We start from the raw sequence: 144,179 nt of genomic DNA, 5'->3' as shown, positions 1-144,179 counted from the left end.
TTTTTGTAATACCATGTTGTAGACTGGCAAATAAACCACAGGATGCTGCCTTTTTTTTTTTTTTTTCCTATTTCAAAGTGACAAGATCATCAGAAACTCAGTAAAGAGACTTTGCAAGGGGGTTAAGAACATTTTTCAGACTGTTTCTTCAGGAAGATAAAAGTAACACCCATTTTTTTTCATTTGGCTGTGGGTGGCCAATTATGAAGACCTGTCTTTGGATGAAAGAAATAGGGAGCGTGAGGCACCTGCCTACTTGAATCCACTTCATACAGAAATATTTTGCGTTGTGTGGATCCTCAGCCAGCTAGCTGTTCGCTAGCTGTGCAAGTGTCCGAGTGTCCGCCAGTGAGCAGAGTGGGGTGCTGATGCTCCTGAGGCCAGGCATTTACCACCTGCCTAAATACCAATAAGATTCTCTAGCTTGAGTCCAAGACACAGGTTCAAACCTCAGAAGTGTTCTCAGACCTTACAGCAATTGGACACCATAGCAGAAAATAGCTGGAAAGAGACACTGGCTTGGCATGTGTCTCCATATACAGGGCAGGAGCTCCTGAAGATGCTGCAATTAGTGTAATTCGAAACAGGAATCTGAAGCCAAATCCCCCACATCTGATGTGGGAACGTCCTAATCACCACTGTTCTCGAAAAGGAGGTAGAGCTTCCTCAGTATTTCCCGTTAAGGCTATTAAATGCTGTATTAAATAACTAAATGTGAATTAGGAGAAAGGTTAAGGGGGGAGGAATCCCTGGGCACAGGGAACTTACATTCACATACCTGTTCCAAAGAATGCTTAATTATTTACATGAAATGCTGGTCACTTGGTAGAGAGAGTTTCACCTAATAACTGTCAGATAAACATACTGAAAGTAGGAAGACTGAGCAGGAGACAAATACATTACTGTTGTCCCTTCAGCCCCTGTGATATCGCATCTGCTTTTTCGGTAAGTAATTTCCTTTTGATAAAATAAATGGTGAAAAATAAGTCTTTTCATATTACCCATTTAAGCTGGAAATGATTTCTCCCCACCCCCTTTTTGAAACAAAGTAGAATGTCGTCCTGGTATTGCGTGGAGGGGCAGCAGGAGCTGTGATCTGGTAAACTAATTTCATTCCTGTAATTTAGATCTAGTTGCAACCCCTTATTGCGGAACCGGCACTCCCAGTGAGTAATCAGGGAAAGATGGTTTACCTTTGAGTTTATACCAGTACGGCTTAGGCTGAGTAAATGCTAGGTGTGCAGAGTATCATCTAATTGTCTAGTTTTCCCTACAGGGGTCTATCCCTGTTAGGCAAACGCTGTGCCAGCCCAGCAATGGCTTGAACCTAACCTGGGTAATAAGTGCACATGAAATTTAGTAGCTCAGCAGAACCCAAAGCTTTTGACAATCAAATGGTTAACCCTTTCACAGATCTGTTTCTTGGGAATTGAATAAATGAGGGTATTGTAATGTAAAGAACATTTGTTGGCTGAAGGCCACCATGAGGGAGATTAGTGGGGGGTATTAAAGATGAAATTATAAAGTCTCAGTGAAAGAGATTCAGTTGAATTCAATGATAAATGACAGTGAAAGGAAGAGAGGGATATTTCTGAGATGAGCTGTATTTCCCTAAAGAAAAATACTTGTGAGATCAGATTTTTAAAGAAGGAGTATTCTTTTTTTATTATTGAAAAGGTTAGATTATATCATTTTTGAGAGCTCTGTTCTACTGAATGTAATAAAAATTGACATGAAGTGTTTTAAGTTTGTTGATAATTCCATACTATTCTGACCCACTTTATCTGAATATCTTAAAATTCAATTTCACTTGTAGAAGGTATTCTCATATTATCCCGCTATATAGGCTACAAAAGGCTGGTAAATCCATAGATGTTCACGACCACTCATGCAGAAATGAAATATTTAACTACAAGGGTATCTTGTATTTCAGAAGTTATTTGCTGACACTTCATTCTCTGATCCTTGTAGTCCATACAAAATGATTTGCACATAGGAAATACAAGTAAATGCTTTACAAATTGACTTTTTGAATATTTTGTTACTACTGCTAATAGATTTTATTAAGTGCTTTCTGCTCAGAAATGTTTCAAATGTTGTGGTTTTTTATCATTTAAAAGCACATTGCATGTATTAATCCTCTTAAAGGATTCCTCGGTTTTCCTCAACAAAAACAATAAGAGGATAGGGGTGTACATTCTCATAACAAGACATATGAAAGCTGATGTGTATTAATTATGCTTATTAATTTAACTTTTGTTAAAAGAAAGATTAATTATAATGCTTTTATTATAGGAAAAAATCCTTACATGTTTTACCTAAGTCTAAACAGGTAGAAGTCACTGGGTTTTTTGCTTAGTTTGAGTGGTTATTAATATAGAAATCTAACTAATCTTCCTCCTTTAACATTTAGAACAAATTACAGTGCACATTTCATCGAGTAAAAATGCAGCCTCATGTCATTCTAAATCACATTAAGAATCAGTTGAAGTTGGGGAGGTGGATGTCGAACTGTCAGATTTTAGAAAGAGTGGAAAAACTTGAGATCAGATTTTCAGCCTACAAATTCAGATGGAAGAATTTAATCAGCCACTTTCCGTGTGCTTCACTGACTATCAGAAGTTCTGTCTGTCACATACAGATGTGGATGCGAATGTCTGATGTGTGTTTCCCAGCTCTACCTAATTGGATAACTACAGAACTGGTATTAGAATAGACAGTTAGTAGTCAGACTTGTAAACTGGACAACAGCCAAATTTGGAACAGGAAGCTATATATTTTCAGCGTACCTTCTCTGTCGATAAACAGGTAAAAAAATATTAGCACTGAATCAGCCTTTTCACGTTGGTTTTTGGGATACGGTTTCTATTATAGAGAATAGGTTTCTGTTGTTTGTTTGAAAGCATAACTCTTCAATTTCCATGTGTATTAAATAGCCCTTATTTTTAGCTCATGCACCCTGGAACAGAAGAATAGAACGACCCTTAGCAAATGCTAAGAAATGCCTATGAAACATCTCGCCCCAAAGATTTCCATTCTTAGTCACATGCCCTGGTAACCCAAAGGGAATCCCAAAGTGTTACTAGCCACTGTCATGGATGGAAATGAGAACATTACAAATTTTACCATTGTAAAACATGTTCTGAACCTGCTTCTTATGCTATGCAAAGGCTGTTACTCCATCCAACTCAGCAAACAGACTGTCCTTTATTATGTGTGCAATAGCATTAGCATCACAGACAGTGTTCATTTTCTTGCCGTTCCCCACTACAGGACATGTAGAAAAAAGATTCATGATCGGAGCAGACACTGTTCAGCGGGATTCGAGCATTGACAGAGCAGGTTGAATAGTAACATACATTTCAAACATTATATTGTAAAATTCCTGTAACACATCTGGTCAGTGCTGTTGCTAGAAGTCGTAGCCTGACTCCACTGGGCACACCGTTTTGCCTCAGTTCAGTTACTTGCATTTAAATACAGCCTAGGCAGAATGGAAAGGCAATGAGATTTTTGAATAATTTGCTGGAGGGCTTAAAATATCTTAGTAGAACAAGATGACTATCTTAAAAAAAAAAAAATTCTCCTGGGTGGCACATTCATGGCTTCATGACTAATTTGAGATGGCATAATTTTAGAGATACTAAGAAATCCTATGACGAGGACAGAGCTGCCACATCCTAAGATTTCAACCTACTGTCGTAATGTGAGGGTATAAGGACTCTAGAAGGGGCACAATACTTGTCAATTAAATTAAAAGTGCCAGGATGGTTGTCCATGTTGTTGAGTTTCTGAAAGGGCAACGTGTCTTGTTTTGTTTCAGATGTTACCAAAATCCATACTTTCATCAACTAAGCTATGGAGTGTTTCAAATTCTCCATGGGGAGATACACTCTAAATCAAATTGTTAAGTAAAGCAGGAGATTAATTGGTTTCTGGTTCCTATTTGGTTTTGGGTAGAATTCAAAGTTTTGGGTAGAATTTAAAGTTTTGGGTTATGTAACCTTAAACAGTTTGAAAACAAATTATTTGTGAGGATTTTATCTCTCTCGAGATGCAGTGCCAAAACTGCAATTGGAAGGATGTTTAAAGTAAAGCTTATTCATATGAGCAGGGGATCTGGTACTTGGTGTTCTCTGAAGTAGTTCTTCAAACTGGCTTGTTGCCTTCGTTTGAAATAGTCCAAACAGACCAGTTTACAGGAAACGGAGGAAGATCTTATTTAGGTTCCGAGGAAGGCAAATTGTAATGTGGAACAGCACTTTAAGGTATGATAGAAAACTGGTAGGATTTTTTTTGTTGTTTTATTTTATCTTTTTTTTTTTTTTTAAGTATAGTATCACTCGTTGACCTCCTTATACCTGTTTTGGAGGAAGTGCCTAAAGAATTTTTCTTTCAAGATCAAAAAAAAAAAAGATAAAGAGACGTCTAAGTTAGGTGAGGCCCTCAAGTTAATATATTTAAAGTGAATTTATTAAGGGTGGAGGGAGTAAGGGGGTTGTAGGCCCTCTCCCCACATTTAGTGCTCTTAGGTATGACGCGTACAGTGTGACGGCTGCTTTTCTGTGACGTCCCAGCACATTCCCTCCATCCACACACTCCTCCCTGTCAAGCACACTCTGCCTGCATCTTGAACATATTCACGCTTTACTAGTTATAAAACTAAATGAACAAAGAATGAGGCTTTTTAGGAATTTCCTGGAAATCCAAAGTGTTCTGGATTCTTAACTGTAATATCATTTGAGAGTAGGATGTGCCTTATTAAACTAATGATACTACAAAGCGTGTCTGAAATCTTGATATTGAGGCCTTCCAAGACGCAGCTATATTTATACTGCATAATAATAATGATTTAAAAAGAATATTCACCAGCATTGAAATGCTCCTTCTCTGGCAAACAAATCCCGGGTTTCTGATGGATTATTACTGCTGTTCTAGGGGCAAAACGGGTTGAATGTATTGAATGTATTCTTTTACTGTCTTACCAACCACCAGGACACAGCAATGCCAGATGGTTGGAGTTTATAGCCAGCACTTTATGTACATTAAAAAATATTTAATGACACTCTAATCAGGCTCAAGAGTAGCTTGGATTTAGAAATAATGTCTCAGCCACCAATCACCTGCAAACAATGAATAACCCCTGAGAGACTGCCAGAAAAAACAAGAGATTGTGTATACCTTCCTGGAATTATGAACAGATTTCTGACTTGATGGAAATTCAAGTAGTGTCGAAAGTTGTGGAGAGGAAAGGTGTAGAAGGGCCATATACATAATAACCCAGAAAGACAGCTATAATATTAGGACAAAAATGTTTAAGTTTAGCATGACAAGAAGTGTGAAGAAATCGAGTTGAAGTGTAGCTAGATATGCAGATAGTATCTCGTTGAAAATTTTCCCCTTGTGCCTGGAAAAGGTCTTTAAAAAGTTTAAATAACAAGAAAATGACACAAATATTACAGTACTTGAGTCACGCCAGACTTGAAGATGACATTTTCATGTCTTCTGAAACCGTTAGAGACTTTGAAATTATAAGTAAAGAGCTGAGTGCAGAAAAATAAAGACAGTAGACTAAGGATAAGTATGTGGGATGTAAAAAATTAGGCAAAGTCAATTATTTTTAAAAAGTTGTTCATGTAAAACCTGTTTACACTCTAATAGAGAGAGCTCATCAATCATTAAAACTGCTTCACACTTCCCAAAATAAGAGCCTATTTTCATTACTTGTAATTTTGCCAAGCCTGAAACATCTGTTCTAAAATTTCCCATACAGACTGAATTTTTGGAAAATTTCAATCCCGATAGATAAGTTTCTTCCAAGAACAAGATTAGACTGCAAAATGTGATGACTTATCCAGGGCCACAATGGAAAATTGAAAGAGATGAACTAACCCTGCACCTTAGAAATTGTAGCATAGTGTCTCAGTCACGAGGTAGCTCTTCTTTACAAATCAACATGATATGTAAGTTTCAAAATTCAATGTGATTTACTAAAAATCTGTGTCCCTAGAGAGAAGCACTTGGCAAGGTTATTTTTTTATATTAACCCCTCCACACTTTCAACACGATAGTCACATAAAATTGCAAGAGCATAACTAAGTCGTTCTGGTATCTCTTGGCTGCAATGTGTTGCTAGTTATCAGGATGTGATAATGTGGATGCTAGAAAGGAGATAAGTGATCTTGAAGATTTTTTTCTTCATGTGTATCTCATTATTATTAATTACCATAAATGATATAAATGCATTTTTAGTTGTACAGTGTTGGGAAAACAGAAACTGTGTCAGAACATGATAGAGCTGCAGAATTACTATCAGGGAAGGTTTTATTTTTTCTCAAAGAAAAGTTAGTTACACCAAGAGATTTCAGTTCGGTTGTCAAAAGAGCCATCTACAGTTCTTTGTTAATAGAATTGGAGAGGAGCCTTATGTAAAACCCAAATTTAGCCCTCTCTATTAGGAGGAAACCTGGATCATGAGCCCGGCTTCACACTTTGGGCCCATTTCCATAAAATTCAGAGGGGTTTAGTTCAACATGTACTGTTTAAGATGCATGTAATTCAAATAGCCTTCTGTAGAGAATCTTCAGTGCATTCATCCTTCCACAAAGAAGTTCTCCATAAAAGCCCTTTCTTTCAAGCCTGATAGCTCCTGCACATGAATAACTTTCACCATAGGAACTCACTGAGGCAGCAAACCCTGAACTTAGTGTCTTTTCAGAAATAACAGGCTCCTGGAACAATATTCGCTTAGCTCCCTTCAGAAGCAATTAACTGCTTCAAGTACACCTGGAGCTTATTAAGTCTGGGAGAGGCCTTAAAGCTACAGTTCACATTTCACTTCAGTCTGGTAAGAAATCAAATAAAAGGGTGATTTTAAGAAGCCGGGTAATGCTTATTCCATACTTCTGGAAAGCAAAATATTCTATAGAAGGTGCTTGCTTCCTTTGGCAAGCAAAAACCTATTTCCAGCCTAGGAAGCTTCATATCGTATGAATATTTCATTTCCTTTCACTTTAACTGGAGAAAATGTACAGTAGGACATTTTAAAGGCTTTTCTCAGTTTCCAGCTGTGTGATCTACACGGCCATATAAAGATCTATGGCATCTGCTAAGACTGCCTGCTTTCAGAAGTGACATAGGTGTAGCTATAGTCACCAGCTTGTCGGGACTCTGAGATGGTTGGTTACGGGACCACGGTATCAAGCCATTAAGTGATAATGGTACTTGATGACATACATTAATTGAAACCACCAAAGTAACGATGGCTGTGTTACTCTAAATATTCCCCTTTTGGCTTTGAGTCTATTCTCAGCACAAGGACGACTTGGAGAAAAATCAAATAAAATTATGTAGTAGCCTCTGTTTGGACAGTGCGTGTATACTCTCTGCTGTCCCTCAGCAATTTGTGTCCCTCAGACTATAACAGTTCACAAAGGGTGGTATTACCTGGATGTGAATTTCCTCTTCCCTTAGAAAGTGAATCAAACCAGAAAATTGGAGAAATGAAAAGCAATTAAAGAACATCTAGGGCTCTACCTTTCTTTTAAAACTAGGATACGTTTTTGGCATGGTCCAAAGTCCTGGTGGTCAAAGAGGACAAGAAACGGCAGGACTAAGTACATCTGAGTATCTGGCATTGAACAGAAAGATTTCATAGTCTGACCACATCATTGACATCCCTGTCACATTTGATCATGCTCTATGTAAAATGACAAAGATGTGGATGAGATAACCCTGAAATAAACTTTTTGCTCTCATAAAACTGCATGGATCTGAGACAGCCAGAGTCAATGTAATTGGGATCTAGCAGAAAGGGTAAAATACTGATTTCTAATATGAAAGAGCCAAGACTTAAACGTAAGCATAATGCATTTCAGAATGAATGTGCCAAATCAATGTGGTTGGATTTATTAGCTAATAGAAGCTGCAGACAGCAGATCAACCCCTTCCTGGAAGATGGATGAGAACTGACCTGCATTTCACTCGTTTCATGGCTTGCCTTGCTACTGGCAAGGAGAGTTTATACCTGTTTAAAGGCTAGTGATTTTTTTGTTGGTGGTCTAAAGGCTCCACATAAGGTCCAGATGATGTTCTGGGAAGTGGAAAATAATGCAGGATTGAGGAGCCAAGGACACACAGACAAATATGAAATTTGGGTAGATAGTCTTTCATCTGGCATTCCCTAATATGCGAATCCTATCTAAAACGCTGGCTATTCAACTTTAATGTTCTTCGAACATATTTTAAATAGGCACAGTATAAATGATATTCCCTTAAATTGGCACTTCTCCTGGGACTTGCATGCCTTAGAGCATTTTTAAGAACTTACAGACATTATATGAATGCAATGGAATACTGTCTATTGTTCTTCCTCTGGCCGAGGCGTGTTTACCTTAATAAGAGTACCAGGAAGTTTTGTGACTCTCTCTCCAAAAAGCAGCTCCATCAGGCTGAGAGCAGAAAGACAGACTAGGCTGACCATGGCCTTTAATCCTAGGTAATCCATCAGACTGGGCAAAGACATCACAATATACACATAAGTGTAGACTAAATGAAAATATCAACCTAACTCAAAGTGAGACATTCACCTGTGTTCCTATTATCAGTAACTCTTCCAAGGTTGGCGAGGGATTGTTCCGTATGATTTCAGCACACTCAGGAGGAAACACAGAGTCAGTTTGGGAACACTGATGAGAGTGAGGACATGGGTCTTGAAGAAACCAATGTTAAAGTTGGGAGGTTATTCTCAGAGCATGACTGGTAGCTTGAAGAGTAGCATCAGTCTTGTATTTAAATGTTTTCTGTTCTCATCTGTTTATCTGGTGTTTTGAGAAGTAGCTGAGCACTGTCATACTGAAAGTGTCCTGCAAGCAATGCTAAGATGACTCTTCAATTCACATCTTCTTATTACCTCAAAATGCCTATTGCATCCTGAATTTAGAAAGGATTTTTTTAGTTAACTTTCTTTAGGATTTAGTGGTGGTGGGTGTTGATTGCATTGATCCTTGTTACTATTTTTTCTTATTTCAGTTGAATCGGTTGTGGCATTATTGGTGGGCAACAGTCTGAGTGTTTTTTGTTTGGCTGTATAGCAGAGCACCAATTATAATTAGGTAAATTAAACCAAGTTAATAATAAAAAAAAATAAAAATGGATAAGATTTTCAAGGTTTGTTTTTTTGTTTCTGATTTATTGGGTAGGTAGTTTTTGAGACTTACTGTAGTCTTTTAAAACTTCATTGTTACAACATACCAGGAATACAGTACAATACTTAAAAGTAGGATTGGAAAAGAAAAGCTATAAAAGAAAAACAATGCTATGTGAATAGCACAAGGGAAATAAGAGAAACTAGAAGAAAAATGTTTGAGAGGCCTGCAAATTCATTTCACTACAGCTTTGGGAAAAGTGAGATTCATGGGATTGGGATTTCGTATTTTACAATTGAGACAGAAAGTGAGATCCTACGTATTTGACAGTTAACTTTATCAATTGTATTTATTTGCATTTATAACTTTGAATTGAACTTTTCCTTTTGGAAGTGTTCAACTACAGTAATTCCTAGAAAGAAGTTATGAAAGATCTTTATGTTCAGCTTTACCAATAAGTTTACATTTTCCACATAATATGTTTCTTTCTTTTTGTATTAGGTTTGCTGGAGTCCTTCTTCCCCACAGATTAGTTTATTTCTGTTTTTTAAAGAGACTTTAGCCGAAGAGAGGAAAGCAGTTTAGATCCAGTCTGTGCAAAAGCGGTTTCAGTAAGAAGCTATCTTCTTCTAGTTTGCATTTTTGTACTTATGCCAGAAGAAAAAGGATGTGGTGTTAGGCTTTGAAGATTATTACTTTCATTTTGTCTGCTTCGTGCCATGTTTTGTAGCTATCTTGAAAAATCATATACAAAATAAAATTGTTTTAGCACTTATTCTGGGTGTTGATTTTATATCTAAGAGTGTCTAGAAGACAGTCTTTCAGTACCAATGGATTTTTCACCAGTCTTAAGCTTTAATGCTTCCAGAAGATGCTCTCCAGATAAGTCTTCAGGCCCTCCTTCTGCAATTAAATCCACTTGGGCGAAATCATGCGAAGACACATTCACTTCAAATAACTTGCAGGTGACTAATGTTTTCAGGTCAAAATTTAGATCTTCAAAGCCGTTTCTCTACTGCTGTTTTATGGGTCCAAGATGCTGTCTTGCTATACTTGACATGTTTCTGGATATCACAATCACAGTCCTGGTGGTGCCAAACAGGCCAATGGTTAAATACCTGAAGATTTCACAAATCTTTTTGCCTTTTACATCTAATCATGTAGATATCTTTAAATCATACTTACTGTATAATTCCTTGCATGAAAGGGACCTACAAATTTGCTCCCCAGTTGCTCTAAGCACTGCACCACGGGGAATTTTCAACAACGACCTGAGAGACTGAGTCAGCCAGAGTTGGGACTTGAGCGTGGGTCTCCTGCAGTCCCAGTGAATGTTCCAGTTGGGTCTACTGGGTGTAATACCTACACTCTCTATGTTGTGTCGTGGTGAGTAACCTGTGTTAAGCTCCTGAAATCAGAAGAGAGTTCACATCTGAGAACCTCAGCAGGGGAAAGAGTCAATCAGTGCCCAGCCAGGAGACAAGTGACTGCCTGCCGGGGGGTGCTGATAGATATCCTTATTCGCATTTCCTACTTTGTGTCATTTCCCTGCCTTTGGTGGATGTTATTCTCCCAAGCCTATTTCTTCAGGAGCTTCAAGGCAGCGGAAGCCCATGTGCCTGTCGCAGGATTACAGATTCCACCAAGCGTCAGGGTAATTAGGTTCAACATTGCAACAATTTACTTTGAAGTCCATTACGTGGACGTAGGCTTGTTAGTTTATCTGTGAAGGCTGGAGAATGGAATACAGGGATAATTATCAAGAACGGTAAAAAAGACAGCCCCAACAAATAATGTCAGGAAAATTAGGAGGTCTCAAAATAAAAGAACTGACCTCGTAGTATATAAATAATGACAAACAGTGGGACAAAGGTTGCGCTTTTATTTTGAGAAATGAGACAAAGGACCTGACAATACCCACGGATAAATAGAAGCATAACATCTACAGCAACCCCAACTGTCAGAGGTCATTCTGGAGTCACATTTTACAAGTCACAGGCTTCAAGACTTCTTTGGTAATATTTCAGCAAATAAAACAAAACTGAACTTCCAAGATTTCTCACTAACCGTAGCAGCTATTCATCATTCTAAATCTCTACCGGCATTTTCAGAGCTTTTCTGTCACAGCCACTGGAGTGGCAGGAAATTCCTGTACGGAGCTTGTCTTTTCACCCAGCAGTTCCAATTACTTCGGTCCTTGACTGTCGCTTTGACAGCATCACTTCTGAGCCATCCAGCAGTGTGATAAAAATTAGGAAACAACAAAAACAATGCGTGGCTTTTGAATAGGCTATTTCCTAAAAAGTGTTTGAATACGTGTCAGTTAATTACCATGCTCCATGGTCATAAACCAGAGCGGATTTCACCATTTGTATTTCTTTCATCTGTAGTCAAGCATTTCTTCTCTGAGACCTGTCACAATAACTGATACAGTTTCCCCGTGTCTTCATTGTGAGGCAGAGTTGGGTTTTTTAACTATTATTGGAATTATCCTATACTTTATAACGAGTATAAGTGGATTTTTTAAAATAACCAAGTGTGGTCAGAAATTCCTTGAGGTTTTCATAGACAACACTTTTGCATTTTAAACATGAAAAACTTGAGGTACATGCACAGAACTATTTTAAATTTATTAAAAAATTGAAGTAGAAAATAGTATCATTTTAATCAGAAAATACTGTTGCTGTTTCAGCACACACTTGTCATTAATTAATAGTCAGTGCTTTGAGTATAGTCATAGCCTTGCTATTTGAAACAATTCCTTGGGAACAGGTTTTACAATAGTAAAATTTATTAACGTATTTGTGTCCACTGGGCTTGTAAAGACCAATTTCTGGGAGACTCTGAATAAAACCATGACAGTCCTGCTGAATTCTGTGAAGCCTTAAGACTGAGTTTCCCTTAGTTAAAAATCAAAATGTGTCAGAAATCTACTGACTCAGAATAAAATTGCAGGTTACATTTTCACCCTTGGGCTTAATCAAACATGTGGTGTAATATCAAATTTATTGTGTACTTTTGCTTTGAGCTTTGCTGACATTTCAATGCCATCAGCTGTAGAAATGTCGAAAAATGTGATTGTCTTTTTCTACATTTGGATATGGTGCCATAGTTCACCTGGGCTTTAACAAGTTTCAAGATATTGTCCATTTTTTAAGCTGATAGAAGCCATTTTAAAGATCATATTTGTGTATATAAAGAATCTCATATCGCTAAGGTTGTTATCATGAAAAACTACTGTACTACTTTTCACATGCTACTACATTATTGTTTTTAAAGGCCACAGTTATCGATTACCGTATTTGTGAATGCAAAGATTATGTGATGGAATATGATAAATATAAAAATATAAAATATTTTTTTGTGCTTTTTTCCCTTTCAGATATTCATAATTGTTATATTTTAGACACCAAAGCATATTTTTTACCTTAATAAAACAAATAAATAAACCTGCAAAAAATATATGCATTCAGTATCATATTGCAATTACACTTTGTTTTTCAAGCAAATAAAAAGCTGTCACGCAGCTAGGACACATGCATTATGCCCACACATGTGTATAATGTATATTTTTTTCCTGTATTAGTTATGTTGTGAAAAATACTGTTGATCTATATTTGGAATGAGTGTTGAGTTTTCTGCTATTCATTTCTTATTTTATTCAATTTTGCGAAAAAAATCTTGAGTGCTTAGAAAAATATCTCCTTTCTTGCATTTGATACAAAAATAAAAAAGTAATTATTACTCCACAACATCCTTTCTTCAAGTATCTCAAAGCAACTCATATACGCTAGAAATGAATGTTTGCACACCCTGGTGAAGTAGGTATTATTACCGTATTTTGAAAGCACGAAAGGTGGGACATGGGAGGACTATATGGTTAGACCCACAGATCTAGGTGTCTAACTGCACCTGTATGCTGAAAGCCCTCTCAGCATGCTTACGTATGGAGCTTGTGGCAATAGCAGCTCTCCTATGTATGGCAAACCCTGCTTGTCCCAGCTGCCACTGGAATAGGGGACATAGGGATGGCAACTGCCTACCTTGGTGGCGTCTCTGGAGACCATTTGTCATGAAACCATTCCCTCATCTGCCACCTAATCAGGATGGTGGTTACAGTCTTTTTACTAGAAGTTTCCACCAGCTGAGTTACCTAGGCACCTGTTTTCAAGTATGTCCAGACGTGCTTGCCTCAATACCACTGACCTAGTAGACACCCATGTGCTGCAATATCGCAACTGAAAAGATATGTTCAAGCACCACATTAATAAAGACCTGATGCCAAATTTGCTTAAGCTTGCACAGGATCTTATGCCGTAACTGAGAAAATGCAGCCCTACTGAAAGCTAGGGCTAAAACTTTAAAGCTGTGTTTTCTTCATGTTTTGTGGCTGATGCCCTTTAGGAAATCAAATTCTTTATTTCCTTTCCGTAACTATGAAGTCCATATGAATTGCTACTTATTCAGTGCCGTGTGAATATCAGTGATTACCTTTTAACATAAGTGCAGCTCAAAAGATTATTACACTCTGATTAGTGCTTGTTATTATTGTTTGTTTCTAGGCTCCTGTTTTTTCTGTAGACCCTCATCTGCTGCCTATGGAGAATGCTAGATAGCATATGAAACAGAAATGAGCTTTAAGTGACATTCACACCTCCTAATCTGAGCTATTTGCAATTATTTTATAATCTTACAAGAGAAACATTAACAGCTGATTGAGAGTACAAATGCTGCAGGTAACAGCCACAAGGATAAGTCATGGAGAGCCTACTGTTGCAGGTCTGGCTGGGATCCTACAAATTATAAGCCAAATGTTAAACATGCTCCATGACTGACTACGTTCTGAACTGCTCTTTGGCAATCCTAAATACAGAGTGACTTTGTAGCAGTGAGTATTGAAAGCTATCACATCACACAAACTTCTGTGTTTGTGCTGCTTTTGGCTGGGATAGTTTTCTTCATAGTGACTAGTATGGGGCTACGTTTTGGATTTGTGCTGAAAGCAGTGTTGATAATACAGGGCTTTAGTTACTACTGAGCAGGGCTCACACACAGTCAAGGCCTTTTCTGCTCCTCACACCACCCCACCAGCGAGTAGGCTGGGGGTGCACAAGAAGCTTGGAGGGCGTACTTCTGGGACAGCTGATCCCAACTGACCAAAGGGATATTCCATACCATGTGACAGCATCCTCAGCATATAAAGTTGGGGAAAGAAGAAGGAAGGGGGAGACGTTCGGAGTTACAGTGTTTGTCTCCCCAAGTAATTGTTACACATGATGGAGCCCTGCTTTCCTGGAGATGGCTGAACATCTGCCTGACGATGGAAGGCAGTGAATGAATTCCATGTTTTGCTTTGCTTGCACTTGTGGCTTTTGCTTTACCTATGAAACTGTCTTTATCTCAACCCACGGGTTTTCTCACTTTTACTTTTACTCTTCTGATTCTCTCCCCCATCCCACCGGCGGGCAGTGAGCGAGCATCCGAGTGGTGCTTAGTTGCCAGCTGGGGTTAAACTATGATAATGTTCAAATTTTGTCTTACCTATTAGGCGAATGAAATTTACCACTCTGTGAAGTAGTGACCATACTGAAACATCCCTTACTTTTCTGTGTAAAAATCAATTGCCATCTCTGTCACATTTAATGTCATTTTTGCCAGGATTATCCCAATTTTCTCTTGCTATTCAGTGTCGCCTGTCATATTTGATTTAATATTTTGGGCTTTTCCACATAGTCTAGTCTGTGGGAGTCAGTCCTAGTCCCATCTGTGGGGGTCAGAGGTCACTATACAGACTGTTCTAGGTTGGAGGATCATCTTGACATCTGGACTGCAGGTTGGCTGCCATCAGGTGCTCATGGAAGGCCCAATACAATAGTTGCCTCCCTAACATGCTGCCCTTTATTTCTTTTTAATAGCCATCTATTCTGCACCGTGGATGACCCATCACCTCAGCAGGCAGCTCTATGCAGGGGCCCTACCTGTCACTGCTCTTCACCACCACAATGACCTGACTGCCTGAGTATACTGTGGCAAGACAATGCAAATCAGAGAAAGGTGTCAAAAAGAAGTGAAGCTCTGTGAAAGAGAGGAATGTGTTGTCACGTGAGGCAACATCCCCATGCTTGCTGTGGGAGCAATCATCTGTTCTGCCTGGGACGGAGAACTGCACACTGGTGCTGACAATGGTCCTGAGCACAGCAACATGCATGGGACATTGTCCACCTGCCACTGGCTGGAGCTGATGTGAAGGTCAGTTGCACTGGGTCATGCTGGCTTTTGGCTATTGACATTCCCTATCTTTGGGTTGACCAAGACCAATGTTAAATTCCAGGATACTACCCTAATAGCCTTGTACTACAATCTACCACTATTTCTTTACTAGGAGCCTTTTCTAGATACATCAGGAGTTCATTTCATCTCCTCTTCAGTAAAATAAAAGATGTCAATGTAAATGTTATTACAAGCAGACCTATAGCAGTTTTCAGTTTTTTAATCTTGGTTTGCAATCAACACAGGAACCTTAGAATAACTGAGCGGCCATAATGTACTTAATTTCAAAATCATTGCCAGAAAAACACAGCCAAAAACCCCATTAATTTTAAAAAAAGGAACTACATCAGAATGAAGACACTTCTTAAAGAAGAAACTGAAAAGGACAGCCAAGAGGAGAAAATATGAATTAAAGAAAAACTTGCAAAATACATACAGAGAGATTTTTTTTTTTTCCAAACACATGAAGAACAAAACACTTACATGAAGGAAAAAAGAGTTTGTAGAGACATCAGATAACCCAGGTATGCAAAAAAGATTTAGGGAAGATAAAGCTGAAACTACAAGTATTTTTTCTGTATCTGTGCTAACTGTGAAGAAACTTGGGTCCCATATAAGAAGCCCTTGAAAAACAGGTTCTGACATCAAAGCATCTGTTTCAACAAAAGAATTCATGGAAAGAAGTTACAAAATTAAAAGATAAATTAGCGTGTATGAAATAAAAAACTTTAGAGTAATTTAAGGTAGGAGGATGTGAGATTACTTACTACAGCATATAACCTTTTGCTTTAAACTGCTTTGATACCTAAGGACTGGTATGTAATGCTGATTTAAAAAAAAGAATTCCAAGGAAGATCAAGGAAATTATTTGTTCCCACTTGAACTGGGAAAATACAAACAGAAGAGAAGAATAGAATTGGTAGACATGTGAATAAATATAAGATACTTCGTGAGGGGAAGCCCTGTGGCTTTTGTAAAGCAAAGACACATCTAAAAAAATTGAGTATTGCTCACTGGACGAGTCAGCAATCACATAGACAAGAGCAATCCAGCTGCCAAAGTCGTCATGCAATTCCAAAAGGCATTTTACAATGCTCCTTATGAGGGATTTGTAAAACGGACTACACTGCCATTAAGTGAGAGGGAATGTTTTTGAATGGATTAACAGCTGCTCAAAATGTAGAGAAAGAATAAGTTTATATAGCCAATTTTCTCAGTCAAGGGAGGCTACTAGAAGAGCCCAAAATTCTGTGCTAGACCTGTGCTCTTCAACATAGTTGAAAATGAGGTGGCAAGGTGGGTGAAAAGTGAGATGATAAAGTTTGCTGGTATTACAAAGTTATATAGGACAAGGATGAGGACCAACTGAGAAAAGCTGTAGAACATAATACTTGGTAATAAAAAAGCAAGTGAAATGAAATGTAAATAAATGTTAAGTGACGTCCATGGGGAAAAATAACCTCAGCTTTAATTATATATAAATCTATGTTAACATACACAACCTGTCACTCAGGAATGAGATCTTCAAGTTATAAATAGTGGATAACTGTAGAGAAACAGTTCTATGAAAATGTCAGCTCAAAACAGAAGATACCATTTCGCCTCTCTGTAACTCCACGGTGTGCCCTCATCTCAAACACTGCATGTACATCTGGTTCACTCCTAACCACTTCTTCCCCAAGTCAGAAAGATACAGAAAGGTAACAAGGATGATCAAAAGTATGAAACAGTTTCAACATGATTTTTTTGTTAAACATATTAAGCCTCTTCATGCTAGGAAAAAAGACAAGTGAAGAGGGATGTAACAGCAGTTTATAAAATCATCGAGGTTATAGAAGGGTTAAAAAGGGAATGATTGTGCACTGTCACTTCTAGAGAGAAAAGGTAGCTATCAGATGAATTTACAATGTGGCATGTTCAAAACAAATGAAAAAAGAAATAACTCTTCATGTAATTAAGTTGCTACAGGAAATTTGTGGTCTTAAAAGTTGATAGAGGCTTGAAAAAGAATTGGGAAAAAAAAGCCATGAACTCCTCAAAAAGGCTACTGAATAAGAAGAATTACCTAGTTTAGCTAGTTCTCAACTGCAAATATGTCCTGGAAAAGTAGACTCAGGAAATATAATTGTTCTTGCATAGGCATGTGCTGCTGGCTAGCAGTCAGAGACAAGATAATGAGCTACTTTGAACTTGGTCTTACCTAGTACAGAGATGAGTGGTATATTATGTTCTCTACTTTTTTAAATTTCATTGAACAAACATTCTTTTTCTTGTATATCCCTATGAATAGAATTAACAAGCGCTTCATTCTTCTTCATGTTGTATTTGGTACGGTTTTCTTTGTAGACAAGTTTATTTAAGTTATTGAGATATGCAAATATACCTCAATTTTCATTCTATGGATGGAGCACAGGACACTGCTGCTGTAGCCACAAAAAACAGTGACATTTTTGTTTTGAGGGATGCATTATAAAAATACTATATCGCTACTAATAATTACCTTTTGTTGTGCTAAGTTCTTGCTTAAGACTGCTCACATTTGAGGAAGCAGGGAATTCTAAGCCTTTCTGGGTTTTAAGGACTCCACTAGCCCCACAAACTGGAATTCAACAATCAAGTGGAACATGATATATAGGTTACACCTATGCAGCCAAGCTGATCATCCTTTGTTTTGCTTGAGTCAAGTTTGTCCGATTATCAGCTCTCCATATATGTTAATCTCCAACCTCAGCTACAAGCATTTTTTGGCAGAGAAGGCCAGGCGTCAACGAGAGAGAAGTTTATGCAAAGCTCAAGACCTGACCTGCCATAAGGACATGGAAGCAGCCTGCACCGGCTTGGGCTGAGGGCCACAGAACATTTTCCACTGTGGATTGAAAAGACGAGCCAGTCCCTGAGACCCCTTCCTTTCTGCCCTGGTGTGGTCTCTGAGGAGGGAGTGACAGAGCAAGGAGGTTAAAGTCAACAGAGCCAAGCGGGCGCTTTCTCCTGAGCAGCATGCTAATGGCGCCGTAACTGCCCTTTGCACTTGCACTGCTAAGATCTGTTTCCCAGCACATTTCCTATTTCACATGGCACGCAAATGAGTTAATCTTCACAGTGTTCCTATGCAGTAGGTAAATGTTGCCCTTAAATAAAAAAAACACCAACTTGTCAGGAGTGACAGGAAGGCTTCTGAAATTACCCTGCGGCTGGGCTCAGAACTCAGGAATTCTTTTCATTCCTGGTATTGCGTTGAGGTCATCTTGCTCTTTGATGTAGCCTAGAAATGAAATGAGCTATTAAATTCTGGATACACTTCCCCATTAAATTAGAAACATTTATAAGTCCAGCATTGCACATAAAACTTAGATAGCATTTCTCGTGATAAAAACATAACTAGATTTTGTTTCTCGTACATTCTGGATTGTGTGACCTGTGGTCTCTCGTTCTCTATTTGGCTTGTGGTTTGCTTCATTACGTAATTGTTAGATCTATTTAAAGGTCAGCCAAAGTAAAATTATATTTTGTTGGAGGTGAGATGTAAACAAGTGTTTCATCTTGCCCTGCCATTTTTCTTAGGCCTTCTGCAGAGCTGGGTTACAATCTGCCAGTATTCATAAAAGGAGACTATATTTTAGAATCTGTATTGTATTATTCATAAATATTTCAAGGTACCTGCAAACCTAGGTTAAGAGTTATCATGTCTCAGGAAGCTAAAAAGGGAGCTATTGTGCATTCATTGTATTCTCTACAACAAAACTCTGTTTGTGCTCAACTGGACACATATGAATATGTATTTACAAAGCTCACTTTCACCACTGCTTCTCCGTCTTAGCTTGAAAGTAACCAACTAAACTAAGAAAAGAAAGCAAGGAATGCTTGCAAACCAGGTTGCTCTATATCTAAAATCAAACCCCCAAATATAAATTATTGAATACTTTGTTTTAAGAACTTAAGCATTTGCTCACTGCATTTTTTACTTTAAACAGATGCTGTAGATACAGATGTAGTCTTTTTGCATTTACATAGGGCTGGTGTTATTAAGAATATCCACATGAGAAAAGGTTATAAAGATGATCCCTGTAAGAAGGTGAATCAGATAGCATATATTGTAATATAGAGTACCTTTCGCTGTAGCTGACTGACACGTTTAGAAAAGCTGATACTTTGATGAGAAGATCAACTGCACAATATTCTCCCAGCATCTTCTCCAGAGTCTCAATGCAAACTAACATGAGGATGCAACGTATGTGTCAAGAGAAATAAACACACATTAAACCAGACATTCATTTTCCTCCAACTAAGCTCTGAAAGCATATGCAACAAAATACTGAGTAAAGGTAGAAATGCCAACTTTACGGCAACAGTCACATTTCAGATAAAGAAACGCTTTTATATGAAGTTGTATCCACACTCCCTAGCATAAAATATTAATAGTTCCAGCTATACCACTTCATAACCGAGGAGGAAGTGTTCCTAGGAGAGAATAGCTTGATTTAAAAAAATCCTGCTGTTCAACAAGTATATAATGTTTGTAATTAAAAAGGTTTATCTGTTGGCTAATACATAAGAACATTGGTGATGTAAGTCTGATGATTTTATTCAGGTGTCGTGTGATCAGAGTTTAACATACAACCTCATATAAAATTGCGAAGGACTACTGTTGAGCTCATATACTGAGGCATTAAATGACCTTATTTTTAATAACTTGATTAACCTAAAATGATCTTCCTGTTTTTCGTGTGAGGAGAACTCTAGTTAAATGTTGTATTCATTTGTCCTCTTTTCTTAAAATAGCCTGGGAGGAACTGAACGGCATTGTACTTCCTCTGTCTGTATGCTGGAGGTCAGGGTTTTTTGTTTCGCGGGGGGCACCTCTGCTTTACTCTGCCTCACCCCCCTATAACGTCCAGAAGAGGTGGCAAGCTGCTTCTGACAACGTGAGCCTCGCTACAGTCAATGTGAAAAGGGAGCTGGTTGTGGTCAGACGTGGGCAGCAAGTTGTCATTTAGAAAATAGTTCCCAACTAATGGATAAAGTATTTTTAAGCATGCTGGAATGGTTCCACAGCCAAGCTGTTATAAATGAATAGGTCTTTTGTTGTGAGCCTTGATCTCTTCCCTCCTTCCTCCCTTTCTCCCTCCCCCCCCCTTTGTCAGGATGAGTCAATATCTTTCTAATTGGGTGTCCTTTCTGGACTTTTTCTCCAGGTTTTAGGCATTAAGAAAGTTCAAATCCTTAAACACATAGCCCTGGTGCCCAGAAACCATTTTTCCCTTTAACGGATTTATTGCTTCAAGAGGTATTCATTTCAGAAGGCTCAACAGTATTGTTATGGGTTTTTTTGCCGCACACAGAAAATGTAAAAGGAACTCAGTTGTACTTCAGTGAAACGGCATTATCATCCCAAGAATGAACAAACTGATTTGTTATGTCCTTAACAAGAAGCCAGTCAACTTCTAAACAGTGTTGTGAGATTGTTCTGAAACCACGGCCCAGTGTGCTTTCAGAGATAACTACCCTGCTGTCTCGGTGGTAGCTCTTATTTTGTCATCACATCCTTTCTGCCTGCCTGAGGAAAGCGCAAGGGGGTAAAGCCGTCTCTGTCAATAATACCACAGGTGACACAGGCCAAACTTAATGCTGATAGTGGGGCAGGTAACCGTGCCTCCTAATGGAGCCTCCTGACACGGCCCTGTGGAAGATGATTGACAGGTGTATTTCCTGATATCCCAAATTCTTGAGATTTTTAACAAATAATTGTTGCTTGGGATTCATTGTTACCTGCTGTCCCAGGATCTCAGGTGAATATAACCTTCCCGGGAAGCAAATACTGCCATCCTTATTTCATAGTTAATAAAAAGAAGGCATGCAAAGATTGTTTTGCTTGTAGACACAGTGAAAGCTTGTGGTTTTAGTAGAGAGCTGAGGTTTCCTGATTAAAAAAAAAAAAAAAAAGCAGTGGTAGATGCAGAAGAAACTCTGTGTAAAGAAACGCTGCTGGGACTCAGAATTCAGATGCACTGAGACCATGTGCAGTTTGACGCTTGAGTGATTTTTAGAGAAAAAAATGGAATCCCTCATCACATTAGAGTGAGATTTTATACATTTCTTTGTGAAGAACAGAATGTAATGATTGAACTGTATAAAGCATTTATGCACAGGGACAGTCTCTTTTATGGACAAAGTCTGATAATCTGAGGTAAAGAAAAAGCAGCTCTTTGCAAGTTAGTATAAGACCTCATCACCTGTAGTTGTGAAGGAACTATTCCACAGGTTTATTACTGACTTCTTGCACTTTTCCCTGAAATACATGGTGTTGCCTGCTCTCTGAGACAGACTGCACTGGGAGAGTCTCTGGAGTGGCTCAACAGGGCAGTACCTCGGTTCTGCCCTCCCACTGCGTGAGACCATGTGTGTAAGGGAGTTACAGAGCATCTGTGAGCAAAGGGGAGCGAAAATCAGTGTCCCCCTGCAACGCTGCGTTCCCCTGCCTTCCTACCTCCTTCTGAAATTACCTAGGGTGAAGAAACTAGACATTGAAATTAGAAATCTAGCAATTGTAAATAAAAGTACTCATGGATTTTACAGTGCAGTAATAGTCCATTTCCAGTCCTTGCTAGGATGCTTTAAAAAAAGACTATTAGGTACCTTCAGAAATCTGGCTTTCATCCCTTTTATCTCTGTGAATCATTTTTACTGGATATGAAGTGAGAAAGTCAGAAAACTGAAGACAGAAAACTGTAGGGGCAAATGAGGCCTTCCTTTTCTCCATAACAGTCAGTGAGAAGGACAAACACTTTATGTTTCTTTTCTGACTAACAGTTAGGGAAGTGCCAGCTTGCCACGGCAAGGAGTGGTACCTGCTTTCTGTGTAGTCTACTTGGACAGACTCTCCAAACCTGCCTGCCCGACTTTCCAGCGTCTTCCTTCCACCTTTGTTCTTCATTTCCACTAAATAACAAGAGGGTTGAATTTTATACCACTTTAGACTGACGCATACGAGTTCAGAGGAATAAGACAAAGGAGAATGATGACCAGAAATGTCACTGGCTCTGTACAGATTGGCTGCCCCGGTACTGGAAGTCACCAGATTACAGCTTAATGTTCTTGCATTTAGTAGTTCAGCTGCAGAAGATGTTACCTTGTTTTTACATGAGGACTAGTGATGCCTTCTTTGTAAAAAAATAAAATAACATACATTGCTATTTTGTGTATAGCAGACTACTGTATAAGATCTCTGGATGATTTGAGTCTCTTGGTATTCACTGTCTAAATAAATATGGAGTAAAAGGCCTGCATTGGCCTTTTACTTGTGACTCACGGCATTAACTAAAAACAAAAGTCAAAAAAATCCCCCAAATTCTCAACTACAGCTTCCTCTCCAAGCTCTTATGAGGGTTTTCCATTAAAGCCTCCCCCTTCTTAATTCTGTAGTGGCCTCTTCCTAAGGCGTCATTCCTTACTTCATTCATATTTTTGGAGGTATATATGAAACATGCCTGTTCCCATGAGACCTGAGGATTGCAGTCACTTTGGACTTGTTTCCAACATGTGCTAACAGGCCAGTTTGGCAGATGATAATTGTTACTCATTTACAGTAGCAATATGAAAATGGGTCATAAATCCTAACTCAAATCATGTACGTTCGCACTTCAGCCTCAGCCCTCAGTTTCTACACAGGTAACTCCCTCATGCAATTATTTGTCCTTTACCCTGCTTTTAGGGAGAGGAACATATTCTTTCTGTATTCTATATATGCTTTACCTATAACTGCCCTTCATGGGACACGAGTCAGAGTTCTCAACTGCAGTTAAATCATAGAATTTCATACCTTCATTTACCTAGAAAAATCTGTCTTCTTAATGTTGTTTGTTAAATGTGCTCCTCTTACTGGCTGATGGGAAAAATGTTCATGTGGCTGGAATATTCCAGCAATAAATAGCTCTTGTGATTATCAAATGCCTTGGCTCCATTTCAGCATTTAATCACCCTCAAAAGCCATAAATTGCCTCATATACTCCTCCACTAAGAACATTGTCTCTTAATCAAACTGGATTAATAAGTTTAAGAGACATTACCCATTTATATGTGAATTTTGGTAGGTCATGAGAATAATGAGCCAGATGTACAAGAGATGTAAAGAGCAATATAAGTTGCAAGTCCATAACTTAAAGCTTATACAACATGCAAAGAGCAGAAATATGTGATATTAGCAGAGAAAGCTACCCACAGGTTCAAGGTGATATACACTTGACATAATATACTTATTTACATTCAACATGAAGATGATGACCTCTTGGACATGGACCTGTTGGAGTGAGTTCAGAGGAGGGTCACAAAGATGATCAGAGGCCTGGAGTGCCTCTCCTTTGAATACAGGCTGGGAGAATTTGGGGTGTTCAGCCTGGAGAAGAGAAGACTCCAGGGAGACCTTGTAGCGGCCTTCCAGTACATAAAGGTGGCCTACAGGAGAGATGTAGTGGGACTCTTTGTCAGGGGGTGTAGTGATAGGATGAGGGATAACCGCTTTAAACTGCAAGAGAATAAATTTAGATTAGATATTAGGAAGAAATTTTTCACTGTGAGGGTGGTGAGACACTGGAACAGGTTGTCCAGGAGAGTTGTGGATGCCCCATCCCTGGAAGTGTTCAAGGCCAGGCTGGATGGGCCTTTGAGCAGCCTGGTCTGGTGGGAGGTGTCCCTGCCCATGGCAGGGGGGTGGGAACTAGATGATCTTTAAGGTCCCTTCCAACCCGAACCGTTCTATGATTCTATGTTCACATTATTTCTTGTCCCTAATAGGGTCAAAGACATGCTTAGACCTGTTGACAGGGGTAGTTTTCAGTACTGCCTGATACTCGGCACTGCCTGAAGTTTTACTTGGAAAGGGTTTTTGTATCCCAATCCAGAGTGAAAGGTTTGCTCCAGAAACCCTTCATGTATTGATTTTACAGTACTGTGAAGGAGACTGCTTAAATGGTTTCATTATTGCCATTTTTGAAGTTTAAATTTTCATATCAATTACTGTATATATGCTATTTAACCATACTTAAAGAAAATAGCACAAATATGTGCTTATTCTAGGTGCTGCAAGCATCCTTGCTGATAGCTGTCCATAAACATCTACTGTACAACACACCTTACTGCTGCTCATTAACTGAACTAGAAATTAAAATTTTTAAATGCTTGCCTATCCCACAGTACTAAAACTCAACTACGTGGGCTAACACAAAGTACAACATGAGCAAACCCTGTCTGTGCATGGCAGCAAGGAGTGTGTGTGTGTTTGTGTTTTGAATCATAAAGTTGCAATGAAAATATTTTATAGCAGGATCCTCTCAGCCCCAGTTCAGGAGCTTCAGATCTGTAACACTGTGATGCAGGCTGTGCTAATCTAAATATAACACCGACTTGGTACAGTAGCGTGTGTCCACAATTGCAAACAAAAAAGTTAGGTTTTGCTAGGGGATTGCAGACGTAGCCTGTAGTTTGTAAAGATAAGTGAGATAGCATAAATTGAACAAATTTAAATCTTCTCATTTTGCGCAGAGTACAGCACAGGTGACAACAGTACAACTTTTCCAGTCTTAATAGAGTCACGTCCACTTTAATTGATCTACTTATATTATCAGTCTCCCAAATTGCACGCGGCAAGCAGGAAACTGATTCTTTCCCAACAGTGATATTTTATGAGATTGCCTGCAGACTTATAAATAGCCAGAATGTTTTAAAATGAAACCAAAATCCAAAGACCAAAAGGAAGACTTAAGTGGAAAGAACCTAGTCATAAATTGATGGAATTAAACATTCTTCATACATTAAAAAAGAAAATTGTAGTATTGATTAATGCGGTGAGCAGCACAACTCCATCCCATTGCTACCACATTATTGTCACTTCAACCTGAACTTGCAATTTTTACAAGTTTCAGCATTTATCTTTGGAATTGTCACCTGTCATGCTTAATGAAACTAAGTGACAATTGTATTTCTTTTAGTACGTTAATATAATCAGCGTTTTTTAAAACCCTCTTCAGGGTTAAAATAAATCATAGAACTTCATTAACTATTGCAAGATAAGAAAGCCAGCTTGCTGCTTTTTTTTCAAAAGTACTGTAGGTTTGCCTTACTGTTACTTTGTCTCCTTTAATAAATATTGATTAGGATTAAATACTTCGTAATATATCTTTTTCCATTCATGAGTTCTAGGCATCCACCTTCACAAATGAGGATAAATGTATAATCTCATGGTCTACTGTAGCATATCCTTTACGCATGCACATTGTGAGTGTAGTTAACTATGGGTGTCTAGACAGATACTTAGACAAACATTAATGTGTACGTACAGAAATCGGTTGTGTATTTCTAAAACCTTCACTTTATTTTACCGAATTCCCAGATTGTGTATTTCCCTGTAAACTGCAGACCAAATTAATGCAGTATTTTAGATTGCTATATCCATGGGTCAAGATTCTGATGCTGTTTGCAGCAATGTGAGGCCAAAGTCACTCCATTGTTCCGAAGTTCACTCATTTATGTTGAGAAAACGAGATCAAGTATCTTCTGCTTTATTTTAAAATGTATTATACTGTCTCCTTTGTCATGGGAGTTTGTTGGTACTATTCACCACTTCTCATTCCATAACAAATCCCATAAAGGAGAATTTAAAGTGTGACAAGATATTAGAGGCTGTGGATGTCATAAGAGAGCGTTCTTTTTTTGGTATTATAAAGGAAAAAGTAGCACACCTTTGTATTTCTGCTTACCCTCGTGTTTTGTTTTTTCCCAGCTACAGTTTTATAAAAAGAAATTCAATGGCTGATAACTTACATGCTCCTCAAGATTTAGGGTTTCTTGTACTAATTCTTCATGTAAGGCACCAAGTTTTTACAGTATGACTTGCATAATTTTCACATTCTCACAGATTATCTAATGTCTTTTTTTTTAATTCTTAGCATATTTGATCCCATTACAATGGCGGACAGAAGGAGATACTTATTGAATACAGGCCTTCAGTGCTCCTTCACATAAATTTCCAGAAGTAAACTGCCTTTTTTTCCTCAAGAAAATAAGACATTGGTGATGCTATGGTGTTTTGAGAGAGCACCTCACTAACGCTTTTCTAAATTTCATATGATTCTTTTTCAGAATCACCCAAAAATGGTAATACAAGGAGGCAAGATACAATTCTGGTGAGAAGTACTTATTCTTTTGGGTGAAAAGTGTGGGGTGACCATAGGAGGAGCACTCCTAATCGCAGCCTCAGAACAGACTGACGCTGAGGTGGGGGAAAATGGAGTGGGCTGGAATGTCTCGTGTCCCCGCTGCAGTTTACAAATGCCTGAAAATAAAATGGCAGTAGCATTTGTGATACTCCTTTAATTTACTCCTTAATTATATTTATGGTGTAAACTAATTAAAAGTATACCTTTTACCCTAAAAACCAGGAGTCAAATCTTGAAGCCCACAATAAAAGTGTGCTTGAAAGTTTAACTAGATTCTGGAGAGTATCGGATCAAGCTCAGGATTAGTTTACCACTATTACATCAAAAATGCGACTTTAAAAAAAAAAAAAGTTATTTTACTAACATAACAAAATTAGGCAAAAATCAGGGAACTGGTCAGAAATCCAGGACTGGACTGCAACTGGACTGGAACACCGGACTGGAACACCAGAGATTCTACAGTGAAAACTCCAATGCCACAATTGCTTAAATTTTACTTGGCCGTAGGTCATGTTTATCAGAACTTTACTTTTATTATAATAAAGTACATTAAGCTGAAAATCCAAATAGTTTATTGAGTAGATGTAAAGCTCACTTTGGAAAATCACAGAAAAGTGTTTAACTTGGTTTTGTTGATCATTGATGATCAAGGTGATTGATTTACGGACAGCTGGCATTTATATCTTGAAACAATCTCTGACAGAGAGCAGCTAGTATGTTATAGTCATAAAATAATTGAGTACAAACTATCTTACTTTTATTTACGATCATAAAATAAAAGAAAACAGCTCAGACCTCAAAATAACTGCTTGTATAAGTTTACAGGAGCCTGTTTATAGCTCTTATAATGTAAAACAATGTTAAATAAATATATACTTTAACATTATGACTTTTACAGCATTTTCATTAATACTTTAAAATGTTTGAAATAAACCACAGAAAAAGGAAAAGAGAAACGAAGGAATTTGTACAGTGTAATAGGCTTCCTCACTAAACTAAAATGTAACCATTTCTTTTAAAGGGAAAACACTAAAAATCCAGTGACTTTATGTCCACATACACACACACACACTCTCTCTCTCTGATATGTGGCAGATATTACACACCGTAATGGGGAATATAATCGTGTCCATCATTCAGTGGGCAGGACTGCATCCCCCTATATGTGATCCAAAAGTAGCTGCTATATGGGGGATCTTTTGAACCTAATTTTTGTGTTCTGATTTGATTAATATTTTAGCTGAGGTATTATTATATTCATGAATAAATATTGGCTCTTGTACAGTTGGTAGTTTATACTTGACATTAATTGCCAGAATACTTGCCTGTGTACTTTTTGGAGTCAATGTCTCTGTGGTGATATCAGACCTATAAAATACCTTTCAGTGCTGCTTATTAAAATAATACAACTGAAAGTATTTTTAAATTAATAGAATCATAGAATCATAGAATTGCTGAGGTTGGAATGGACCTTTAAGATCATCAAGTCCAACCTTTAACCTACCCTGACAAAAGCCACTTCTAAACCATGTCCCTAAGTGCCCCATCTACCCTTTTTTTAAACACCTCCAGGGATGGTGAATCCACCACCTCCCTGGGCAGCCTATTCCAATGTTTAATAACCCTTTCAGTGAAAAAATGTCTCCTAATATCCAATCTAAACCTCCCCTGACGTAACTTGAACCCATTCCCTCTTGTCCTATCACTTGTCACCAGGGAGAAGAGGTCAGCCCCCATCTCTCTACAACCTCCTTTCAGGTAGTTGTAGAGGGTGATGAGGTCTCCCCTCAGCCTCCTCTTCTCCAGGCTAAACAACCCCAGCTCCCTCAGTCGTTCTTCATAAGGTTTGTCCTCCAGACCCCTCACCAGCTTTGTAGCCCTTCTCTGGACACGCTCCAACACCTCAATGTCCCTCTTGTAGCGAGGGGCCCAAAACTGAACGCAGTACTCGAGGTGGGGCCTCACCAGTGCCGAGTACAGGGGGATGATCACTTCCCTAGTCCAGCTCACCACACTATTCCTGATACAGGCCAGGATGCTGTCGGCCTTCTTGGCCAGTATGATTACTATGCAGTCCTTGAAACGGTATAGATAATTTCCTCTTGTGTCTTTCTAGCTTTTCCAGCAAGTCTAAAGGATGAGGAAGGGAACTGAGCAAAAGCCAAGTTGGCCTTAACTTTTCTTTTGCTTCCTGGGGAAAATCCCCACCCCAAGAGCATAGACACAGAATGATATCAGGCTGGACCCAAGATTTGCGTTACTTTCATTTCACAAAGCAAGAAACGGAGGCAGAAGACTATTTTCCTTTAATTTCCTGTTTTAGACAAGCAACGGTGCCTTTTTCCATTTTCACTTGCAGGAGTTGCCAGGATGCTCATCTGTCAATGTAGAAAAACAATAACTCTTTGATCCGAATGAAGTTTTGTAATGAAGTTATTTTGTAATTTGATTCTGTAATGTTGTTTTGTAATTTTAGTTCTGCCCAATCTAGAGAATTGTAAGCTACTGGCTGGCAAACCCCCCTGTTATTATAGGCAAATATACAAACAAACCAAATTGTGATAGTTAAAAATACTAGTAGAACTGACTGAGGTTTATTTTTATGTTTGTTTTTCCTATGACCTGTATTTCACATGTAATATCCAAATGAGCATTTGATGCTAAGGTCTCAGTCCAGTCACTTATATGGATGCCAAGATGATAAAAATGAAAAATTGCCAATATTCATGCAATTAAGCAAAATATGGATTATAGTTTTCATATAGAACAAAGAGAGGAAAAAAAACCCTTATGAAAAATTTTACTTCAAGAAAACTATACTTCATAGAATTGTTGCAGTACTGGATTTTTTTATCTTTGTGAGTTGTAAAGACATGGGTGAGAAATGACTGTGCAATATGGCACAGTTGTGAGTGAGAAGCATGAGAAAATAACTTCTGCTTGTATGTATAGCAATGACTTTTTATCAAAGATTTGATTGTGTATTCAGTGTTATGGACTCATAATATGCAAATGCATTCTGCGGTTAATACACATTCACAGCATACATGTTAGTGGCTCCAAAGGTGCTGTTATAATATATGCTCTGAATAGGTACTAGGAATAATACACAGTATGTAACTAAGAGCATTCTATATTATGAAAATATAACACAGAATGTGCAATATTTTTAATACTCATTCATAGTGTACCCTCTGGCAGCTCAAAAGGAGCAACTCTACTGTGTATTATAAACTCATATTGAAGATGGGCAAAATTAACTAAATTTTTATAGATCTCTGGATGTGATACCATGGTCTCACATAGCGATATAGCATACAGTCTTCTGTTCCACTGCATTATTTATTCTATTTGTAAAATATGCTTTTAGTATTTTTCATTTAAATATTTTTCAGAAGGATCGACTAGGCATTCTTTTCATATGGAAATATTTTTATTTTTGTAGAATTCTAGATACGGATTTTTTGCAAACATCATTTGATATTGGCAATTAGTTTGATACTGCTGAGAAAAGGTAATGTAAATTTCATGAATACTCAAAATTGTAAGGAATGTGCATAAAATACTAATGTAGAATAATGCCAGATCCAGATACTGCTCGGGATGCAGAAGCAAAAGACGCCTTGTTAACCTGAAAAGCAACAGAAACATTTGGCTTAGGCTTTTTTTGCTTGCTATAAATACAGCCTCTAGGATTATTATGAGTAAGTGGTTCGGGTAAATTCATTAAGGTATTCTGAATGTACTAGGTCTCTGTATAGTTCATGTTACAATATTCTGTGTTCAGTCAGCCACACTTTTTAACCAATATTCCCTTAAGCTTCCTGTCCCGATAACTCAAAAGATGCTGTTGTCCATTGTTTGTCTTTGTTGAGATGACCTTTAATGTCAAGACAAGTCCCAGATAATCTTGAATGCACTAAAAAATCAGTACAGAGTTTGAAACATTCACGTTTGCTGAATTTCAAGTTTCTTCTTCTGAAGTCCTAAATAAGTTCTTTTATTAGGGTGCAATATTAACTGCAAACTGAAAAGCTGAATAACTGAAGGGAATCAATGCAAATAAATTAACTGTTGCAATCCAGCACACCTAGTTGTAATTGAATGCTGAATATTTCTTCTTGACTTATTTGTAGGAATGTAATGAATTACTAGTTGACATTTTGTTGTGATGAAACGTCATTTTGCATGCCTCAATATATGATCTGTTACTTTTTCATGTGAGATCTATTACCTGCTTGAGTGAGCTACTTGCTTGAGCTTGCTAAGGAATAGCTGAAACTACCATAAACCATGCCATGTGATGTGTTTTGCCCGAAGTAGGATAAAGCTTGTTGAGCTGAATTCATTTTCATGCTACTCCTTGGACTTCATTGGAGTTACATCAGAAATAATTCATCTCAGAATATTTTATTTTGTTTTACTTCATAATTTACTAATTCTAATGAAATCTTTGCCATCTGTGTTAGAAAATATTTTACAGAAACAAAATGTTTCTTATTCTACTATACTTACTATAAACAGAAGAATAAAATGGAGAAAAATACCTTTTCATATTATATTTAAATTCACGTTTACACTGAGTTTAATTCTCAATTGCCAGCTCGAGACAACAAAAAGCAGTCATTAAGCCTCATATTCCCTTTCTCCCCACTGTGGAGTCCATCCTGTGGCAGAAAAACATCAAACCTGGAGAAGAATCATTTACGGTAGAAAGGCTGCTTCTCGCTCCCAGGGTAATGTACAGCATTACTGGAACCAATTACTTCTCTAAAAGAGAATGCATTGCTTTATTCCATTTCTGGTTATGGAAGGAGTTAGATCTGCATGTCTCTAATTTCATTTTAGGCATCCTACCGTTTATTTGTTTCTATGTTTGCACTCTGTGGAGGTGGATTTCCTTGGACTAGAAGGGTTTGGTTGCCCTGTTAGGACCAGCTGGTGTCTAAGGCACCGTCACTCCCACAGCACTTCAGCGGTTGTGTTTTGCAGAGCACAAATCCCCATCTACCAAACAGCTGCATCCAGCTCTCTTCTGGCACCAGACAATTTACTTGGCTTTAAACAGTGTGTTTTGGAGAAGGGTAGTATACAAACTAGGCCGTGAACACCAGGAACCAAAAGTACTCCAAACCAGGCATGGTTGTGACCTTCAAATTCTCTTTTACTGTGCTTTTATGCATATACTGCACGTTTTTCTGCTTTTGGTCTAAATTAGAAAAAAAACCACAAAAAACAAAACAAAACAAATTTGTAAGCTTCACTTGTAATACTGTTATTTTATAATATATCTTATATAATATCATCTTTTAAGTATAGCAGTCTTCCCATTTCAGTGTTGCCACACTATAAAATATTTAGGATAGAGATCCTGCCATGATCCTAAAACTGAAAAGAGCTATGAAGTTTAGAGTAATACGCATGTACTAAAAATGCATCTTACAAAGTTGAAAATCATGTTCTTAGACATGGCAGAAGAATAACTTGGACTCACAGGCACTAAGGTACAAGCAATTGATCACAAAAAGATTTACTAAATATTATTGTTTGTTTTTTATAAACATTTAAGTGATCCAGAGAAGGATGCAACTCCTTGGACTTCATTGGTGTTACATCCAAGAAGGATGTAAAATGCTTCCAGTTTCCTGTGTTCATGCTCATGGAAGGAAGTCAGCATCAGTTAAAGAGTAGTCTTGAGGAAGGAAAGGTAAGTGTCAGGATGGGGAGGAAATTTGGGTACCTAGACCTGCATTCATCCATAAGTAATAGCTATTGATCACTTCACTGTGTAAGCAGTAATATTTTTAATAAAACATTTCTTATTTGAAGAGTTATGCACAGATTTTTCTACAGCATTGTTGAGATGAGCAACTCTACTATCCAAAACTTCCTCCACAAGAAATTATCTGATATCCAAAAAAAATAAAACACTAGAAGTTTGCCTTGGAAAATTCAAGTTAGGAATATAGCTCGAGTTTTTAATAATGTAAGTAAATAACCTTTGCATCAGTTAATTTTGGGATATTGTGGGCTTACTTTAAATAAACAATTTGTGTCTTTTCAAAACACTTTCGTTCCGTGACAAGTCTATTTTGGATGGAGGTACTATCTATTGTATGGCTTGTGCAGGGGCTCAGACTAGAAAATGGTGATGACCAATTTTGTCATGAAGACATACGATTATATTCTGCATTATTTTTTTTTGCATTTTTAATAGGACTCTGTTTTACAGAAACTTTTTAACAGGGAAAAAATGTGAAGTTTTGGGATGTTTTGGATTTTTTTGTGGGTTTTTGTTTTGCTTTGTTTTGTTGTTGTTGGTTTTCTTTCTTTCGGGAAATTTTTACCTGCCTATAAACTATATTTGTGGCCTATTTACAAGTGTTTTGAGCTTCTCTTCACATCCACCCCAAAATCCGCCACTAATGGTCTGAAAGACCTTACCTGAATTTTATGACCTAGCAATGGAAGAGTATATTGGAATACATATGTGCAACAGTCTGTAACTTGGTTGCTGTCGTAAGATACAACATATCTCATATTTGTAGGCTACTTGAAAGGTTGCTGATGTTAATGTCTGAACTGCCCACTTCCTGACAATTTTCAGTACAGTTTGAGATTGATACGTGTTTTAAAGGAAAGCAATAAAACAATTATTTTGGATTAGTTGTGTTTTTGTTAGAATGATGTTGCCCCATCAGGAAGTGCTGTATGGTTAGCATACGCCAATGAACTTTGCCTATCTGTGGTATCTCATCGACAGTGACCACATCTGGACCCAGCTTTTTACAATCACCACAGTCTTTGGTATGTAATGTATTATGTGTTGCACAATATTTTTAAAGTGCTATTTCAGTGAATTGTGCTTTTTGTATATTGAATTCTCTTACCTTTTTTTAAATCTGATTTGGGTTAGGGTTGTCTCCCACTGCATCAGTTGCAATATGGCAGTATCAGCTGAAGATCCTCTTCCACTCATTTAGTTGCTTTAAACTCTATGTAGGCTGCTACACAGTTGAACCTTAGCAGGGTGAGCTCATCCCATCATCTTTTTTAAGAAGATAAACTGAATGCCATGGAGTTTACCATGTGGGTTTCATAGATAAAGTGAAAAAAAAAAAAGCCAAACACCAATGGATGGTATCTGCTCTTCATAGATATTTATTATCCAATGAAATATTTTGAAGGCAGGGTGTGGTTGGCTAAATTATTGCTCCTCCCACTGTTCTCTGCTGTGTTTCCAGTTTCAGAGGGAAAAACAGAAGCTTGTACGTTGAGTATGAGTCATAACCTCTCTTCTGCTGCTGACTCACTTGGGAGTTTGAGGTAAGTCACTCTACCTTATGTCTCAACGGCTCTGCCCCCAGGACAGCAAGGAGAGAAGGCACTGTGGAAAATTATGCAATGTTTTCGTAGATGAAAAGTGTAGATATTCAGACCAATATCGTTATTATGCAATACGATATTAATTTTGTGTGCCCAAAATGGATTTTTTACATAGCTTCTATCCCACATAGCACATTCTTTTTCCATTTTGTCATGAAAATGTTTAAAGAAAGATTATGTTGTACCAAAGAACATGTTACTGAAATACTTAAAACTTACTGTGTTTCTCAGAGGAAAACATATGCATCTTAAATAGCATTTCTTATCAATTGAATCATGCTGTTCTCTTTTGCACCAATAATGGCCAGTAATAAAGCTATACAGTGGTGCAAAATTATTGATGACTTCTGAAATAAGAGGAAGGCCCTCAAGTGTGTGGTGTCTCACACGGAAACAGTTCCTACTCAGGTACTTACACTCCATCCTGGTGGTTTGCAAGCATTGCAGGGAAATGCTAAACTTCAAGACGTGCACTTTTAATACCTGAGCGTATTCCTTACCACTTCTGATACCAAAATACATATCCACCGGTTATCTTCTCTTATGTTAGGATGTAGACAGTTTATAACTTGGCTGTTTTGGCTTCCTACTTTTGATTCCCAAAAGATACCTGGTTGTACACTGCAATGAGACATACTGGTAAAATATATTTACTGAGCCATAACAAAAATTGTGCTTGTAAGTTTTAAGGAAACTACACTTTAAACATGAACAGACTCTGTTAGAGAATGGTGACGTTACTGTGATAGCGTAAGCAAGGCAAAGCATGTAGCTTATGGACACCAGCACAGACACGAGCAATAATTGCGGTACTCGATGGTGGGGGCTGACGACCAAATCAATCTGTGCCAGGGGAAAGAAACGTATTTCCCATCTAGAGACAGCACAGGTGACACCGCTCGGCGGGTGACAGCGGGGGGAAGCAGTTTGCTCTCGGGGCGTTTAACTTTGGAAAAACGGTTGTCCTACCCTTCCTGTTCCTTTGAGCGTTTTTGTACGCCGGCTCTGAAGTCCTTTTCGCGGAGACACCCGCGTGTGCGGGGTCGGGGGCTGGGCTGTGTTTGGGACCGCTCCCGGCTAGGGCTGAGGCCGCCGGCGCTGCACGTGCCGGCCTGCCCCGCGCCGCGCGCGCAACTGGTGGCTGGCGAACGGGCAACCGCGGCCGGCGACTCCCGAGCCAGCGGCTGCACCGCCGAAAGTGCCCCAGCGCCGCTGCCAAGCGCCACAGCTGCAAACCCTCTCCAGGCATGAAAGCCTCCCTTTCAGATTTATTTATTTTTTTTTTTTTTTTTTTCCCTTCCCTATTTCTGCTTGACGGGTTTCGGGCTCCTGGGGGAATTTCCGTGGCTGGAGGCGCGGCTGGGGGCAGCGAGGCGCCCCGCCGGCCGCATCCCAGACCCGTCCCGTCCCGTCCCGTCCCATCGCATCCCATCCCATCCCATCCCATCCCATCCCATCCCATCCCATCCCATCCCATCCCATCCCATCCCAGCCGGCGGGCCCGTGGCTGGCGGGCGGCAGGACCTGCACAGGCGCCGCCGCCAGCCGGAGTGGGATGTTTCATTGTCCGGAAATGATGGAGAAGGAGTGACTGTGGCGGCGGGGGGACAGCGGGTGTGAGTGCCGCTCTGTGCGCGACCCTGCCCCGGGGGGGGGCATGTTTAGGGGTGTGCGTGTGGGGGGGTGGAAGGCCCGCGGGCGACGGAGGAGCCGGAGCGCGGAGCGGCGCGGAGGTTCCGCGGCGGGGGCGCGGAGGAGGGCCGGGCGCGGCGGCGGAGAGGGAGGAAATGCGGAGGTAGGGCGCGCCGCGCTGCCGGCCGCGGCGGACGGTCCCCCCCCGTCCTCCCCGCCCCGGTTCCCCCGGCCGCCCCCCGCCGCCGCCGCCGCCGCCCCCCCGGCTCCCGGCCCGCGGCCGCCCCCGCCCCGCGGCCACCGCCCCCCCCCCCCCCCCCAAACCCTGCGCCGGCCCCGCGGGTGCGCGCCCGCCGCCAAGTTGCCGCCGCTTCGTTGCTGTCCCTCCTCAAGTCCCGCGCCCCCGAGCCGTGAGTTTTCTGCATAAAATACATTAACGAGCCCTTTCATTTGCTTGTTCCTTCAGGGTCGCGTGTTAGTTTTTGTTGGAGGGGGGTGCAGGCGCGTTATTACTCGGCGAGAGAGCTGGCAGATGTCCCAAGTGAGAGAACCTCTTCCTCCGGGGCCTGAAGGGCCAGAGCGAGCGCCGACTGAAAGCAGCTCTTTGATCTCCCTCCCTCGAGGTGAGTTGCTTTAAAGTTTCGCTGTAATTGTTGCGCCTTTTATTTGAATGATACGTTTGCTGATTTGTTTTGTGGGTTTTAACCCCTCTTCTCTTTCCCCCTCCCCGCCCCCCCCCCCGCGACACCCCCTTCCCTCTTTGGTGTAACTCTGTAACACTTCCACTTCCACCTCTTTATTGTTTTAACTAGAAATTCCTGTGTAGAAAATGCAAAAGAAAGAAGAAGAGAAAAAAAAAAGAAAAAAAAAGATGCACTGATGTCAGCACCGGTTCTCAGTACTTGAAAAACTGCAGTCATTCAGAGGCAGATGCTGCTCCTTAAAAGTCACTTTCTTGTTTCTCAGCTTTGTGTTTGTGTTTAGAAGCTTTTTCCTGTAAAGCTCTCCTTCCAGGGCTTGCTGTAAATTGAGAAAGGTTGATCCAGGAGCGTTGGTCAGGTTGGAGGTCACTTTGCTGTTTTTTTTCTTAGATTACTCTGTGATGCTGCAGCTAAAACCAGTTTCTGAGAGTATTAACTTGTTTTGTACCAGCTGTTCAAAAGGTTATTTAAAAGTACATTAATCTTGAAGAGAAATTCTTTAAATTTTTTTGTATTTACAGTTGGACAAAATACATTGATATTCTGTTCACCTTCATGGAGGGAAGTTAGACAAGGTGTATTGCAGGTTATCCTCAAAATAGGGAAATAGTTTTGCGTCCTGAGTCCTGGTCTGTGAAGATGAGACTTAACTATTTTGTTTCGTTTACAGCTACAGCTTTGTTTTCCAGAATTCTGACAGGAGTTTAAAAAGTCTCTGAAGAACAGAAAAATAAGCTTGTTCAAAAACTGTAAACTTTATTCATAACTGGTTAACTGGAGCAGAGCCTGGTAACACAGTTGTGCAACTGTGGATTAAAGATGCAGTCTTGTTTTTGTAACTTGGAAAAATCAATATCTATGTGAAATCAAAGTTGAAGTCTCATTTGAGAAACCAGAAAGTATCCGTAGCTAAGTAAAAAATGTTCTGGCAGGGAGACATATTCAATTGGCTTATACTTATCTTATTGTTGGGTTGTTGGTTTTTTTTTATGTCCTAGAGAGTGACTCATAACTTCTAAACAGTAAAAATAATAATAAAAGATTAGATACAGAAGATCAAGCATGCAGAACTGAACTGTTAGAATCACATTTTTGCCAGAAACATCAGTATCTGCGACACATGTTTATTTTCAATGTGTTGTTTTTAACTGTCATGTGATCAGGTGGCCACACTGGTTAAATTCTGCATGTAGGCCATACATCAAAGTTACTGAAGTTGTAATTCAGTGAACTAACTAGCCTGGAAAGTCGTCTCATTCTCACAGTGCCACTTTAAACTGAGTTTTCACTATGAAATAAAGTCTTATGTGATTCCATTTTGTAAGGTTTTCAATACATGCTCTGCATTTTATGAAAAGTAAGGAAACAAATACTGATCTTTCCATAGACGAGTTACGTGCAGAAAATCTGAATGACACAATTACAGCGCACAGCTGTTGAGGTGGAGGATTATAAAGTTACTTTCTTAGGGATCAGCAAGGTACAAACAAGTGTAATATATTGATTTAGGTTTGCTCACTGGCCACACCTTTCAAGGCACACACTCAGTTTTAAAGCATGTGTATAGTTCACAGAAAGACAAGGCTGGTATTTTTTACAGAATTCTTTATTCAAATACATAATTTTTATTCTAATGAACTCAGATTTAAGGATAACTGTGGATATTTGTTGCTTTTTTTCTAGCCTAAGTCTGTTGGGGAAATGGGGGTGGAAAGAGGAAGAGGTGAGTTCATAACATTTCCAGTCTATATTCCAGCATTTCTGTTGTCAGCTTTGCAGTGTGTGGTTACAGGGTAAGGTAGTCCAGATATTCCAGGACTGAAGATCTGAGATAATATGTCTGGGACTTTCAGCACCCCCTACACTTGGTATACTACCCCCAGGACATCCAAAAGTACATGGACTTCAGTAGAATTTGACAATAATTTTAAAAGCTGTGGTTGAAATTAATATTATTTCTGGAAATAGACTAGAGGTATTTGGAATAATAATAATACTGCAATAATTTGAAATAATTATTACTTTACTTAGAATCATCACATCATACTTATGTGATGACTCTGTATATTTACAGTGAGATACTTGACATCTGTGTCCACCTAGGAATAAAGGTTCCTTAATCAGAAAAAAATGGCTTGTATTGCATGTGTAATAAACTACTAAGTGCCTTCTAGTGAGAAGATTTTTTGATTGGTAACAGCAAACTTCAATATGTTTCCATATTTGTTTAACTGGTATAGATACCTGAGATAATCCTGAGAACAAACTTCTGTTCTCTTCTGTAGTTCTGTGAGGTATCATCAAAAAATTCAGATCTTCAAAGTACTGCCTTTGCTGCTATCGTATACATTCAGATGCTGAAGCTGAATTGTATTTTTCCATGAAAGGAAAAGAAACTTCAATTGAATTTTAAATATTCAGCAAATAGCTATCCCACAACCTAATTAAAAACCAGACAAAAGTAATAAAGCTTAGGCAGATTGCAGGGAGAGACATCAGTTGTGGAGATGGTGAAAACTGTGGGTTGGGACACAGTTCGGCCTACAGATGTGGCATGCACCGGCTTTCGCAACTTAAAAGAATTTGTGTGCGTTACTTTAACCAACATGCTCTCTCAACAAATCCCCTGTCACTGTTCTTCCTAGTTGGTTCATTTTTGAATTAATGCATAAATATTTGTGAGATTATTGGACTTTGCCCCTACACAATTAGCGTTCTATAGGAGAATGCAAATGAAATCACAGCATCTTCTTTTGTGGCAATGTCAACACTCAGTTTCAGTCTTTAAACCATCATCTGTGCCAATGGAATCTGGTGCTCTAAGGTACAGACTGCAGGATGAAAGGTTTAACCTAATTTCTGCAAACATCTAGTTAATTTTTGCCACATCCTTCCAAAAGTGTAACTCTACTCGTGCACCCTTGTTCAAGATCCTGGTCAGGCTGCCTCTCTTCTCCTGTAGCTCCACAGGCCTTGGAATCAAGTTATGACTACACCTTTCTGTGTGCTTTGTAATGTAGTCAGTGAGTTGTGTCATCTCTACACTCATACCACTTCAATTTGGCTATGATCAACTATTTTCTCCACTGGTAGGTGCCAAAATAATGTCCCTAAGCAAGGAATGTGACAATTAGTGAGCATTAGCCTCTCTGCTTTAAGGAAATTTTTTCATATGTCAGAGGTCATGTTGTGACTATTGCTTGGACTATGGTCCTATTTTTTTCATTAAATCCTCTGCATTGACTAACCAATGGAATGCAAGAGAGAAATTCGATGAACATGGAACTATAGTTAGAAAATGTAGGACTGTCATCTATAAAGTATTTGGAATGCTTTTACCTTTGCTTGTTGGTAACTAAATGTAACCTAGACCAACAAGTGAATAATATTTAGCAAGACAATAGATAAAATAATAATAAATAATAAGAAACCTATTATGAAATTGAGCCTGATAATTGCACTTCAACTATAAGAACTTTCTACTAACTCTTTAGATGATGAAAATCCACTAGAATTTATTTTCTTTTAATAGGGTGGGAGATGAGGATGGAGAAGTCTAGTGGGATTATTAAGGGTCCAGTTCTATAAGCGACCCTTCTCTCTGGTGCAAATCATGTCACGGTTGCTGGATGGAGTTGCAGTTCTGATTTGGTGTCTGAAGAAACAATGTTCAGCAACTAATACTTCTATTCAGAAAAATACAAAAAGGACATGCTCCTTTTCAAGAATGTGATTTGAACCTCTTCATGTTTTCTGTGCTGAACTGTTTTCATGATGAGGACCACTAAGGGAACGTGCTGGCTGGATGAGATGGGGCGACAGATGACTTACTGCGGGGAATGTTTGGACATTCTTGAGGCAGCAACAATTGCTTTCACCATAATTATTGTGCTTTACCAGCAGTGCCTCAGTGTTATGAGTAATAGATTTTTATTTTAACGGTTAACCAGTGGACTCAGATTGCTCAGACCTACCAAAGAGTTCCTCTATATTTGTGTTCCCACTTGCAGTCTGACAAGAGTTGAGTGAATCTGTATTAATTTGTTTCATTGCTGTCTGTCAGTACTGAGGCATTTATTGAACATTACTGACTAAAATCCCTCAAACTTTTATATGTATCTAACACTAGTTTGTCATAAAAATATACTTCTGCTTTCAGTTTCACGTGCGTGCCATTCCAGTACAGTGATTCATGTCCACATGGGTGTGATAGGCTTGTATTTCACAGAGCTGACTGTAAAGGTCTTGCATCAAATTTGAAATACTTTTGGTCCATCTCATAGGCTAATTTTATATCAGAATAATTCTTCTCAAATTCCATTCCAGGCCCTCAGAAGTTAGATTTCTCTTTGTTTTAAACACTTCTTTTTTCCTAATAAGTAGCATCCAGCAATGAGTGTGTTATGCTGGTGTTCTCATTTGGATCAGCAATGCGGTTTTGAAGTGAATCTCCTGTTGGCCCCCTCTTTGGTTTGCATTGTGGAGTGATCCTGGGGAACGACCTGGGCTGGATTCCTTTTGGACAAAATAATCTAAAAGATGGGCTGCAGGAATGTGCCTAATGCACTCCAGCCACTAATGGGCCTTCAGTCTTTGAGATTAAATCTGAGAGCTAGTCCAAAGTAGAAAGCCCCTGGAACATGTGTAATATGGAATGTGCTCTTAAAATCAACTCTTTCACTGTACAGGCCCACTTTCATTGGTTCCTACTATTGCTAATACAGACACAGCCACTGACTATTGCTTAGCACTTACGTGAAACTAGTTTTGTACACATGTGAAACATTGTTGGATGAATGACATAAATTTGTAACTAACCACATGACAATTAGTGGACAATAGGTGTGATTATTTGTGAAAAGAAATTTTCGCTTATGCATTTGAACTTTTAAATGATTTTAATAGTGCAGAATACCTATTTGCATGTTGCTATTAATTTTTAATTTATCACGACTGAAATTTGTCCAGGGCTGTCAAACTTGTAGTATATTCATAGCTGTTCCATAGCTTGCACCTGGAAAATTCTGTGTAAGAGCTTTCCAAGAAGTTCAGTTGAATTGCTCTAATTTTAAGAGACCTGAATTTTTCAGTGGCGTTTTTGAGGCCACTGAAAGTTGCAATGAGACTTTTAAGTGAAAGCTACTGAAATGAAATAAAAACAAATTATGTATTTTGTTTTTAAAACAATCCAACATCTAAATGGAGGCTTCAGACTCCATAATTTGCAGATTATGAATAGTAATTATATAGTACAACCAGTCATCAATGAAATTAGATTCTTTCAGGCAAATCATGAACTGGAATAGGTATTCCGTTACACAACTAGCACAGCTGAACTTTCTTGCTATGTGAAATGCCTAAAACTTTTAGGCATTTCATGACGTAGCTGGTGGGTGTTACAGTTAATGGTTGCATTGTGGAACCTGGTATTATCGCGGTTCCTTTGTGTTATTGTTGTGAACAGTGGAATTTTTGGTAGGAAATAGCATCCTCAGTGGTTCCTTGCCAGCGAGGATATTAATGAACAAAGGAAATGTTAGAAATGCAGTGTTTGCCACATGCTCTTCAGTCCCTCCCTACCGCCGTAGGCTTGAGGCAGAGAACCATTTTGTTCTCTTTCTTTTTGGAAACATGCTTCAACTTTTTTGTTCCTCATAGACCTACTTTTGTAGTTGTTGTTTTGGTTTTTTTCTTCACTTTAATAATTACTCTCTTTGCTTTGAAGGACAAAATTCCATTTGGGATGGTTTGAATTTTGCACATGTATGTTTAAATCTGCGTCTGCTTGTTCAGGGATAACTTGGGCCTTCTGAGGATTCATGTTTTCATCCCACCAACTGGGTCAAGTTCAGGTGCTTAAGTGAACTTTGCCCTGTGTTCCTGTCATTCCTCATCCCTTCAACAATAAAACTGTTGGAGTGTTCCCATCTTTGCATTTTTGGAGGTCGCAATGACTCCACTGTGCCAGCTCGTTCTGCTTATCCCTCTCTCCTTGGTGCACACAGGTTTCCAGAAGCCTTTCCCAGCAGTTGCTTTTGCTTAACTTGTTATTTGGTGCCATCCACCACTTTGTTGGTGAACAAAAAACGAATGTGCCATAGCAACAGAACCTTCTATTGTTGCAGCAATGGAATTTTTAACTCCTTTTACATCCACAGTATCCCTGTGTCAATAAACAAACTCTAAACCTGTTTCTCAAGTCCAGTTTGTTATATTGCTAGTCAAGCATTCTTAGAGTTCACATGCTTGGAAGAGATGGCCGAATGAGTCAGTGTATAGGTTTATCTGTCATCTAATGAATAGAAGTCAGCCGCCAATCACACTCTGAGGACGTGCAACCCACTTAATGTGGGTACTTATTCCCTTTTTTTTTGCATATTCAGGGATTGAATATTACATATGTACTGATGCATTGAGGTATGGTGCCATGTTTGAACACAGTGAGACCTGTTTCTGTGTAAACTTAAAGAGACATAGTGGGGCAGCAGAGTGTGAATGTACAAATGGACGAGCACTTGGAGATGAAAAGGTGGTTATTTGTCAAAGAGTTGAGCTCTATGGGATGAGTTCTGCAAATGTACATCCATTACCTATCTTTTTTGTGTATTTTCTACCAGTTTCGCTTATTACTGGGACCCCCACTCAATATGCTCTACATTATCATAGGGAAAGACAGAATAATTATAGCTCTGAAAAAAAGGATACTTCATTGGAAGTTCTAAGAAATTTTCAGGAATGAATTTGACCTATATCCCAGGAACTTTATAAAAGCATAGAGGACAGGATTGTAAGGGATCTGGAGAGATTGCCTTGTATACCCTTCTTAGCAATACATAAGCCTTTCCTGACAGTTCTGGCTATTTGTCCAATTGCTTTTTGATAGGGCTATTGTAATAGTAGCCTTGTTGCTCACTCAGACTGCTGCCACTATTCTGTTGGTGGAGTCTTGTAAAATATATTTGTCATGATACAAAGAAATATATGTAACCAGAGGCACATGCTCAGGACTAAAACAGGAGTTAAAAATCAATGTTACAATAGTCTCAATGGTGAAAACAAAGTTTCATTCTATGAAATACATGTATTGCTGTGTAATTTTAAAAATAAATATAACAAGGTTATGGTAAAATGAATGTATGTGTTATAAAAGTGATTTATATATACTTTAATAATTACAAATAACAAAAAATTAGGAGTTCACTTTGTTCACTTATTTCATGAAACATTAATTTTGAGATGCGATTAAAATTTTTTCACTAAGCAGCTTACCAGTTGTCTGTAATATAGATATGATTTGGGGTGTTAACCATCTCAATTCTATACTTTGCCAGCATGTTGTATCTCTTCCTTATTTAAACCTTAAACTGGCATTAATCTCTGCACAAGTAAAGTGTGTGCCCATGCTTACCTTCAGGATAAATCGCAGGGTGCTCTGTGTGGGTGTCACTCCTGCGGGGCTTTTGGTTAGAAGCTCTTCAGACCAGGGACTGCCATTCATTTAGGAGAGGTACGCAGCCACACAGGTTGCTGTGGTATGTAAAGAAGAATGTGTTGCTTTTCTGACGTGACTTAGAGTAACTTACAGTGGTTTTAAAGAGAGGTTGGATTTTTACTTCAACACTGCCAAACTCAGAACATAATGAGTCTTTTATTTCCATTATGTGAACTGTTAGGAAGAGCATCTCTTTTCATCTTGTCTGTCAGTTTTGGAGGTTAGTCACGTGAGAGTGGAAGGGTGTACTAGAGGAAGCAGAAGCTAAAATACTGAGGAAGCATTACATAAAAATTCTCAAGGTTAAGCTTGGTTAAAAGGGAGAAGTGTTATAAAATTATTTGGAGATGCATCTGGCCATGCCTGTCTACAGCCAGATCCAACCATTCATATTTGTGCCAGCTGCAGGCTTTATTAAAACTACTCTGACACATGCATGGCACATCAGACAAGGTTATGGTCTTTGCGTGGATTCTTACTGGACCTGTAAATGTGGTATCTTTCAAAAACTACTCATCACTCTTCTTATGCACCTAACACAAAAATAATGGGATCAACAAACTACAGACTCAAGAGTGGTTTTGAGACTGTTTTCATGTGTGTTTGGTTGTAGTTGGTATGTTGTAGTTGCACCTCTAGAATTAAAAAAAAAAACAATAAAAAAAAGTTATGATCCCATCATCAGCTGTTTATTATAAGGGAATAACCAAGAAATTCCTTTGTACTAAAACTGAGACCTGATGCACATTCAAGAAAAAACAAATAAATCAATCAGGAAACCAGTGTTTGTCTATTTTTGGTGTTCTGATGCGTCAGAAGTGATGTATGAAAAAATCTTAAATAAATGTAGTTTAAGGTCTACTTTTTCTAAAGCCACATAGTATTAAATCTGGCTGGGATGGAGTTAATTTTCTTCGTGGCAGCTCCCGTGTTTGGGATTTGTGTTTTGGATACAGCAAGGTTGATGGCACACCAGTGGTTCAGCTCTTGCTGAGCAGTGCTTGCACAGCCCCAAGGTTTTCTCTTTTCCCACTGTGCTCCCCCAGCGAGGGGTGGGCAAGGGGTTGGGAGGATGCACAACCCAGACAGCTAGCCCAGGTTGACCAGAGGGGTATTCCACGCTGTATAACATCATGCTCAGCAATAAAAACTGGGGGGAGGAGGTTTTGGGGTGAGGTAGCTATTGCTTGGAGACTTGTTTGGGCTGCTGGTGGGAGGTGCTAAGTGATTGCTTTTCCATCACGTATTTTGTTTTTTCTTCCTCTTCTCTTCATTTATTAAAGTGTATCTCAATCCACTATTTTCCTTGCTTGTGCTCTTTATGTTCTTTGCCCTTGTCCCGCTGGGGGTTGGGGAGGGAAGGAGCGGCCGTGTGGTCCTTGGCTGCTGCCCAGGGTCAGCCCACCACACCCGCGGAGCAGCATCTGCCAGGAGATCAGCTGCTGCGGTGGGTCATTCTGGAGTACAAAAAGATATCACATAAGTGTTTAATGTCACTGGTGTAGGTTTCTGTTATGAACTTTCATGGGGAAGTCTTCGTATGAATTCAATAGATCAAAGAATGGGTACTCAATTAATGTTAATTGTTGTAAATTACCTATCAAAATTGTTTGGTGTTCAATTGCAACCTTGGTGGGTTGTTTTTTTTTTTTGACTTTTTAATAGTGCCTTGTCTTTCTTGTTAACTCTTAATATTGTTTACATGCTTTTGACTGGTTGTTTACCATATCCAGCTAGGATAATAAAAGTAAACATGAAAAATACATATACTACCTATATAGTAAAAAAATTTTAAAAAGAGAGAAAAAGATACTGAACACAAAACAAGCAGAGGAATGAAAACTAAATCCCTATGAATTATGATGACTGGTTGTATTCTGCATTCCTTCAAATTTATTAAATAAAAATATAATCTAGAACACTGAGAGCCTCATAATATTAATGTTAATGTTTCCTTAGAGCCATTTATTGTTTACTACATGAAATAGTAGGGCTCTGCAAAGCTGTATCCTATACAAGAAAACTGTATACAGTAACTCTCTGGTTTTGTACTGGAGGGTAGATATTGTTGTAATCTTCTGGTGTTACTGCAGTGACGTAATTTAAGAGCAAAATCTCTTAAAATAGCTCATTGAAGCTTACTCTGCGTGGAAAGCAGAGTGTATAGTGCTTGCATTTCTTTTACAGTAGCTGTCTCCAGGACACTACTCATTTTCACTCAGTCTATTTCAGGGTACTTTTCAAACACTTTTGAAACATATTTGCACCTAAATACCTCACTGGACAGGCACCATCGTCGTACTTCAATACAGTCAGATTTGTATCTGGTAAATATCAGGTAGAAATAGTTTGTATCTAGTGTCTGTCAAAGGGGTTGAAAAAATTGGGGTATTTTTTGGCTAGGATGAGTATCTAGATGAGATTAAGTCGTCAGGGCAAGATGCAAAACTCATTGAAGTCAATGCCTGTCTTCCCAGCCACTTCAGTAACCTTGCGCCCATCCCAGTGAAACGGTTCATCTCAGGATGGGCTTGAGGAAATATTGACAAGTTGTTGAAGAAATGGTGATGGGAGGGAGGTCTGAGAGAGACGTACCACAGAGGTGGCTGGGTCAGACATTTCAGAGGTGGAAATTAATAGAAGGGGAGCAGCAGTGCTTGAAGGCACATGCTGCTATACATACAATATGGCATATATTATTTTGAGTGATGTTCAATGCCTCAGTTTAATAGGGTGGATAACAAAGGCAGAAAGTTAGGATTTAAAATCAAACTGCCGTTGGTTACATAAAGAAACTAACCTTTAATATGTTGTGGTAGCAATAAGTGGTTTTTCTGTGTCCCGGGATGGGAATCATTGCGTTACTAGAGGATACGGTATCATTACATTGTGATAAGTGGTTTATAAACACGTTCTTGTTTGAAACAAATGGAGCTAATATACTTTTCAGAAGTTGCTTGTTTAGATTTACTGTAAATATTAAATGTTGTATGTATACTCAAAAAATACTCAAGACTGAAGATACTTAGCGTTTTACAGATCCCTCTAGTAAGTGATATAAACTGATAATCTATCACTGTGAATAATAAACAAAGTAATTCCAGATTTGGAAATGTTTCCTTGAACGCCAGTAGGAAAAACCTGTAGCAATCAAGAACAGAAAGATTTTTGTACGTGAATTTGGCTATTAAAACATTAATGATGGCGAAAATGAAAGCTGTCACCTTGAGAAAATGCAGGTCTGCATCTGTTAACTGGCAAAGTCATCAAAACAAGATCTGCTATCTCGTGAAATAAGCTTAAGAACCCCTCAAATAACCTTAACATGGAAATTTCCCTGTGTCTTGTATATACTTGGAGAGAAGAAATAATTTTTCCTTTCATCATAGGTGAAACTTTTATTTAGGAATGGCTTTTAAAAGGTTACTTTTTTTTCAATGAAAAATAGGGAATTGTTTTATAATGAATTTTCTGAATTTCTGTACTAATTAGTTTTGAAGTTTCAACAATATTTGTCTTTAATTATATGTTCAAAAGTAAATAATAGAGAACAGACATTTGTGGAATTTTTGTGGCTTTTATATGACAGAGACACATGTACGTGAGCAAAAAAAATTTTGTGTGACAAAGCGATTCAAATTTTTATCTGAAAATTTTGTGGAAGGTAACTAAATATAAACAAACTCAATCATAACCTGTTGTTACAAAAGCTGCTGAGTGTTATTTTGCATGATTAAATACAATATGACAAAAAGATGCTTTTAAAGAGGAATTGTTTTGATCTGGACAAGAAAACAAATTGAAAATCAATTTTATTAGGAATTATTTCTAAGGAAACTACATGAGATGCTAAGACAAGTTATATTTTATGGCCTCTTGTTTTTAATTTTCAAAGATGAATTTTGCTCACATAGAGGAAAAATACCACAGAAACTAATATCTTGAAATTTCTTTTGACTTAGAAAAAAACGACCAAGAGAATACTGCAGCAGGAGATAAAGACATAAAACAGCCTTCCAGTAACCAAAGTACACAACCAGAGATACAAGACCAGTCTGTCTGGGGAAATCGCACTGATGGTGACCTCATCAGAAGTAAGTATTTCCAGAACAAATTGCTGCCATTTAGGCTTGCTTTTGCCGTGTAACGGGATACTGCCTGTTGACTCAGTTAAATGTGTGTCAAATGCAATTGTGTTGCAACCCTAATGCACGTCTACCGACTTTATTTCCCAGAATGACTGCTGTCCGCATGCATAAGCAACCAGTTCAAAGAAAGGTGTGATTTGAGTGGTGCAGTATAATATAGACCTCTACATTTTAAAACCTTAATGTTATATTCTTATCATTCATAATGTGATCTGTATATTTAGTAGGCACATGGGCTGCAGTATGCAGCTGTGCTAGGTGTCATTGCCCTTAATTTCTCAGGCTGTACATTTAAGTGGCAGAGTTAAACTATGCTGAGAGCAGTTGCTTCCAGAGTGCTGGTCAGGTGTAAGTTTATAGAGTTTTTAGTCCTAAAGTAGTTACTCCTTTCAGAACTAGAAGAATACTGTAAGACAAGGTTTTAGACCTATGCTATGGAACTGTGGCGGTTTTTAATTAGTTTTTACAAGTCCACATTCCTAGTGTGTGTCTTGGACGCTTTAAAACATAAAAAGGTATGCAAGACTATTCTCATTTTTCTGCCTTGAACTGAAGATCATATGCTGTCCAAAAGATCATCCACAATTGCACCCTCCTGAGGCGAAAATATTTCTGTCAACTGCCAGAGCTAATACTGCTTTGAAATACTGTGAATGCTTGAACGTTAGTTGCTCAAGGGAGGGGCAGCATGAGAAACTGTTGCTTAATTATAGGGTGTATTCAGAAAGCAAATGGACTGAATGCTGAGTGGTGCTCCAGCTCTCTGAGATCGTTGTCTGACCGCACACTTCAGGGTCAGTCTGTCTTCACGCTGCACACGTACTACACTGTACACAGTGGTGTAAATTCATACTTCTGAACCTGCTGTTGTCATAACTGGTGATTTTCTTTAGAGTTATCTGGGGGTTTGGGCGGATTTTTTGGTTGTTGGGATTTTTTTTTATTTATTTTTTTTAATCTTATCTATCCAATCAGCTTCTGAACTTTGTCTTAGCATTTGAAGTTCTTTTCAAATCTTAGTTAATCCTTTTTTCTGAATAATGAATCCCAGCAAACACTTATACCCTTAATGTATTGAATAGTTATCTAGATCCTTTACAGGAAACTTGAATTTAGCATGTCAGATATATATCTCACAATTTAAAAATAATTCTGTCCTGCACAGCTTGAGAGTTTACTTAATCACAAAAGATTATTATTTTAGATCTAACTGTCCCTGGACAAGCAATTGCTTTGTGCTCGTGTTGAGGACATGGGAAGGTGCCTATGGCATCTGGTCCTTTTGGAGTGGCTTCCTTCTCATTCCCTCTTCCTAGAGGCTGGGAATAAACCCAGATCCGTGGGAAAGCAGTTTTATTTCTTAGAAGTTAGCGGCATGCCTGAACTATGGAGGAAAAGAGCAAGGACAGTAGGGTGGTGCTGTGTTTCCTCAAACCTGTTCACCTCAAGGACGTACTGTAGTGGCTGCACTGGGAAGTGGGAGAGGAAAAGACAAATTTTTTCAATGTATAGTAGAAATTGCAGCAGATTGTGCAAGTCCCTGGTAAAGTCACTTGACAGTTATATGCAGTTATATGTCTCTGGGATGGGAGGGTTTGCTGTTGCTGAATTAAAAAAAGTACCGGGAAAAAGGGCAAAAGTAGGATAAAATTTGTAGGTATAATGTACTGCTTAAGTGTGCTCCTCCTGGAGTCACTAGTAGTTTTACCTTTGTGAAAAGCAAGTTTAGGTGAAAGCTGGAAGTTTCTAAAACTCCTAGTCTTAGTAACTGAGTTTTGTGTAGTGGTGGCTGATGAGACATGTTTGAGTGGCTGCTATGATGCAATCCTCTCTTTGTTTCAAAGTCATGTTTTTTTTAACCTTTAAAGTCCTCTAGATGGAAGAAACAAAAATGATGAAATTAAAGCAGCTTCTTTTTCTGCTTCTTTTTGGGCTCTGGCTGTGAGTAGGAAAGGCTGTTCTGCTTAAATAAAATGAGGAACAGTGTTTGGCTCAATTACAAGTCCTTCTTGTAGTTTGCAGAAGTTTTACAACTTGATCTACTTAGTAACTCAAGTTTGAAAAATAGAAAAAGCAGAGCAAAGAGAAGCTTGTTTTTCACCAACATTAATTAGGTATTTCATCTTAAATAACAAGTATTGTAGCTCAGAATGGCTGTGATTCAACCAGATCTATTACCCCCCCAGAGTGAAGTTTGCAGAATATTGCATATTGAAGGAAGCTTGAGGTTAGAAATAAACAATGTTTTGATCCTTATGGTCTATTTTAAAACTGTTCCTTTAAATTGTTTTAGGGAGGGCATACTTTAGTTTTCACAGGTATTAACAGCTATTCAGCACTATCCTAATGATTCAGTTTCTTTTTTTCCCCGTGCAGATTGTTTTCCACCCCCACAGCTGATACATACTCCATTTGTGTTAGCCTTAGTTCTCACTTCATAAATGTTTCCAGCATTTAATTTCCAAGGTTTTCCTTGTTTGCAGCTGTTTTATCCCGCTGTTATATGGAAGTAGATTAATCAGTCAGTTTTATTGGCACACCAACAACAAAGTCCAGTGTTAGAAACTCTGTAATGACTTCATTATGTATGATTTCTCATTTGCACTTGTGAACTCAGTTTACCAGGCAACATCAATAAACTAAAATGCTGCCCCCGTTTTCCACAGTAAGATGTTTTCAGTTCACCTTGCCCTGCCCTTGCAGGCCTTTTCTCAAGCTCCCTTTTTTTAATCTCTAGATGTTATTTCCCCCAGATTAGCCCTTTCCCCACCTCCTTTGGAGCATCCCTTCTCCCCCTCGGGTAAATTCATACGTTCATAATATCCTGGGTAAATGGGTAATCTTACGGGAAGCTTCAACCAAAGAGTTAATCGCTTTTGAAGAGAGCTAGAGAGTCAAGAGGTTACGGTATACTGACATAAACAGGGCAGAGCTAAATAAGAAGAAAATGGCTATATTGCCTTTTTGTATTAATTGTTAATGCACTTGCATAACCGTTACTGGAATACTGCGTTCAGTTGGAGAAGGGTCAGGGGAGAACCACAAATATCTCAGGAATGATTGGAGTAGTTGAAAACATGCCTTGTTGTGGAAAAACTCCTGGAGTTCAATCTGTTTAGTGTTAAGAAGGAGGATAAAGAGGGGCTTGCCGAGTCCCTAAGAAGCATGATACCACAACGAACAGAAATTTGGTAAGACAATCCTTCAACCGTAGCAGACAAAGGGAGAACTAGATGTAATGTCTGGAAGTTCAGTTAGACTAGAAATAAGGTGTACATTTTTCAACGGAGTATTTGAGAACAGGAAGAAGTGCCAAATATTTGGTGTTTTCAGGTGTGTTAAATTGGCTTTCCTCTTCACAAGGAGGCCATTGCTACCCACAGCCTCCATTTTAGAACCTGAGTAAGGGAGAGTCTCTTTTCCATAGTGGTTCCTCCAAACTGGGATAACCTTAGAATTTTCATCTCAGGTATTCTTCCAGGCAGTGTTGAAATCTATTCCTTTTCCTTATAAATGCACACATACTTTGCATTTTATTTCAGGCTTGTAGAGGTTCTGCTTTTCAAAAGATCTTAGCCTTAGAATAGCTGCATCTGCTTTTCCTTCTTCTTCAGCTGTGCATTTTAAATATCTGCAAACACCTTCTGCTTATCTTCATTGTATGATCTGTAATGGAGATGTTCCGCTTCTGTTATCACTCACCTTTAGCAAGTGAGGAAGAGTGGATGTTAAAACATGCAGCAGGGTAACCTATGGCTATAGGAACGAAGCCATAGGAGTTGTTGCTGCTCCACATTACCACAATGCCCTGCTTTGTTCTTTGGGAAAGGGGGGAGTTCCCTTTTTTTTTTTTTTTAAAAAAAAAAAAGGCTATAAAGGTGGATTTAAGGATATTTAGGCAGAATTTTTACAGAGGGTACTAGGTTATCATCAATGTGTGCTGTTATGTAGGGAAAGGAATGTTTAGGAGGGAAGAAAATGCCAATCTTGAACACTATTTGCTTGTGAGGATTTAATCTCCTTTCCAGTTCTCAAGCAGGACCTTAGCTAGGTGATATTTAAGAAAACAAAAAACATCTACCATAGATTCAAATTGTCATGAATAATTGATTAATAATAATCCAATTCTCAAGATTAAATACCTAAAATATGCCCATGTTTTACAGATAGAAAGGTCATCGCTATCCATCATTTCCTAGCTTCAATTGCCTCTTTCTCCTCCACGAAACACCCTCCTGATAGGAGTGGTTCTTCACAGAAAGGGATGCTTCATTCAGCTCTGTGGGGATTAAACAATTTTACATGCTCTTGTGCCCACTGTTCTATTTACTACATTCTTCTTTATTACACTTTCTTTTATTGAAATATAAACGTAGATATTTTTATCTTTCTGTTTTCTGTGTTTTTATGTTGATGTTTTTACTATACACGGCTATTTATTTAATTTTAATGTCTGGAGATTCCCTTTTCCTTCTGGCTAAGCGAGTGATTTCCGTAGTTTAAATTATGCAGTTTGGGTTTGGGACTTTTTTCGCCAATAAGAAGATAATCTGCTGTTAAAACTATTCTTTTTGTTTGATATTAATACAAATATCTTTTATTGGCAAATTTATGGTGCATAGTCATCTTACAATTAGTGTGATTTCAGATGACTGTGTTTATTCTATCTAAAAAATAGTGCAAAGTTCTTGAGATTACTTAAATGGTTCTCTTCGAAGCTGGAAAGTATGACAGATACAGTATTCTTGCAGTGTAACTGAGTGTGTGAGTACAGAAATCGTGCAGAATAGATTAATGGAAATTATTCAAAATATATTGCTGACTCTGAAAGGTGTATTCTTTTAGTTAAAGAAGCGATTTATGTACAATGTTCCAAATATACAGTGGTATAAAAAAGTCTGAGCCCATGAATGAAAAGAACTTCAATCAGTTCAATGTTTACATACAGAAATGCAGTATTTGATATTTAGATCCTTCCTTAAAAAAGATAAATCTCTGCAGAATCTGGCCAGTAGAAATAATGGAGGTGTGAATGTCCTCCCTGAGAACTCCTCTCCCAGGGAGATTTTCTAATCCTCTCCCCAGCAGAGAACTATCCCGTGTTACTTCTCTTTCTCCCCCTGACCTGGCAGATCTCTCACCACTTCCATTCCAAAAGTCCTCAGAACCTCCTCTCATGGCTATTGAGGAGCCTGATGTATTTTTAATTTCTTCCCAACCAGCTCTAAGATAGCTGGCAACGCATTAATTTTTTAAAATATTCTTTAAAAATACTGTGCATCAGCTAGTTCCCTTAGCACAACACAGGAGGTAAAATGTGATTTATTACTACAGTTTTGTACTGGTTTTGGCTGGGGAAGAGTTAATTTTTTTCATAGCTGCTTACCGGGGTTATACCACAGCAAGTTTTCAGCCACTAAATAGTGAAATATGACATTGATTATATAAACTGGAAGAAAGCTATCTGAGTATGTTGTACAGCATATTCGGAATATTCATGCCGCTCAAGATAAAGCATCTCATAAAAGTGGTAGTGAAAATTATGTTGTTTAACAAAATTTCGGAATTTAGATGGCTTCAAGGCAGGTCAGTGTGTTGTGCATCAGAAGTACTAGGGCCTGTGAAGGACCCATGGAATTTATTCCTACTGATGATGCACCAGTTGAAGCTGAGGAGAAGAATGAGTAGTAGTGCTCCTGAAGTAGGCTGAGCACATACAAATGAGAAATTGGAAGCCCGTGCTATCAAGAGACCAAACATTTTCAGTATTCCAAATAAATAGTCGGAGTTTGCAGCTGGTGCACACATACGCAACTGGAGCTCATGTTTGCTACTGTTCACCTCAGTCTTGACGATTCAGCTGGGGTTGTTTAGATTTCCTTCCTCCTTTTTTTAATAGATGAAGATGATGAAGTCTTTCCAGTGTCTACCTGGAAGACTTCTGTGGAAAGTTAGGCCTTTTCTTCTCACTATTTTGATTTCCCCTGGGAATTTCTGGGATCAGCTGAGACATTTTTACATCCAGGGAATTTCACAGGTCATTGTTGCACAACCATAGGATTTTCATTTAATTTTCATTTCACCCTCTCCTGCGCAGAGAGGCATTTTCACAGCTAGCTGTATCCTTAACAGTTACAGTCTTCAGAGTTTAAGACTGGGTCTTCGGTGTTTACAGAAGTCACCTGTGGAAGGACCAGAGTGTCGCTGAAGTTAGTAGTCCCTTGCTTGTAAACAGTGCTGCTGTGGGGTGAAGTTATTTTCTGCGTAGCCTCTCCCCTTTGACTCTAGGTTGAATGTTTTGAAGGAATGCAGTTCATGATGGACTGCAATAGGTGAGGAATTTGTATACTCTGTGGTGACTCCATGTGGAGAAATAAACTTCTTGCTGTTGTTGATCCATTTACAGAGCAGTAGTCAAACTTCAAAGAGAACCTTAAACTGCACCAGATGACCATAAGATAGATGCATGTATTCTGCATATCACTAGTAGCCAGAATGACCTGGAGCCTTTCATTTTCTGTTTTACCTTACTTCTGACTCACAGAACATCACCTGAATTTATGGTCTGAGGCTGGGGAAGTTTGGATGTCAGTAATCATCAGTACCAGACAAAGGTGAAATTCTTCAAGTAACGTAGAGATTACTGTGCTTGCTGTGTTTGAGCCTGAAGTAAATTGTATCTTAATTTCAGAATATATTCCGTTGTTGTATTGGTACTGTCTCAGAATTAATGTGCTGTTATGCCTAGATGGGAAAGAATATTTATATTATTTTCCTGATTAGTTCCTCCTATAGGGGGAAAAGTACAATATATTTGTAGTGGTTCCTTAAAGAGGGAGAGTAGTAAAACTCTGACTGTGTTCTACGTGAAATATTATACTACAAAACCAATGAGTCAGTGTGGTTTCAGTCTGCTATTTTCAGTACTAACGGTATTCAGTTAGCCATTTTTAGCAAAGAAAACACCAAATTACTAAATGCATGAAAGTATCATCATGCAAGTTGTACTTTTAGGAACCTGTTTTCTGGCAAAAATGTGTTGAACTTAAACAATAGCAAAAATCCTGTAGTTTTTCTCTTTTTAAATTTTATGTTTGCTGCCATGTATGTGGAACACTTGGAGTAAGTTTATACAACTGAAAAGTAGTACTTTATGTTGTGTGTACATCGAAATAATTAAATTAATTCTTCAAAATGCAGTGAGACAAAATAGTTTTTAATCTTTTGCATTTTGCATTTAATGATAAAAAACTGAAAGATGAAGAGAGACTCATGGTCACAGCAGAAGGTTTAGCTAAGTAATTATGGTTAAACAGTTTTCTTCTTTAAATAGCTATAAAAAGGAAAAAAAGATCTGAATACTACTTACTTGTGCTGCATTCTGGTAATATCTGCAGTGTAAAAGTACCCAGAAGTACCTTTCCCTGGAGGTATTTTTGTAAAGGACAAGGAAAAACAGAAGCCTATGACCTATTTGCGTGTTGTTGTGGTGGTAGTGGCTTTTTGTTTTTCCCTTTAAAAAAAAAATAAAATTCTTCATGATCCAAACCCAAAGGATGTCCTTGAAAAACATTCAAACGTCAAACAGGTGTGGTCACTCAAGCTATTTCTAATACTGGTTTTGTTACCTCATTATACTGGTGAGGTAGGCCTCCAGAAATATTGAGGCTTGATTTGAGAGAATGATGAATTATTTGCCACCTGAGCCTTCACTATTTTTAAATGAACTGTAGTGTTCTGACATGTGAGAAACATGTTTTTGTATGCAAAGTGATCTTGAAATTTTGTGATCATGAAATGCAAACCCATGGCATTCAAACACAAGAGCTTTCAAATTCTGAGTTTTATGTCTTGACCCATGAAAATTAGAGGCTTAAATTTTGCTTTTAAACCTGCTTCCCTCAAATTCTATGCAGTATCATCTCAATTATCATGTTTTTACTTTCATCTGAAGCTATAAATATTATGACACTATTTTAAAGAAAACTGGAAGATTTAGCAATGCTAATGTTAATTACAGCAGAATTTCAACTAAAAGACTCTTTCCTGTTGCAGAGGTTCCTCAAGCTTAAGTGGCTTTTATTGATTTACAGCTCAGACTTAAGGTTGTATAATGTTTGCATAAAATGTTAAGAAGTTTGCTTTTGAGACAAGCCAAGTAGAGCAAACTGTTAGGCAAGCCTATAAAATATGTGGCCTACGAGTCAGATTTGACCTTCAGGGCAAGTTTTTGCCCCTGAGAGACAGCACAAGCCATTTGCCCGTTCCTCAGTGGAGCAGGAGCAAGCCTGCCTTCAAGTATGGGTAGCTCTGAAATACATCTTTCTCCAAAAATAAAACCTCTCAGCCTGTTAGGAAGCATGGACCTTTTCCCATCTCCTTTCTTTATTAGGACAGATGCGTACTTTAACTGCATTCTGTAAGTTGCAAGTTGAAATAAATTTCACATTTTAACAGAAAGGCAGTGAAAGATTATTACACTGACCAAAACTAGCCATAAGAGCACTGTCAAACCAGAGTGAACATCTTTTAGGTCTGTACAATTCAGAAATACAGAAGATTAGTGAACAATATTTCTTGCTTGAATTTCAAAATGAAGGACACTGGAAGTTTTGGTGAGAAGATTTGGGATCAGCCTGCCTGGAAAGCTTTGTCTCAGTGATCAAACTGAGTTTTCACAGAGGTCACGTAAAAAAATACTTGGATGGTGAGGCAGGATACAGAGCTAACTTTGGGTAATGCACATATAGTTGTCATATATATAGTTTTATTAAATGACACCGGCTCATTTAACAATTTAGTATTTCCTAGCTCACTTTGTAACTATGACTTTATAAAGTATTTCCCTACGTCAATATATATTCTTTGTACTGTGTGCTGACTTTTTAGTGATAATTGCCACTATCGTATTTATATAGTAAAATCAGTATTGAGAAATATTTTTATATGGGAATAGATCTTTCAGTGGGACTAAACACTAATCCCTCTATAAAGTATCTAGCAGTGTATGTTCATGAATCTGAAGTAGTTACAAAGATCTTCTACATGTTTTGTAACAGTCTTCATCACAGCCATTCTGTAAACTGTTCTGTGCTCAAGACTTGGAAACTCGAAATTAGTGTGAGTTTTGTATTTACAACAAATAAGACAGTGTGTAACTTTGCAAAGGTATGGAAGGGAAAAAAACAACGCACCATTTTAAAGGAGGAATTCTAATTAAAGTTATATTTTTTTCTCCCTCTTCTTGTTCCTTTCCTTTGATGGTTACTTCATCTACTTCTCTGTCCACTTGATTTTCTGTTTCCCATCTGTAGGGTAGTGTTATGCCTGAGGAATCTTTTCCCTACAATTTAATCAGCAAAGTCAATCATAATTCTAAATAAATCACCATTTGGTTTTGATCATTTGTGTATTACACAGCATCTTCTACTCTAGCTCCATGAGAAGAACAAGCTAACAGAGACCTCATTTGCTGTGCTATGCTTCCTCCTTGAACAACAGAAAATAACCTGGCAAAAGCTTTCTATCATTATCATGTCTGCATCCACACCAGGGCTTCTGCTGGGATAGCTGGAATAGGGCGAGAAGTTTAGGTCTCATTATCAATATTTTGTTGGATATTTGTGGAGGGCGTCCTTATAGAAAAGAAGAGAAGACTTGCACAGGAAAGGTTCCCGTAGAATAATCCACTTTGCTGTCAAAACTTAAACTCAGAGTTAGAAATCCATTTCACAATTACTATAATGCAATGGCCCTTCAAAGTTTTGATCATTAAAAAAAAAAAATCCTTTAGTAATTATGGTAATTTTGAAAGAAAGTAAAGGGTATGGATTGGTGATATAGTAGAAAGAGAAGTGGTGGTTACTGTGGAGGATTCCAAGTTGGAAGAGTGCTGAAGGCTTGTTACTATTCTTATTAAATTGTTCTGCATCCTCTTTCCCATATTTATTTTATAAAGTAGAGAGAGAAAAACCTAACCCATCCCTGTTATAGTTACTGTCTGTAAGCCATTTTTCCTTTTTCCGTTTGCATAATTTTCTCTATTCCCCACTTTTCCTCCTTTTGCTGTTTGTTTGAAGAGTTCTTTTTCCTGTAAGCAACGACAAGAAGGTTGTGTTTAGAGGCTGACTGGAAATGTTTTTAAATTGCTTCAGTATAAAGGTCTGTTCACTCCAGCTTCTGTGTGTTAACATCAACATTTAAGCTATGTTGTAAGTAGCAGTGAACCTTATTAGTGTGAGTATTTTGACTATTGGAGAATTAACAGTAAATTAAGCATTTTTATGAAAAGATACTGTGCATTCAGGGAAAAAACCACAAACTAACTGTTAAATATTACAACACTCTATGAAAATTTCAGCTTCTGGAGTCATGTGATTATGTGAGATTTAAATTTTCATAAAATAAACAAAAAATTAACCTGGTCTTAGTCTGTAGCTACTGAAAAACCTGAAAGTTAAAGACTCAAAAATGAGAATGCCAATAAAAAGGACGTATTTAAAAATAAAATATTGATGATGATTGAGTAGTTTGGCTTGGCAGTACCTCACAGCACAGAAACAAGAAATTTTGTCTAAATTAGCTTACCACTAATTGAATATTAGGTGGTAGGGAGATGTTCTCATTGTGAGTTGGTAATTCCAGCAGTCTAAGAAAATGATATGACACAATAAAACGTAGCTAGTTATGCTGACGGAACAGTAAAGAAAAGGGTGCTGGAATTAACTCCAAGTGGCAGGGCTATGGCAGCAGTGCAAATAAAATGGCAGATGGCGTGAATCTTTAGTAGAGTGGATAAGGATGTATGAAAACCAGGGCAGCTCTGTCCTTTTGGCAGTTGTCTGAATGGTTTCCTAAGAGCTTTTCTGTTCGGGGCCAAGAAATGCGAGAAGGGAGGCTGAGCTCTTTCCCAAGCACGGCACAGCTGCACAGCACAAAGGGATGGAGGCAGCAGTTTGGCTCACCCACCGCCAGCCCGGTCGAGCTGCGGTGGCTTATGATGACAGGAATGTTTTTGTGGGGCTGGAGGCTTGTACAAGCGGCGAAGGAAGGTTGTTTGCGTGTGATGTAGTTGCTGTCCTTGCTATGAGACAAGGGTTCCTGCTGTACTTTGGGTCTTTTTGGGTAAGAGGAGGTTGCTGCCTCAGCTGTGACTTTTTATAGCTCTTCAATTGTAAAAGGACAAAAAAAAAAAAATACATGTGACTGCAAATTCTAATGCTTTCACTTAAAATGCTGTTTCTTTTCTGTGAAATCCTTCAGCTTATCTGCAAAACCTTGTAACAAAATGTTTTTAAATGTAAAAATGGACACTTTTCAGTATTGTGAATAACGTTGGCACAGCACAGATTTCACTGCTGTAACTGCGCTCCATTAAAAAGAAAAATAATTGTGATTAGTGTACAGAAGAATTTTCTTTTCTCAGCAAATAAAGGGAAGCGTGTCTTCTAAATAAGACAAAACATAAGGTTTTCAGAAAAAAAGATCCTTGTTGCAAGCACTGATTCAAAGCATGGGCCTCGTCCAAATTTAAATGCTACTTAGAAGTATTTTTAAACAAAAGGTGAACTAAATAAACTTCAGTGGGCCAAATTACAGTTTTATAAGTTGAAAGAAATATTTTTTATTTTATTAATAGAGAATGAAAATGGTTCCATATGCAATGTTGAATGCTTTTAAACATGTCGAAATAAGAATACTCCCTTTCTGTATGTTAGAGATAAAACCAGTATTCTGCTGCTATTCAGTCAGTTCTGCAGTATAAGGACTTGCAGGTGCTACTGGCCTCTATTACATTGAAATTGTTTGGGCACAATAATTTCATAGAGATTTATATCTTGTTTCATGAACAGAGTGGAGAATCAGAATTTTAGCTCAAGAAAAAACTTTTACAGGTAATTTCATCCCTTTAAAACAATTGACCTGTTTCTTCAGATAATCTGGTGCTTTCTCCTTTGCGTTAATGCATTTGTTTGTCTGAATTTTTGTGCTCATAGCTGTTGGTCACTGACGTGACAGTGTATTTTTCTAGCAGGACAGATTTGTAACTGCGTGACTCGGATATCAGAGCTTTCTGGTGAATTGTTTGAGCAGCTTATGCTTTGCTTCCTCTCAGGAAACTAAGTGCATCGTTTTTACAGGAAGTTCAGTCTTCCCCAGGCATGGTCAGCAATCTGACTTTTGCACTGCTCTAAGGGATGTGGGTGTGAGCAGGAGGCAAAAACTCATTTAGCATACTTTTTTTTTACTATATTGAATTCATGTAATGGAGGTAGTGTATGAAAGCTTGGCCAGGATGGGTGGGTTTGTCCAGCTGAGTCAGAAAGAGGACTTCCTAGATTATTTTGGTAGAATACAGTAAATAAGAAGTAAGTAAAAAACATTTTCCTCTGTGCTAAGTATTGATGACAATGATTACGTGTTAAGCACATTCAGCTTTGAATTGAACACACAAATCTCTTAGTTGATAAATTCTTACATTCTGAAATACAACATTGCCTTTCCCTTCAGCATATGAAACTACACTTTTAGTGTAAAACAGTGTTAATCTGCCCATGGGGTGGGGAAGGGAAGGGGCAGTTAGCTCTGATGCAGAGATGCAGCCTTTAGTCCACGGCTGCCTGCAGTTTTGAATCTAGGGAAGGAAAAAAGAGAATTTAGATTTTTCAAGGACTCTGATAAGAGGTGTTTTCAAGGTGTATTCTCTAGAATCTAATTTGTACGGCTTACACAAAAACGTTTTGGGTGAGATTGTGCCATATCTCTTCAAGGCACACCAAAACAGTTAATTCAAAAAAGGAAAAAGAGATGTCATTTCTGTGTCATCCCGATGCCAAGCTGGTGCATTAGTGGCATAAAGCAGGCCAAGAGACAGCTTTGGTTATGGCAGCTCTGCCTGGACTTTCTGTGTGTGACTCAAAATCCTTTGGTGGCCTGGGGTGCCTGGAGTGCTTTGGGATGGGGAAGCCCCACTCATCCAGCCCATGGGCATCGTGGCCAGGTGGGACCAGTGATTGGGAGCAATCTGGTCTAGTGGCAGGTGTCCCTACAAATGGCAGGGGGTTGGAACTAGATGATCTTTAAGGTTCCTTCCAACCCAAACCTTTCTATGATTCTATGGGCATAGCAGCCAGGTGGGATCGGTGATGGGGTCCTGCGGCCATCTCCTAGACCCTGCTTGCCATAAGGGAATTCCCATAGCTGAAGGACGTCTGTAGCAGAGACTAACTCAGTGCGTTTAATGTTGTCCGTGCAGATGCATATGGCTTCTCCTTCTCCTCACACTTTGCTTTTTCAGGATTGGGAAACACATAGACACTTTCTGCACTCTTTGCTACGTTCCCACATCTTTTTTTTTCCTGCTGAAAAATCAATCTATCAACTATCCAGTCTGTAGTAATGACAGGCTGGGTCATGAAGAGTTATTGTTGTGGACCTCAAGTCCTCGCCCTGCTTTCTGACACAGAATTTCCATTTTCCATCATGCTGCTATTGCTGAATGTGGCTGATTTTTGGCCTGGGCTCCAGTAGCCTCTCTGACCTCGAGCAGAAGGGGAACTCTTGCTTCAACTCTAGATCACTGTTTAAGTATGATGTTTTTATCTTCGTTTTATTTCATTGCTTATCATCTAGTGATTTATCATTTAATTCTTTTCTTACTTGTAGAAGTTGTAGCAAATACTTCAGCTCTAGTGGGATTTTACTTGTGAATTTTTTTGTTTCTTCTTCCCTACTCTTCTCTGCCCTCACAGACTGAAGTGGCTCAGCTCACTATGTATTTTTTCCCTTTCTGTCTCCTTCCCCTCCAGTGCTGTCTTCTTCTGGGTGGTTGCTATCTGCTCTTTTTTCTTTTGATGTTTTTGCCCTACTATTGTTTTAATAATGTAAAATCCCAAGTTTTAGCCTGTTCCTCGTGGTTACTGCCCATTTGCTTCTCCTGTTCCATTTTCCTTGCAGCTGTGCTTTCTCGTTTCTTCCTTTGGTTTTGTGGTACTTGGTATCAGCTGATGACAAACTCGGCATCAGCCCTAGGTTGTTGGAAAGAATAGCAGAGAGAAAATAAGTGCAGCAAAGGGGTCAGAAGCTCAGATATCAATGTACGCATTCCTATTTTTGTGCTGATAGTCTGTGTGTTATCCTGCTACCTTTCTACATTACCCCCTCTTTGTTGCTGTCCTGGTTTTACTCCTATTTTTTCTTTCTGCATCTTTTTAGTTTTGTTAATAGCTGCATTGGGTATTACTTAGAATTATAGAGATGGCAAAAGACAGGGCATTAAGAGGAGGATGTCAGATTCACACATTGGGTGGAGCACTTTTTCGGGTCTTCCGAAATTCTGTCACTTACTTGAGTGGAGGGCTAGAAATCAAGTGAGCAGTGAACATTAAGGGAATTGCTCATTTCAAGCATTTGCCTTCATGTTCTTTTTTAAACCAAGTACAGCCAGGTTTTATGTGTATTTGTATAAGTTTAACTGAACGCTGTAATCTCATTGCCTGAAAACTCAGTGGAGAATAAACTTCACCTTTGAGTATTTTCTCACTCAAAGGCGAATGGCTAGTGCTGGGCTGAGAAGCTATTTGTCTCACCATGCCATGTTTTTTCTTGCAGTGAAGTTTAGTTTGTCCATGGCTTTTGAGGAAGGGAGCGGGAGGTGGTGGAGCCCAGAGGACCTGTTTGTGCACTTGCCCAGGTTACGGCTGTTAATGACATTGAGGTTATCTCTCCTGTCTGGTACATCCTGCTGTGCCGCTTATGAGGCAATACCCAGCAAGCGATATCCTGTTGTTTGTAGCTTCTCTTTGATGTTTATTATTTGATTCGGGAACAAGTAACACAATGGTGAGGGGCATCAAAACTGTTCCAAATATTTGACTTAGTGCCTTGAGTTCCACGGGACACCAGTGTGTCTTTATGCAGTGGTATAACCATATGTTGTAACAGGTACTAATTGCATAACTGCTGTAATTGTCATGCCAACAGCTTGGATTACTTTTTGAGTCTAGTGGTTAATTAACCTTCCTTTTAAAATTAAAGCTCCAGAAGCAAAGCATTCGGTTCCTTGGTGAGGTGGGATAGTATTAGGTTGGCACCCCTTTGTATCCTTTATGATTTTGGGGACTGTGTTCACGTTTACTAAATTACTGATTATTTGTGTTTCAGAAATAAATAACTTTCAGCACTATAGAAATTAATGTAGAAATTAAAAAAAAGCCTAATTATCTGATTTTTAATTTTTGTATTATTTTGTTCTCTTACCCAATTTCTACAAGCCATGGTGCATTATAAAGATTTAACAATAACAACGACAACAACAGCAAAAAAAATCAAAAAGATCATTATGCCTCTTAATAAGTTGCCTATGTAGAAAATAAAGAAATAAATAGGCATTTCACCTTAAATAAAAAAAATAATCACCTTCAGAAGTAATTGATAAATGTATGAAACACCATGAAATGTTGGAATGGTGACGACAAGTTAACCTGCCACTGCACATGTCTGTGCAATGGTTGCCACTGCTCTAAGTAGTCGTAATGCTATGAAACATTAGAGCAAATAGACTGCAGTTCTTTTCCAGTCCTCTAGCAGCATGTACGGGGAGAAAAATGGATAGGCAAATGTTGCAAGTGGAGAGCTCGGAGTAAAATTTCCCACTTTTGAACACAGCTTTATATAGGAGTTTATTCCCCAGGTGTCTGAGTGCCTATTACCAACGATGTCCTGTCTTGTGTTTGGCTCTTCTCTTGGATTTTTCATGCTGAGCTATTGCTACTTGTTCTCAAGCAATGAAAAACTGTATGCTACAGTAGGAACTATGTGTCATTGATGTAGATGTGGCTTAACAATCATTGCGTTATGTGAATCATCTTTATTTGTATATCACATGTATTGTGATCTAGCAAGAATATTCAAATAGTCTTCAAAGTTTGTCATAGATGCCGTTATTTTCAGTCTCATGAAAAACATTGCTAATGATTGTAAGATTTGTGTATGATAAAGAAGGCGAATTTACTGATAATCTAATGGTAATTAGAAGACAAAAGGATATTTGGATTTTGATTTCATTGTTAAAAGACAGGTAATAAAAAATGTTAAGGATTTACTCATTTCAGCAATGATTAAAAATGTACTGTTGCTGTCATTAAAAAAATCAGCATGCGTTTTTTCATTTTGAAAAATCATATCAGGAAAGAGGATTTGAAAATAGAGAAATTCACTCTACATTTTCCGTGGGAATACCTATCAACTTTGTAAACCTCTGGCTACCAGCCCTTTTCATGCTTCCCTGTAGTAACTGCTTCTTTCTGGGTACGCCAAAGACATCTTTATACAATTCCTGCAACCCTTCAAACAGCGTGTAAGGTCCTGCAGTGCTTCCAAAGGAAGGCACTGCAGGTGTCTTTGCACAGATTTAAGAGTACTCTTGGCACCTTCTCATGCACTTGTGTCACCTTCTCAACCCATAAACACACACACAGACGTGCGTTTGCCATTCTTGTCAGCCCTTCACCGACTGAGAGCCGACGGGATAAAATGTCTTTTCCCTTTGTCCCCTGCCAGCCCCATTTCTGTTACACCTGGTGTTCCCTGGATGCGTTCTCAGACGTATTTTAACAAAGTGTTCTCAGTGTGGGTCCTGTAAAACTCGTACCAGCAATTTTACTACAGTATTTTCATTACAAAGGCCATCCTGTTTCATAATAATATATTGTATTCATTTTGAAGACGTCCTCATGTCTTAGAAGAAGCAATTCTAAAAAGGTGGTTGATGCTGTTAGTTGGTACTTTGTTTTCCTTGTAAAGTCAGCATGGTATAAAAAATTCAGTGTAAAAAATTGATTTTAAAAGATAGATTGTACCTTGATGGTACCTTGTTATTTAGTTAATGTATGCCTTCTGTGATATGGAAGCTGCAGTATATGCTATTTATGTCCTAGAAAATATTCAAAAATAATTGCTGACAAAAGCCACTTCACAGGTTGACTCAGAGGTACATCTTGTAATCTGAATGTTAATATTCTGGATAGCTAGGCAGAGAAAACTATTGATGTGGTTTGAAGATCCACGTAGAGACTAGTCAGGATTTTAGTTAGAAAAGTGGGGAGGGAGAGAGATGGAGATATTTGAGTTCTCCCAGCTCGACTAAAATTTTATGCTTATCGAGCTTATGAATGCATACAATTTGTAATAGTTTTGAAAAGGTAAGATTTTTTGCTAGTCAGTTGGAAATGTTGCCTTTTATGTCTCAGGAATTTATGTCTTTTCCAGAAGCAATTTGGAATCACCTTAATTTTACTCTAGAATCCAGGCAGCCCCTGGTTTTACTGTGCAATCCATGACTATCTCTCATCTGCTTTATTTTTCCCCTCAAGCTTCGTGTTACGAAGAAGCGCTGATAAAATCCAGAGGCCCGATTCTTACCTCCCTTGCATGTGGTCTCTTCCGTGTGATCCATGAAGAGGGAGTAGGAGCAGCTACCACTGAGATCAAACAGTTTCCCCAGCTCAAACTAGCATGTAGATCTTGGCTTTCAGCATTAACGGACCCAAGCAGGACCTCTGTATTTCCTCAAAAGAGTTCATCCTCTCATGGTGGTTGCAGCTGTTTTGGGAGGCAGAGAAGTGTTGAGGGTATTTTCTAATGAAATGATACTTTGTATTTTCTCAATATTTGAGAATACCAAAGGTTACATTTTTTTACACCCAGGAGTCATCCATTTTATTCCTCCCTAGTCCACCTGCAAAAATATTGTGCCTGATCTGATGTCATAAACTGTTGTGTCGTAAACAAAGAAAACCACCATTCTGACCTCTCTGGGTACGCAGTCAGATGACCTAGGCTGCAAACTGGAGGGTAGTTTTTCCATCGGTGGCATTGGCCAGCCTAGCAAACTCCACGGGCATCTCTATCAGCTGCCTCGGAATTGCTTTTGATGTGATTAGGCTACTAATTAGCTGTCTCAATTCTTCTCTCCCTCCTGATGTTTTCTTTTGATTCACTTTGACTCTGAGGAGTCTGTATTCCGTGTATGTTTGTTTTTGTGTTTTGTCTAAAATCCCTAATGATAGCTTAGACTGTCCTCTTTCAGTTGGGAGTTTCCCTGTGTTGACATATATTTTTCTGTTAAATGCATCCATCAGGATTTTTCTCCTAAGAATAGCTGTTATTTTGCAAGGTGTAAACAATGTATTGTCAGTGTGTAGGTAGACGTGCATATTTCTTTAAGCTGTGCTAAGGATTTTACATTCTGAATGAGAAGGCGCATAGTTACTTCAAAAACATCAAAACCATAGTAAATGCTTAGTACTGGAATATTTATTCACCAGATAGTAACCTCACAATTAAATTATTATGTAAAGTCAGTTAAATAACAGCAGAAGTTATTGTATTAAGGCCCACTTTGCAAGGAAACCAATGACAAGGAAGCAGTGAAACACGCTAATAGATTATACGCTATAGCAATATATTGGCTTTTTATTGCTTTTCCACAGGCAGCAGATTCATGTATAGTTATTACTAGCTACATTATCTGCTAGTTTTCTATCAAAAAAGATTCAGTCTATTGAATCATTAATCCAATATTTATCATTCTTATTGAAAATCCACTAGTGTTAGCACTGTATAAAATATTGACTTAAATCTACTGCTTTTGCTAAAGATTAAAAACACATTAACCTAAAAAGCACAGTATTTCTTAGGACATTTGAAACTATTCATTGTGGATGTTTGAAATGACAATGTTTCTATGTTGTGCGAGGAATGATTTTTTTAAAAAAAAAAATCTTTAACGTATAGTAAGTGACCAGTGCCATCCTGATTTGAAGATGCTGAATGTTCATCCAACTCATATTTGAAATTTTGATGTGTATTGCATTAGTTACTGAATATCAAGAATAAAATTTTTGCTCATATATAGAGTGTAAAATGGGATCTTTTGTAGCAGCACACGGCCTGTTTAGAATGATATAACAGGCGCTGAATGTTCACATATCAAACAAAATGCCATCTTTCTGTAGAAAAGAGGTGTCAAAAAGTTTCTTTGTACCTTTAACGCATGTGATTATGTAGTACAAAATGCAGAGTTTGTAAAATTTCTTGAATATACAGGCAAAAAATGAATAATTCAAAACAACTCATAAGTTCTACATTCTATTGTATCTTTTATAACGCAGGCAGAAGATAGCATTGTGTTCCCAGTAGAGCTGAATTTGCACAAGTTACACCTCTGAAAATGCCAGATGGTCTATGGTCTACTTTTGAGAGCTGTCACATATGTAAAGATTTGAAAAAAGAAAGACAGCTGAATGAGAGCAGTGGATCATTAAAGAGAGAGTGAGAGTCCCTGGGTATCACTGTGTTTTAAGAAGCATTGTGTCGTTCCCCATATTACACCTTTTTTTTTTTAAGATATACACAACCTTTAAAAAATAAGGTAAAAATATTTCTGTTTTAAACTGAGTGGTTGCAGCTTAATCTTGGAACTGTCAATTGCTTTTGTTCTTTATGCTAGAATGCGGTCATATGGTTCCTAATTGGTTTCAAGTGTGTTTTAACCATAAGATTCAAGTCTCCCTAGTGCAAAATTATCAATAAAGTTAAAATAAATTTAAATTGAGATAACTAATCCATTTGGGGTTTTATTCCATTTTGATTTGACCTGCGTATCACATGTGAATACTGTAAAGCCAGTCAGCTAAAAAGTTGTATGTAAATGCTAAAAGACTGAAGTAAGAGTACTTTGGGAACATGATTATTAAAAAAAAAACAAAACCAAAAAACCCCTTTAACAAAACCCACCGCCTCCCCCCCCAAATAATTTAGTAAAAATAGTAATGAAAGCAAACACAAATGACTGTTAAGATTCCCCAAGACTTCCCATTCACCCACAGCTTGACAGAAACAACCCTAACTTTGAAGGTGGAATTTTGGATAATTTGCCAAGTTACTGTATTGAAGCAAAGCACCAAAAATATGCAAACAATTGTGAGCTGCCACCACAAATTTAGCTGTCTTGGAAAAGGTCATAACTGTCAGTTTTAGAAACTTGTGTGTCCAGACATACAGAATTTTCAGTATAGTCTGTTGCTGTTATTTATTGAGGACAGTTAACCCCTCCCCAGTAATTCTAGGTTATTGGTGCAACTGCACCACTCCACATTTGGGAATTGTAGGCAGCAGTGCAGTGTGGAGAAATATTGTTAAATGGAATGTGAAAAACACAATTTAATAGTACAATTTACATTTGAGCAGGATAATCAAAATAAAGCTATGGAAAGCTATAAGTATGAGCACTGAACTTTAGAGAGTAAAAATTTTGATTCCTATTGTTGATAAGGATTTTATTTTTGACTGTAGTTACATCTATACTGACAATTTTTAAAATAGAAGGATTTGATTAATTTTTTAACAAAATTTGTTTTGCACATATTCCAACACAAAGGGTTTCTGGTAGTATGATTTAAAGAACCCTGTTTCAGGTAGGAGAAAACTCCCTAAAAACTTGGTTTGGGGCTTTTATGATAGTCTGGAAATGTTAGCAGAATATATGCTACAAATGGAATTCCACAGTGCAGAAAGTGTCTTGCTTATGCATATGCATAGGTTTTGGGAGCACTTGTGCAAAATTGAAAGGTGAAGGAGTTTCTGTATTGCCATCAAAAACTTTTTGGGCAACAGTTAGATGCTCAGGTGCCAGATAGCATTCGTACTCCTGCTCTGTTGCCTTGGAGGTTTGTTAGCAGCCACTGCTGGTAATGGAAAGGAGTAATCTTTGTCTACCCTGCAACATCTTTGGGGAGACTAAAGCATAAATGTTTCCCTCACCCCGCCCTTTCCTGCAACACAAAATTATCAGTTTTGTAAAGTAGGTTCAATCAGGGTTACTCTGACCTACATAGATGTGGGTAGTCTAGGGCATCTTCCTAAAATCTTAGTCGCAGTGACTAAAAAAATCAAATGGCAAGAAAAAATGAACCAGTTCATATTTTAACTGTTATGAAAAATATCTCTTTTTGCCTGTGAACGTGACCAGGAGTTAAAGTTTAAGATTTATCTGAAGTTTAATCGGGACAAGTTTATGATAGTTGGAGGAAGCAATCTGAGAATATCAGTGCCCTTGATAAAAAGGAAGCACGGAGGGTTTGATAGGCAAATTCAGAACCGAGAGCCTTTTTAGAGACCGTGGGTCTGTGTGTCCCAGTAGTATTTGTCCGAAAGTTCGGTCACTTGTACCTGAGTTGATCAGTGGCAATGTTTCTTTTAGAGGAAGCCAACTATAATTATCTATACATATTGTTATCTTGGACACAATGTAACCTACATATGAAGCAATGCTGTGAAATCATCGGAAAATAGATGTGAAAGTTCATTCTCTAAAAAGAGAACGCTACAGCCCTGTTTTTCTTTACTGCTGGCACTGTCTAATCTCTCTTATGTTGAGTGTTCAGTAGCATCTGGGCTTTTTCCTTGATATTAGATTTATAAATTGTTGAAGATTGGACTGTCTGAAAACCTCTTTATGTCCAAGCCATGATACAGTAGTGTTCTGATTAGGAGAGGTGATTGGGCTGATGCTTTTTGATTATGAAATCTTGTTGTGTTACGATGTGTATAGTTTAATTAGTTTTTGAACAAAGTCTGCATTTTTTTTCTGAATAAGGATCTTTAATTGGATACTGCTTTTTTTTCTTACAAACCTTTACATAAAAAAAATCCGGCATATTTTCTTTTGTTTAGATACAGACTTTAAATACATAGGTAATGTATCTTCCATGTTATTAAAAATATGCTCCTTTATGATACAGTAGCTCAACAAAGAATGGTCAAGTTCCATGCTCTCATTAGAATGTACTCTTGGAGTCTTAACCAGGCCCCTGCAGATTCCTGCCTTGACAGGTTTGGTATTTTTTTTTCTTTGACCATATCAGTGTGTTGCCATTAAAGCCCCAACTGGCCCGTTACAGTCATTTTTCAAATTGTGATTCTGAATTGAGGAATATGGTCAGGGAGACTCTGGCTCATGGTGTTTGAATGCACGTTCCTTCTCATTAGTGGATCAGCTTGTCCACAAAATCAGATTTTGATTGGTTTTGTTCTTTCCAGCAATACACAATCTTTATGAATTTATGCTCAAACTGTTGTTAGTTACCTGCATACTCTTATTCTTCTCTAATATACCGGTCTGTAGTGGTTCAATGTCGGGGGGGGGAGCCCTACCTTGTCACTCAGGTTATTTTCTGAAGACTGGCAGGTTGGCCAACCTGCAGCTTCACTTCTGTTACTGCAGTCTGTATCTTCTCTCCCATACCTTTTTCTCTCCTTTTGCCTTTCCCCCCATTCTTCATTTGGCTCACTTAACCCAAGTTTATCTCAGTTTTGCTATTTTTTCTCCCATTCCTGATTTTTTCCTTCTTTAAATTTCTTGCCTTATTCTTTCTGTCTAATTCACAGAGCATTGTGAACCTTTCCATGCAGTGATGAAGACGGAATCTAAGCCTCATACAGACGTGAGGTGCTTTCTGAATACCTAATAATTATTTTTAATCTAGAGATATTTTTTGCATTCTTTTTTTGATGGGGGCATGTTACCTTTTCAGTCTATTCTTTGATCAATACAAGCAATGAAAGTTGCTTTCCCAGTCTAGCCCAAAATGTTCAGTTATCAATTTACAATTGAAATTAACTCTTTCTTTCTTTCATTTTAAGCACAACCTCAACGTTTGCCTCAGCCGAATACGTCAGCACTGGAAAGGGGTGAGGAAGAAAGTGGCAAAATCCAAAACGGCCATGCGGGTCTGAGTAATGGAAGTGGAATTCACAACGGGGTCAAGCACGTGCCTGCAGACAACAGAAAACTTTCAGCTCCTGTTTCAGAAAAAATGCACAGAAAAATTCAGTCCACCTTGTCCGTCAACAGCAACAGCAGCAAGAAGAGTAAAATAAGCTCTGTGTTTTCTCAAAAGCCAGGTACTTCACCTGAAGGTAAGCAGAAATTCTTATTAAAAAACCCCAAACTGAATAAAGACTAACCAAACCCCATTCTCACTATAATTACACAATCAACTGAAAATAATTGAAGAGCATGACTCATGCTCCAGAAGCAAATAGAAATCATTATGATAAAACACAAGTTACTTCCCCAAAGGAAAATATTAAGTATTTGAAGGAAATTGAAGCAACGGGAGATTTCTTGCTTTCAAACATTTGGCCAACATAGTCTGATAATGTTTTAGTCTCTCCAGTTAGCATCCTGAACTGATAGAAATGCCTGTCAACATTGTCACATACACACCAGAAAAACCGGTAAAGCACTATTTCAAAGCATAGTAAATACTTAAATCCAGTAATGGCAGGCTCCATGAGGGTCGAGTTTGCTGTTAAAATGTTCTCTTAGGAGATATTCTGACTAGTCATGAAGTCTGAACACTAGGTAATAAAATTTGGATCTCTGCTTCAGTGTTTAACATGCCTTATGCTATATTTGGGCTGTAAATAATTTGCATGAAAAAGCTTCATAATCCCTATGCACAGTTTAAATAAACGAAAGTAAATAATTTCCCTTATGTTTTAGCTGTGTGTGTATGTTTTCACTGCTTGCACTTACTCTAATGGTCCCAAAGTTCTCAAGCCTCTCCTCAATCCACTGCCTTCCCATTAGCACTAATGTACTCAACGGGCTTTGCTCCTGCCCATTACAGAAGGGTGCAGAGGCTCTATAAATTTTTATCAGTTTGAGGCAAGCGTAGATACGACTGGTTAAAAAAACTCTGGAGGGTGGGTACAGACACAGATTCCTAGAGAAATGGGAAATGGTACTCTTCAGTGAAATGGGGAGGATTCTCAGCCTAGATGAAAGGAAGAGGGATCAGAAGATCTGCACGTAGTGGCCTGAATGAAGCCTACTGATGTCAGTGGAGTGACTTCTCTTGACTTCAACTACTTCAATCAAACCTACTGAGAGAATCTGTGTAGTAATATCCTGAACGGCTTCTCTCGGACTGTGCCGTGGGCTGCTCCTCCTTGCTGTGGTTTATTTTCATATTTGTCTTCAAGAACCTACTGTTATTTTTCTATTGCACTTTCAGTCCTCTAACATCTCTTTCCAAAATCACAACTTCGTACTTGTTATATTCCCCTTATCTCTTTCTTTTATGTGAAATCCAGTTCACCCTCCGGCCCAATATCAATCTATATCAATCTCTATCAGTATCTTCTATATCAAAAAACTGTAAGTCAAGAGACCTGGATCTGTTCTCATGACTAGTACAAAGTGCAGGCCTCTGAATTTAGCAAATTCAGCCTCTGAAAAAGAAATTACAGAGTTCTAAAGAGACAGTGCCTGACCTGCTCATGCCCTTATAAAATTATTTATACAAGCAATTCCTTTTTTTTTTCCTTCTAAAATTATATTGGAATAAATACCGTTAGTGCGGGTTTTGTTTGTTTTTAATAACCTTGGCAATGATTATGTCAAGTTACTGAATGAATGAGGAGAAAATTAATAAGATACCTTCAGACATAGCTGTAAATTCTAATGTCTGATTTTGATATCCAGCACATGCTTGTGTTAGTTGCCTGAAACTGCCAATATACAATTTTCTATATTCAGTCAGAAATGTTGATATTTTTAAAAGTATGTCTGATTAGAAGATAATTACATTGCGTTGTCACACTGTCTAACTAACGTACTTTCAAAGTACAGAAATACAGGGTAATCCTCACTGCCAATGTAGTTTCTTGAGTCACCTAATAGCTAAAATTAAATATATTCAAGTTATACCTCTAACCTTGCAATGTTCTCATTTTGAATGTGGGAACTGGGCTATATGCTCTGAATAGCTTGACTCACACTGTTAATATATCCTGCTCTAAGTTTTCCGTTAACTAATCTGAGTGAAGCACAAGTTTTATTGTGCGATGATTAAAGTATATCTAGGGTATTTGTACAAACCTTCTGACAATTTCTTCAGCGTTTCAGTGATTTACCTTGTAGGGCTGCATGGGGGAACTGTAGGCTATAAGTAATTTTCTTATCAAGGTGTTACCTTGCAGGAAGTATCAATAGACAAGTAATTTGTTCTATCATCCATCATTTTTTTGATAAGATGCATAATTGGAGACTCTGGCAGTGGTCAGTTGAAATATCTAAAATAACACAAAGAAGAGATCCCTATTTAAGGAAAAAATGTTTATCCATAACTTAAAAATAATTATGTTCATGAATTTAGGAAATGTTAATCCCTTATGACTACTTCTGGAAGACTACACTTAAAAAACTTGGTCTAATTAGACAGGTTATTTGTTCAAAGGAGTTTAGTTGCATTTAAACCAGTAATATATGTACTTGATGAATACATCTCACTATAGAAAACCAGAAGAGTACACTAGAAAGTCCTGTGACTGAGGATCGCATAGACACTCTTTCAAACTGGTATACACAAATTAATTTGAACATAACATCTACAGATTCTTCGTATTGGGAATCATATTTTTGTGGGCAAAAAGATATTTTTGTGAGCAGTTGTGTCTTCTGATCCAATGAGACCTCTGTAGAAACTATTGAAAAGGTTTACAGGAAGATGGAAAAGATAGGAAACAATTGGAAATTATTTGCAATGTTGCTTAACTGCTTGGCTTTGCTTTAATTTGTACCATGTTAACCTCAAGCCATTGGTTACTGCTGAAGAGCTGCTGGGTTTGAGTTTGCTTGAAGATGTGCTTTTATCTTTGTGCACGTCCATGCAGTACAATAATATAACTTGTATGCAGTTTCTTATGTAATCTTAAGCAGAAAGAGATAAACTATATTAATTTTTGTACTGTGAGCATTGAATAATCAATCACCCGAATTAACTCAGCTACTTCAATTTACTATAGTGTCCAGATAATTTTAGTAGAAAGAAATACAGGTAAACCTGAACGCTTTCAGATACTCCAGTTCACTTTAATTTTGCTATTCCTTATATATGACCTTGGAATGTATAATCTGATTCATAGGTTTTTGCTTTTTAAAAAGAACACTGAAAATATATGCCATGCATTTTTACTTCATCTGCCTTGTGTTCCACCTTGAGTGCTGTGCTCTATTGCCAATCAGAAGAATAACCGGTTTTGTTAAGTGAAACAAAGTATCTGGAGAAAAGAAATAGATTATGCCCTCAGAAGGAAGAAAAGTGAAAATTATGGTCATCCAGCTGAGGTTAGACTTTAGGAAAGAGAAAATATTTTTGACTTTTTCTTATTCCCTCCCAAAACCTGCTTTTTTCTGGTTCTTCTTAAAAGACAAGATGTGAATATTTCTGGAGCACTACACCTATTCGTAATGCAAAATAAGTCCATATCTGGTAGTTCTTTTGCTCTAGAACATCTTATCTGTTGACAGAACAACCTGGTAGTGCTTGAAGTGGGGTAGAATCAAGGCTTGCTCCCTGTCCTGTGCAGGAGCGTATTTGGGCTTATCCTTATTTAAAAGGTTAGCAAATGCAGCATGCTGCATCATATACTGCAGACTTCAGTATATATCCCAGAAAGCCAAATGAAGTCTAGTGTTCCTGGGTAAATGATATCATATCGTCCCATGAAGAAGGTCACTACGGCTCCTGTTGGTCTCCAAAGTACTAGACAGCCCTAATGCAAGCTACAAAGCCCCCCAGTCCTCCAACCCACAAAAATCCCTGCACCATAGTTAATAACCCTTTTATTAATTGTTCCAGCTGCAAACTCCACTTGTGCTGTAGATCACATCTTGTGAACTTTTGTAATTGAAGTTGCATTGGAAGTGCTTCAAATGTAACAGACATTTTGGTAGCAGTAGTAGAAAAGCTTTAAAATCTGCCTTTTTGAATGAGCCTGTGGTGTATGGAGTCATGTCAGCATTCCAGAATATGCTGTTTAGAAACACTTTCACATCCAGTGAGGCTTAGGAGGGTGTGAGTGCACTCACCAGCTCTCCTCTTCCTCTGCATCTATTATTAATCCATATTGTCCCTGAAGAAATCTTAGTCAGCTCTGTAACTTATACTACAAAAAACCAAAGGAATTATGAAATAGTAGGAGTGCCTCTCTTAAAAAGCAGTTTTTAAACCCTGTTTCAGTTCTAAAGATTTTTAAAAGGGGATGGATAGGTTTCAGTGCATATTGGGAATAAAGATCGTTTTTTGTTCAAAGAAATTTTAATAATACTTTAAATTACTGACATCAGAAGTGTCAAAACTCTGGTCAGTAGACCACTAGCAAAGAGAATTGTCACTCTCTTGCACCTCTTATGCGGAGCGTAGAGAAACACCTTGGAAAGCTGAAAAAGCAATTGTAAATGAGTAAAAAGAAGGGAGTCTAGCTGCTGTGTTTGGAAGTGGTACCTGTCCAAAGCAACCTAAAGAGGGAAAGAGGTCTGAAGGAGACAGCAATGTGGCAGCTGAACAGTAAATCTAGATATTAGGAAATGAATTAAAACTGAATACATACATATGTGTTTCAGGAGGAGGAAAGGGAAGAGGAAACTGGGCAGTGGGAAGAAGAAACTGGGAAATTTCCCATTTCCCAGAAACTGGGAAGAGGAATTTAATTAAGAGGGTGCAGGGGGCAAAATTAATTAGGCATTAATTATTTTGTAAAAACCAAACCAAGTGTTCCTACCAAAACCTTGTGAAGCTTGATGTCATGCATTTTTGTAATCAAAGCAATCGTTTATAAAAAGTTAATGATGGAGAGAAGGAATACAGATTTTAATTCCGTTTTGAAAATGGAGCTCTCACTTCTGGTCAAGTTGCTGTGACCTCACAAGTTACTACATTTGTCAGGGTAGCTCCCACAACTCCAGTCACTTGTGATAATTTGAGTTTAGGGTGGTACTTTACATATTCAAAAGGCTGAGAGCATGCATAATTGCTGTATTCATCTGGAGATGGTAGCTTGTTAAATTATAGTGAGCAGATCATGAGCCACCTCTTATATGTATGGTGAGATCTTCACTTCATTCTTTCCCAGGCTCTCTAAACCAAAGAAGGCACCTTCTTTTCAAGGATTTTTTTCAAGACAGGTTTTAGGAAGTACAATAAGGCTAGATGCAGGAGGGAGGTAGATAAAGAAAGCCTACAGCGTGGGGGCAAGGCTCTGGGGAAGGACAGGCAATGTAGCCTTGCTGCCAGATTTAAGTTGCCACTTGTGCTTTTCCAGGAGCAAGGCCTGAAGCAACCTTCCTCAACCTTCTGCACTGTGTATCTTGTGCCACTGAGCTTAGAGATGTGGTGAACAATCTCACCCAACGTGTGGGGTTTTTTTAAAATCCAGTGTTTAAAATTCAACATTTCAGGGTGCATTTGAACGAGACTTTTTTCCCCCTTCTTTTTAATATAATGCAACTTCATCTGTTCTAGATGTTGAATACAAGCATGGGGCTGGTGGCTACTATTTAACTCATGCTGCTGACTACATTAATTTATTAGAGTATCCCAAGTGATACTGATGGCTTAGCTGAAGACAAAGAAAGACCATGAAACAGCCTTTGTGTTAAGCCAGGGTCTTAAGAACAACTAGGTTCGTACACATGGAAAGTAATGAGTAGTTCTCTTAGCAAGGTAGCAGACCTCTGAAGTAGGAGCATCTTAGGTTGGTTTATATAACTTTGTATAAACCGAAAAATAGTTTTCAGTCACCTTTACTTTCCTTTTGGACAGACGATTTTGAATAAGATTTTTTTTATTTATTATTTTTTCCTCTTGAGTGCCACAAGAGCAGCAGTAATTTTGCTTTTATATACTGTTCTGTTATTGGATTAGTATTATTTACTGAAATTCAGTATGAGTGCGCATTACACCATGAAGAGCCTATCGTTGCAGAAATATCTGCTGGCCATCTCTCTCTCTCTTTTTTTAAACATACATACACTTCTGAAATCTATCCCGTAGCATTAAGTAGCATTTAGGCAGCTACTTAGTTAGTATCCTGCAAATCTCTCTACTTGGGCCAAAATTTCCCTTGTTACCTTTTAGAAATTGATTCAAAGTGGATTTCTGCCTGAGCACGAAGTGCTAAACAGAGGGTTTTCTGTTAGACAAGGTTGTATCAAAACGCAGTTGTCAATCAGGCAGTGGGGAAATAATATTAACATATGGTCAAACCTGTGATTTTTAAGAAGGTGTTTTGAAGAGTGGTTTGTTTTAAGCATGGTTTTTATTTTCGTTTGTATAGAAGTCTTGGGAGGTGATTTACATGTTGTGTGACAGGAGTGACTGGAAAACAGGGCCTGTAAAGAAAGAATGTCTTCCCGCAGTATCCATTTTATAAGGTTATGGTCTAGCTAGTGCCTAACTAGTCTCAGTATTTGCAGTCATGAGTGATGGCAATGAAAGCTTCGTATTCTAAGGAAGCCTTAGATATTGTAAATTGGCATGTTTCTTAGTGTATCTGTATGTTTGAACTGGATCATTTTACTCCTGAGGTTATATCTGTATCGAAAGTTTAGAATACAAGCTTTGATGGAAGTTTCTATGCATTTTGCAGTGTAATTTGCCTGTTCAGGCAACATTTTAATTTTCTTGATCAATAGAGATGATTGTTTTCTATTTTGAAATGCTGAAATATCTCTTATGATATAGCGGCCTTCCAGTACCTAAAGGGGGCCTACAGGCAAGATGGGGAGGGGCTCTTTATCAGGGAGTGGAGCGGTAGGACAAGGAGTAACGGTTTTAAACTGAAAGATGGAAGATTTAGATTAGATATTAGGAAGAAATTCTTCACTGTGAGGGTGGCGAGGCACTGGAACAGGTTGCCCAGAGAAGCTGTGGATGCCCCATCCCTGGAAGTGTTCAAGGCCAGGCTGGATGGGGCTTTGAGCAACCTGGTCTAGTGGGAGGTGTCCCTGCCCATGGCAGGGGGATGGAACAGGGTGATCTTTAAGGTGCCTTCCAACCCGAACCATTCTATGATTCTATGGTTCTATGATTCTCTGATTTGTAACTGTATTTTCCCCTATCTAAATAAAAGTAGCTCCGTTATCTGGGGATAACTATACTCCATGCGACAGGTCAGTTTGTTCTTTCTGCATTTCTTATTTTTCCTTGAGCATTTTCCGCAGTGCAGGGAGTTTTCTGGAAAGGGATGGGTAGCAGGGGCTGCACACCAAGCTGTGTGTTGGGGGAGTGGTGGTGTGATGGAGTGGTGCTTGCTGCTGCCCCACCTCTGTGTAACACACACCTTTAAGAAACTTGTGCCGGGTGGTTTCTCTTCGTCTCTTTGCCTGCAGTGCCGCTTGGCTTGTGGGTTTTCTCCACCGTCGGCGCCACATCTTCATCCCCGCCGCCGCCAGCCGGCAGGATGCCTGTAGCACCTGCTGGGGCTTCTGTTCAGGGCTCTGCAGGGGCCCGGAGTAAACCCCTGCTGAGGACCTCGGCTGCCACTTTGATTGCGGTTTTGCCCTTTTTGATTCTCGCTGTGAGACAGCAGAGTGCCTGGAGATTTGTTTTGAGTTGTCTGAACTCAGTGAATATAGTTAGTAAGAAGACGACCAAGGTCGCCATCCTGTAAGTGAGCTTATTTACCGTTGCAGACATGAAAACCTTTTATCATATGTGACCTGCCTGCTTGGTATGAAAGCTTATTGGGTCAGTCTGTGACAGGTTAGTGTCAAACATTACAAAAGCAGCACAGATCAGCCTGCACGCATGTTTCTCTGTACCTTTTTCAGTTTAACTTCTGTATCCCTTGTAGAGTTTCGATGGTCAATGGTTCTCTTAAAAGTCTAGTTCTTAGGCAGAGCTGCATCTTTTCATAAAAATGACGAGCAGGTGATAAAAGGGAAGTTGAAGTAAAAGGAATATGTATTTCGATGCTTAAAAGGAATTGGATATCAAGGTAATATCTGTAGGCAAAGATTTTAGAAACCGAAAGTGGTGTGCAAGTCCAAATGTTTAAAGTCATGGACAGAAATTAAAGTTGGTTTATTGTTGATGTTGTTTCTTTTCCTTAAACAAGCATAGCTGTTACAACTGGGATAATGTAGAGAGCGGGGCCCTCTGGGCTTTGAATAACAGCGTGCAAACTGTTTTAAGGGATTTTAGGCTATTTCTTATCTGGATATTGTCTGAGGTAACACTTATAATCCAGTTAAAGTAGACGTTACAGGTACTGTATACACTCCGGTTAAATCAGCACAAAGTAGCTGGATGTGCATGTGTGATATAAGCCGCAAAAACTTGGACGAGTTGGTTGGGTTTCTATTTGCCTTGGCATTGTTTAACAGTTTTGATGAAGTTCCCTAACAAATCTGTAACTTTTGGGGATGTGCCAAAGGACTAAGGAAACAGCTTTACTTACATCGGTATTTAAAAGTGCTGCATGGGGTGACCTTTTTAACTTCAGGTCTAACTTTCATCCCAGGCAAAATGAAAGGATAATTGAAGATAAATTTGAGTATCTGAAAGCTCATCTTTTTTCCCCAGATGTGAGTTGGTCTAATAAAATATATTATCACTGCCTACAGACCAAGCCTATCGTAATTCATCACAATGTGATATGGTGTTTTGATGAAATCATAAATGCATTTGATAAAGGAATTAGGGCAGAAGTACTGGTTTGGCAGGTTGGTTGTTTTTTTAAAAATAAAGCATACCTCTGTACAGTGTTTGACACTTCACATCCTTACTTTTGGATAGTGCCGGCCTGTTGTGCAGCATTTCTACATTAATTAGAGAAAAGTGTAATAGAAGAACTGAAAAGCAATGGAAATTTGAGACTGGTGTGGTGTAGTGTGGAAGTCCTGAGGAAAAGCTTATCTTCGTTAATGGTGGGCTTACGTAGTGAGACATAGACTAATTGCTTCTTTCTCTGTGAAAGTATGTAATGGAAACTTAAACCCCAAGAAACTTGGGAATTCACTATTTATCAACAGTACTGCATCATGAACATCAAGGCAGATGGAGTTTGGCCCTGGATAAAGGCACACACCAAATCCTTAAATTGCATTAGTATATCTAATGGGAAAAGAAGAAAGAGAAAACCTCCAATTCTCAAACAACAACAACAAAAAAGAACTTAAAGAAACAGATCATTTTAAGCTATCACATCTTTACATTAATACAGTGTCGTAACTGGTATCACTGTATCATTTCTTTATCAGAAAAGACTAAAATATATTCAAAGTTTCCAGAAAACATATTGTCAGACATTAAGATCATCAGATTTACTTTTTTTTTCCAAATTCTTCCCAAATGTATAAATCAAGTTTAGTTCCAGTTGGATTAATTCACTCACCTGCAAAAACTATTAGGATTTTGATGTGGTAAGGTCAAAGAGTGGAAGTTAAGTATAATCTTTATTCTCAACATGCTAAAATAGTATTGAAATTTAAAATAATTTGTAATTTAAAATAGTCTCTTTGGTTTTGGAAGCAGGAAAGAATTATTAGAGAATCTTGTGCAAGCAGTGAAGTATTTTTTAGTGGTGTCCAACATGGTAATGAAAAATCTGAAGTCATCTCTTTTGGAGGGAACTTTATATAGCTTCTTCTTCATGGCTGGATTTCACCACCCTGCAACAGCAACCAAAGGAAGTGGGTTTTAGCTATATATAATTTTTTCTATGAAACTGACAGGTTGCTGTAGGAATATGGGTATTAGAGAAGGATGTGTGAGTTTTGGGTAGCATGTAGATTTGTTATTATTACAAAAAACGACTGTGACTGTACCTTTTCCTTTTCCTTATAATTACATCTGTAGATAAGAAGCTAAGGAGTCATACATGGAAGAAATTATTCTTCCACCCATTTTATTCAAATGTATTGCAGACCTTTAGAGTCATGGTTCTGAATTCAGCAAGTTAGGTAGGACTAGGTAACAGCATGCTTTGTCATGTGTTAAATAATTGCTACCTGGATAGCTATTAAAAGTCAATAACATGAAGAATATAAAAGCATGATTATTTCAGGTTTGTCCTTGAAATGTGGATTAAAGTTTATGTTCATTGTACGAATGAGTCATTGCAAGAATGAAGAGAGCAGTAAAGGGTATCTCCGCTTTGTGTTAAGTGTTTGTGTAGGTTAAGTAAAATTGTTATATAAAGATTTTCTGAATGGAAAATTAGTTTTGCCATCTGGGGAGAGGCAAACAAAAATAAACAGTAGGTAAAAAAATCCTTTTAGCGTTTCAATCAGTGAAGAAGAATTGGAAAGAAAGACCCTCCACAGAGTGTCCACTATAGCACTAATGGCCAAAATTTCTTCCTGTGTGTTGGACCATTTTTGATAGCATTTATCTTCGAAATACCTTTTTTTAAATCAACACAGACTCTTCTTGGAAGTACTGATTTAGTGTTTTTTTAGATTACGAGGGAAAAATTCTTTTGTGGGTCCAGAAGGTGCTATCTGAGTGTAGTCCCTTTTGTTTAACCTATGAACTCTGTCTCTTGGCCATCAATAAATATGTATATTATAATTTATGTGAATGTTTATTTCTCTCCCTGCAATTGTACATATCCTTGCATGAAGCAGGCAAGATTTGTTTGGGCATCTTATTTTCAATACTGATACACATGAAGATTTATTATGGTGTTTTGTTTAAAAATACATTTGTAGAACAAAATTTGTTGTGGTATTATCTTCTTTCAGCCATGTTTTAAAGATGCAAAATAGTAAAAATCTCAGTTCCTCAAATATGAAGGCTTCTTAGAACTCTTGGCTTCTTTATCTTCTTTCTTCATATTAAAAGAAAATCTGAAAGGAGATTGTACCTGAACAAATTTAACAGCATCTCCATGACAACCAGCTAATTAATCGCTATCGGTCTGGCTTTGGTCCTCTTCAGTGAACTGATACTCCCCAGCTTTATTTCACTTATCTTCTGGGTTTTCTATGAAGGTCATTTATTTAGCGACAGTATTTCTTCAGGAAAAGCAGCCTTTTAGTGCAAGCAATAACATTCTTTAAAAACAGCTCAATCTTACCTGTGATTTCCTCTCAGTTTTACTTCCTGCACAGTAGTAGGGAGTTTTTGAGGTTGGGTTTTTTTTTCCTTCTTGCTTTTCCTGATATTTCCATTTTTTCCTTTGGGCATAAGCGTTCATTATTTATATTACGACTGTGGCCATATTGCAGTACAGGTATTCCCAAGCTAAGTTTGGACCTAAGTAGTGTAGTAAGTAGGAGAAATCAATCCTCAGCAATGTGAGGTTTAGTATGGCCTAAGAGATCAGCTACCTTGCTTCTTGGGACAGATTTTGCAAGTCTGAGCCTCTGTCACTGCATTGCTGTAAGTATTCATGGTTACTTGTGTAAAGTCATCTGCACTATCCTGCTGTCAAAGTTCCTGCAACGTTAGAGGTACTTTGAATCAATCAAGGTATTTGCCATAGTTACTGCATCTGATCTAGTTAAAGATGTCCCTGCTTACTGCAGGGACGTTGGACTAGATGACCTTTAAACGTCCCTTCCAACCCAACACATTCTATGATTCTATGATTTTTGACATTATGAATATTTTTAGGAGGCCTGGCAATTGTATCACTGTTGCGAGTAATTGCAAGCTTTCCCCTGTGATAACAGTCTCTAGCCTGTGAACTGTAAGAACGTAGCATCTGTAGGTGGTGAGAACAAATGCCCATGTAGCTCAATATCCTGTATTTCCTACCTGTGATAGACTGAAGGGACAGGGAAAGGATGAGATGGTGCAGAGTATTGTCCCCAGAACATTTTCCCAATCTTCAACTGTCTGTGGCTGAAGGAGTTCAAGGCTTGAAAGCAGTAAAAAGAAGAATGAAAGCTGAGGCTAGGAAAGAGCAATAATTCTCTATCCTGAACATTTCTTGTATTTTTAAGTTTTCCTTTTGTTTCTGGATGACTGTTCACTGCCTCTTACAAATTAAATATGCTTTATGCATTTTACGTGCTTACTATGGGAGGAGACTGAAAACGACTGAGTACATCCCTCACTCCTGCAGTCTCCTTTTCACTGAGTCATGTTTAGTTCCAGTCTTTGTGTTTTCCTGTCATGTCTCATGGCTATATTAATTGTTTGAAGTTACTGCATGTATTTTCTTTTTGGGTGCCATATTTTTTGCGGAGTTTGTGGGACACCTCAATTACCTCATGTAATTTAGTAGTACTTATGAGATGGATATTGATGTTCAGGAGTAGGTATGAACTCTATTGAAGATTAAAGTAGTACATTAAAAGGATTACCAAGAGATTCGTGTAGAAAAGCAATACGAAAATCTGTATTTTGACTGAATCTTTTATATATTGTTGAAAGTGCAGAAATACATATAATGTGCTGTTATGCTGGTTTTAAGGTGTGCATAAAACTATAAAGAAAGCAGAAATGTTGTGGCAGCTCCCTTATTTTTCTTCATAACTAGCAAGCCAACAAAACAGATTCAGAAGAGCAAGATGCACTGGGAGAGGCTGGAAATAGGTTTTGTTTCCTTCATAAGCTGATTTTCTTTTTTTTTTTTTTTTAATTTAAATCGCTTTATGGGCCTGCTGGAAGAAATTATGACTGAAGATAAAAGATATAGATATTTTACATATAAATGACTGGAGAAATGGATCTAAGTGGATGTTTAGTACTTGAGATTTGCATGAAGTGAAGTGGGGAAAGGAAACTTGCACCTAAACCAATACTAAATTGGAGACAAGTTAGGCTGCAAAAGTGACCTTGAATGTGGAAAATGTTCCTTATGGTGTTAGCTTATGTCTATTCTGAACCACTGGCTTTTGGCTATTTATTTTGTATTGTGATATAATTGTATTTAAAATAACATACTAATGCTTTCTTCTTTTTTCTTTCCTTTTTTTTGTTTGTTTTTTTGTTTTGTTTGTTCATACATGGCATGTTACTGAACTGGTACGTATGAAGATTGCTGTGTTCACTGTATCCTGGCTTGCTTGTTCTGTGAATTTCTTACCCTCTGTAACATTGTTCTGGGACAAGCATCCTGTGGCATCTGCACATCGGAGGCCTGCTGCTGTTGCTGTGGGGACGAGATGGGGGATGACTGTAACTGCCCGTGTGACATGGACTGTGGCATAATGGACGCTTGCTGTGAATCTTCAGATTGCTTGGAGATCTGCATGGAATGCTGTGGGATCTGCTTCCCATCATGAAACATTTATCCCTTTTTATTTTATTCTCTATAAAACTGGAGAGCTTTTCTTTAAATACATTTGAAGAAAGACAAGGTAAGATTTTCACACAACCAACTGGTATTGCACTGTTAATTCCCTATATATAAATACGTTTTTTTAAAAGCAATCCTCAAATATGTATTCTAACACAAATGGTATAGTTTTGTACGTGAAACTCAAGCTACATTCCAGCTTCCTTTTGGCTTTGCAAATGGAAGACTTTATTGAAACCGAATTATAGGTCTGGTACCACAGGCCGTATGAGGGCAAAATTGCCATTCGAATTGAGTGCCAGGTTTTGGTCAGAGAAGAGACTACAGGGCAAAACCTTAAGTATTTGCCTTTGCCAGCTTTAATGTTTAAACACTCAAATGCCTCCATGCATAACATGCCTTTACAGGCATTCTGAAAAGCAAAATGTCTTCATTTCAATCTCTTTGGGGTAAAAGCAACTTTGGTCTATTATTTTAAACTTAATTCAAAGTCAGCGTCAGGAGTCTACTCTTGGTTTTGCTACAGTGGTCACATTGGCAGTATTTCTTTTTTTCTGAATATCTCGTTGGTTTGGGAGAGATTGCTGGTATTTTCCATTGTCAGTATTGATACTATGGGAATATTAGGCAAACTAAAGTCAATGTAAGTTTTGCCATGGACTACAGTACCAAGATTTTGTTGTTATCAATCAAGCCAGAATAGAGAACTTACATTTTACTTCAGTACTAATACTACTTGAAATGCTTCTTTTTCGAAAGAGACTTTGGAAATCTATGTAGACATGAAATATATCCTTAGACTAACAAACTAACCAATAGACAAATCTTAAAAAATTGGCTATAAAAGGGAAATTATCAGAAATTAATTCAAGAATCTAAATCTTTACATTAGTGGCCTTGTCAGTGTTTGTGGTTTTACAGCCAGTATCACATAACTTAGTATTTATTTCTTCACTGTGTGAGAAAGATCCGCAGAGGATGGCAGAATTTAAACAGGGTATAAACATGAAATTAAAACTGACTTCATGAAGGAATTCTGTCATCGAATGCAAAAAGCGAATGCAAAAAGCAAATGCAAAAATGTTTATTCTCAGATACGTTTTAAGTGTTATTTTTAAATAACTGCGTAAAAAAAGGACATTTTAAAAATGTATGACATCCTTTAAAAATAAAAGGAATGTGATTTAAAATGTTTGAAAAATACAGTTAGGATCTGGTGGGCAACTTTTTCCCTGTTACGCCATTAAGTTTTTCTGTAATTGTGAAATGACTTTGGTCTGACACATAAAGAAGTTTATGGCATTCCCAGATTTGGGGAGTAAAGGTACCCATTTTCTTTAACATCTGCTAGTTTCTCTCCTCCATGTCTGTAGCTCATTAACTTTTCTGTGTAAACCACCTACACATCTCGATCTCACACACTTAAACTTTCCTATCTACGCTCCAGATTTCCCATTTGTAGATTGCTGGATCTCGTAAATTTAGGCCTTGTTACAAGAGTCATCGATAGCCAATAGTACATTTCTATTGAGTGAATTGACCATAAGTGTCTCTTTCCGCTGTAGTGAATTCAATTTATGCAAATGTGACAAGCTAAAGATCACAGGAATGTGAAGCTAAGTCAACAAATGGTCTGATATTAACCAAAGCTTCTCCCTGTGAACACTGACTAGTAGTGCCTACTACTGCAAGTTATCACTGAAGGTAACATAGCCAAATCCTCAACTATACTAGGGAGCTGGGAGGTGTTACGTTTTGCCTTAACGTCTGCAGTATTGTGGTATATTCTGATGCAGCGCAGATTTACTCAGAGGGTTTCTTATCTGTTTTTGATAGTTACTAGAACAATCGATTCTTATGGGTTTGGTTTTTTTCAATGTATTGGTCCAGATTCAGATCTGTGTTGCATAAACTAAGCGCGTTTCCATTAATGTCAGAATTTTCCATTGGTTTAGCTCCAGCTAGAGAGCACAAAGATATTATGGTAATAGGCAGGCTAATAAGGAATCATATAGTTAAATTGATAAATTCCCTGAGCTCAGAATCAGGCCCATGGGGCTCAATTATGACTCCTAAAAATCTGAACCACATTGGGAAAGGGGAAGAGGTGCCTTGGTTGAGTGGCAGCGCCTGGAGGCATTTTGCCTTTGTAAGGAATAATGCCTCTGGGGAAATTGGGGGCATCACAGTGAGCACTGGGACTAGATGCACCTTGGAAAAACTCTAGACAGTGCTTCGCCCATTGTTGGTCTATGGTTGAGACCGTGGTGATGGGGACATGCTCTCTGGGGCTAGGCAGCACCATGAACTGTTCTTCCTCGTGTTCTGGCCACAGAGATGGGACTTGTGGCTGTTTCTTGTCTGGTTGTGCTTTTGGGGATGGACAAGAGGACTTTCAGTCTCCTGTCCTGCCCTGCTGGAGGAGTTCCAGTTTTGTGTTTGGAAAATTGCACATTAGCATATCAAGCTTTTAGCAAATACTGGATGTTAGTAAAAATCACTTTTACCACAGGACGAGATAATTTAAAAATAAAAGAAAATACCAACCTAGGGAGTCCTTTAGCTGCGTAAAAGTTTATTTATACTCAAGGGTTTGCTCTGCGCAAACCCTTGTTTCTACTTACAGAAACTCAGAGGTTTTCTTGATTTACTGAAATTATGAAAACCTGGGAACTGTATTTACTATTAAGCATTTACTTCCAGTACTGTCAAAATACAAATAATAATTACAAGAACTCTGTTCATGCGTACATGCGTATGTGTGCAGACTCTCTCACACACATGCACACACACAGATGTGCAGATATATTATTTCTATTCCCACTTCACTTGTGAAATACTAGAAAGTGAAAACAGTGTTTATTAACCCTCATAGCAATTAGTATCAAAGTATTACCGACAATTGAAGAGTAAAACATTGTGTGATTTGTTTGACATTTAAATGTAATCTGCTACTGTTTGTCATAGAGATATTAGCACTTTTGTAAAATGTATCTTTGTAGCAGAGAATATTAGTATGTAGTTTAAGGAATTCCTTTCTATATTTATATTCTTAAATTCTGTTTTTTAATTTTCTCTCTATAGACAATCTTGTAAGCACCTTGTGTAATTAAAACAAGCAGAATTAGAAGGAGACAAATGTGAAAATATAGTTTAAATAAAATTAAAACATCAGAACTTAACTGTCTGTTTTATAATAGTTCTTGTGAACTTGTACAGTGTTTCAGTACAGTTCAGCTCTGCAAACTGTCCCATTTGAAAAAATGGTAACTTGCTGTTTGTATTTTATTATCAACTGGATGTGCTATTCTCAAACACTATTTTGAAATAAAGATCTTTATTTTGAAACTTTGGGATATCGTCTTCTTCTAGTCTTACCCTGTTACTCTTCTGACTGATAATTTCTTGTCTTATTTGTGATTTTTTTTCTGTTATAAGACTTCCTGGAGGCTTTGGCTTTTGGGTGCTTTGCACAGAAGGTGAGCCTGTAAAGGAGAGTCGTCTCCCAGGTGGAGCTAAACCAACTCAGGCACTGGAAGCTGTGCTAGCATGAATCTCCAACAGTAAAAAAAAGTTCATCATTAAAAGGGCAAATTCATTCCTTAGTGAAATTGTATTACTGAGGTGGAATTCCAGTAATGATTAAATTTGAACAAAATGAAAATTATTTTAATACATCTGCAGCAATAGTCTTCAGTTTACCAAAAACAAGCTGAACAGAGTGCAGGCGATTCATAGTATTGCAGTAGACATGCTAAGGTCTAAGGGCCTACACGGCCTAAGAAATGGAGGCTTACAAACAGTACCACTATTTTAAAGTAAGGTATGTTTTTAAAATCAGTTTAAACACGGATAGAATAGACTGTTTCAACTGTGATTTAAGCAAAGATATTTTTTTTCGTGTTGTCTTAAGCTGAGTGTGAACATGCTGATGCTACTTTAAAGCTGCAGAAACTGCATATCTAGTCTTTTGCGTTAATTTTTCTATTTTTTTTCTATGTCTGTTTTATATTTATTGAATGTTATACCATGTCTGTGTATATTTGGGCCTTTAGAGGGTCTAAAAAAATTCCGATATGTCTCCTCTGGACATTACAGAGGTAAGATGTTAAAACTGACAGAAATTGTGCTTGAGTGTGTACAGTGAGGTCTTGCCATTGAGACAGCGTGCCAAAATAACTGTTTGTGTGAGAACTGATAAAAGCATAGACAAATATCAGCATTTTAGACTTATTACAGGTGCTGTAGCCCGTATCCATAATACAAATTATTTCTAGAAAAAAATGGCTTCTGTGAAGGAGGATCATGAACATTTGGATTGAATAATGACTCTATTTCAGCCATAGTGCTCATGTTAAGAACCGTTTGTTGAGTTTGGTGAATCATTATTTTTATGATCTTCTAAATTAGAAGCTTTTCTGAGCTGTTCACACAGTTTTTAAAATTTTAAAAATTGTTGTAATGATGGCAGTATTTGATGTATGCTTTTGGAGAGCAATGCCAATTGTATTGATGTATTTCCACAGTAAAGCTCCTTTTGTCAGCAGTCTTATGACTTTCTAAAAGGCAACAGATATACCATAGAATGAATCAAAGAATGAATCATCTATCTGAAATCTTGCTCTTGGCTCCAAAATTAAATTAAAGATCAGAGAAATATCTCTCTGGTACCCTCTCTGTCCCTCTTTCTGTCTATATGTGAGTGTGTACATCATGTGTTGGAAGAATTCAGAAAGTGTTGGTGATAGTAGTAGCTGTAGAATCCTACAGGCATTAATCTTACTTTTTTCCTACCTTCTGACCCTTCTGCCAGTTCTTATCACTTCCAAAGAGAGCAGGGGGACCTTAGCTCAATTGTAGCATCAGGATATTGAAAGAAGGTCAATAAAAATTAGATCCTGCACCCATTTCCGTGATGCACTTGTTCACTGTCCTCAGTATACTCAAATGTGAAGTTGATCGCTTGCACAAAATTCAGCCTCTTCATAAGCACTAGTTTATGCTATTTACCAGTGATTTGGTGCTAGTGACATAAAAGGATGGCCTTTCTCTTTAGAAGTCTTTGATATGATGGGTTATTTCTACTATAGTTCAAAAGAGAGAAATTTCTCTGAGTTACCATTCTGCAAAACAGACAAATGTTGAGTTTGATTTGGTGATCTTAATCTCTATATGGTTTTTAGTTCACCTCACTTAAAACCGAATTTAGTAAAACACCACATACATTTCTGTTTGCCTCCTTTTTGTATGTACATCACAGCAATTGTTAGTACATTACCATTCAATACTCATAAAAACTGAATGTTAAATGAAAGATTGTATAATACCTTTTATACCTTTAATAGTATCTTACTAATTTTTATTCTGATCTGCATATGCTATTTTAACTGATGGAATACTCCACTATAATTGAGGCTCTTTATGTCATCTCAGTAGGGTATGTAATTGGTGCCCAAGCACTATACAATTCCTCTTCAATCAGTCGGGTAGGCTTCTGCAATTTGTCTCATCTCCAAGTTGCAGAAAGTGACCACACTGTGAATACGCTGTACTCCAACTTGTATGTGTTTCATATTACAGTCTTTTTCCACAGTGCCTACTTTGCTTTTTTAGCTTTATCACAAAGTGGTTTGTTTGGTTTTGTTTGTTTTTTTTTTTTAATCTTTGCTATTCAAAGAGAACAGAAAGGGCTTTTATTATGGAGGTCTGGGACAAGACCAAGGTGTATGTTAAGTTATAAATTATTTCCTCGTCTTTTCTATGTTCACTGCTATATGCAACTCCTAGACAAATAGTCTTGTAAAAGTGATATCTTTGGAACTTTGGAATGTATCTAAGTAACTGTAGCTCAACAGTGTTTTATATCTGGATATATGAAGTTCAAAATACGTTGATTGTGTCTTGCTCGTTGAAGTAAAGAACTGAAAGTTCTGTTGAGATGGACTCCGCAGAGTCTTGCAAACTGGCAATCTTCAAAATAGTTCTCACAATAATAAGACCAGTACGTTATTTTAAAACTAATACCTTTTACAGTGGCATATATATGGTAGCTTTTAGATTCTGTGTTACTTTCAGTTACTGAAGACTAATAAGAACACGCTGGAGGAAAAAAATGTATTAAACGAATGGGTTCGCTTTTCTCCCTAGGAAATGCAACTCCATTTGTCTGTTTCTTCATGTGAGGAGGAGACACCTTGATTACATATTTAATGTAGACTAACAGCAGTGGTTTAGAATCCACAATAACTTCAAGGTCATTACAAGCAGTCTTTGAAGGATAAAGGGAAACACGGTGCAAGGATTCCGCTACTATTGGCAACTGCTGTCTCTGCATCACTAATCTGCTTTGCAACTATCAAGCTTTCATGGGGTTAAGTTTAAGAAAATTAAGGTATCCATGACTGAAATCTTCTATGCAGTCTTGCTTCTTCAGAAAGAATAATTAGCCATATTTACACAATTACATTTTAGTAAACTATTATGCCAGTTTAACTGTAACACATATTCTGGTAAAAGTACATTAAACAGCAATCCAAAAGCAATTTAGCTGCTGAAGGCATTATTTTCTATCTAATTATTCACAAATTAATGAATAAAATTAAATTCCAATCACTGAAAAAATGAAGCAATGGTGAGAATCAGAACTAACGATTAGTTAAAGCTATGCAATGCATAACAGAATTAAAGCTTTCTTTTATTCAAATTCAATGCTTAAAAAAGAACAAATCCATCATCTTGAAATTTGACTTGTAGCTTGACATTAAAAATAATATGAGTAGAATTTTCAGTGGGGTAAGCACAAAACTAGTTCAAGTAGTGTCACTCTCAATTAATGTACTCAGGTGGTGTGCCCATTAAAATTCCCACTTGTGGGTTCAGCTCTCTATGCAAATGGGGTCATTACCTGGAGAATTTAATTGGGTATGACACTGGGAGTAGGAATTTTCCTTTCAAAATAAACCTACTTGCACACATTTTCACTAGAAATTTGATTGTTACATATACTTCATATTGTTTGGCTCTATAAATATTTACCAAAATTGAGAATGTCTTCACTTATTTATTTTTTTACAGGTGATTCATAATTCATCAAAATGATTTTTAAATTGTTCCATGTATTGCATATGCAATTCTTGTTACAAAAACCTGTGGTGAAAATGTGGGGGGTTTTTGTGTTAAAATGATATTTTTACATTTTTCACATCTTTTTAAAGCTGATATTAATTTTTATAGCATCTGAAAGCAGAACTGTAATATTTTTGTAGTATAGGTACATGTAAATGAAAAAAGGCTGTATCATGCTGATTTGTATCACAAGTGTTTGGAAAGGACAAAAATATACTGTGTTTCTGTGTAATACTAACTTCCAACTTTTTCTGGAAATTACTTTGCAGAATCATTTGTATAAATAAGGCCAATGCTGAAAGGTATTAATTCTAAAATATGCACACAAATATTGTGGAAACACGGAAGTACATGGTTGGAAGGAACTTCTAGAGAACTTCTAGCTCAGCAGTCTAACCTTAAGTAGTGTCTAAAAACATGTTCTTGAAAACCTCTGATGAAGGGAATTTTGGACACTCTTGAGATAGTCGGCATTAGTGCTACAGGAGTCTTACAGATAGAAAGCTTTTTTCTAACATCACATTTAATCTTATTTTCATTTCTGCAAGTAAGACTGATGTATCCATGTTCTATTCCCAGTGGATGTGTAGAACAATCACCATTCTCTTGTCATAACCTTTCATATATTAACCTTTCATATAGTTTGTGTACTCCTGCCGAGTTTTCTCTTACCTAGTCCAAAGAAATCCAGTCCGGTTTCTTCAACCTGTCTTCTTCAGGATGACACTCATTTCAGGCTTTACAGACTGTATGAGCTATGCTTCTCATTTCAAAGTAGCACAAGGCTGAGGGAACAACATGCAAAGGGACTTTCTCTGCTAATGAGAAACGTAGTTGTCGGATGGTCTATTGAGGTAAGAAATCTATTCATGCCTGGATTTCTGTGGCAAGAAAGTTGGTGGTATTTCAGTTGCGCCTTAACTTCTGTAAAGGAAACAATCCAATTAATCAACATTATTGTCTCCTGCATAAACACTTGAAAGATTTTCATGGGATTTGTAGAACGCATTTTAAAATTTCCAAGGTGGAGACCTGCAAGTGTTGTCTTAGCAACCAAAAAAAGAAAATGTATCTACCATGTCATTAAAGCTTATCTTCATTTGTTACTTCCATATTTTTGCTCCATCTCAGCTTTCAGTTTCTTGCAACTTCTGCTTGGCACTGTGTTTTCTAATCCAGCATCCTCTGTGTTTTCACTAAAGCTTTTTGTCCAGTTCTATTGGTTCTTGTTGCTTCTTTGATGCCTAATACATATTTATCTATGCACAGAACCCCTGCTACTGAAGAGTGGTGTTTTCCTTATTAAACTTATCTGCAACTTTGTCGTAGCCTTACAATACAGTATTAAGACCCTTCCAACCCTACCATTCTGTGAAGACCTTAGGCAAGAGTGCATTTTAACATAAGCAAACTGCATTTCTTTGAAATGATTGATTGAAAAGATTGATGCTACCTTACTACTCTTCGTGTTAAAAAATGATAATTAGAATTTGGGGAAAACCCATTTTATTCTCGGGGAAATTCATTGGAAGCTTGATCTGGATATAATGACGAATTAAATTATGGAATAAGTACTAGTGCATGTCAATATAGTCTTATGGCAAATACTTCTCGATTATTATTCACTAATGAGAACAAAAGTTTGGCTGATAAAAATAATTGTATAGCCATAATATCCTTGAGTTCTTCACACATTTTACTTAGGACTTATATGACATCCTGATTTGCAAGATTATACTTTAATATGTGCAGATGATGTAGACTGAAACTGAGTAACTGATAGGTCTCAAACAGTAGTTGTCAAATGAAATCATTGTTAAAAGGGTGATTTTAGAGGTACTATGGGAATTGCTACTGTGCCTGCCACTGTTCAACATTTTCATCAATGATCTGGAAGCATTTCTAGCAGAATTTTTAGATGAATCAATAGTTGCTGGAACAGTAAATTAAATACATACCTTGTTATAAGGTGCTTATTTAGAGCAATCTGGACCTGGTAGGATGGACGTATTCTGAGAAAATGTTTTTTCGTTCTATGAAAGGGAAAGGAAATATTTAGAATTTACTTCGTAAAAAAATAATTCATTTTAAATACTTTGAAAAGACTTGAGGATCACGATAAAGAAGGTACTGAATGATAGTTTTCAGTTAAAATGCTGTGGCCTTTCACTGTGACCTTTCAATTTTTAAATGGGTAATGCAGTGAGTGGAAGCAGGGAGGAGCGTGTACTTAGGAAACCAGTTTCAGAACGCTGCTTTCTGACCTTCATGTTTTGAAAATCAGAAACAGTCCAAAACAGAGCCAGAGAAATGACTTAGAGACATAAAATTGCTTTAAAAGGAGAGAATTGCAGAGCTTATTCTACACAGTTTATCCATCAGAAGGCTGAGATATGACTTCATCATATGACCTGGTATCTTCACAGGGAAAAACTACTGTGTTATGAAGCTTTTCGTGTTGTCCCAGAAAGAGCTAAAATCTAAAGCCAAACAAAAATTGGTGTCCAATTTCCTACCCGAATGTAACTGCGAAGACATTAATGAGCAGAACAAACTGCCAAATGCAGCATTTTATTACGCACCTCTTGATAGTTTTAGCTCTCGACCGAATGTTTTTTGGAAAGATTCGCTTGCCTTTAAAAGGCTGTGTGCGTATATACATACATACATATATATAACATATATATAGAAAAAAATATATATAATCAATAAATGTTGAACTGGATGGAATTTTATTTCCTTTCATATTAGAGAGGTTAAATGAGATGGTGCAGTAATACCTCATGGATTTGTTGTCTAGCAGCAGTAATAGATTATTTTAATCATTTGAATGGGGTTTGTAGAATTCTTACTTTTGCCAAACATTAAAAAAGTGTAGAAGGAAATGTTTTTCCATAAAACTTTCATTGGCATAATATCTTTATATATTCTAGATCTATAAGAAAAGTAGCAGCATTCTGGGCTGTTTATCACCTGTGTTCAGAGAGATTATCTAATGAGGAAGTGACGTTTTCTGACCTGTGCGCTGCAAGAAAGATAAAGTCATCAGACAAAGCAGGGACAGGTCTTCAAGGTGGATTGCTCCTTGACTGTCTTCCCCCAACAGGTTCTACAACACCTCTGTGGGTTGGGGTTTGATTGGGTGGGTTTTTTTCTTTCTTCCTTTCTTTCCTTACCCTTACCGGGGGGAGCATGAGAAGTACCAGTGTATGTGTTTAATCTATTGAAATGGACTTGAAATGATGCTTTTTTTCTGCTAGCGCTGGATCTCCACAGCACAAAGATGTATGTCCTCTCTCATGGTAGCTGTCTGGGATAACGTGGCGGTCACAGATGTTTCCCATACCAACATTCAAGTATGGTGAATGTAGGTTATAGTTCTGGGCTAATAATTCAAATAAAGATTAATTTCTATTGCAAAAATGTAAAACACATTAAATGTTAATTTCAAGGGCAAAGCTAAATTGAAGTCCCTAAGAAAATACTTTAAATTAGATGAATTACCTGTAGAACAAACATCATAGATAAAAAGTGAATTTACTTAATATAAAAAAGTTAATAAAATGGGCTGTGAAAGGAAGATGAGCAGCAGTGTTAAGATAAATAGTCCACTCACACTGAAATAAAGGATGAAAGTTCACCTTATTTTCCAAGTTTATGGAAAATTTACAAGACACAATGCATTCTGTTGTATTAAACCAAGGACCACTGGGATTTGTGTGTTGTGAGCTTTCAGTAGGCTCATCATAACCATTACAAATCTACCCTGAAATTTTAAAAGACCAAAAATACAGAACTAGAAGGTCCAGTTCCTCTGGGCTGGGGAAAAGAAATGGGTACTGGCCTTTTTTTTTTGTACGCTATTCTTCCACATGTTGCAATGCAGGAAATTATAGAGCAGGTGGAAAGGTCAGGCGTGTGTAGAGACTTTACTGCATATTTCACTTCCCTGCTCCTTAGTTAGAGGTTACTACGATGCTGTGTTACGTTGATTCAGCAATAGTTTTGCATTCCTCTACTCCAGAAGAAATTTAACTCACAAACGATACCATTAGGTTTATTTATTTATTTATTTCCCTCAGGCTACTTCTTTGCTTCTCTGGTGTTCTTGAGGGAGTCAAATGGTAAAATGAAAATTGACCCCTATGAAAAATCATAAGCAGTTTGTTAGACTATATTTTGAGGCATATGGGGATTTCTCCAATGACAGAAACGAATTTTCCCCTTTTCTTAGCCTGGTTCCCAGAGAGAAAAGGGCTTTATAATCCACTGTGATGTATACGCTTGCATGCATGTTTGTCCATTTTCTTATTCCCTACTAGTAACTTTTAAGCCTGCTGGTCCCATTTATACCAAGTGAAAAACAAGAGCAATTAAAAAACCCCCAAACCCTAACAAATGGGAGTATGGGCCTATCCTTACCCCACCGAGGGGGCACTTTCTCAGCTCTTATAAGCAGCCAGAGAATCCACAGAAGGGAGACTTACTAAAAATGTTTAATTGTGGAAAAACCTACAGCTGAACTTCACATTTTATTAAATGGAAGAGAATCAAACTGAGACTGAAATCACCTGAATGAAAATTAATTCTGCTACTCATGGAACAAGTTGTTTTGCATGATTTAAGCTTGATTTCCATAAGTATGAATAGTTTAAATTGCTTTCAAAATAAATCCTACTTCTTTGTCTCCTGTTTTGTAATGTTTGCTTTCGGAAAAGTTACGGTATTCGCCTTTAATGATGCAGGGTTTTTTTTCCCACCAAATAGCTTTCTAAATCAGTTGTTCCAGGATAGCCTTCAGGAAGAAAACTAGAAAGGACTGAAAAAATAATTTGATAGTGGGTAAGAAAAAAAGTCTGAAGGGTTGAAAAAGAAACTCAAGACTGATTTTTAAAAATTGTAATTCCATATAAAACACTGAAGCAGCTTTTTTCAATAAAAATTTTCTAATAAAAAAAAATAATATACTGCTTAATTGTGCTGCCGGTTAGCATTAATAAAGTATTATATGTGTAATTTTTACAACTAGAAGTAGCACTGTGGTTGTCACATTTTACTGTACACATAGCTTGATTTTTGCAGCGTAGACATCTGCCAGAAACATTTCAGTTTAGCATGATGAATTTACTGTAACCCTGTCAAAAATCACGTAACGTTGCCAAAGTATTGCTTTGAATATAGGTTGAAAAACAGAAATAAGTGTGTTGAGGAAGGTTTTCAAATTCTCTCAGAATCCAGTCATTACTGGTGTTACGGCCGGGCACATAGGAACGCTGCTGCTCCGCGGGGGATTCCCGGGAAGTGAACATTACCTACTTAATCAGGGTAGTGAAAAGCAAGATCCTGTTGACTGTAGGTACCCTGAGCAGGCTATCAGCACCCCAGCGAGGATGCTGGTGCACAAAGGGCAGGCAATTTGCACAAAAGTGTAAAGACTTTTTGAAGCCTTTTTGTTAAAATTAAAATGGGAAGGGCGCAATGTGTGATGTCTTCTGTGCTGACTGTATTTCAGATGCTTGATTTTTGACTGCTTATGTATGAAACACGGTATGCAGTTGGGTTAATATGCTAGTTGAAGCCTTGTGGTCTGAATTATTTGGGCCTAATTCTGAGCTCAGATAAACAATAGATGAGACAATCAGGGAAAGCACGTGCTGTCTGGCAGCTTAAGGGGAATTCTCTAGGATCCTGATATTTCAAGAAATAATGTATCAGGAAAGGTAAGTGCTCCTGCATCTTTGATAAAAGATTCTTCAGTGTAGTATGCGGTTTAAACAAATGTAGGATATCTCACTTTTTTCTCAGGTTAGATCTCTTTGTATTTTCAATAGAGGCCAAAGGTGTTCTAGCATGTTTCGAATAGAAGATAAGATAGGATTCTGGGACGTAACTGAAACACCACATTTGTATATTTTATAAAACTATTATTTATGAAAGGGAATTACAAATGTGCATCTGCATTTGCATAGGCCCACTGTCTGCCTACCTGTATGAATATTACCATAGCCCTCAGGTAAATCCTGGAATTAAGAGTATCGTATCAATACGTAGTCTTCTTTAGTGAACTTTTAAACCATAAACAACGGAACTGATTGCTCATATGTAGATACAATTAGTGTAAATGACTATTTCCTGACATTAATAGGCTAAACAACAGACATGCATTGTTTGTTCTATTATAATTTTCTATTGTTAAGCTGATTTCAAACAGTGTGCATAAAGGTCTGATGGCAGTGTAGCGGTCTGCTACGGCACGGGAACTTCTGCCTTCACTGATTTGTATGAAGAACTTTACCGTTTAAACCAATATTAAATGGAGGAATCTGCATCTCCCTCTTCCTTTCCCTTCTCAGAAATGCACCTCAGAGTGCTGGGACAGATGGTGTCAGGCAGTTTGGGAGCAAAAATACCCCAAACCAAAACGAAAACCAAAACAAACCCCACAAAATCTCCTGAGAGGTGCTAGCCTGGAAACCTGGAAACCATGCTGAAAAACAACGAAAGGAAGATTTTCTTTATTCCTTCAGAGAGCTTTGGTGAGGTATGTGGGAAAGCCCCTGTCCTGCGAAGTTTCCTTTCAATATCTACAATCACTGAATTTATCTGTATAAAATGTATTGCTATGTGACTGTTAATAGTGGTTACATGCACGTGAGCTCCTCTCTAACTAAATATTCTTGCTTGGAGTGCTTATGGCTCACATCCCACTCTGCCCTGCTCCTGTGAATAACCCAGTGTGCTGATGGAGTGACAAGACACCCTATTCTGCTACAACTGAATTAGGGCCGATACACGTTACGCGCAGTGCTGCCTGACAAATTGAATCAGCTACTCTAAGTGATTTTGCCTGTTTCAGAGTACTGGGAAACTCAAAGGGCATCAAGTCAAATTACACATTGATCGCAGTTTGCCCTGTAGCTTTTGCACACAGAAGGAATCCCATGCAACACTTAGAAGATTAGTGGAAGAGACTGCATCTGGGGAATATCACATGTAAGCATGTAGAAGTTGGACTTCTCTGGACGGTAGTAATGTCGCAAGTCTAGCCATCCAGGAAAGAGCAAAATTTATGTTGATGTGCACTTCCCAAATGAGGCAGTCATAGACTTCATCATCCCTCCTGTAGACCTTGTAATTCCCAATTTAGCCATACCATAATTCATGTTTGATTTGGGGTTATTTTTCGTTCTTCAAATAAACAAAATGTCAGAATATCACAAATTAGAGTGATTTGTTTTCTATAGAAATACAAATCCATATGTACTAATGTTTATGAACTGCTGTGTATTAGAATCACTGATCTGCTCCTGTGTGATCTACAACTATCTAGAGTCTGGGTGACAGACCAGCAATCGGATGCCTGAAAACACAATTTCTGTGTTCAAGCTTTTCTTTGGAACCACAGAGGCTAAATGCTTCCTTAAAACACAGTAGCAAAAATAACTTAGAAAAAAGTCAAGAAAACAAAAATTCTCATATGAAGAGCTTATTGCAATAGCTGACATTTAAAAGACAATACAAAATACTGTTTGACTTAAATGATATGCCAGGCATGCACACAAAGGCTTATCTTTATTTCATTTGCAATGCTTGTGCTAGATGGGGCCTCCTCCTTCTCCTTGTTATACTGATGAGCAAATTTTGCACCGACAGCATACTTCTCAGAGCAGTGCCATAAGTATTACTAAAATAATTTAAATAAGCCTCTGCATACTGGATCTCAGTTTATTGATCAGGAATTTATCTAGAGCAGGATCAGCTTCAGCATGGATATCTGTGTTGCAGCTTTTCTGAATGATCTTCCAAGTCATTTACTACACTAAGGGATCCTGAAGATTTCTAATTTCTGCCTGTTGCCAGGTAGGTTTCTTATTTGTTCTGTGTTTTCTTCCAGTTATTAAAAGCACTAACACCATTTTTCTAAATTTCATTTCTATTTCTAAGAAACCAGTCACTTGGTTTCTATTCTTGATGTTCTCTCTTAGTCATCGGCCTGGTAAACATACCAAGAAAAAACATGTTCTATCACTTCTGTTAACTGAGGTTGCCAGTCAACGAGAGGTGACAGCAAATGAAACGGACAGATTTGTATTGTTGTGTATGTAAAAACTTAAGGGTTGTTTCCTGTCACATTCTGTGCTTTAATTCTTTCACCTAATGCTTACTTACTACTCAGTCATGATAAATATTTTGGGAAGAATGTGCTGCTCCAAACTCTTCCTAACACAATTTCTGTTTGTTTGCTTAGGCTGAAAGCTTTTTTGTTTGGCTGATTGTTTCAGTGAATTCCTTCCTCAGAAAGAAATAAAATATGCATTTTTAATAGCTTTCTTCACCAGTTATGGAGGTGGTTTGGATTCAAGGACTGATAGTCTTTTGACTGGACTTAAAAATCTACTGCATCTGTTGTTTAAGGTCAAATGTCTCAATAAAGCCTTTCCATAGAAGCGACTTGTTAGCTTGTACTTTTATCAGGTCCCTTCTGCAACTTTTTTTTCCCCAGCTTTCTTGATTTCAAAAATGACAATGATGGTATTTGAGTTTTCTGGGAATTTCTGCACTGCGATGCATGTTGTGAACAGAGTTTTTTCCTAGTTCTGCTTCTGGGCTCCCTCTGATCTTTGTAATGTACAGTGCAGTGCTGTCTTCCCTAGGCACTTCTCTCATCATTTTCCTAACTTGTTCTTCTGTTCCTCGTACGGGGGTAGCTTGTGGAGCTGTGCAAGGGAATCATTCACAATACTAGCTAAACTGCGAGAAAAACCTTTCTAAGAAGGTTTTCCACAGAAATGAAGAATTTTGAACGTTTGTCGTTTTTAAGCTCAAAATAGGGAAAAAAGAAGATCTCACAAGCCTCCAAAAAGCCTTCCACCTTGACCTGCCAAATCAACACATAAATACAAAAGTTTTATCCATTAAAAATGAAACTTTCTTCTGTAGGAACTGCTTTGCTTAGGACTGTATTAAGCTCATAATGAGTAAACAAAGAGACTATTGGACCACAGCCAAGCACTTGTTGATAAACATATAATTTAAAAACTTGAACAGTTTTTCTTTCCTCCCCTCCCTGCATACACCAGCAGATCACCACCCTTCATACAAAGCAAATCACAGCAGGAGTAAATTGCTGTTCTCCCTGGAACAAAAGACACTTAATTTTTGAATAAACATCCAATTGTTTGGGTTTTTTTTCCTCCATTTTTCAGTTTTTGGTACTGTATGAATTGCTGAATTCGATCCTCTTGTTGAAAAAGTTGTTTGGAGGTTTGCTCCCTGCTTCAAATCAGAGTTGTGGATGCTGGAGCTCCTGTGGGCCAGGCGACCTGTCTCCTCAAGGGACTTACAGCGTGCGTCCTACCAACTGGCACCCAGAGAAAACCTACTGCTTCTTATCTTCTCCCACTTTGGTTTCCTTGGTACACATGCATGTAAATATTTGCTTTCTATGTTGTTTTGATTTCTTCTTGTAGCTACTTTGGGCTTGAGCCAGTGTTCACTAGCAAGGCAAGAAAGAGGCATTCAAAGAGATTATCAGAGAGATACTGTTTCATCTTGAAAAGTAACCAATGCTCATCCTGAAGTATGTGAATTGTGTGCTTGCAGACACAAAAGACTGTGTGCAGAAGCAGCTTATATTCCTCCATCTGTCTGCAGGTCTGTCTCCATAAGCTCGATCATAAAGTGATTATTCACTTTGTTTTCTGTTTAATACCAGGTGGTAGTTGGTTACCATGAAATTAGTAGATCCTAGTACTGGACCTGCAACTTTGTTTTGCTGTTTAAGTTCTATAGCTTTGTGTTTATATATTAGACTGTCTTAACTTGTCAGGATCAAATGGTCTGATACTTCTAGAAGCATTTTACCCTGCTACCTGGTGTTTTCTTATGTCTCAAGATGGAGATTTACATTATAGAAGTACTGTAAGAGGTAGCCAAACTAAATCCATCAAAAACTGAAAAATTCTCCTTTGATTTCACTGTTGATTTTAAAAAGAATATTAGTGCTATTTTGAAACTAGAGAAATTACATGACTCGTGGGGCAGCCATGTACACCTTTCCCCATCATATGAAAAGCGTGTTTTGCCCACAGACGGTTTAACACTGATTTTGGTTTTGCTTTTTCCAGTGTAACTTGGCTGTGCCTCTATCTTATTTGTCTGTCTTTATTTATTTTTCTTTCCCCTTTATCACACTGTGAAGTGTTTTTGGCCTGTCTTTTTCATGGCTGTTCATGACAGTCTCTTGTCTATTTGTACAGAGCTTCTGCCCTTTTTCTTTTCATCACAGCATGGCCGGGCAGCCAGTCTCACCAGCAGGAGTTAAGTGGAACTTGGGTACTTTTCCAGTTGAAGGACAAAACTGTTCTTCCTGCAACCTGTATTTCAACAATGAGTAAAGAGAAGTTTTGTAGTCAACATTAAATAAAAACACATGGTTTCCTGCAGCTGGCGTCTTAATCTTGCATTAGGCTTCCCACAGCCTGTGCTGCAAGTGGCAGCTTTTAAAAGCATGTGGTTTCGGCAGCTCTTGGTTTTGCAACTGCAAAACTCTCCTTTCAGTTAAACTTGAGTTTATGGCTGCCTGTCACAAAAACTACCAAAAGAGAAAGAGCTTTTGCAGCTTCTTGCTTTTGGAATTGCTGCTGGGAAATCAGCAGAGCCCAGTCCTGTTATTCTGTAGGAGGCTGCGGTTTCCGTACCAAAGGCAGAAAACCTCTCTAGACTGTATTCAGCAGCATTGCTCTCCATTTAATTAGACCTTCCATCCCTCTGTCCTTGGATATCTTCCTTTCTGGAATTAGCCAAGTTCTCTGACAGTGGAGTTATATAGCCTGTAAAAATTATGCTAATCTTGTTGTTTTAACAGCTGCATGTTTTGGTGTTCACTTCCTATGTTGTTCTTGCGGAAGGTGCCATAATCTTAAATCCTCATCTGAAAATGTTATGAGCCTGTCACTTTTTTTTCCTCTTGACTCACATTTCAAAGAGATCTGCTTCTTTTTATCATCCTGTCTGCCTTCCCATTACAATTTTACATTATGATATTGAACCAGGCTTTGATCGTTTTGTAGTTTGCGTAGGTCCTTGTGTAATATGTTCACTTGCTTGTCTAGTAGCATGTTCACTTGCTTGTCTAGAACGCTGCACGTTAGTGAGACAACCTGCACAAGCCTAATCTCATCTGCCTCGGTTTTTTGAATAGCTGGCATATTTTCTCTGATGTGCTATATAAATTGTCTGAGTGTTTGGCTGAGCCCTTTTTGATAATTAATATATTATTCACCAGGGATTTTTATGAAACCGTTTCCTCCAACTTTCTCTTCTTTCTTTTTCTGAATAATAAGAATTGCCTATGCACAGGGTACTGTCACTACATCTTCCCAGTTGCTCCCCACCCCCTACACTGACAGGATTTTACCATGATGAATAGAAAATCTGGTGTTTGTTCTGCTACTGATAGTTAGCATATGATAGTGAAAATTATTTTACTATTGTCAACAATATTAAACTCTCTTTAAGCACCTGTGTTAAGTTTCAGCATCCCTGTGCAATGACTGTTATAGATCTTTTGAAACAGAAAGTGTTCTTGTTATATTGGCAGATGTCAATTACACTTAAATTATAAATTTCATTAAAATAAAGCAAGCCAATGAGCGAGGAAAAAATGTGAGTGTGAGTGGCAGAATCTGCTTCACTGTGTATATGGGCAAATGGCAAGGATTGTCTCTTCACTGCACCCATTAAACTGAGTTTTAAGGGTTGAAGACTGGTAAAGTTTATTTCTGATCACACAGACTGATGATTTTGAGACTTGTTTTTTTATTAGGAATATGTGTAAAGTGAATTTACATGTATTTGCATGGATATTCAGAAGGAATTTAAGACTAATATAAATAAGAAACATCGCAAGCTTTCAGGAAAATGTTATTTTTTTCTATTCTATTCTATTCTATTCTATTCTATTCTATTCTATTCTATTCTATTCTATTCTATTTTTCATTTTTATTTTCCTTTCTTTTTTGTTTTGTGGCATTGCTTTACAAAAGAAGGGGCAGGATTTCTGGTTGCTGTGTAATACTTGGGACTACTGATGGGAAACAGGGAACTGCCAACAAAGTTCCTGCAGGGAGAGGAAGGGGAAGGAAAGGGACCTAAACTTTCATTTTGGCAGCATTCTGCATAGCCTGAAAGCCTCGGGGAAACTTCCAAGTGTTACGGTAGGTAGGCTACAATGTACTGATCCAGTCTGAAGATAACCAAAGCACAGCTGAGGGTGGGGAGTCTTGAAACTGATTAAAAGTAATCACAGCCCTGTGGCCTGAGGCATGCAGAAAACAGAACCATTAATGCTATCCGGGAATCCATATAATGTCCTACATAGCAATTGCCAGTAAAGAGAAGAATAAATTTCTCTAGCACTTCTTCTTGAAGCCAGGGAATTTCTTATTTCTGCCGGTGTGGCGAATAAGAGCGTTATCCTGAAGTGTCTCGAGTGTCAGCCCTGATGCTGGTGGGGAGGTGAGGTCTCAGCCGCACAGAATGGACTTGCTATATCCAAGGGGTGCCTTGACTTTTTGTGGTTCTTAATTTACAATCCAATTTATATCCGCCTTAATTCATAATCCAATAGAAGCTATACTGAGAGATACCAGCATCTTATTCTGTGCTCAATATATTGTAATATATAGAATAACAGTGGGAGGAAATTGCTGAAAAATAATTGCAATGAGATATTTCAATAATGGCTTGCACAGGACCTGCTGGGAATACCTCATATACTGTTGATTTCAGTAAGAATATTTACTGTAATAAACACAGTAGAGCTCTATTTTTAGTTTAATATAAAAATTTATGTAAAAAAAGATGAATTACATTACTCAGTTGTATCTCTTGAATTATCTTAACCATATGTGGTTGCTCTTAAAATTAACCAATTTATTATTTTCTAAAGACCAGCTGGGGAACTGTTTAATCTATAAAACTGAAAGCAATGTAATTACAAACAGAGGGGCAGAAGTAATATTATGTAGTCACAGTTTAGAAACTGAGCCTTGAGTATCTTAATATATGCCTGCATAAATGATTAGTATTAGTTTGCTTCCGCACTTATCAAAATGGGATGTTTTTGCCAGAGCACGTTTATTCCACCTGTTGGTAAACCAATAAACCACCTCGTTCTTATTTCTTCTGTGATTTTCTTCCTTGTCATTTGTACTAGTTTCAGCTTGTTTTAAATAATTTCTTTATTTACACGCATGCATAAAAATGGACCAAATAACAAAAGAAGCGGAGAGCATTTGGAATAGAATTTAAGAAATGTAATTATTAAAACCAAAGAAGGATGACTTTTCAGGAATCTTAAAAGTACACATGTTTATGTATGCATTTACAATGATAAAGCTCAGTTAGTCCTTGTGAAAGATGTTTCGGCATGGCAAGATGTACACATGTACCCTCTGCATGGGTCTATGACTTTTGTTCTTGGTACACAAAGTATTACATGCGATGCAACCATTGCTGCTGGGTCAAACTGATCTCTATCCATGCTGTATATAGTACCTACCCACGTATTTGTAAGGGTTAAAATTATAGAGAATGATATGTTTTTACCCTAAGTGACCACTGTTTTTAAAACCAATGGTCATAGTTTTAGAAATCAGGGTTTATTCATGCTTCTCAGCAGACATAAGTCTGTACAAGTGTCATGAATTGCTACTCTTTTGCATTATTTAGGGTAGCTCAGATAGGGGGCTTTGAACTAGAGCATTTTTTTCTCACTTTATTAAAAATACTGAATTCTCTGTATTTTTTCAGTGTCATACATTTTATAGTGCTTCCTTATTGATGCCTTTGTTTTAAAAATGGGGCAGAGAGACTCCTGATCTCAGCAAATATCTTAGTGAGTATACTTTTGCTTTGGGGCAAGCACAACTTAATATTCATAAATCTTGGAATGCAGAGGCGGAACGTGAAGAGAATCAATGTAGATTCTCAAGCATTAGGTATTGGGGCTAAATATCTGATGTGAACAACTTATCAGAGGTTTGGCAACATTATTATAGTATCATGTAAGAGCCAAGCTATTTCTAAATTTCAAGAAACCATGGAAAGATCCCTAGTACTGGTTGACATTTCAATAAAATACGGCTAAGAAGAAAATACCTCATATAAGGAGATCTCAACAGACGAACATAAAACGAAACAATAAAGTAGAATCCAGTGCAATAAAATAAAAATAGGTCCTTGTAGTGATGCTTGAAATCTGAAAATCAATTAAAGCTAGTTTTTAAAATGACAAGCAAGTAGTTCATGTTCCAAAAGACACAACAAACCATGTGTTGCATGGTGTATGTGTGGTTTAAAAAATATTTCTTTTTGATGGTTGAAAAAGTCTCAATAGATGCCTATTCCATGCACTGCTTCCTCCAGAGCCATATTAACAGTCATTGTCTCAATTTGTATCATAGATAAAAATTGAAAGGCAAGTATAGCAGAAAATAGTTAATAACAAATATACATCCTTCTAACTGGAGCTCAGAGTTGGGCTAAAGATGACCCAAGAGGGAAAAAGCATTCTGCCAACAGTTCTCTCTCTTCGATACTAAGAGGGGTCTGTGTTCGGCGCTGTGGATGATGTGGACACAGGCTGGTACAGCGGTGGTGTGGGGCAGCCTGGACACCAAAGCCTGGTCTAGGATTATAGGGTTGCCTCGGCTGCTTCAGAGCCAGCGGGATTCTGGCTGGAAAAGGCCAGTCTCTGATTACACTTAAATGACTCTGGGAATGCGAGCTGGTTTTCAGTTCATGATATGTGTCTCCTTCTACTTTTGATTCAGAGGAGATATGTATTTCTTCCACGTCGTTTATGAGGCACCTGTCCTGCAAGCCTATACGCAGGCACAGAATCCTGCTTCTTTAGCACAGTTCATGCCTGGGAACTTCTACATTTAATGACCTATGACAACCAGGCATTTTTTTTCATTGGCATTTTAAAAAATTCTATTGAAGATGAACAAGAAGGAGCAGAATCCACCTTTCTCGGCTGTGCTGGTTTTGCATGTCTAGCTGCAATAAAAAGCATTAAATTTTTTTTTTTTCCTCTCCTTACTGAAGTCAGCAGATCCAGCTCAGAATGCTCAAAAGGACTGGCTCTGTGGAATAAAACCATGCTATTATTACTGAGACACGGTAACACTTCAGGGTGGGGGGGATGGAAAAAGACTTTTAAGAAGTGCAGGATTACTCTATTTTACCTGTGGCTCATTGATGTTAGCTAGTGTACAGTTTGTCAAATTCCTATTCTTTTGGTTGTCACTAGTGATTTTTTTCTATAATATCTGGCTTTGGTTTCTTTTCCTTGTCCAGATATTTCATTTTTTAATTTATTTTAACTTTATGAAATAATGTTTGAATACATTGATATCAAATAATGGATTTTTTTAATGATACCTGCTTCTCAGATGTTTATACTTTTAAGATGATAAACTCTAATTATTCCGGTGGAAGCTGGAAATCCCTCAAAATATATAGGTGAAACATGACACTTAAATGTGTACAGAGAGCCATTTCAGAACTCTGGTAAAGATCTTTTTGTATTTATCTCAAAACAGGGAAGGCAAAACCTACAAAGTCTACATCCTCATCAGACCCAGCTAGTGATGCTAAGTCTATGACGTCATCATGTGTTTGCAGCACTCTGGGAGTATGACTGTCCCAGACACTCCTAAAAATGAAAATGTCAATAGTTTACGGATGTATATTTTGGTTTTAAAAATATTGTCTACTGGAGTGATTACTATGAAATTTGTGAAGGAAGCTGTGCTTGAGTGACTGGTTGAGGACTTCTGCTTTGAACAATTTACTGATAACCGCGGTGAAATTTTGTGCTGTGTCTTTATGAAAGTGCAACTTTCAGCCCAGAGTGCAGGACTGAACAAATCTTTATACCAGCATTGCACCCTACTAAGTTTAAGCGTGGACACAGAAACTGAAAGCATTGCAGCTACTGTAGCATAGCAAATATTGCCTCTCAGCTAAGCAGTGGTCAGGGCCATAGGTGTGATCTTCATCCCACACCAGTTACACCTGAAATCCAGTCAGTGTTAATTCTGTTACTTTTGACCATATGCTATTTTGTAAGTGCTTTTAGGAGCAGGTATGACCTTTAAAGGCTGTCCCCACTTCCCTTTGAGCAATAATTATAGCTGAAATCCCTCCTGAATTGTATTCCTGCCCCTTCATTAGAGGCCAATCTGCCCCCATTTTTGGGCCCTCCAGCCGTATTTGCATACTACAGCAGATACCGGAACACATACTACTCTGCACGTGGAAGATTCCACAGGCATATTTTAAAGAGAGAACATACTAATCGTCAGTAAAATTGTCCTCAGTCTGTAATTTTTAAACATCAGTAAAGTAAGTATAAGCACATGAAAGTTCTGTGGAAAAAACAATTTGTTACTTTGTAAGACAAATTATGTGTAATTCCTATAAATGTATGTTGTATGACAACTGTGGGTAGAATCTCGCAAGAATTATGTGGAGGATAATTTAGAAAGAGTGTACGAGGAACATAGGCTAAAACTCTTGACATATCTACTGCTACCAAATGAAAGTACATATGACAGAAGACTAGTAAACTTCAGATTTCAGTTCAAGATGATGAACGCAGGCTTCCTGCTTTTTTCCAAGTAATTTGAACAGTGTTTGAGCTGTTTACTGGCAGATACTTATTAAAATAATAGTTGTTCATTGAATTTAACCTTTGCAAATCCAACAGAATTAATAGTTCGATAAACATGGTCACACCTCTCCAAACCTGTTAAATTTCCTTGAGAGAATACCCCACAATTTTTACTAGCTCTAAATTTTTATGGCATTTTTTCAGAGCTTTACTTCCTTGTATACTGTCACAGGTTCTGAATTCATGCATTTTTATGTTTTTAGCAATATTCAGTAACAAAATTTCTTATTAAAATGCGGCCTTCATAACTTCAGAAATACTTTAGGTATCCTCTGTAGGAGATGCAGGAAATTCCCTTGGTGGTTACATAAAGCAGAAGATGGGGAGCACCACGCAGTTCAAATCCATTTTCAGTAGCAGACAATCAGGCAATACCAATGTACGCCATAAAAGAGTTTACCAAAGTGGACAAATAAAAAAACCTAATCAGCATTGTAAATTACCTACATTGTTATTATTGGTCCTCTTTGGAAACTTGTGTTGTCTATTCATGGGAGCACAATTTTACAAGGCGAAAACAGCGACTGCTTGGCTTAGCAGAAAAGCTCCACTGAATAAGAATGACTTGTAGGTTTGTATAAATAGGAATTAGAAGGCATTTTCAGTGAAACATTTGTATTTTTTAATGAAACTTATTTTTCTGATATTAGAAAAAAAAAGTTTTATCACTATGTGGAAGTTTTTTACCATCCCTTCCATTTTTTGTTGTTGTTTACCTCCTTTGGTAACCACTAAATTTGTAACCACTAAATGGGTTACCAGACAAGGCAAAATGGCACAATGATGGGTAACAAATAAAGTAAGATGGTTTCCATGGATGTTTGACAAATTCGGTGTATGTCTTAGTATCGTTTTTTCTTTTATGTGCAATAAAATTTATTTTTCTTCTAGAGGTTAGCAAGAAAAGCTATAAAATATTTCAACTTTCCAGACTGTAAGGTGTTCTACATAGCTTACATATCCAAAATGTGACCCTTTGGACCCTCAAATTTCCTAACAAAGATCTGATTTTACACTAGTTCAACCTGTCTTATAAACTTTGTAATGTATGCTTATCTCTTATCTAGTATTTTTTCCATTGTTAATTTGGAACTGTGAAGATTTTCTTTTCTCCGTTTTGAGTAACAGAGATTTGAACCGATCTGTGTTACGTGCGCTGTGAAAAACATTGTGATCTAGTAGACAAAAGACTTATATGCCTCATATTTCATGTACTTGGATTTTTACGTTATTTAAACTTTTGGAGTATGTTAGTGTGGTCTGGCCTACCAGCAAAATTCAGAGCTTAATTATTTGGAGATAGGCTTTATGTAAGGGAAATTCCCTGGCATTTTAGTATCAGTAAGGTGGCATGCATGAGTTTATGAAAAACATGAATCTTATTCTCTGCAAAAAGTATTTTTGCCCTTAAATCCCCAGGGTGAACGTATGTTATTTAGCAGATATAGAGAAGTGTAGAAGACTCTCAGAACAGGAGCAGTCAGACAAGTACTGTAACAAGGGAAGGTTTTGGTCTGGGAAGTGCAGGAGAAAATGAAGACCTGCCAGTCAACGCCGGACTGCCACCTGGTGCTCACAGGGGTAGGAGCTGCCTGCCTGGCATCCCTCACCTTCCAAATAAATTGAAGTCAGCAAGAGAACTTGCCCATTTACTTAATTGTTCATAACTTTAGGACTGTATGAACCGAATTATTACATTTTTTAGCAATGCAATAATGTAAAATGACAAATTTTGTTAAGATTTAATTGTATCTTTAAATTATTTAGAGGTCTTAACTGTTCATTAAAAATCACCTTCATAAAACATGTAATTGTGTTTTTATAGAAGAAAATATGTATATTCTGACTGTAGCAACACTGTAGAAGTTTAGCTAATTAACTGTTTCTGAAGAATTCTTATGAGGAAATATGTGTCCGCAGGATTTTATTTGGCAAAAGTTGTTTCAAATTTCTACAAAAAGGATAACCTGATACACTAAATCCTGTATATTTTCAAGATGCTTCTTTGAGTCTGTCAGAATCCCATAGATTGAATGGATACATCAAATCTTACTCCTTTCACATAAACTTAGGTTCATAAACTCCGGTGAGGCAGCTGGGCTCCTTCTATGGTCTGCAGAAGCGGAGGGGCATTTTCAGAGGGCAATGAATCCTACCCGAGACTGGTCTCCTAAGACAGAAGAAAGATGAAATCAACTCTAGAAATGGCCATTTCTCCCCATTGACTATAGCCCTAGAAGCTGGATTAGACAAGTTAAGTTAATGAGAGGAATTTCACTTACATTTTCTTATTTGGGAAATTCTATTTTTTTGACATAAAGAGTATATCTCAGCTGTGAGCCATGACTGGCTGATGCCGCATATTAATTTTCAATAGATTTCCCTCCATGCTGTGAAATAATCATTTAATAAAGCTTTCAGGGGCAGTGTGAACCTTAGTAATATAGCTTTAATGGATCTGTTGCCTGGGAACTTAAATCAAGGCTTAGGCCCAATGCCAGTATTAAGGTAAAGACCCCCACAGGTGGCCTTGTCCCTTGTGTAGGTCTTAGACGATTTGAACCAGTTTTGGTAGCATTTTTCTTGGTGGGAATGTTGACAGCAGTGCTCAGTGCAGACCTCTGCCGGAGGAAAAAACATCCCAGTTTGGAAGAGATGTAAAAATGCCAAATGATAATATTTTCCACTGCTGAAATTCATCTTGTATGATCTGGTCCCAAACCTTAAACAAATTATGGAAGCATACTGTATTAATTTCTTGCAATCTTTTTAAAAGAATACGTTACTTTTTCAAACACTGTCACCATTATGGTATGTACAATTTTTTATTTTTTTTAATCTACATATTCACAGTAAAATGTATCCAGAATTAGGTCATAATAGTTCACTCTTGAAAGAAAGGTTTGGTAACCACATAATGGGCAGAATGAATGGTTATTACAGTCTCTTTTGACAAAACATGACAGAGGCACATCAGGGTCGTCTCCTTCACCTTTAAGTAATCTTCTAGCTTGGCTTCTCTTTCTGCTTAATAATTTTGAAAATTTTGTACAATTATGTAGTACGTTTTAGCCCGGGAAATATCGAAGTGCTTTTGTAAGTTATGACCTTGGTACAGTTTTTAGCCAGGGAACCAGCCCTTGCTACCAAGAGGGCCTAGTGACAGTTACTCTGTTGGAGGTTTGGAGAATATAATGTGAAAACAGCTGTTGCACCACTTTTGGGAGTTGATATGTTGTTTTTTTCTCCTCTGTGCTTACCTGGTACTAAGACCTATGTTGGAGAGAACCTTCACTTCTCCATTTAGAGACAAGAAAAATAGTTGAATTTTTGGATTCCATGAACACCCGCAGTCCCTCTGTGATAAGATTATGTGCAGGGGCTGCAAACAGAGTAGAAAGATACATGGAAGAATTATTACATGCTTTCCAGCATTTCTGCAGTGGAAAGTGATAGCCAAAACGTTCATCACAAGTTCTTGATTAAATACGTTCCCTCATAACGAGGCTTTGAATCAGTGACTGGGTCCACTTCTGCTTAAAATATTTTGTATTGCAAGGTGGTAATTATATTTAAGGTCTTTAGGTAATATATAATTTAGTCATTAAGTTCTGTGTAGCATAACATAAATAGTAAAAATTGCATGTATGCTTTTAAGTTGGTTAAATTCTGACTGGATGAGACTTCATTCTTTATTATGTATAAGCAACATACATATGAAAGTACAAAAGCTTAGAAAAAAATGTTGCCATTGTTATTTTTAGTAGTACATTTTAAAATATTTGGACAAAACATTTCCGAGTCATATGCATCTACAATAACATTGGATTTGAGCAGCAGGTACACAAATAAAAGTTCATCACTGTGTCTAGAATGCCCAGCCTAAGACTAATACATAACTAACATAATTAGTCTTTTATTGTTCTTGTAGAAAACCAAATTCACTAGCAGTGGTTGGAAAAGTGTAAAATTTGGAAGCAGTTTCCAACAGGACAAATTTAGGATCTGATGATGACGTCTTGGAAGACTGTACAATTAGAGGATTAGAGGTGTAGGACTGTCCCATAGTTGACAGCCCATCAATTAGCAAATACTTTAATGACACTTCAATCAATGACAAATAAATTTTAAAAATCCCCATGACCTTTCAAATTTTGGAAAGAAAAATGCTAATCTCAATCCTTGATTTCCCTTTTGGCAGCTTCTGCAAGTGAGCTGGAAAGTGTCTGTTAAAAGAGAATAGCTCAACTGAAACAAATTCCTCTTGCTTTTGTCTCCAAGTGAACCGCACTGTGAAAGGACATGAAATGTGAATGCACTGCCTAAGAGGTTTACAGTAAAAGATAAGGTACAGTCTGAGGGTAACTATTAACATCTCCATTGTACAGCAAATACTCAGAATGGTAAAAGGTTGTTGTTCAAGAAACAAGTAAAACAAAGCTTTAGTGTTCTTTAAAGGTCCTCTGTAGATATCTAAATTTTTCATGTGAATTTTCCTCGTAGCCTTGTTAAGAGCTGTTATTAGAGCTGCATGAAGAAACTGCTAGTTATTCAGGTGTATGAAGTTATATGCAACAAAAGTCTGTGAGAAGAGAGGGAAACGGCCTTATACTCACTAGTGATGATATTAATGAATATATTCTGATCTTAAGAATGCTGCTTTATAATTTAGCTGGAGAAATTTTCTTCTAAAATTTATGCTGATTTGTGTTCATGTATGGATCAAACTTTCAAATAAATGAGCTTTATGTAGTCAAATTTGTATGAAACGTTGTATGTTTACAGTTGTGCCTGTAATTATTCTACATGGGGGCCTGCGTAGGGGCTTACTCCAAAGTTCATGAAAGTTAATGGTAAAGTAACCCACATTGTTTTCAGTGGATGTTAGATCAGGCCTTACGTACCAACTGGAATTTGAACATACAAACATTGAGATAACTAATATTTCATTTGCTTTTATATATCTAGGCTCCTGGACCGGACTTCTGAAAACATTGAAAATGGGACTTTCTGAATACCTTTGTGTTCTGGCAGGCAACAAGGAAGCTATATTGTGTATGCTAGTTAATCTCCTAAATGCTGACACCTCCTTTCTGGGTAAAGGATGAACTGAATCACCTCTCCAGACCTTTGCAGCAGTTTTCTATTCTTTTAATTACATAGATGTAAGAATAGCTGATTAGTGGTGTTGAAAAGATTTAAAACATACTTGCTGGCTTATGCTCGTGAAGTTTGATTCATTCATCTCTTTTTTACCTATTATGATGGCAAAATATCCCTAAATTCTTTCACTAAGATAGCAGTTTAAAGAAAAGAATGCAAAGTTCAAAAGTGTGTTTCTGCAGCAAATTTGTATGGCTACACTGTAATGTGCCACAAAGTATGATTACAGACGAAGTCCTTCTACTAGGAGAGTTTTAGGGTCACGGAGCAGACTTTGTTGCCATTTACACTGGACTGAATCCATTGACTTCAAAGGAGTTAATGTAAATTTAAAGTGCTGTACCTGAGATGTGAATACAGACCACAAGCTGACATTTCTTGAAACTCACACGTGATTTCGGTTAAATTAATTAGAACTGCAGGAATAAACCAAAAGGTACATATATAATTTTATTATTGACTTCACTGAGCTGAACATGGAAATTGAACCAAAACCCTGTTCAGAACAAGCCTGTTGTGTTGTTTTCTCTTACAAAACATAAGTGTAGCTTTAACTGCTGAAATTTTGTGGGAGCTGCATAAAAGTACAGAGAAGAAATGGGACTGAAAATTTCTGTTCCATCACTCTTCAGAAAATGGTGTGAAACTCCTGAAAGAGATCCAACAATCACTCTGTGAAATAGCATCAAGGTGTGGACAAAGAGAGCTCAGAAGAGATAGAAAATGTGACTTCCTAAGCCAAGGGAAGGCTTTCTTTCCTTTCTTTTCTCTCCTTCCACTAGAACAGTGTGTGACTAAAGACCAGAGTTGGGATTGATCTTACCTAGTATTGGAGATCTATACCTGAATGAGTTACTCCAACATTTTTGGGAGTCCATGGAGAGAAATAGGTGCTTTTGGGTACCTATTTATCTCACCTCTTTTAGAGGAATTGTGGCTCAGAGGTGACTGACACTCCGCTATAAAGATGGTCTTGGATCAGAGGAGTGTGAGAAGTTATATTTCAATGGCCAGCTGGATTTGTGACCTAAACCCGTTTCTTTATTCATGGAAGCAATCTGTTTTTTGTATTAAAACACAGCGTAAGAACCACGTGCCAGAAAGCTGGAATGCTGCCACTCTGGTTGTTTTAGCTTGGAGAATAGAAGAGTGGTAGGTCATCTTCCCTGTCTCTCTACTAATAAATGGGTAGCTGGATTGCCCTGCTACATTACATCTCCTGGGGATTTTCTTTAGTCAGATTAGCTAAGAAAGGCTATTATTGGATGTGTAATATCTTGATCATGCAATCCCCCCTGGTGAAGGAGACTTGGAGCGCAACTCTTGGCAGACAGTATGGCAGGATTTCCAAATAAAAATATTTCCATTTCTTACCTTTTGCTTCATATTTGAAATTTTCCATGGGAGAAATTTTCTGACTAATTCTGACCACAAATGTATTTCAATGCATTTTTTACAGTGTTTTACCTAGTATCCCCATCCCAAGGGGAAAAAAGGTATGTGTTGTAATCCAGTTCTAAATAACCATGATGGATGAAACTTCAAGCCTAATTCATACATTAAAAAATGCTAAATTCAGCCAACATAAATTATTTTATTGTAAACATTGATTGTTTTGTACAAATGTTTTGTTCAAGAAAGGCAACTCATATAAATAAAACCGAATATGCTTACTCAAAACTCTTTCAATGGAAAAAGCAAGGCATTGTTTAAATAACTTTATTTTCTCCTCGATAGACAAAGTTTTGACTTTTCATTGGAAAACCAGAATATTTTAATGAAAATTGTTCTCCCCAGGGATGAGAAACATTTCCAACTTGTATCTAAATTTCTATTTTCTAAAGAGCAGCCATTGTACAGCTTATAAGAAGTGAGGAACAGTTTTCTTCTTTTCTAACCCACTGCAGATTTCACTACTGGAAAAGTAAGTAGTTTATTAGATTAAATTCAGTTAGATTAATCAGGCTATTTTACAGTTAAAGCTGTAGAACACACCACAGATCTTAATTACCCCTACTGGTTATTACAGAATTGTAACAAATTTGCAGGTTTTATTTCTCTCAGAAAGTCTGGTCTCCCTGCCTCTGTAGAGCAGCAGGATGTGAGTGGTACATACCCGCTCATGACTTTGGGTGACGCTCCTGGTTCCCGTTGTCTCCCTGCTACTGTTTGCTCTCATCTGCATTATTCCTGGCACTTCAGGCTGTGTTTTGCCATAAACGCTTCACAGGCTGAAGGTCTTCAGAGGCCCTTAGTGTGCAAGTCAAAGGGTCTCTTTAGCACAGACACTGCACTTTCTGTACATCACTGAAGTGCCTGCTGTACCTTGGCAATGAACAAGTGGGTGACGATAAAACCACAAATTTTGTTGGTCTCAGGAAGGAAACAGGCGGATCTATAGAACAAGAAAGAAGGACAGACTGGAAACATCCAAAAGGCGTGCTCCAAGATGTGCAGAGACCAATGAGAAGATAAGCATGGGTTTCACTTTCTTTTGGATCTGGCTCAGACAAATAGCATAAGATAAATGCTATGTAGTGCATGTTTTATTGTAATAAAGATGTATTTCAATATAGAGAACATAAAAGAAAAAAGTGTGTCATTGCCTGACTTTGCTACCGTGTTTTTTGCTTTGGAGAAAGTGCGAGTGCGCTATTAACTATTACTCTCATCCTTTAAAACTCAGATGATTTATAATCACTAATGCATATATATTTTAGGCAGAACTGAAGTACAAATCACACCTAGTTACATATGGAATCTAAAAAGCCCATGTAGTACTTTGCCCATGAGGGCAGGGTTTGTGGGAGTGTGGTAGCAAACACAATTGTTCAAAAAAGCCTTTGACTAAAAATGCTATAGATAATGCTTTAAATTTTTAAATAGTTTGGGTTTTTTTTCCTGTGATAGATCTATTCTTTTTGATGTTAGTGATAACACACATTCCATCGATTTGTCTCCCCAGTGACCTGCTGAAGTTTGGTGGTATATCTATTAAAATGTTGCTTAAAGTTCATCCACCTTGTTTTTTCTACACTAAGGTATCCCTTCACAAATTATCCCTTGTTGAGAGGCAGGGGAAAAAAACCCACTGTGTATGTGAGGAATATTTTCCACTGGTCTTGAAAAAGCAGTTCAGGAATGTTCCATTTATTCTTCCAAAGCCAACGTTTACCTTTTTGAATAGTTTTGATTATTTTTCCCCCTCAACTCATAGTATTTTTCAAGTTTTGCTTATTGCTTTTAAAGTAATTCTGTACCTGCTTGTGTTAGATATTTATCACTTGCAGGGAAGGCGAGATTGAGACAAATCACTGGAAAACAGAGGAAAAATCAGAACCTTTGAAATATCTTTCACATTTTGCCACCATACAATCTATCTTTTTGAAGGAATATGTATGGGAAAAATACACCTATGAAACGATATTATAGTTTTAAAAGTCAAAGTATTATGAACCAGTTTTTACTGAAATCAATTATATAGTTCTAAATAAATTTTTATAATAATCAAAGGAAAATATGTACAAACTTTGTTGCATTTTTATTGTATATTTAATTGTGCTGTAGTAGGCTGTAAATCTCCAGATCTCTTACAGTAAATATGTTCTAAAATTCAAAATACATACAATTTATTTCATTTTGCATTGGTTACTCTGAATACTCAACCACTTACTCTTACTGTGTAATATTCAGGCAGATTTTTGCACGCTGTACTTGGATTTATACAAGGTGAGCATATTTATCATATTGCAACAGAAAAATCCCATTGCACGTTAATAAACACTGGAAATATTTTAAAGATTCATTGCATGAAAAATGAATTTCCACTCTAATTTAGGCAATGAACACTTGCATTTTAAATGATATTTATATAGGTGTGAATAACTGTTCTATAAAATCTTTTTGTACTGCTGTATTGCAATAGAAAATATTATAAAGCTTTAGTGACAGACTTTGTATAGTGGATGTTTCTTAGAAATTATGATTATTAAGAAAAAAAACCCAAACATAAAATGCATACCTAAGAAACCTTTAGTGTTATGAGCATTGTAATAACTAAATTCTGGAAATTCAAAGTCTCAAACAGTTCCATAGCTCATCCTATTCAAACCTAATACAGCACAATGCAATTTTTACAGTGCCCTTTGTGCTAGTATCCTGGAGCACTTTAAAATGAATAAAGTTAAAATTAGCAATGTAGCACTCAATTTCCTAAAGGAGTTACTTTAGAAAAACTAAGTAAAATCAATGCCTTAAATGTTTGGATTTAAAACCCTGCCAATTGAAGCTCTTTTTATTTCAAGTAGCAAAGTATTCCAAATCTCCTGAACAAAATGTCTGAAGGCTCTATAGGTTTAGGATATCAAAAAAGTATTTAAGAATTATAAAACCATCATCTATCAATCTCTGAGTGCATACTGATAGGCATGGAAAGTAAATGTAATGGCTACGTAGAGCTATACAGCAGCCTCTGCATCAAATAATATGCTAGTCGTTTATTTGCATTTCTATAATGCATTTCACCTGAAGACCTCAAAGCAGTCCCTCTCCTTAATTCCAGCAGAACAATATAAACCACTTACTAAACAGAGCAGCGAACTGCAGTAGTGTGCTGAAAAAAGGGAGTTTTGTCTGAACAGCAGGAGAGGTGCAGCCCTCCAATAGACCATGGGGTCAATTGCACATCAGGTGGCATCACTTGTGTAATGGGGCTATTCGTAAGTGATTTTATTGAACTGTAGTTCTGAAGTTGATTACTGCAGGTCCTGTATTTACATATGCAACCATCATTTGCAAGAAATAGGGTTTTGTAGGAAGTCGACAACTGCAGGTGTAGCAGCAAGCAGTGTAGAAGCAATGGCTGTGTTCTCTTTCTTCTCTCTTGCAAAAGCACGTAAATATATACCAGAATCCCTAGATGGAAAAAAGGAAATCCATAAATAGTATGAGATACTGATAGGCAAGCAGAACTCTTGTTATTTCTGCTAACCAGCTTTGATCTAAAGATACAAATAACTTTGTCTTCAAACTCTGGATAGAGTCATGTTTTGAAAAACGGAAAAATAGTTATAATTCATTTTGATAGTGTTTGGGAGACCTGAAACAGGAATATAAGGGTCACATGCACACGACAGGAACTTATAAGCAGCTCATGGTGCTCAGGATGAGGAACCTGGCCGCGAGCGTGTCCTGGAAGCAGGGCTGTGGGTATTCTTAGTCTTGATCAAACACTGGCGGGCAGGAAAGTGAAGATCTGCAGTGGTGTCCATTAGCACAACTCATTCAGTGCCCTGTGCTGTAAGGCAACATGGGAACAAGATGCAGGGTGTGTAGTCACCTGCAACTTCTATTTGGGGCCACAGTCTGACTTATTTTTATAGCCACTTTTGAGTTTCCTTTCCCTTTTCTTCCCTATTGCTACAATTCAGCCTATGACAAACTACTGACCTCCTTCCTTGTCTAGCTGTCTCTAATTTCCATTGTGCCCCAGTTAGCTAGTCATTCACCACTAGGGCGGCCTGATCCAACAATGGACCTGCTTTGGGCACAAGGTTGGACTAGATTGTTTCTGGAGCTCCCTTCCAACCTCCGTGGTTCTGTCATTCTATAATTAATCCTGAGTTGGGTCACCTTTTTCTTTATATGATTTCTGCTTTAATTTAGTGTTGTAATTGAGGCCAAGGTGCTGCTTAGTTATCATTTAAAAGTCTTGCTGTCATTGCCCTCCATTTCTTTAAATAATCTGTTTCTGAACTCAGTGAGTAAATGAATGCTATTTGTATAAGCTTGCTGTTTTATGAGTGTATCCACATTTTTCTCTCTCTCTCTAATGATACCTACACTTGTCCATGATACTGTGAACTGCCAGAAAGACATTTGTGCTGGTGCTGCATCCAGCTGTGGCTAAGAAGGTTACAGGTTTTTTGAAAAACACTGTTTTCTGAAACCACTGAGACCAGGATTGGTTTGGGAATCTCTATAATCTGTAAAATCTTTCTCTGCTTCCTTTGAGAGAAGAAGGAAGATGCTGCTTTCACTGTGGGTCTTTCCCAAAATCACACCCTCCTCCTCCTCCTCCCCCCTTTTTTTTTAATATCTTTCATGGTCTGACAAAGGCAGCCAATTGGCATTGGACGGATTTTGTATGGCAGTACAGGCACTGATTACACAAATAATCTGCGTTGTGAATGTGCTCTTAAATGCATATTCCTGTCTTCATAAAAAGCTTTTCTGCATTTGCTGGGTGATGAAAACCCACTAAAATCTTTTCAGTCTGAAAAGGGAGATGTGAAACCCTTTGCAGATGGATCTTTGCCAGGGAAGTGGCAGGAGGGCATGGGATGGGAAAGAAGTGAGACAAAGACAAGCCAGGTGTGGAGAAAGGAGTTGCCTTTGTAAGTTGGAAAGGAACGATGTGTCAGAACACGACAGGTGTCAGGAGGAATGACAAAATACATTGGCATTGGGAAAGTTATAGTTCCAGAAATTACCATCTACAGGTGTTTAGTGTAGCAAGAGACTGTGGATGAACTCTTGGGTTGTTGAAGTCCATAAAAGTCTTGCCACTTACTGCTGTGTGACTCAGGAGTTCCATACATTTCTGTGGCATGAGGTGGTGTTTGAAACTTGATGTCTTTTGTCATATTCTGAATGACCAGAAGAGAACCCAAAGAAATACTTAGCAGAAAAGCAGCTACCTCCATGGAAAGCACAGGATTTTAAAGGAAGGCATTTATTAGCTGACTCAACCAGAAAGAAGCAGAGGAAGAGTACAATACCCATCCTCCCTACCTCCCTTGTGCAGCTGGGCTCTACAGGAGGGTGGCTTGGAAAAGGAAGGAGCAAAGGTAGTCAAGGGTCTGCTACAAATGGAGTCTCTAATGAACATCTAGTTCCTTATCGCCAGCCTTCCCTCTCCAAGGGTGTTTTGATGTTGTTTTTTTTTTTAAAGTTTCTATATTAGGCTAAAGTAACACAAAAGTTAGCTTCTCAGTTTCTGCTACGTCTAGCAGAAGCAAACATATTAGCTTAACAAGAGAGTAAACATGGGCACTTTAAAACATTCATTCCAACTAGGGATTCCAAATCTTGTTTTAACATTTTAGGCTTTTTCCTATTCTGTATATCCATAGTGTGACATCTTTACAATGCAAACCCTCTGTCACCTCTTCCATACGATTAGTGTTTTAGATGATTTTCAGTGTCAGGTTGTGTGGGTTTTGGCTCATGAGAGGAGGCTGTTTAAACTTCTCCATGTAGGCAATGATGCAGGCTACTCATAGGAAAAAAGGATCGAGAGATGGAAAAAGTTATGACTATTTTCAGGCAAGTGGGCTTTCAAAACTGATGTATTTGCTGCCAGGAAGAATTTTCTGACATTATCACAAGGTCTTTTCTTCCTGATCCTGGGGTTTTCTTTGTTGATTGTTACTCTTTTGCACAGTTCACCCCTTTTTATGAACCATTCATAAAACAGCCATCATGTTTGCGTGGCACACGCACAAATACTCCCATCCTTGGAAGGGGTGCCCATATCTCATCCCCCTCTCCCAAATATCCAGGTAATGCATCCTGAAAATAAAGCTCCTAGTTAAGGGGAAAACTCAGTCATTACGCCTGCTGACTTTGATGGGATTTAAGACATGCTTAACATTAAGTGTAGGCTTTACATTTTCTGGAGCGGAGAAGTCAAGGAAGAAAACGAAGAAAACATTTTCATGTTCTAAATGCCATAAACAACTGAACAACTGTTTTCCAAGAAACAAGGACTGGATAATTAATTCTTTGTCAAGCTTTTGTGTGCTTGCTAGGAATGAAGAGATTGAAAAACGATGGTAGAAAACTATGAAGTACTTGACAGATGCTTTTTAAGTGATAATAATAGCTACAGTAAGTGTAAGATGGTATATTGCTCAGAGACGTTTACTGAACTACCAGGTATTCATTTGGCTATAGGCAAACACAGATCAACGGCAACTGACTGAAAAGGAGTAGGGGTAATATTTTTTTTTCTCACCAGTTCTTCTAAAATAAATCTCTCTAAATTTGTGACACAGTCGGTCATGTGCATCATATTATGGCAAGTTACATCACATGATTTTATGTAGCCTGCTGGTAACGTCACTTTGCATTATACATTTAAAGAAATATCACTTCTTTTCACGTAGGGTGGAAGACAGTAATCAACTGACAAGAATTCTCCCGCTACCCATGAGAAGAAGCCAAGTATCACATCTCATACTTTCCACCCCCAACAAATAATTTTCTGTAAACGCGTGCGCATGACAGAATGCTAGCAGATAGCGGGTATTTCACAGCCGGTGACTCTCTTATTGTTTAACTGTGATGTCTGCATCTTATCACTCTGTGCAAATTATTTAGCAACTGCCATATTATTTATAGGTATGAATTGCACAAATTAATCTCATAAATAATTCATCTCTTGCTGTGAATTAACATTCTGCCACAGTTAAAAATCTATTTTTGCAAAGGAGTATCAATTGCTATGGGCACGTTGTGCTTGATTTTTCAAGCCAATGGATTTTGAAAAACACAGATTTCAGAGGAAAGAATGAGAAGTTGTTTTTTTTTTTCTTGAACTTTACACACACTCAGCAGAAGCTTTCAGGTTATGAAAAGTACTGCCATGGTCTTTAATAAGCATTATGTCATGTTCAGGCATTTACGGGAAGAGGAAAAATATTGGATCTCATCCTAACAGTATGGCAGTCTGTCACGACGTGACACCAGTTTGTAAACAAAAAACTAACTTACATGAATAACGATCCATTTTTATAACTGAAACCAGAAAATAATAACATTCTTTTTCTTTCCACAGTAAGACATAAGAATGTCATTGTGGACCTAACAGAAAGACAGTCGCAAGTTTGTTTGCTAGTAGACTCCTAGGGAGCTGAACACAAAAATCCAATAAATAATTAGCTCTCCTGTGACAGGCTTCTGAATTACTGTGATACATTAATTGGACAAAATTAGCATGAATTAAGGCAAATAAGTATAACATGTAATTTATTACTTACTAAGCATGGTGCTGCAGTGGAAGCCTCAGATTTCCCTTAAGATTGCTTTAACAGCTATAATGCATTCCTTAATTTACTCTGTGGAAAATCAATTTTTTCAGAGTTCATTAAGCACCAATATGTTACAATGCAACTCCCTAGAGCATAGAACCACAATACGTTATGCAAATTCATACCAGCGTGTTACCAATATGTAAATAGCAATAATACTATTGTCAGCTTCCTATTGATAGCCATGCTGAAAAGGATAATACTTAAAACTTCTTTAACTCTTTTGCCTTGTTTCTGATATTAATCAGTACTCCTTTTAAATGTCATTTCTTAGGAGAGCTGTTATTTTAAAAAATCTTTTTCCTTTATGGTTCATTAATGAGACTGTTCTGAAGTCTCTGTTTGCAAAGAAGTGGCACAGAAAGCTTTCTAACATGTTCATAAACATCAGCCTTTTCACTGTGAAAACTCAATATTTCCAGTAGATGCATAAATGGACAATGCTGGCTGATAGTTACAGATATACCATACAAAAACCGAAAGAGAAGGCATTTCCAAACTGCAAGCCTTATGCATAAATTTATTTTAGCCTTTTTCTTCCCCTTCTTTGCACACAAAAAAAAAAAAAATTAAAATAAAACGATACATTGCATTAATTCCAGCCAATCAAATGCGAGTCACAGGAACTAGCATTAAGAGAATGAAGTCCCAGACTGTTCGATATTCACCTAATCATTTGACAGACTCCAAAGCTATCACAATAACTGCCTCCGGAGCTCTTTGGGGAGACAGATGTCACCAGTGGAAGGATGATTTCCACATCTTGGCACTCTGCAATTGTCAAACTGAGAGAAGGAGAAGGAGAGGAGGATTCTGCTAGCGAGGAAGCATCCTTTGTGGAAGGAGGAGGAGCTACGTCTCACTCCTGTCATTCTCCCTTTTATCAGATTTATTTTGAATAAAACCTTTTCTGGCTAAATCGCACTCTGAGAAGCAAGGAATGGCATTGCCCTAAACTATAAATGCTTGCACTTTTGAGTCCACAATTTGGCCCTGATCTGTAACTATCATTAAAGGCAGCAGGTCAGAAAAGTTGGCTTGGAGGGTTTGGGCCTGTGAGGGCAGGATTTTTTTTGAATATACACAACTGGTTTATTATTCCTTTAAGTTATAGTGAGACTGGCAGAAGTGCAAGGCATTTGGTCATTATATTTTCATCCTCATATTAAGCAGCAGTTGACAAACCCATTGGGCATTTAACTATTGCAGAATTTAGCCTGCAGAAGGACATTTGTTTGAAGATTTGTTGTTGTCGTTTTTCAGGTTTAATAAAGCATAAAAGATTTCATTTGTTAGGGCATCCTTGTGTATGCAAACAGCGAAGTCCGTGTTGGACTTGTATGTCATTTTGTTTACCACAATGTTTGTAGAGTTTCTTACTATAAACGCAGGAAATACAGTGCTAGAGATAAGTAATATTGTGTAATAAGTGACCACTAATGCTCAGTGGTAAAACATATTCAGGACTTTACTCAGTCCAGTACTTTCTGGCCTCTGATTATGGCACTCCACACCTTGCAACTATGATCAAGATGGTGACTCCTGGTCTCCCAGCTCCCATCTGTTGAAGAGCACTATCGAAGTCTCCAGAAGACAGCTAAAGCAAAACCAATGCATCATAAACGTTACCAGTGTGTATAGGAAGTATAATACTCTGGAACCACTTTTACAATACATACATATTTGAAACTGAGCCTATGCTAGAGGTGGACTCAGTCTGCAAATTCAGATTCACTGCACACTTAAATCTCATCCCTTGACATCCTCAGCCCTTCAACATATTGCAGTGCCCGTACTTGATGCTATAGTTGTGTGCTGGCGGAGACTGGGTCTCTCTGGAGCCAAATCAGCTGCTTGCGAACTCTGACCCTTTAAGGATAAAAGGGATATGGAGTAATTGGAAAATATTTAACTTTTGTTTATGTTAATTGCAACTTCAAATAGGGAGCAGGGAACAATATTTGGCTCCATCTATGCAGGGGTTGTATACAACAGATATTTTGAATTAATGTTTTCAAATTCCCCGTGATCATTTGCAATAGTATCATGTATCTTCCGGAAAATACTACTTTTCACACAACTTTATGTACCAAAGTGAGTGGGCATTTTTAAAACCAGATTAGTGGATTTGTATTTTCTATGGGCCATAAATAGCTTGCTTAAAACCAGTCCCTCAGAGACCCTTAAAGAATCTGTAATGGGAATGAAAGGTGAAAAAGCTGTGGAAATTCTATCATCCTTATTGCGCATGTAAACTGAGTACCAGAGAACACACGCAGAGAAATTTTGTGGTCCATATATGCCACATGGCGATATCGATTTCACTTGCTTTTCAACTAAGAAGTTGTACAATATTGCAAGACAGTGAAAAAAGAAGCTTGGTGAAGTAAAATCTGTGGTTAAGAAAGAATACAAGGAATGGATAGTTTTTTCTCATCTGAAAAAAAAAATGCTTTTTTGCTGTTTGTTTTTTTTTCTTTTTGTTGCTGCTGGGTTTTTTTGTTTTCCTATATGTTTTTTACTGGTTTGTTTGGGTTTTTTTGACAAGAGCCTGCTAAATGCACAGGGCACATTTATTTACGGATAGTGTGAGGAAGAGCAGCAGCTGCAGCATTTGCTGGCTCTGAGTCAGACCAAGTTACAGTGACAGAAGTGGGAGAGTTTAAACCTCTGAGGGCTTCTCTTGCCTTGGTGTTGTACTCCACCACTTGTTTAATGTCTCCCGGAGGCCTGCCCTGACTCACTGTCGTGTGTTACGGAGTGGAGAGGTAATGTTTGTGACATCTTCCGATTGGGTTGGGAAGTTCGTTGTCTGAACACATTGCACAGGGGCAGCAGTGGCTCAAAAATAATGCATGTCAAGGATTATTATGGCTGCACAAGTTATGATTCTGTGCAAAGTGTTCCACATTTTACTTATAACAGCACTATTGGTGCTGGAAATCTTTCCGTCAAAACCATCTCTCTGACGTTGCAGTGTTTTCCTATTCTGTTCATTCCTCTCAACTAGCTCCACATTCTTGTCTGGAATTGAGACTGAAGGCGTTTTTGTTGCCTTCCCATTGTTTATCAATTGAAAATCACAACAACAAAATAATGTACTGATAGCACACTGTAATTTTATGTAATTTTATACAATTTAAAAACTTTTAGTTACAGAATACTATGAATTTGTAACGCAATCAAATTATTTTTTTGGAATAATTTGTCCAAAACTCTAGGCATTAACATGGCGAGTGTTAGTTTCTATCACCACTTAAGTCTCAAAATATTAAATAAATGCCAGTTTGGCTAATTTTCTAATCATATACATATTTCTTTCTGTCATTTTCATCTTGCAGAATATTGAAAGCTACAAGAATGGTCATTAATTGGGTAAAAGGAGGCTTCCAAAATGTTTCTATCTTTATCCACTGTATGTTCCATAAATAAATTTTTAAAAATCCTAAAAATGGCTAGGGAGTGGACTCTACCTATTTATCCACAGGTGGACTCGGCCTATCTCCATCTATCCACAGACCTCAAAGTTAGACTCTCAATTTTGTACTGTCATTTGACTTCAAGATTTTTGCCCTTTTGACTGCACAGTGGCCCAGCCTGGAAAGAAAGGTTAGAGAGCACCTTCTCACTAGCCTCTTCTACTGTTGCAGTTAGCTCTAGTTTTATGGTAAGGCACTCTTGTTGGGTATGGCATTTTGGGCAACAAGTCTCCTTAATCTGAGGAGAAACTGGAACACAGGTATCTCTTCTCTGAGTGCTCTGGTCAATAGAATATTTTGCAAAAGCCATGCTTAGTTATGCATCAGGCCTTAGGAGACAGCTCTGGGGTGGGAGCCTGAAGGTAGAGCCATACCTGAGCTTTTGTGAGGGGCCGAAGTTCAGACACAGACCTGTTCCTGGCCAACTCTAGCCATCTTGGGTTTTTTTGATCTCTCTTCAAAGTAGCTTCACTCTGTCTGTTGACTCTAGAGCATGTTGGTGCCAGGGTAACACATTCCGGATCTCCTGACTGGGGTCACGTGCCTGCTTTTTGTAACACTTACTTTAAGTGGTGTAGTTTTACTGTTAAGTCATTGCCGTCTGGATAAATCCATCTCTTACTGGTTACATAGCAGCTCTGCCAAGAAACTACCAAAATACTTGCTTTTCACCTAATACTCATTTGTCACTTCTCTTGTCAAACCTAGATATTTAATAACTGGCTACAGTGATAGGAAACTTGACAGAACTGTGCCAGGAATTTATTCAGTGTATGGCTCCATGTGGAAATCAAAAGCGGAGTATGGGGTGAAACACCCCTATTGTCTGTAGAAGGTCTGATTCTTTGCTCCCTGTTGGAATTACAGGTCATTATTTTCCTGCTTTCTTTTAGCATTGAGAGAATAGTGACACATACCTGAATTTATCCTTTAACTTTCAATCACATTCTCTCCAAATGTGACAATTCCCTTCTGGTCTTTGTTGTTACTAAAATTGCTATAATATGTCTGCCCATATGTGCGCCTTATGGTCCCTCACTTAACCTGCATCTCTAAAAATGGCTTACTAATATATGTTTGTGTTAAGAGATAAATGTCACTTCCATTCTTCTCAACAAAGTCAAAACCAGTGAGAGATAAGGCAAACAATTCAAATGCTACTGAACAGTGGGGGAAGTTGGCTACCCACGGGTATGGCAGGGTAATTATCTATCTGCCCACAATCTATCCGCAGCTGGAAATTGAGTTAATTTTATTTACTCTTCCAAAGAGAAATTGAAACTCCAAGAATAGAAGAATCTCATAAACCTCTCCAAATAATTAAAGTTAAGACCCTGCTTCAGAGTCCTCTCCCTTTATTATGCAGGATACTGTTCTGCCTCTAACTCATTCGGTCATGAGCATTTACATTTGCAAGAGAAATAACCTATGTCCAAAGGCATCAGTCCAGTGGCCCTCACTTCTCCGTGAAACCTGTCTTTTTCTTTGAGAACTCCACCAAAAGGTATTTTGATAGAGTTAAATAAGTGGGATAAAAAGATTAAAGAGGTCTTGTGCTGGTGGTTGTGTTTAGGGGAGTGTTCGCCTGGACTTTTAGAGTGGAAATATTTTTTTTTGACTCATTTCAGGTGCCTCATGGTAAGTGTCAAGTGCCATTCGATACACTCTAAGGTATTCTGCTTGACTTCACAAGGTTGTGAGTCTTCTGTGGGTCCTGTGTCATATGTGCACCCTATGTGTATGTCCCAGATATTCTAATGCATTGTCAGTATTTAGGGTACTGAAGTTGCCTTTAGTGTTTTGTTTCACTTGTCTCTGTTTTCTACCTTTGCACATTGAGAAGATGCATCAGATGAGTTAAGCAAAATTAAAGGATCTTCCTTATATGACTTTGTCATTCTAGCACATGTACTTGCCATGCTGTAAAATTCTCTAAGCTCCCTTTGACTCCATCCTCCAATATTTTCACATTTCCCTTAGGCCTGTGTAATTCTGCTTCTATTCAGCTGTTGTCATTATCATCTATTTGGCCATTTTACCTGTTCTAGTGATGAATTCAGCCGTCTTGCCACATTTGGTTGCTGTCATGGAGTAGTTTTCGGTAGGCAAAGCACCACCATCTCTGCATTTAGAGTGAGATACCTATCAGAAATCTCTACGTGGAAAGGCAGCTGGAAGTTGTTTCTGCACAAGCCTAACACTTGAACTTTGTGAATTTACATCTCTGCAAAAATCGTTACTGTTTTGATTTGCAGATGATTTCTATGTTTAAGAAAGAAAACAAGATGCAAAACATTGCTTAATCAGATCCAAACATATTTTAAATCTGTAAATCACACATCTGTGTTTCAATTTTGCTGTTAAACTTTTAATCATTGCAAGGACTTTGTTTCTGAACAAATTTCATTCTGTCCCTTGTTCCTGCCTTTGGCCAATCTCATTTTGGCATCTGTCCCTGTTCATAACCAATATTCCCCTTTGCCTGCCTGCCCTGCCCGGAGGCTGATAGGCAGATGGTGGCAAGCTCTAAGGAGGTAGGGAGAATGTTATCTGCTGCTATCAATCCATTTACTCTTTTGTCTTTCAGATCTTGTTCCCCTTGTCTCTACTGATCACCTTTGAGTCTTTCTGATGACTGCTTGTGCTCACGTTCCTTCTCTCAGATTGTAAACACTTCTGAGCAAGGATATTGGGTTTTGGTGTTCTGTGCTCCCCCTTTTAGGTACAACTCTAACATAGAAAATATCTGTAAGGCTGCCAAAAAGGTTTGCAAGTTCTGAATCTCAGCTCCTTTCGTTCATTTTTTTTTAAATGGGGCATTTCTACTCCAAACAGAGTATCATTACAGAAGTCACTTTAATGCTTCGTAAAGCACAAATCCTCTTCTTTGCCTTCTCTGCATGGTCTCCAATATCAAACATTTCCTTTCTTGTATTTTTGTCCCCAAAAGGTCTTTAAGAATGAGACCTGTCTGGATCCCACATGAATTTCCTTTTTCAACACCCAGAGTTGGTTAATAATCTGGTCAAGTCTTTCTTTTGTGGCTACTGTTTATTTGCTCCCACATATTCTATATATTGATGGGAACCTCAATATAATTCAGGCTGTGCAGTGTCTGATTGTAACAGATTGGTTTTCACTCCCAGAAAGCAGCACATCAAAGCAGACTCAGATCAATAATACTTTCCCCTTCCTGTCTGTGGGTAGTGTTGCAGGTTTCTGTTCAACAGCCATGAGAAAATGCCTACAAAAATCCAGATAGTGATCACTAAGTAGCAAATACAGAATCAAACAACTGGCACAGTCCCTGGCACATGAAGTATCACTTGAAGTGCAAGTTGTTGGTTCTCAGTAAAAAGAAACTTGAAGTGTGTATTCTTAAGAGCTTTCTCTCCCCCCCCCCTTCTCATTTCTTGCCTTTTACTTGGGCTCCTTCACACGGTGCTATTCTCCTTTTTTATACTGTAGCTCTGATAGTGAATGCGTCCAGTCCCAGCTCGTCGTCACAGGATGCAAACGTTAAATGAAAACTTTTTCAATTAAATTTTAGGTTGGTTGATCAGTCAGAAGTGGGAAATATTTAGGTGAAAGTAAGTAGTGGGTATCTGGATGGCAATTAGTCTCTACTTCCAATACCCTGAGGCAGGGACTCAAATATTTCACCTGTGGAGGAGGGGGTCAGGGCTTTTTCATCCATTCTTTTCTTTTCCTTTTAATTCCCTAACTCCCATAATCTGGCAACGTATTATGCAGCACAGACCAGGAAGGTGGGCTGCAGTAAATGCTGCTTTATGGATCAAGCAGTAGGAAGTGCTATACTCTTCCCCCCAGAGACTGAAAGCTTTACATCAATCAGCATACTGACAATGACTGCTTTTGAACTTACCTGTAGTATAGCAGTGTGGCAAATCATTATCCAGCATTCAATTTTTTTAAAGAACACACATAATTTGAACACTGAAGCACCATACGGCCATTTTGTCTGACTCGGAGCACCTTTTTGACTGATCGCCTCTCTCTGCCGCAGGGAGGAGACAGGATATATTCTTTGCCTTCTGAGTATGGTGCCCAAATAATCTCACATACTATAATGAAGTGTGTGAGATTTTGTGCCATCAACATTTGTGTAAATTTAAATTCAGCGTGAGACGTTCCAGTTCTCCTTAAGCATGAAACAGGGAAGTTGGGTACTCTGCACCAGGCAAACTCAACGGGGGGCTAACACAAAATGTGGTGCTGTGGTATGAATTCAGATACTAATCTTCTTTTGCTGGGGTGGATGTGATGGGATATGGTTTGGGAATGACGCAAGGGAACAGATATGGAACCTAGTGCTTATTAATCAGGAGTTTTCATACCACAGAACATAGTTAGTTGCAGGTCCAAGAATGTGCTCCGTCTGTGTCTGAACTCATTTCACTGCAGGATCAAGACTGTCATAAATAGGATCAATAGCAGAGAGAGCTCTGCTTAGCTTCAGGTTCTTCATGTGAAATAACTACCACATGGACTGAAAATAATGGCAAGAATCCAAAGGCAATTACACACTGTTCTGATTAGGGATAATCCAGCTTCAGTCCTCATAGCAAGTAGGCAGAGTTTCATCATCTTTGCAAGACAGTTGCTAGTTGCTATCTCTTGCTAGTTACCTGAATCTGTATTCTAGATAACGGGAGGGCTGGGAGTAATCACTCTTTGTCCTCTTCTGGCTCCCAGATGAAAAAAAAAAGGCTCTTAATTTTATATCTTCTTTTCAGGGATAGTGATTGCTTTTCCTCTTCTATTTTTGTTTTAAAGCATCTGTTAACGTAGTATTATCTGTTAACATAATATTGTTAAATTTCTCTCTATTTCTCTACTTAATTCAGCACTCAGGTCCTGCTAAGTTTGGCTGTTCTTCTTAGCCATGTAGGTGGACTAAAATGTGAAGAGAGAAGAAATGATTAGATTTGGAAAATAGAAGACACCCTGGAAGCCGATTTTTTTATTCATTTGCTTTATTTGTGTGTTTGGAGTTAATGGATTTTTCAAAGTATCTCACTTTCATAGTTCAGGACTATGCCTTTATGTTAGTATTTTGTGTATCTCTGATCTAAAGTTGTACTTTGAACACGCCATTATTTCCGAAACAGATCTTCTAGTGGCAAATTTTCTAGTGACAAATCTTTTAGTGGTCTGCATTGTTCTTTGAACTTCACCTAGGCAACTGTTCAGATCAAACTGCAAAGCCTACCTCATTGCTGATACTGGCCCCACTCATCCCATAATTGTTTCTTGGTTCTGGTAAAAATAGGAAGGCCAAGGGGAAAAATGGGAAAGGAAGGAAAGAAAGGGTGAAATATTACAGGGCAGTGAGTTGTGAAATGTTTGTATCATAGAAGGTGCTTTCTGTAAGTTTTTGCATTGTACTTCAGTACTATAGAAGTAATTGATAGAAAGAAAACTTCACAGGCTGAGATTTCCCCAATTCAGATGACGTGTCTGGAGGAACCAGTTCCATACAGTCCTGCAAACACCCGTAAAGGTCTACATCTCAGTGACCCTCCTTTTGACTGAGGACACCTGGAAATTACCCCCTTTGCAGCTGTCTGTCAACATTGTGCAATATTTCAGCCAGAAGACATCATCTCAGGGTGACAATGGACACTGCCTATTTGAAGTCGTCTTCTACTGTCTTTTTTGAAGTTGGTGGTAGCATCGTCTGCCTAAGGATTGCAAGATTTTGCATTCCCAAAGCCTGTGAGCATTACTGAGTTTTAACTGTCTATATCACAATAAATCAAACATTTGATCAAATGTGAAGTGCCAGAAAATATCAGATATTTTTTCTATATATGATAGAACACTGTTGGTTGAAATGTAAAAGTTAGGTCTTACCTCTTTCTTGCGTTAGTGTTCTCACATTAATGCTTTTTATGCCAGAGCTGAATGTGTACACAGCTGACATCAGTATGTATTCTCCTCTGTCTTTACATAGCAGAATAATGACAATGGTTTTATTTAGTGTTTTTCACTTTGTACACAGTGGTGCTGAAAAACTAAAATAACAGAAATTTGTTAACAAATGCCTTTCTGCCAAATGACAGACATGACTCTTCCCGCCCCATTTTGCTGGATAGAAATAATGGCAACTTTTTACAAGGCATGTGTGTTCTGTGTGTGTTTCTCTGTGGCTTAATATTGTTTGGCTTCATTTGAATGTGCGAGCACTGAAGCTACAGGAAACAGAAGAAAGGCTACTCTGCCCTGGGCCTTCTTTCTTTTTAGTATAGATAGCAGGACATCTAATTGTTTCGTGAATGACCTCCAAGGTCTTTTGTGGAATGAGATTGTTGTCTTCTGTGTAGAGAAGAGCATCCACATTCTATTCAGTCATTGTAACTTAATTATAGGATGCATGTAATAATTTGGAGAGAGTCAGTGAATTTGCCTCTCATGCAAGTCATCATGAGACTCTGGGAAATAGATGCACATGTTCATTTATTGTAAAATACTCAGATTAATTATTTCACCTGATATCTGTACTTGTAAGTTGCCAGCTGCAGCTGAGGATGGCAGAGAATGAGCCACAGATGACATATATTAGGTATATTGCCTAACACCCTACCGAAGGCGTTTGGATGCTATGTGAGTGGAAGCTGTGTAGAACAGTTAGAATTGAAGTCCATTTTATGCTTGCCATTTATTCTGTTCCTCTTTTCCATGATACATCAAATTGTTTTTTAAAGACGCTTTTGGCCACAAGTGACAACATACGCTATACGTTATTTCTCTGTCGCTCCTCCCTGTAATTACAGTTTGGCGAGATACAAGAGACGTGTTGGTGTCTTTAAAACAGTTGCATTTCGTTTCAGAAGTATGTATTCTGTCACTTGTTATTTCCTCTCCACGTTTTTATGAGCTATTAGTAATGTAATCCTGCTCCACTAGAAGCAGCCGGGAATGTGTCGCTGCTTTCAACAGGTGTAATTTTGCCTTCGTGTAAAATGACTACGTTAGGGAGTAGCGCAGGGTCTGCTCAAGAGCCCTTTTACTTCTGAGTATTTGTAGCGCTTGAAATTACTGAAGACTGGGCTTCTTGTTAGTTTTTAATGATTGTTTTATTTGTGGATTGTGTAAGAGTTGTACATGGTTTATATATTATTTAGTCTGCAAAGAATATTAAATTTAAGTATCTCTTTAGTGCCTCTTTAAATGCAATTCGATTACTTTTTGAAACTCAAAGTAATATTTAATAACTGTTAGTTTTCTTTTAGAGAGTTCTTACCAAAGAAACAGGAGTTCTTACAGCTACATGGATAATTAACTTGAAGCTTGTCTGTCTCTTGGGAGACATCAGATATGTAAATGAGGAACTTAAGTCTGAACAAGACATGCCAGGGAATCACTAAAAGTTTTATTACACTAAAGCACTGGTATTAAAATCCTAAATGTTATAATATATTATTATAAACCAGTGCATTTTAAAGAGCAAATATGTGTTTGGGCTTTTTTTTAAAAAATTGCTATATAAAGTCATAAAAATCTGTAGCTTTCAGTTTTTGAAGAAACACAGTGAAATTTTGAAACCTTCAGTAGAAAGCATGAACTGTTATGGGAAAAATTATAGATTATAATAATGCTCTACTTTCAGTATCAAATTTTTGAAGAAATACATGTATACAACAAACAATACTCCCCCTCCTCAATTCCAGAACTGAAGATGATTGCACTTCAAGCCATCACATGATGAGTAATGCGATACTGAGAGCTACCCCTGGTATAGCAGTTTCCACACTATTCATAGAAGCACAGAATCATAGAATGGTTCGGGTTGGAAGGGACCTTAAAGATCATCTAGTTCCAACACCCTGCCGTGGGCAGGGACACCTCCCACTAGACCAGGCTGCTCAAAGCCCCATCCAGCCTGGCCTTGAACACTTCCAGGGATGGGGCATCCACAACTCCCCTGGGCAACCTGTGCCAGTGCCTCACTACCTTTACAGTAAAGATTTTTTTCCTGATGTCCAATCTAAATCTACCCTTTCTCAACTTGAGGCCGTTACCCTGTGTCCTATCATAACACTCCCTGATAAGGAGTCCCTCCCCATCTTCCCTGTAGGCTCCCTTTAGGTACTGGAAGACCGCTATAAGGTCTCCTCGGAGCCTTCTCTTCTCCATGCTGAACAACCCCAACTCTTTCAGCCTGTCCTCGTAGGAGAGGTGCTCCAGCCCTCTGAGCATCTGTTGCACTGCTGAGAACAAAATTAAGGCTAATGTTCATCAAAAAAAAGTTGATTGATGCCATTTCAAAAATTGGTTATTTATTACTACACCAATTCAACAGCCATCCAACACAATCATAAGGAACTTCCCTGATCAAACTTTTGCAAAAAACACATTTCCATAGATCCTGTTAGCGTTCCTCTTAATGTCAGCAGAGTCAGTGTCAGAGCCTAAGCCATAAGTGGATACAAAGATCACCCAGTCTTACACTTCTTGAGAGGTGGCCTCTTTTTTGGACTAAGGGCACAGGCAGGCATGGAGAACTTTGAGTGCTATCACTACAGTATCCTTTCTAGAAATAAGGAGCATTTACTTTGAATGACTTGAGTGTAATGTCTCTTGTACATGCAATTCATATAAAACACATACTCCAGATCTTAGGTGGGTTCTTGCATGCTAATACGTTATTTTCTTTTTGGTGACCTGGTTGACCTCTGCACTGAAAATGCAAGTGTGTAATTCAAGCATGCAAACAGCATTATTTCTTTAGTGGGGCTATTCATGTGTTTAAAATGATGCGCTGCAATTCTGCATTGATTTAAGCCCAGTGCAGGAAGGCAGCAAATGTTCTAGTAGCTGGGTCATCACTCCCATCTATTGACCCACCGCCTCTGCTTAAATTGGCAGTGGATGTAAGATCCAACAACAAATGAAATTAAAAAGTGCTTCCCATTTTTCACGTATTTGATTTATCTCATCCTGTTTTCATACCAGGTTCGATGTGCATTCAAATCAAAGTGACCATGTCTGCTTTCTGTAGATACCACAGTATCCTAATTCAACCTAGCTCTCCTCCAAATATAGGTTTAAATTTCCCTAAAAATTGGTGCGACTTTTGCTTACCGTGCTACTGTTCACATTTTTATCAAGGGTTACCACATTTTTTCCCATTTTGTTGTTGTTGTTGTTATATATTCCAACCAATGCAGTTCAATAAGATCATAAGACACTATCTGTTATTACATGAAGTACTAGAAACCTGTTAACCCAAGGAACAGTTCATGTTCAACTACATTTAAATTCAGTGGGAAGTAAGAACTTGACGACAAGTTTGACCCTTCTAGTTTGGACTAAGATTTGGATGAGGTTTGTAAATAAGTACATATTACTAATTTGAGGATGAAATGCCAATTTATGACTAACTCTCTGACACTTTTATTCTATAATTTTTTTGGAAACATCAGATCCATTTATGAAAACTCTAAGCACTAGGTTTGGAAACCATTGAAGTAAAAGATATGACAGCAGTTTATAAATTGTTTGCAGTATTGGTAATTTCCAGGCACGTCTTGTGAAAGATGTGAGTAAATTCCTTTACATGATGTGTGAATTGCATGAGTGGAATTCAAGAATGAAAAACTATTTGTTGCATAATAATGTACATACTAAAAATAGATTTGTATATGGTTGAAATGCAAGTCACAACCGGTACCATTCAAAGATCATAATAAATAAACTAGAAATGAGCTCAAGCAACTGAATTATTTTTGATGCATCTTCTTTGTAAAGCTGTCAATGAAAAATACTAATAAAAGTAAAATATTAATAACAGTGCTAATAGTATTAATAATAAACTAAGGGAAAAGCAAGTGCAGGACTATTTATGCATTACTTTTTATGCTTACTGCTATTTTGTAAAATACGTTTATGATATGCATTTTCAATCAAATAGGCTGTTCTAATGTAGTATGACTTAACTCTCAATATGTTCTTTAAATTTGGTTCTAAAGCTTGTTATTTTTTGTGAGAACACGCTACCTTTGATTTAATTTTTTCTGACACTGTGCCCACTGCACAGTAGAAAAAAAAAGTGTACTTGTAGCTTTGTCCTTTACAGCACAGGACAAATAAATGTCAAAATCAAATGGTGGTGTCCCCCAAGGGAAAATATATTTCAGTTATGAAATATTCTTCCCCGGCTCCCATTGCTATTCCTGTGAACACCTAGGTGAAGCTGCCTCAGGACCTAATCAGATGCTGCTCATTTGCATATAATAAAAAATCGTGCAATGAGGTTTTAGACCACTCTGAGGAAAAGTGCATAATGTCTCTTTAAAACGTTCTAGTGTAAAACTGGTGCAGCTCTGGCTCCGGACGGGTGGTTTGAATGGCAAAGACCTGGTGAGAAATGAACATCTGCTTATATTGTTGGTGTCTTGTTGGCTTAGCACTGCATTTAATAAATATGTTTGGAGGAAGCACGATGCTATTTCTTGATATGTTTCTTGAAAATGCGGTGATATCGATAAAGTGTCAGACTCTGTCTCAGGAATGATAATAATAATCAAATATACAAAAGAATCATTAAGGAAGCTTGAAGACAAGATGGTTTCAGGGAAAAGACTCTCCTTGGGCATTATTAGCACTCTTAATTGCATTATTACTCAGAGCAAGCGAAACCCGTCACTGTTGGTTTATAAATATGTTGTGCTCCTTTGTGATATAAAACCCTGAACAGTTTGAGATTGTGAATTGTCCTCAACTACTTTTATATTCAAGGGACATGATAATCCCTGGAGTTGAGCTAAACCTTTCCAGTTTATCCTCGAACTAGTGGTGTGATGTACAGCCAGTTTGGATTTCAGTTTACACTTACCTTTATTAGGAGAATAAATGATGAGAAAGCTTGTGAGCCAAATAAAACCATTGGCGGATAGATAGATAAACACACAGACAGACGTATAGACAGAGAGACAAGTGCTTTCATGTTGTCATAACAATTTTTACATAATTTTGTTATGAGAAGGGAGGCTGACAGGGAGGGAAAAGAAAACATTTTGCAATGGTGGAGCTCCTGTTTTTCCTTTTTTTCAATTAATGCATTCTTTACTTTTGATCAATTTTGATTTGAAATGTAATTTGGTCGTCTGTAAAAATAGATAAAAATTTAAATAAAATGTTTCAAATTTTCAAAATAGGACAACACATTCTTTTTAATGATACTTAGAAAGTTGAAAGCTCTTCTTTTTGCCTCCATTTCTTTTTTTTTTAAATGTCTCACATGCCATTGTTTTCCTGGCACCTGAAATCTGTTTTCTGGCCAAGCTCTACTTCCGAAATTAAGTTATTCTCGAAATTGCATCTGCCTGCATATTTTGCCCTTGAGAATTTTGTGCGCGAATGGTTTGAGTAAACAGAGTCTGAGTAAATGTACAAGAGAATAAGTTAATTCTCCTCCTGCAAAACCACAAGCTGTGTGCGGTGGGCCTTCTGGAGAGGTAGGGATGTGAGCATGCTCTACTGAAATGAAGAACCGGGACTATAATCTTTCAGTTCTTTTGGGAATCTGATGGTACTCTCTCTCCCTTTCTAGTCCTATTGCTCTAATTGCAGCCTATTTGCCGTCTTTGGGTAGGGCAGATCATATGCCTTCACACCGGGTGCTGCTGAGGAAGTCTTGTGAGAGGCAGCTAACCCTAACAAACTTCTATATGCCCGTCAAGCATTTTGCATTGCACTTGTATACCTACCCCTCATTCTTTACCCCTCTGCTCCCAAATTGTATCTATCTGTGATACAGATATAGAAACATATGGGGACTTGGATCTAATAATGTTCTACCGTGGTTTCTCCTACCTACCAGGGACTGCTTTCAGCGCTAATTGAGCGGGAAGCTTTGTTTCCGTCCCTTGCTGCTCATTGCACTGGCTTGCTGCCAGGACGGTGCATCCAGCAGCCAAGGAAAAATGCAGGGAGAAAGTTGTGAGATGAAAAGAGGTGGGAGGAGATCCAGTATCAGCAACCCTAGTTCTCTGCTGCCAAGTGGTTCCTGTGGATGTGCAAAGGCTATCTATCATAGGTGTAGTCGTGTGTCAGCAGACATCAGTGCAGGAAAAGAGTGAAGGAAGATATTGAAGCAGGGGTAAAAATGTGGTACGTTAAGTGAAAGGAGAGGGCACGCACAGAATAACCATGCCCCTTTGGTGTTTTGGGGGTACACGGCCATGTCCAGCCAAGTTGCAGCAAGGCAGGCAATGTCTGCATCCAGTTGCGCCCTCCAGTTTCGCCCCAGTATGATCTGGGCCAAGTGGTTAGACACCCTTCTTAGGGTTCTTCCAGTAGTTTCACAGCTGGGAAAGAGCAGATTGGAAGAGCTGGCTGGTAGCAACACAGCGGGGAAGCACATAGCACATGCAGCAACCCCTCCTTCCCACCCAGCTTTTGGTGCAGATATGCGTGGTATTGCACAACCAAATCAAAGGTGCACCTACTTTGGTGTTTTAGTTCAATTCAAGAGCAAATTTCCTGATAATCCTCTCTTACTGAGCTTTCATTCACTTTGTGGAGTATCTTGGGGATCGCAGCTTCTGTTCCTTTGAGACAAACAACGCTGGGACTGGTGTTTTCCACCTTCCAGTGGGCATCGAGGCTCTGGGACCCCACTGCAAACAGCCAGGATAAAAAAACCAAACCACGTTCAATTTGATGTTGATTCCTCAGCATCAGTGGTGTCACTCCACAAACCCACTCTCACCAAGCTATGCAGCTCCTTCTACAGATATAGCTGAAGTTATCTTTACGGTTTATTAGAAATTTTTGGGTGAGCTTATTCACCCTACTCTTTCAGATGCTCATTTACTCAAAATATTTTTCAGAAATAGCTGATTTCAACAAACACCGTTAAGAAAAAAGATAGTTTAGATGTGATAATATCCATAAAAGAAGCTACATTTAAAATTAGATGTTTCAACATAATGTGCTTATCTAAGCCATTTTAAATTTCTTATTTTGAGATGTAAATTTATGGCTACCATTTCCCCTCATTGTAGTATTTCCTAATCCTGCCATTCTTTTAACTTTTGTTTTTATGTATAATTCATTTCTCATTTGCTCCTTATGCATTTCATAAACAGTAGCGTTTCTGCGATATTAGGTTTTTTCCCCTTTTCCAGCCTGTATCTCTTCTGCTCCCTTTTATGACTTATGAGGACTTAAATCCCACTCTCTTCCTTGCCTATCTATTTAAATGTTCACCAAAATACATAGCGTTAAGTTTTAAAGCGACATCATTAGGTTTTAATACCAACATCAAGGCAGCTTAGCAAAAGAACTGGAGTTGTCGCCTTCCTGAGCCCAGTTTTCCATCTGTTTCCAGCCTTAGGCGTTGCACCCGTTTACAGTCTGTTAGCAATTGCAGGTTTTCTTCACAACTATGAAAGCTAGAAACAATATTTTTCTTTTCATGGAAAAGATTTTATACGAAAGTTTAGAATATGCAGAATCTTAGTGTAACATATGGGTTATGTAAGTATATGAAGCGAGGTCAATTTGGCCCCTTGCCTTAAAGCACAGCTGGGCGTTTTACACCACCGCACCACAAGCAGTGGTGTAAATCAGAAGATCTGCACGCAGTTGAGTCAACATCTGCAATGTATACTAAGTGAGAGGAGTTCACTTTGATTATGTAGCTTTAAAAATGCCGTTTATTTATTAGTTGTGGAAGGTATGGCAGAGATGGATGAAAATCGTGCTCTTGAAAAGGAGCATATTCTGACTATGCATGCCCCACGACAGTCTAAAAAGTAACAAAAAATCATTCAAGGGCTGATAAACCACAGAAAACCAGTAGAACCAAGATTGCATAAGTGAACTTATTGCCTTTGTCTTGTTTTCTCTAATTTGTTGCTACCACAAGTTTTCTGATTTTCTTGTTGTGGATCTGCCTGAAGGAAGATTCCATTTGCTGTTGTTGCTGACGAGATAGATATATATATATATATACACCTCACATGTAAGTTAAAGCATGACTGTGCTTGCTTAGAGGAGACACCACGCATTACCTCCCTTCCAGGTTTTTATCTAGACCTCAGGTAAGTGGGCCACAGATACACAGTGAGCGAACTTTTCAGCCTTCCATGTTTCAGCTCCTGTAGTACCACAGGGAGAAAGGGAGATGCTGTTGTGCCCATTTTACAGTACAGACAGAAGGGCTGTGACAGCAGAGGTATCCCTCTGCCTCAGGTCTGGCAGGAACAGTGGAACCGGATGTCTCGGTTCGTGGTGACAGCACAGGCATGGTGCACAGGCTGCGTGCTGGACTATTCACCCAGCATCTGCTTGCACGGACTACTCGCTCGTTGTAGAGTACAAGGTAGTGTATGTAGCCTAGAAAAGATCTAGCGCTGAAGTGAATTTACTCAAATCCAAGATGAATTCAGTTCTACGGGGTGACCTCTCTTTCCTGAAGGGTATTTGTCTGCTGCACAATTATTTCCTTTAATTCCATTTTTAAGGGACGGAACATTGGAGGGACAGATTTTCAGATGTTGCAGATGGTCTTTTTCCTTTGGCCTCTGTGGACCAGTAACAGTGAGAACTTGCTGAAAACCTGTCCCTGATTAATGAGCGCTTAGTCCTGGTGGTGGTGATGCCAACTCTCAATACTCCCGCCCCGTAGGATTTATTTCAGAGCTGATCCTTGCACCTGTGCGGGCCGGCAGCCTCACATGCTCATTAGTTCCAGTGTGGGCAGGGCTGGCCCAGCTGTGGAGGGGGGTCAGGACTTCCCCTTGCAAGTTTAGTGCTGTTTTCTTGCAGTGAGTCATCACTGAGCGCTTCGGTCACGTCTGTTATGCTTTGGCAACAATTATCCTCGCTCCTATCTCCTCATATTTAAAAGGCAAATAAAACCATGCCTCTGTTTTACTTTGTAATGTTTAGGAAATGTTTCTATAAACAAGAGTGTGTTGCGTGTCGTCTGACTTTGTCACGTGCAGGCTCGTTCCTCAAAGGTAGTGCTATAATGGTGAGGGGCTGACAAAGGCAAATTTATTGCAAGTTATACATGTAAATTCTAGGTCAGTTCTTTTCATGAGTAGAGACTATGTGGTCCTCTTCATCCTGGAAAATCCATTTATTCTGAAAGCTTCCATTGTACTACATGCAGGGGAGATTAAAAGCACTAGCTACTTTATTCAAAACATGTTTGCCTTAAATTACAACAGGTTACTTTGCAGCCAGGCATCTGAAAGCCATGTGCTAAATAAACTGTACACTATGTAGAGAAGGGTGTTAAAAATCCCCTGAAGTTGTAGAAATATGAGAAGCAAAGAGGAAGAATATGATTTTGGCAATTGTAGACAATACATTGAGGCTAAACTGTGGTGGTTCTAGCAAGGAAGACAGATGTCTTGAATGTGGTTGGATGTATACTGCAAGCACAAGCTGCTTGAGGAGGTCATTGGTGGTGGCAGACACTGCCGCAGAACTAGACGTATGTTCCAGATAGGGAGGTGGAGTCTGCACATATATTTTGCACATTTATTTCGGTACATTTTACAGTCGTCTAATTGCCGAGCCTTAGTGTTTCCTCTGGCTACTCCATAGAAATACGTTGGAAGTGGCACATGGCAGGGTCACTCTACCCATTCTGCTCCAGTGAATTCTCTTAAAAGTACTTTATAGGAACCGGCACAGCTACAGAGCGAGACTGCCACGGCTGGAACAATAAGCTGGCATCATCAAATTGAAGCACGCTTCTTTTGTTAACGTGCTAGCTGTTTAATATTTATATTAATCTAATTAATATGCCCGATGTTTGCAACTGTATTATTTTTCCAGGAAACAGAGAGCTCCACCATCAGCCTGTGGGAAATGGTTTTACCACACAAAATAACACTGCAAGGTGGTGCACATGTTTAGAGGAACAGCGTGGCATGGCCACTTCTGCACTGAGAACTCTAATTTCTAAAAAGGGTCTCGGCTTTCAAGCGCTTTACTTGAACAAGAAGATTTAATTTATTTGTTATTTTATGAAGCATTTTTATGTGTAGAAAAAGTGCTACTTGTTTGCACATGCTGGTTATGTGGCATTCTTACATGATTTCATGCTTTGCTGATGGAAAATTAGACCCTTGTGTATTATAAAAGAATAGAAGATAGCTATAGAATCAGGATGCGATCGCCTCAGGACATTCTGTTGACAGCTAGAAATATATACAGACAAAGCAATGTCACTGGATGCTAATGTGAACTATACAAGTTGATGAGTACTGTAAATCCCTGTAAAAAGAGAAATCTATATCCTTTTATTTTGCAGGTTTTTGCTTTTAAAATTACCACTAATAACACTTCTGGAATTTGGTTATATGTAATCTTTATTAAGATTTTGTAATTATGGACATGCTAAAGCACAGATACACGTTTTTGCTAATATATCTATATTCAGAAAACAAAATAATCTTCCCTTGTTTACTAAACCTTTGCTTCACATTTAGGTGAAGCTGTTATTAGTTTAAGGGAGAATTTTGGCTGCATACGGAATGCCAGACTGGACCACAATTGAGTTAGAAAAATAGGGCTCAGTTTTTGAAACTGAAGTAAGATACGTCAAATTAGCCTTAGCATTACAGGATCTTTCATGGCCTCTTTGTATTTTCCACATCACCCCCTATAATCAGCCTAGATGTTCCATATAGACCAGAACTCAGTAAAAAAGTATGAATTTTTTTCTGCTGAGCCTAATTCCATCATTACCGATAGATTGCAATACGGTATTGTTCCCGAGGTGTAACTATTTGCTTTACTGCTTCCATTTTCTGAAAGTCTCTCTTAACAACCCAGCTCAAGGAAAGCTGTTTTGATATTGCCAGCTTCAGTCCATCTTTCTTATTTGTTTAATCTTTAAAAATACAGCAGAATTATAAGAAGACTGCAACAACAATACACTACGTACGTACAAATCTCTCTCTTTCCCATCTATATTACCATGATAGCACTTTGGACATCAAATATTTATCCTAATTACAATTCTGCTCCAATCTTAATATATTTTATATGTCAGCAACACTGTGTCTGGTAGAAGAAAAAAGACAATTTTGCTCTCAGACACATTACTATTGAAGCAGAGTGACTCTGGACTCTCTACCCGGGGGCAATAGCGGGCAACAGTGGGCTCTGACCATACAGTTTCGATCCAAAATAATAAAACAAATTTATTTATAGGTTTATTAATTAATTGTGTCTTAGTTCATGAATCCTGTATTTGTTTACTAGATAAGCATTTACTCGATCTAGCCGTTTTATTCCAACTACTTTTATTCCTTATGCAGAGGCAGGTGTCTCTCCTTACAGAAAGTGTGACGCCTGTAAATAACCTGCAGACCTGAAGTTGGCCCAAAAACATGTGAGAATGCCATGCCCCGTATTTGGAGGAATCCTTTGAAACTGGAGAGAGTTCAAATATGAACTGGCCAAGTGACTAGCCAATATATTGCCAGTTATTCTCATTAGGAAACAGTTATGGGCCTAAAATTTGAAAGGCGTCAAGTGTTAAATTTCCGTTTAGAAAGAGAATTAACGGCCAGTAGAAGCCTCATGAACTTAATTAGTTGACATAATTTAGAAAAGAGTAACAAAATCGCTGGAAAATAGTAAACAGTTTCTAGTAGGACAACCTTTACAAAGCAAAACTGTTTCACTGATTTGTTAGAATTACTTGAAGATATTTCAAAAGGAGAACAAATTTTTATATTCTAGATTCTGCATTTTAAAAGGCTTTTACAAGCCTTCCTTGAGGTAGGCTGTTAGAGTGTCTAAGTAGTTGTTGGATGACAGACAAGAATTGGTATAGTAAAAAACCCAATTTTTTCCATAAGAAAGGCTAGCAATGGATTCATGGATTAACCTGTGGTCCTGTATTATGTAATATAGTTATTAATAAATTACATTTTAAAATATATTATAAATGAACAGAAGATTGCTATAGAATCAGGATGTGATTGCCTCGGGGGTAGTGTAAAGCAAGGAAGCAAACTTCGCAGAAAATTAGTAAAGCTTGTGAGGAATTTCAAGAGGACCTATTTAAAATAGGTGATAGGAAACAGCATGGCAGACAAAATTCAATAAACATCATTTCAGAAACCTTGAAAACTTTGCGGACAGCTCAGGGAAGTTATTTGCTCAGTGTATGATTGTTGTTAAAAAGGGAAAAAAATATTTATGTGTTAAGAAGAGGGAGAAGGAATAGAAAACTTTCTAGTGCCATTACATGAAGTGAAGATATGAATTCATCCAAAATACTGTGTGGGGTCGTTGTTGACCTTTTAGAGATGTGGGAAAAGGCACTGAGAAACAAGAGGTACATCTTAAAGCTGTGCAATGGGAATTTAGTGTTATTTACTTTAGAGAAGAGAATAAGAAAGAACAATTTAGTATCAGATAAAACAACAAAGGTAGATGAGGATGGTCTGTTCTTGTCTTGCAAAGCAGAAGGCAGTGGACTAA

The 144,179-nt window shown here is 38.0% G+C and overlaps 1 protein-coding gene and 1 long non-coding RNA gene across 10 annotated transcripts; one reads left to right on the top strand and one right to left on the bottom strand.

Moving 5' to 3' along the window:
- Nucleotides 1-26,409: 26,409 nt before the first annotated feature.
- LOC141749935 (uncharacterized) lies at nucleotides 26,410-35,252 on the bottom strand. Of its 3 annotated transcripts, XR_012589542.1 has the most exons (6): nucleotides 34,979-35,199; nucleotides 34,426-34,630; nucleotides 33,514-34,010; nucleotides 31,481-31,832; nucleotides 31,171-31,393; nucleotides 26,410-30,254 (listed from the first exon to the last, which is right to left on the bottom strand). It is a non-coding gene; the product is annotated as an uncharacterized LOC141749935 (long non-coding RNA). The 3 variants fall into 3 exon arrangements; XR_012589521.1 differs by having other exon boundaries at nucleotides 31,171-31,832; nucleotides 34,979-35,252; XR_012589536.1 differs by having other exon boundaries at nucleotides 26,410-29,001; nucleotides 31,171-31,832; nucleotides 34,979-35,252.
- Nucleotides 33,818-99,710, top strand: MDFIC (MyoD family inhibitor domain containing). Of its 7 annotated transcripts, none has more exons than XR_012589494.1 (7): nucleotides 33,863-33,949; nucleotides 36,108-36,264; nucleotides 47,797-47,928; nucleotides 70,687-70,962; nucleotides 83,826-84,148; nucleotides 97,566-97,753; nucleotides 98,998-99,705. XR_012589494.1 is itself a non-coding variant. In XM_074603858.1 (5 exons), the coding sequence occupies exons 2-5, from the start codon at nucleotides 36,174-36,176 to the stop codon at nucleotides 84,071-84,073; spliced, it is 747 nt and encodes a 248-aa protein (XP_074459959.1). In that variant the 5' UTR covers nucleotides 33,818-33,949; nucleotides 36,108-36,173; the 3' UTR covers nucleotides 84,074-87,435. The 7 variants fall into 7 exon arrangements, 5 of the variants coding, with proteins under 5 accessions (XP_074459959.1, XP_074459829.1, XP_074460049.1 ...); XR_012589474.1 differs by lacking the exon at nucleotides 33,863-33,949 and adding an exon at nucleotides 34,770-34,898 and having other exon boundaries at nucleotides 98,998-99,710; XM_074603858.1 differs by lacking the exons at nucleotides 97,566-97,753; nucleotides 98,998-99,705 and having other exon boundaries at nucleotides 33,818-33,949; nucleotides 83,826-87,435.
- The last annotated feature ends 44,469 nt before the right edge of the window (nucleotides 99,711-144,179 follow it).

The sequence above is a fragment of the Larus michahellis genome, chromosome 1 (genome assembly GCF_964199755.1).
Source record: "Larus michahellis chromosome 1, bLarMic1.1, whole genome shotgun sequence".
NCBI classification, from domain to species: domain Eukaryota; kingdom Metazoa; phylum Chordata; class Aves; order Charadriiformes; family Laridae; genus Larus; species Larus michahellis.
The sequence above is the reverse complement of the archived record's forward strand: the minus strand, read 5'-3'. Positions and strand labels throughout refer to the sequence as shown.

Coding starts and splice junctions, on each gene's coding strand:
- MDFIC (XM_074603728.1), top strand. CDS start 34,785: ATGGACACCAGCACAGACACGAGCAATAATTGCGGTACTCGATGGTGG. Junction 36,265..47,796: donor TTTGATCTCCCTCCCTCGAG/GTGAGTTGCTTT, acceptor CTTTTGACTTAG/AAAAAAACGACCAAGAGAAT. Junction 47,929..70,686: donor TGATGGTGACCTCATCAGAA/GTAAGTATTTCC, acceptor TTTCATTTTAAG/CACAACCTCAACGTTTGCCT.